At 32.1% G+C, this 144,179-nt stretch overlaps 1 protein-coding gene across 1 annotated transcript; it reads left to right on the top strand.

Moving 5' to 3' along the window:
- The first annotated feature begins 58,484 nt into the window (after nt 1–58,484).
- On the top strand, nt 58,485–123,180 carry LOC126893414 (uncharacterized). The gene is made up of 3 exons (XM_050663568.1): nt 58,485–58,597; nt 122,087–122,458; nt 122,887–123,180. Exons 1-2 carry the CDS (start codon nt 58,485–58,487, stop codon nt 122,454–122,456), a joined length of 483 nt encoding a protein of 160 aa, XP_050519525.1. The 3' UTR covers nt 122,457–122,458; nt 122,887–123,180.
- Nucleotides 123,181–144,179: the final 20,999 nt, after the last annotated feature.

Below are 144,179 nucleotides of genomic sequence, written 5' to 3'. Positions count from 1 at the left end.
TTTAAATCATGATCGGAGAATGCTCCTCATAACATTCAACGTGTCTTGGATTGTTTATTTCTATCGCATCTTTATAGCAGTATAGTGTGTAAAAAGACATTAATTAAAGACCTCGTTTTTGTGTTGATTGACACTTATTGATGAGCGAAATAAATGTCGACTCGATTCTAGTTTTCTGTTGACCCATATATGAAAATATCAAAAGGCACCGCTAGGAAAATAAAAATGCGGTTCAGAGGACCTATATGAAACGAGTCTTTGTACTTTCATACAGAGTATGGCATTAGTAAAAATACAAAAATAGACGGTTTCGTTTTGATTTAAATCTGTCTCCTGCCATCCCCTATAGCGCTATTTCTAGGTCTACCTGTTATCAAGGAGGCTATGCAAGAAGACAAATTTACATCAAAACTTCCGTAGTTCTCGGTATAGAGCACTTATTGATGATCATGTTCATTAATGTTTGTTGAAAAAAGTTTTATTTATTGTAAAAAAGATATTTTTAATCTCAATAGTTTATCCGTATATGACCTCTGTCATTTATTCTATTAAATCCATTCTTTTTTCATTCTGCTCTCGTCCGAATTTTTGGGTGGAAATTCGAAGGAAATTATTCGTATATCAAATTTTAAATGCTTTAATCATGTTGCCAGGGAAAATCAGGAATTTAGATCTAAATGGACGGTGGACCGGTAAAATACATCCAGCCACAAGGGAAACACTTAAACACTGCTTTTAATGGAAACGTCAGTCGTCAATATCACGTAATATAACAATAAATTGGCCGGTCTTCTAATACTCCGCTCAATAATTTACTCTTTGAATGCTAATGCTTCTAATATTAATATACAGTATGGAGCAAATAAAAGGAATAAATTCGTTATTTTGTAAACCGGTGATTTTAAGGAAAAATCCCGAAAGAGGTCTATTTTATTTTTAAATTATGATATTTTGACAATATCGTCAGGATACTGCGATAACCAAATAAATGACATTTTAAAATATTGAGTTAAGTATACCAAAATTCTCAGCTTTTTACTCTCTACATACAGGTAAAACCCAATAGATGATACCATTTAGCAGATAATTTGTGTAATAAACAAATAAGTTACACCTAACCAACTTTTTGTTTTCAAGTATAATAATATACCGCTATACTCCATCTAATTTACTTACCGTTGCACGTCATCCGCGTCATAGCCCGTGACGTCACATGATACCAACACGAAATATTTAGGCGGTAGGTGTGTTCTTTTTTAGAATCACTTTGCCGAGTACACTGGCATTAGAGCCACTAGATATATTTTATTATATACGCGTAGGAATAATATTTAAAGATTTCTATTAATGTTAACTTAAAGAAATACACAATAATATGTTTCATTTAATTTGTATAAATGGATTATAACGTGTTTTTATGAAACACATTTGTTCGGATTACACTGTAATTATAATCGAACGAAGGTCATATGTTGGAATAAATTGGTAACATTTATTTGACAGTTGCAGTGATGACACTTCATATTTGTTTATATTCTTTACTATAAGTATTTGTTTCATTATATTTACTGTTTTTATTATGTACTTTTTTGCACGATTGATAATTTTTGACTGTTTACCGTGGCAGATTTTACGTCAGTAGGTGACATTTACTAGCAACCCGACGGTAAGTAATCCAACTCGACGGTAAGTACTCCAACTCGACGGTAAGTAATTTACTTACCGTCGAGTTAAAAAATCTCTTAATTTTAATTTATTTTTTGAAAGAATAAAGAAAACTAACGAATTATTTATTAATATTGAAACTTATGGTACAATTTGTTAAATTATTTAATGAAATCCCACTTGTTTGGGCTGTGGTTTCACTTCTAACAGAAACTCCTGCAGAATCGCATACATTAGTAGTATTACTAGTATTGCACAATATTTTTTCGGCAAAATCTATTTTATTTTGAAGAGAATCTTCTACATAGCTTTCTGCCACTGTCGATGAACGTCAACCTCCATGACGCTTTAATCCGAGGACATCAACATTCCCAAGCCCGTTCAATTTCTTCAAATTCACTTTCGCTCATATTTTAATTTATAATAATCAAAATTGTACTTAAAATTATTGACAACTAAATAAAAACTCAAGTCTCCATTGTTGTTATGCACCCTAGTTACTACCTAACAACCAAAGTATCTTGATAAAATGAATGAAACTGGTCAATATGACGAAAATGTTTAATTTTATAATTTATAATGGTATCAATCGTGCAAAAAACGTTATAAGCATGTCGAACGTTAAGGGTAACCGATCTCAGACAATAATTGGAGTCGTCGCTCCGGTCCTCCTCCAAACAATTGTCTTTGATCGGTATAAAACCCTTACCGTTCTCCATACTTAATTTATTATAACGTAAGATTATAACTTAATTATTGTTTTCTATTTCCAAAGTTTTTATTTATTTACATTGAATATTAATTTGTGTTGCTGTATAATCCACTTCCGCAAAAATTGTGTGATGTATTTAATTTAAAATGAATTCAAATTTTTTTGGGCAGCAATGTCAACTTAGACCTTTAACGTAGGTAATGACGTGCAACGGTAAGTAAATTAGACGGGCTGTACTTACTTCCATAAAATTAAAGTTCTGTTGCATGTAAAACCAAGTAAGTGCAAATATATTTGTTATGAGGCTGGTAAATAGGCCCCACTTTAATGAAATTGTTCCAATCTCAGGTTCTACAGGTGCTGGTTCGCTGAGAAAGGTAATTAGCTGATACCACTAAAAGTACCAGCGAGACTGCTTCCAAAAGGGATAAATTTAGAGCAATGAATTATGATAAGATAAGAATTTAACACATTTATTATAAATCAAACAATGAAATTAAAGAGAAGTGAAAAATATATACATATATAAATAATTCTTCCTCTGTATGAAAAAAAAAGAAGAAGATATATACGTATAAATAAAATAATATGTACCTTAATATAAATAATTATGAACAGTAAACAAAAATGACAGATTTTATAAACTAAATCTAATGAAAATATCCGAACGAAAACTACGAGAAAAACTACGGTATTGTATCTAAACTTACATAAATGTTCCGCGCACCAAAATAGTCCGTTGACCGATATGTTTTTATATTATGAGCTCATAAATATAAATAATGTCCTTACCTCCAACTTAATACCACTTGCCTAGGTATGACGAGAATTTCCACTCAAATTTTGCTACGAATCAGATGACCAAATTTACGATTACTAAATACTTAACGGAAGAGTCTCTGGGTATTTGTATCTTCTATTTAATTATCCTCTATATTATAAATGTGGAGAGAAACACAAATATTTGTCTCTTTTGGGGTTATTTTTCTAATTTCTTTCTCGAACGAGATGATCTGCTAATTACGGGAGATGAATTTTTTCTATATTGTCACTTTGACGTTTTTGGGTTTTTTTTTACGTGACAGAATCATATTTTTGACGTCACTAGAGATGGAAAATGCCGCATATGTACAATAATATAAATAAGGAACATCCTTCTTTGAATTTTGTGAATATTTTGTGAGAGTTTCGAACATATTGGCCGGCCTTAACAAGGCGATGTCTTGTCAAAATGTCTAAATACATTAATAAACTAAAAAACAAGAACAAAAAAAATTCTCGAAGGACCATATCCCAGATGGATCAGAATGTAACCGTAAACTAAATCTTATACTACTGTGTAACAATGCTAAAAACTAAAGTTGAATCTTAATACCTCTACTACTAATATGACTGGACTATCATGTCCTGGGCTATGGCATTCCAATTTCCATGAGTTTGGAATCATCAATCGGGAGAAGTGAAGCACGTGTAATGGGCCTAACATACTCCCCGGATGAAGTTTTAACTTTAATAGATCGGACTAATCCATCCTTACCGGGATATGTCTCAATCACACGTCCAAGTGGCCAACAAAGGAGAGGCGAATCGTCGTCGCGTAAGATAACTAGATCATTAATCTGTATATTTTTAACAGGTTTACACCATTTAGGTCGATGTTGCAGTTGATGAAGATACTCTAACTTCCACCTTTTCCAAAAGAGTTGTCGAGCTTGACAAATTTTCTGATATATACTCAACCTATTCGAATTATGTATTCGGGAGAGATCTTTTTCCGGATGAGCAGTTAATGCAGTTCCGATAAAAAATGCCCAGGGGTAAGGCAGCCATAATCATTTGGGTCATCATAAAGTGGGGAGAGAGGACGCGAATTAAAAATTCCTTCTATTTGGGTCACGATTGTAGAGAAAACTTCATATGTAACTGTGAGATTTTCATTATTCGGTATAAATGCCGTTTCGTGCTTTTTACGGCGGCTTCTTGAAGACCTGCCCAATAGGGTGCCTTAGGTACTATAAATTTAAATTCTATTCTATTTGTTGCATAGAAATCCAAAATGCAATTAGAGTTTGCATTATTTGCAAAAAAGTGGGGCAATTCAACGGATCTGTTACTTGCACCAGAAAAATTTGTACCATTATCACTCCATATAAGGGCAGGATTGCCCCTACGTGCTATAAACCTTTTCAATGCCATTAGATAGGCATCGGTTGACAAGCTGGTAACAACCTCGAGATGTGTAGCCTTTGTCACCATACAAACAAATACGGCGATATAGCACTTTTCAGTAGCGGCCTTTCGTAGTTTAGAGGTTTTTAACAAAAAGTAACCGGCATAGTCGACACTAACTTTAGAAAATGGTCTACAAATTTGAACTCGGTCCTTGTGCATATCGGCCATTATTTGAGTAGCAAATTTTGCTCGAAATCTATGACAAAGGATACATCAGTGAATAACTTTCTTGACCTCATTTAAACCGTTTATTACCCAAAACCGTTGCCGAATATTAGCTAGAGTAGCTTGAACTCCAGCGTATCCGAGTGATATATGCACAGACTTTATTAAAAGCGAGACTGTGTGGTCATCCTTTGGCAACAAAACTGGATGTTTATGGTTAAAGGACAACTCAGACGAGCTTAACCGACCACCTACCAATATAAGTCCACGTGAATTATCGATGAAGGGAGATAGAGACCAAATACGTGACGAGCTTCTTGTGCTATTGTCTAAAAGAACCTTGTATTCAGCTTTGAAATATTTTCTTTGGAGACTTTTAACGATAAAATTTTCTGCATTTAGTCGTTCATCCGCGGTTACTACCTTGCCTGACTGCAAGCGACTATTACTTCCCTTGAAACAAGCATTATGAACGAACCGAAATACATAGCTAACGGCCTTAATTAGTCTTTCATATTCAGAAAATCGCGAGAAAAATTCAACCCAGTCTAGCACATCGTCTATTGCGACGTGATGTGAACGAGAATGTTCCGTTTTTTCTTCCGGTAACGAGTCTAGTAGGATTAACTTTAAATTTGAATAGTCAATAATTCTTTCTTGTAAGAAAGAAGGACCATAAAACCACAGAAAATTATTTGAGAGTTCCTGAGGAAAGGAAACTCAAGAATTTATATCCGCGGGATTGCCTGAGCCTGGTACATGATGAAAATGTACCTCTGGAGTCAATTCCTTAATTACTTAATGCTACCCTATTCGCAACATACTGTTTCCATTTAGGCGAATCACTGGCTAACCAACTTAATACTATCATGCTGTCTGAACATATGTGATATGAGCTAAAGGATAAACCATTCTCAAAAACCTGTTTTAGAGTTGCAAATAACCTAGCAGCTAACACTAGTGCTGCTAATTCCAATCGAGGAATTGTAATTTCCTTTAAAGGAGCTACCCGAGATTTTGCTGCGACCAAACTTGATGAGACTGATCCATCTAGTGCAAATATATTATCTTTTTGGCGGACAACAATACTATTTCTACTGCTGTATACCATATGTAGTAAAAATGTGTTAATGTCTTTAATACATTTTACATGTATATTTTATTAAAATTTCCCATTCATATCGACTGGTAAAATCGATAGTATCGACAGCGTTTCTTTAAATGGTAAAGAGATACAGGCATGCGAGAAGTTTTTTTGTAGGACATTTTGTATATCAGCGTCGTTAATACAATGTGTAAAAAAACATTGATATTCTATGTTATTAAGCAGATAGGGACAAAAGAGGCAAGCATATACTGCCAAATAGAACAAGCAATGAAAACCGAAAAATTGTGAAGGCACATATTGAGTTCGCCATATTGGGCACATATTGGGCTCACGTTATGTTCGCCAAAGTTCGAAGGATAGATATTTGTACAAAAATTTGGGTATACGAAAAATTTATTAACTTTATATAAATGACTGTCAGTAGAAGAAACCGGAAGGTGTTAAAGAAATTACATACCGAAGCACATTTTTTAACAACTATAATTTAAGCTTTTTTGTCTCTAAATAAGATCAGTTTGTAATAAATATTGTAAGGCTAATCGAACTGACAAGTCATATTTAGAAAACAGTCACAGAGAACATCAGAAAAGAAAAGAAGTATGAAGTCTCAAAAAACGAAATGATAAGAAAAGCTCTAATTAGCAACGGAATTTTGTTTCAATCACTTTCGATCTACAGGCTGTGCTAGAGATTTCAGATTGGCTGGACAATTATTATATTATTCCCAAAATTTATGGGTCTTCAATTTATGTGTATATGAAGCCACATTACCAAATGTAGCTTTGCTTGGTCAGAAGTTAATAGTCTAAGATACGATATAAGGTCGATTTGCACCGATCTGTTTAATGGGTAAAAATTATTGGATAATATGTAATTTACCATGTTAACAATTACAGAAAACAAGGGTTGCCCGATATAATCTTGTTCTAACTATATTTCGTAATTAAAAAATGACATTTTTTTATAAATTAAAAAAAAATTCGACCCGGGCAGATATTATTTCAAATTTTTTAGGTTATTCTAAACAAAAAAGGTCTTTTCTAATTTTTCTCTAAAGTTGATCGTTTTCTGGTTATAAACAATTAAAAACTGAAAAAAGAACAAGAGATAACGATTATCAAGGCTCAAAAACATAAAAATAAAATGTCATTTTTTATATTACGAAGTACCTAAATTCAAGTTCAAACCTTATTCTATCAGTTCTTGATAAGTTTTTTGAACTTATTTTATTCTGAAACATTGTTTTTTAGTTGTTAATGCCCGTCTCCACATAACAAACCTTTCTCATTAACAATTATTAAAAAATATGTTTTAGAATAAAACATGGCTAAAGTTGTTATCGAGACCTGATAGAAAATGGTTTGAACTTGAATTTGTGTACTTGATGATTACAAAAATAATATTTTTTACATGTGTTTTTGAGACTTGAAAATTGTCATCTTTCGTTCTTTTTTCTTTAGAGAAAAATTACAAAAGACCTTTTTTGTTTAGAATGATCCAAAAAATCTAATATAATATCTGCCCGTGTCTAATTTTTTTTTAAATTCCAAAAAAAAATGTCATTTTTTAATTATTAGTTAATTATAGTTAGAACAAAATTAGATCGGGCAACCCTTTTAGCCATTAGACAGATCGGTGCAAATCGACCTTATATCGGATCCTCTACTATAATGGTAGACTAGGAAGTTCTGAAATAGAAAGCATTATACTCAACTTCTTATCAAAATGTGTCCCAGAATATTTAAGTGAAATAAGTGTAATTTGTTATATCTGCGGAGAACATTATCATAATCAGCATTTTGCAGCCTTACTATTATGGGCTGTTAAAAAAAATATATGGTTTAAACAATTTTATTAAACCTAAATTTTTAGCGTCGAGATATTCCTGTATGGAAGTTGACTCTACACATAATAGCATCTAAACCGCTAGAAATCAGGTCTATCTATGGCATGCCAGATTACTTGTCTGTCCTTTCAAAATTCAAGGGAAACTAAAAATGTTAAGGTCAATGATAAAAAAGTATGTATAAAACCATACAAATGTAAAGATTTTAAATAGGTACTACGTCTTTTGTGATTAATAAAATTTGTCACACACTTTAATTAAAAACGGAACAAAAGACCAAAACAGCGAAAAAATATTGTAATTAAAGATAAAAAGATGAGATTCGTGAAAGGAAAGACAAACAGAAACTCTTTTAATTATGACATGTCATCAAGCGTCATTTCCTTATTGATACTGCACGGCAGTCAACAAGAAAAAAGCAAGCTATCAAAAACAACAAAGGCATACTTATGTTAGTTGATAACAACTTAAGTAATTTTATAATAGAACTTCGCCAACCAGCATAGCAAAAAAACAGAGATTTGTTACAGGTATTTGATAAGAGGGTGATACAATATACAGCCAAATCCAGGGAACTATCCCGTTTTAATTAATACATAATAAATATCCAGTGTCGATTTACTGACCCCAAAACTCCATCTACAAACTAAGTGTAAAGATAGAAGGGACTTAATAATCTCATTCCATAAAAAAAACTAGGGAACATTGACCGATCACGTCTCTCATTTATTCAGCCTGGGATGCTGCTGCATCGTCATCATCACTTTTCAAAATAAAAACGGACGATCGCACTGCTCCGGGCCCCGGAATGTCAAAACCAGAATGAACACGAGAGATTTTTCTGATACGGGAATTTGATGCATAGGGAGTGGACGTCGTCCTTTGGGATCATTTCCATTTTTTCGTCCTAAATTTTTTTCCATCGGTCGCGGTGGCGTGAAACTTCGAGACGGAAAAAGTTGTTTATGGGCGGTTGATGTGTTGGTATATTGGACCCTATCGGAAAATGTAAAAGTTTGTTTAGGAAAGGTTATTTATATTGCTTAGTGGATGAGACAATCATGGTGTAGTATATTATATCAATATTATATACAAGTATTTAAAAGGATTATTTAATAGTATATTAAGTATGGAGAACGGTAAGGGTTTTATACCGATCGAAGACAATTGTTTGGAGGAGGAGCGGAGTGACGACTCCAATTATTGTCTGAGATCGGTTACCCTTAACGTTCGACATGCTTATAACGTTTTTTGCACGATTGATACCATTATAAATTATAAAATTAAACATTTTCGTCATATTGACTAGTTTCATTCATTTTATCAAGATAGATACTTTGGTTGTTAGGTAGTAACTAGGGTGCATAACAACAATGGGGAATTGAGTTTTTATTTAGTTGTCAATAATTTTAAGTACAATTTTGATTATTATAAATTAAAATATGAGCGAAAGTGAATATGAAGAAATTGAACGGGCTTGGGAAGAAGGGTGTTCCGCAATTATTCCCGAAAAATCCAAAATCCGTTATCAAAATACCTACCAAAGTTTTAAAAAATGGTGCGAAAGCAAGAATTTAAGAATCGAAGAAAAGACTCTATTGGCATATTTCGTTCAAAGACATATGCAGTTGAAAGCTCCTGGAAGCCTCTGGGCAGAATATTCAATGATTAAATCCACCGTTTTTCTTTATGATGGCATTGGTATTTCCAAGTTTTCAACTTTGATCGCGTATTTGAAGAGAAAAAATGTTGGCTATAGGCCTAAGAAAGCGAGCATTTTTACACGTGAGCAATTTGAAAAATTTCTGATGGAAGCACCGGATGAAGAATTTCTAGTTCACAAGGTAATATAAGCTAGTTTAGGTAAAAGATATACTCTAATGAATATTTTTTCATAATTTGTAGGTCGCAATGATATTGGGAAAATCTGGTGCCTGTAGAAGAGAAGAATTATATAATATTACTATGAATGACATCCAACAAACCGATGGTTTAATGATTGTAAAAGTACCCAATACAAAAACGAACATCCAGCGTACTTTTACAGTCGTTAATAAACCAGACGATAAAATTCCATATTTAGAAATTCTGCAAAAGTATATAAAACTTCGTCCATTACAAGTAAAATCAAATCATTTGTTCTTAAGATACGCCAAAGGAAAATGTTGTGCTCAAGTAATATGGAAAGGGACAATCGGGGGCTGGCCTTCTCAAATTGCCAAATTCTTAAATTTGCCTAATCCCGAGAACTATACTGGCCATTCGTTCAGGAGGACATCAGCAACGCTTTTGACTAATAAAGGTGTTGATGTCCTCGGATTAAAGCGTCATGGAGGTTGGCGTTCATCGACAGTGGCAGAAAGGTATGTAGAAGATTCTCTTCAAAATAAAATAGATTTGGCCGAAAAAATATTGTGCAATACTAGTAATACTACTAATGCATGCGATTATGCACGAGTTTCTGTTAGAAGTGAAACCACAGCCCAAACAAGTGGGATTTCATTAAATAATACCATAAGTTTCAATATGAATAAATAACTCGTTTGTTTTCTTTATTCTTTCAAAAAATAAATTAAAATTAAGAGATTTTTTTAACTCGACGGTAAGTGAATTACTTACCGTCGAGTTGGAGTACTTACCGTCGAGTTGGATTACTTACCGTCGAGTTGCTAGTAAATGTCACCTACTGACGTAAAATCTGTCACGGTAAACAGTCAAAAATGATCAATCGTGCAAAAATGTTATTTAAATAAACATAATGTAGAATATACATAAGACAGGCTGGAACTCACTTATTGACTAAACTAATTTCTGTCCTTATTTTAAAAAATTTGAAAAAACTAAGGCTAGTGGATTTTTTTATATCGCACCCTCAGTAATATAAGGGCTTAACTCAAAATTTGTGTTACCTGTGATTTTAAATGATACGGACACAAAATTAGTACATTCTTTCACGGTTTTTGCTGCAAATTTTAAAGAACCGCTTGGATTGATATGGAATTTGGCACACGCATAGCTAACATTTCATAGAAAAAAAGTGATATGGTGGCGATGTGTGCTTTTTTCCTGGGGGTGACTTTCACCCCATCTCGTGGGTGAAAAAATATGTGTTTTAGTTAACTCCCGAAATAGATAAACTGACTAATTTTAAGCAACTTTTGTGCTATAAAATTTTTTCACCAAATCAATACTTTTCGAGTTATTTGCAAGTGAACATATTCATTTTTCAACAAAATAACCCCGTTTTTAGACGGTTTTTCGCAAATAACTCAAAACGTAAGCATTTTGTCGAAAAAAATATTCTTAGCAAAACTATAGCCAATAAAAAAGTTAAAAAAAAACGGTGTATATATTAGGTCTCTATACCCAGCAAAAGCAGAGTTATAGCTAATGAAAAATAGGTTCATATTCGAAAAATTCAATAATTCAATGTGAAATATCTAAATAATGAAGCATTCTTGGGAAAAACACGTTTCAACTTTTTTAAAGCGTTTAAACAAAGGTTTATTTCTGTTTTATTAAAAAAAATTCTAGCATCAAATGTGTGCAAGTTACGCTCAAAATAAAGTTGCTCCCTTTTGTTTTGGCAAAAAAAAATCAGGAAGATCACCCCCCAATTAGCAACTTAAATGAAATTAATCGTTACCCCTCCACAAGTAACTTTACATTGTGTTTATATGATCTGTAAGTTTCATCGATTCAAATTGCTTATGTTTGAAAAAATTTGGTTGTAAAGTAGAATTTTTAAAAAATTTAATTTTGAAAAAAAAATGCTGTCTTTTTAAAATTATTTAAAAATTATTCGAGATACCAAAATTCTTAAACAACAAAAAAGTCGGTTTTACTTTTCTGAATATTCTGTATTTTTGTGTTTTTCTGTAAGACAAAAATTGTTCAAGATGCGGTGTTTCGAAATTTGCATACACCCGTGATAAGTGACTCGTTCAAGCTCTTTTAACTACAGCTCTTTCAAAAATAAGGACTTTGAATCGATGAAACTTAAAGATCGTATGATCAATACAAACGCGAGTAAAAAACTTGAAGTGATAACAATTAAATTCATTTGATGAAATGCTAATTAAGGGGTGATTTCTTACCAAAGAAAAAGTTACCAACTTTATTTTGAGCGTAACTTGTTTACTTTGATGCTAAATTTTTTTTTTTAAAGGAAAATTAGCATTTTTTAAACACTTCAAAAAAGTTAAATAGAGTTTTCCCCAAAAAAGTGCTTCGTTTTGTGGTTATGGCACGTTAAAATATACGATTTGGAATTTGACGAATATGAACATATTTTTCATTAGCTATAACTCTGCTTCTACTAGGTATACTGACCTAATATATACACCAAGTTTTTCACTTTTTTACGTGCTATCTTTTTGATACAATTTTTTTTCCATCAAATACTTAGTTTTTGAGTTATTTGCGAAAAACCGTCTAAAAACGTGGTTATTTTGTAGAAAAATTAACATATTCACTCGCAAATAACTCGAAAAGTATTAACTTGGTGAAAAAACTTTATAGGACAAACGGTATCCATTTCCGGACTTATTTCGAACATATATTTTTCACCCCCAATAGGGGGTGAAGCTCAACCCTAGGGCAAAAGCACACATCGGCACAATATCACTTTTTTCTTTGACTTGTTAGCTATGTGTATGCCAAATTTCATGTCAATCCAAGCAGTTCTTTAAAACCTAGAAGTTTTGCAATATTTTACCTTTAAAGAACGTACTAAATGAAATTATCTACCGGTTAGCGTTGACAGAGGGAGAAAAAGAACATGAATGGTTCGGTAAATATATTTGTACATATCTCTCACTCTCCCCGGCGACCTCTGGTTTTTACTGCTACAAAGGAGCAATCAGTAGCATGTCTTTCTATGACGAAAATCCAGTTTTTAGTTTGGCCGTTATATTATGCAAACTAAAATAAATAAATGGGTCTAATTCATAATCGCTATTTTGCATAAACAGTGACAGGGCCTTATTAATATAAGGTATCAAACTTAAACAGTTCCGTATTTCTGTTATGTCTTTTTGTACTATATGGGACTAACTTGAAAGTATTTTTTTCAATTAATATAATTAATGGAATTTATTTATATTAATTTTTTTCTCGTTACCATTTATTATGCAAGTATTAAGGTGATACAGTAGCGATCAACAGGTAGCCAAAACGCGTTCCAAGATTGCGGCTCTAATTTTGAATATTTTTTCGAGATATTTGGCACACGTATTCGTGATATAATAAAATATGGCGGTACAGAGCCCAATTTGAAAAATATATTAATATGTGGAAATTACTCTGTAATTAAATAAAATATTAAAAAAACAAGCCTGTACCGCCATTAAGAAGAACAAAAAAATACACTTTCTTCAAATAAACTTTTTTAGCCGATGCCTAGATTTTGTGTCATTTTGGAACTACTAATGAAATAAAAAATTTTAGTAGTTCCAAAATGACACAAAATCTAGGCATCGGATAAAAAAGTTTATTTGAAGAAAGTGTATTTTTTTGTTCTCCTTAACGGCGGTACAGGCTCGTTTTTTTAATATTGTATTTAATTACAGAGTAATTTCCACATATTAATATATTTTTCAAATTGGGTTCTGTACCGCCATTCTTTATTATATTACGAATACGTGTGCCAAATATCTCGAAAAAATATTCAAAATTACAGCCGCAATCTTGGAACGCGTTTTGGCTACCTGTTGATCGCTACTGTTTCCTCTTAAATAACAAGTCTGCCAAATTTCATAATTTATAACTTTAATAATAAACATATTATTTAAAAAAATAGCTGTACTTTTGGAAACCAGAATCTTTAAACGTGATTTCCCAAAAATCTACTTTTTGAATTGTGCTTCTATATTGCTGAGGGTGCGATATGCGCTTTTTATTCTTAAATTTAAATATTCAGTATCTCACGTAAGCCTAGCACTGTCCAAATACTTTATTTTTATTGGAACAACCTGTTTCGGTTTTTATTTTTAAAAATTATATTAAACTCTGAGACATATTAACTTTTAAATTATTTAAATGTGCGGCTCTTAAACATAAATTTAAATGTAGACGGTGATCCACGCAAGTCTTGCATAGTTCACTATTTTTATTTTTAATGAAACATCCTGTAGTTGTTTATAAGGCGATTGCTGTTACTGCGTACTGCCCATCTTAGTACATTGGACTATTCACTAACAATATTGCTAAGCAATTGTTGCGTCTTCGACAAGCTGTCTCTTAAGTGCAAATCCGAAAAATGAGTTAGACAGGGACAACGCGAATATTAACCCTCGTAAGGCGGTGCTTAGATTCTTACGTAAACAACGGTGCGTGGTGCATTTGTACCCCGTCTGTATATCCAGTTTTTTTATGTATACGTCGGGAAAATAGATTTAAAACATAATTCTTCTTCTTCTTATGGTGCCTATCCGTTACGGATGTTGGACACTAACATGGCTATTCTGACTTTGTTGACTGCTGCCCTGAAAAGTCCGGTAGTGGTTAAGTTAAACCATTTTCGCAGGTTATGCAGCCAGGATATTCTTCTTCGTCCTGGACCTCTTTTCCCATGCACTTTACCTTGAAGTATGGTCCGAACATAATTAGGACTTGTTTATTATCCTATGAAATATAATTTTATAATAATAAATAGTAATAATAATTGAGTTTATTTGTAGCAACTAAGAACATAAACCCAGTTTCTCACTGAAGTTGTTAGTCATATAGACTACAACTTGTGCGTGAGGGTTAAATTTTGATTAAGCATATTAAATAACATTAATTTATCTTATAGGTTAACAAAAAGGAATAAAATATAGTCTTTTTCGATCATCTGACTTCAAATTTGGGCTCCTCTTCTCACTTAATCCAGTTACTGTTAATTTTTGTTTATGGGACCTCCGAAAATCTCTCATAATATTCAAGAAAGGATTGCAAACAATTTCTGACGGGATTCTTCTGACGAACTTCGTTTTCTATGATAATTATAATGATTTTTTGAAGGTGTTTTATCTATTTTTACCATAATTTTCACAATTTAAACATTTATAAGTGACATTTGTAATAAATTATTTTTGACATAATTATAAAAAAGTACTCATTTCTTCTTAAAAAAAATGTTATCTTTGGAAGACAAACACATGAAATTTTTCACAGAGTGAACAACACAAAGTTTTTACACACAATATAGTTAAGCCGGAACTTTCGGGCTTTTTTCTCTGACATAAGTAACACCGACCTTGTCCCTTAGCTCTCTTAGCTCCAGGTGGAACATCAGAAACGTCCAATTCAGGATATGAAATTTTCATCATTTGTACCCCACAGTCACTTTTCCAAAAAAAAGCACTTAAACGCTAACAGTTTTAAACGGTGTAATGGGTGGAATGCGTTTATAATTGAATTTAATGCGAATAAAAAAACGCTGGACGGAAGGGCCGCCCGAGAACTTTATCGTACCGATCTATTATCGTTATGGTACTAGATACTGGAATTCTATAAAAATAACAAAGTTACTCGTTATTTTGATATTTTAGAAACACCTACTGTACTTAAAAGTATTTTATGTTTCTACGCATCATTAATTCCTGCATTTGAGAAAATGTTCGATGCCATATTTCGGGGACACACTATAGATGTGTAGATTATTGCATAAATCAATAGAATATTATAGTCATACTTTCATTTCAAATTAGTTCATTTTTCTGAGAAATTAATAGTTTACAATATTTGCATTTCATTCTATTTCGATTACGCCAGTCAATGCGCGAGATTAGGAACAAGATATTATCTCCAAATTCTATCCTACTGCATGGATTTTAATGAAATTTTGGGAGTAGTCCAATCTCCTAATTCAAAGTCTATCCTATATACTATGGCGCTTTTATCATGGGGGAAGTTCCCACCACTTCTCAGGGGTGAAATATTTTTATTTTCGAATTACATGGAGAAAAAGGAAGATTTTTAAGAAAATTTAAAAATTCATTCTATAATTTGATCACATTTTTTACAAAAACCATTCATTTTAAACCCGTTCAACATTTTGAAAGTAGAAATAACACTATATATATATTAAAAGGTATTGTAGAAGGAAAGCAATGCATTTAAATTATGGTAGATGGGGAGTTAAATGTATATACTTTTCATTTTTCCTTAAAGTACATTAGTCATATATTTTTTTGCACCATATCTCGCTTAGTTTGTAAGTAACTGACATTTAACGGTGCTCGTTTTAAAGGCCTTTTCAAACACTACAAAAGGTGTTGGTAGCATTATACACCTAAAACCTACCGTTCCTCTGTTATTTCAAGTTGAATACACCAATTTGAGCATGCACCAAAAAACAAACTATTTTCACCTACCATATCTCTTTTTGTATTATAAATAGAACATTTACGAAGGAACGAATATCTTTATTATTTATAATCTAAAAAATGTTTTATATAGTGTTTTTAGTTAGATTCATAGTTTTTAAGGTATTCACAAAAAATCCGTCCGAAAAGGTGTCATTTTTCAATGAAAATGGCCAATTTTCAACTACGCATAACTCAAAAAGTATTGAGTTCCAAAAAAAAAGTATAGACCAGTTTTTGCTTAGAAATAGGTTCTTTAGCCACTTTCGTGCTTATTTTGACCAATAAATTTTCCACCCCCTTGAAGAAGTGGGAACCGCCCCAAGATAAAAGCGCCATAGTATATAGGGTAGATTTTGTTTCTTGAGCTATTCCCTACTTACTGTGAAAATATCAAGTACATCAATGTAGTAGGATGGAATTCGGAGCCAAATACCCTCATTGACTGCCCTACAATAATGCTCTGCTATGAACGCGTGAGAGAGGACACACATAAGATTATAGCAAAATTTCTATTTACCGTAACTTTTCGAGTTTTTGAGCTACAGCAATGAATTTTATGTCATTGGAAAGGTAATTTTGCATTCTTTCAAAATATGTTAAAATATACAGGGCGTATCTAAAAAAATTAAGATTTTTTATTCATTTCCGGTTCAACCGGAAGCCATATTTTTGGTAAAATTTATTGTGATAATAGATAATAAAGTACCATATTATATGTTTGCAAAATTTCAAATTTTAGTTTCTATTAAGAAGGAAGTTACGGGCACTCGAATATTTTTTTATAAAAAATTCATAACTCCCCTCCTATGGGGAGTTAAGATATATGACTAATGTCATTCAATTTACTGATAGGATATCAAAGATATATCAAAAAATAAAAAAATTCCTTGGAGCCATTTTTGAGAAAATCTAGTTCAAATTTATGTCAAAATGTGACCCCTTAAATATAGGCAACCCGTAACTTTTTCTGAAAAACGATAACATCCTTCTTATAGCCCCATCTTTAGACTATATAACGACTTTTTCAAATTAAACTTATCTTCAACAAGTTTTTAGATAGATAGGGAAATGTGTCGGGTGGGCGGTCGGCCATTTTGGCCGCCATTTTGAATTTGGAAATGTCAAATTCCGTATTTTTATTTACCTATCGATGAGCTTACTTTGAGTTGAATTTCATTCATTTCGGTCAAAATTTGCAAAAATGGGCCCAAAATAACCCCCCTATTTCGGCCCCCCTTTGAGAGGTTTTTTTTAAAAGCTTAGTTTCTCGACAAAATTCTCTTAAACTTACTCATACCGAATTTCATCAAAATCGGTCCAGTAGTTTTTGCTGGGCGGTGGCGACATACGTACGTACGTACGTACGTACGTACGTACGTACGTACATACTTCCGACATGTTTTTTTTATTTGCTTTTTAGACTCAGGGGGACTCAAAACGTCGACAAAAAGTGAAATCTGAAAAAATTTTTTTTGCACGATCCTATAACTTTATCTATTATACTATACTACGTATATAGTACGATAAAGTAATATTATACTATACTACGTATATAGTACGATAAAGTAAAATGAGCAAAACTCAGAAAAATTTATTAAAAAAGATAGGTGAGAAAACGAGGTCTGGGGTGCATTTGCACCCCTTACCGCCTTACGAGGGTTAACTAATCATATTTTTTATATAGAAAACGAAATGACATTTTAATAATAATAAAAAAAAGTCCTGTCTTACGCCGTACAAAATCTGAAAATGATATTACAAAAATGTATAGTGGCTTATGGTAGTTGCAGGTATGTTTGACTTCATGCAGTTAAAAAACTAACTCGTAGTGTGGTTGTTGAATGTAGATATATGTAAGCTGAAGTAGTTTTAAACAGGTGTTGAGTTCTTCATTATTGTGGCCTTATTATTTTTACTGGAAATTATTCCCTGTGTGGTGTACGCTTTCGACATACTTCGGGAAATCTCACCCAAAACGTGGAAAAGAAAAATTTTATACAATGATAATAAACTAAAACGAGAAACCCTGTGTTAGCAAGAACGTAAATTTTAAAATATTTCTTGAAATTAGTTTATAGAAAACAATTTTTTTATGACAAAAAAGAGCAGCTGTGAAGATGCTCCCATACATACTTAATAAATAGAAGAATATGTAAAAAAGAAAGATCGTTTGAACGGTAGGCATAAAAACAATATAATAAATGATTATAAAGTTATAAAAAAAGTATTAACTCCAAAGATGGAACAATATCAATATTATGTGCTCACCACACGGAGATTTATAAAGCATAAAGGAATTTATGAGCTAAAATTCCACTTTAAATAGATGAATGATATTTAAAAAATTGCACTTCGACATTGAAGTAAATTCTGACATGATATATCATACTTGCCAACATAAAACTAAATATTGTATTGACTTGGAAAAACTGGAATACATACTGGGTCTTAATACGTAGATAAGAATCGAAAGAATTGAAAATTGAGATTAAAAATAAATAGTAAGATACTTAATTATTATAGTAAGTAGTAATATTACAGTTTATAGAAGAGTTAAGCGCCAACATAAATCAAAGTACTAAAATATAATAATACAATAATAAAACAAAAGAACAAGTTAATAGATGAACCAAATAAAAAGAAAGAATAAAATAGCCTTATCAACCTATATCTGCAATGGCTATAAAGGGTGAGTCATGAGGAACTGTACATACTCCTACATCGTATAGAGGCTCCTATGGGGAATAACAAATGACCATTAAAAAGTATCTGCTCCCATTGTTTAATAATATACAGAGCGAGTTTCGCATTTTGACAGATAATTTTATTCGTCGAAATTTTTGAACGGTCAGATCGATGTGTCTCTTATTTTGGTCAATCGTTACACTATTACCGCCCAATCAACTGATTTAATCAAATTAGAAAAAAATCAGGTCCGGCTTTAAAAAATTTGTTCGTTTGGGTCTTAGAAAAAATTTCACCCTCTATACGCTTTTTGAAAACTCTAATATGAATTTTACAAATTAGACAAATAGGCAATTAAAACAGCAAGTGTATTTTTCCCCAAATGATTACTTAATTTTTTATAAAAAAATCAAATTTGACTATGAATTAAAAGTTTGGTAGAGTGAACCATAGATTTAAAAAAATTAACTTTTATTACAAAAATTAATTTTTTTTAAACAAATATTTAATTTATGTTACCACCCAATCAACTGACTTATTTAAACTAGAAAAAAATCAGGTCCGGCTTTAAAAAAATAGTTCGTTTGGGTCTTAGAAAAGATTTCACCCTCTATACGCTTTTTGAAAATTCTAATAAGAATTTTACAAATTAGACAAATAGGCAATTAAAATGGCATATTTATTTTTACCCACACGATTACCTAATTTTTTATAAAAAAATCAAATTTGACTATGAATAATTATTAAAAGTTGGGTAAAGTGAACCATAGATTTAAAAAAATTAACTTTTATTTCAAAAATTAATTTTCTTTGAACAAATATTTAATTTATATTACCACCCAATCAACTGATTTATTCAAACTAGAAAAAAAATTTCACCCTGTATACCCTTTTTGAAAACTCTAATATGAATTTTACAAATTAGACAAATAGGAAATTAAAACGGCATATTTATTTTTTTCCCCACACGATTACTTAATTTTTTATTAAAAAATCAAATTTGTCAAAATCGGAATTTTAACCTAAAAATGAAAAAAAAAAATGAAATCACGGTAACTCGCTACAACTCTGTTCCATTTTAATATTTTTTTTCTGAAATTTTTACAGCACATATAGCTTACCATTGTGAAGACTAAAAATTGTTGTAGACTTTCAGTCTTCTTCTCGTAAAAGTTATGAATTTTTAAAAATAAAAGATGCAGATTCGTGAATTGCAAACTTAAATCGCAAAAATTAAGTGAACAAATTTAAAATTTATCTATTAGATCACGTCTCTGTTAAACTATAGAATCCAAAGAGAAGTGTATGGGAAGTTTTAGAGCTAGAAGTGTTATAGAAAAAAAAAATGGTGAAACTTTTAATTTTAAGAAAAACTTTGTTTAATTTTTTTTATTTTTATGGTAAAATTGCGATTTTGACAAATTTCATTTTTTAATAAAAAATTAAGTAATCATGCGGGGAAAAAAATAAATACGTCATTTTAATTGCCTATTTGTCTAATTTGGAAAATTCATATTAGAGTTTTCAAAACGCTTATACAGGGTGAAATTTTTTGTAAGACCCAAACGAACTAAATTTTTAAAGCCGGACCTGATTTTTTTCTAGTTTGAATAAATCAGTTGATTGGGTGGTAACATAAATTAAATAGTTGTTTAAAAAAATTAATTTTTGTAATTAAAGTTAATTTTTTTAAATCTATGGTTCACTTTACCAAACTTTTAATTCATAGTCAAATTTGATTTTTTTATAAAAAATTAAGTAATCGTGTGGGGCAAAAAAATAAACATGTCATTTTAATTGCCCATTTGTCTAATTTGTAAAATTCATATTAGAGTTTTCAAAAAGCGTATAAAGGGTGAAATTTTTTCTAAGACCAAAACGAACTAATTTTTTAAAGCCGGACCTGATTTTTTTCTAGTTTGGCTAAATCAGTTGATTAGGTGGTAATAGTGTAACGATTGACCAAAATAATAGACACATCGATCCTACCGTTCAAAAATTATGACGAATAAAATTTTCTGTCAAAATGCGAAACTCGCCCTGTATATTATTAAATAATGGGAGCAGATACTTTTTAATGGTCATTTGTTATTCCCCATAGGGGCCTCTATACGAGGTAGGAGTATGTACAGTTCCTCATGACTCACCCTGTATATTTATAAATTGACGACTATTATGTAACCACACCAGCTAGCAATTCATTTTTTGTATTGTCCGTGTTTCGCTTCCATACGCTACATCTCTTCTTATTATGATTTTGTATATCTTGATTTTTGACGTCATTAGATGTTATATTGTAAATAAAGATCTGCCTTCTGCCAGTAACCTAGTTTCAACTTCTCGTTCTACTTTGTCGTCATTTATCTGGTGCCATAAACTGTTGATTAATTCTGATAGCATATTAAGAATAGTAGAGGAAAAGTGAAAGACACAGTATCGTGCAATAATGATAACGTCAATGTCCTAATACATAATTGTTAAAGCCCAAGATATTATATCAATATCTTATCTAACTCAATAACTCCAAAATGATGTTATCGTAGGTATATTTATTTTTAAGTTTCTTACTGTTAGTGCTGTCGCCAGGGGGGTACAACGGCCTCCTGCATTCAGATGGACTTACCCAAGTATTTGTTATGTATATTGACTCCTAGAACACGAATTTTTTGGGTAACAGTTGATCCGGATGTCGATAAGTTTGTTATAAACAGAGAACTTGAGGAATTACATAATAGTCCAGGAACCGAAGCTTTTCAGCCCGCAATTTTTACAGAATGGATCGATTTGCTTGAAAATTTGAGAATAAGTAGTGGAGAGTCCAAGGATCAAAATCTATATGATGCCGAAAGGCGTTTTTACCATGGGGATGGTTGCCACCCCATCTCGGGGGTGGAAATTTTTTATTATATTTTGACCGCAACTGTTGATAAAAACATTCATTTTCATCAAAAAATGTTCTATACATTTTTTTGATAAAATTAATATTTTTCGATTTATTCGCTATCGAAAGTGTTAGTTTTATATCGAAAAATCAATGTTTTTCGATATTATACTCATTTACGATTCACTCAATTTTTGCCGTAGAACAATTTTTTTCAAACCAAGTTCTTGGAATTTAAATAACCTACAATTTCATATTTAAACATTTTTTTCGTATCTCTGATGCTAGTCTTTCTATTCTGAAGGAAATGGCATTTTTTACCAAACTACAAAAATTCGTTATTCGCTTTTAGCTCCAGTTTTTTTAAAACTAATCATTCTAAGCCAGTCAAACTTCTGGAATCTATTAATAGTACATAAATAAAGAAGTATGAATAAGGCCAATGACTAAAAACACCGCTAACTTACATTATTAAGCTTCCAATAGGATTTCTCCTTTTTTTTCAAAAAATATATTGATTTTTTAACCGTAACTTTTTTATTTTTTATCCTAGAAAGTTAAGTAAAATAGAATTTTGTAGGTCTCTACAAGATCTATAAGGCTATTAATATTAAATCCTTTTAAAATCCTAAGTCGCAAAAAGAGGTGACTGTAAAAAGGTTGGTAAAAGTGGTTTTTGCGTGTTATTACAAGTTTTAATTGTCAATAGCTCATTCAGTTTTTGCCCTAGAAAAATTTTTGCTAACCCCTTTCTTGGGAATTAAATAAGATATAATTTTTTATTTACATATTTTTTCGAATCTCTGATGCTAATCTTTCTATTCTGAAGAATATAACATTTTATACCAAACTACAAAAATTTCTTATTCGTTTTTAACTCCATTTTTTTTAAACTAATCATTCTAAACCGCTCAAACCTCTAGAACCTATTAATAATACATAAATATAGAAGACCAAATAAGATCAATGACTAATTTTAATTAGGGTGGTAAATAGGGGGAATTTTCCGATCACTTTTTCGCTGAAAAAAATAGGGACTGACATTCTCTTCATAATAAGTCACTTACTTTTTGAGCTAGATACTTTTTTTTATTTCTGTAGATAGATATTTTTAAATGGTTTGAATTAGTTTCAACAAGTTATTCTCGAAAAATGCACAGTTTTCCCGTCTTTTGAGTTTGAAACTACAATATTTAGCATTTGACGAAAACGAGCTAACATGTAATAAAGTATAGCTCGATTACTATTGGTCTTAAAGAAAATAAAAAAAAATGGTTTGTTTATTTTTTCAAAAGGTACATTTTTGTTAACCCGCCGTTACACGCGTCTTCTATTGTGACGTGGTTGCACGCGTATGAGCGTCGCCCTCACCTACATAAATTCGACTTATTTCGAGAAAGAATGAATGTCAACATGTATAAATATAAAATGGATTGTACTCACATATTATAGAAAGTCTCGTAAACCAATTTTTTTTATTAATTTAACAAAACAAAAGTAAAAATTTATTAATGAAGTAAAAACCTCACATGTAGGTAGGTGGTATATAATTTATTAAATTTTTTTTTCTAAAAATGATCCAAGATGGATAAAATCACAAACGTTTTCGGACCAATCAGTCCATCATCAGGTGGTAGAAACTTCAGATCCAAAGTAGTTGGAACTAGCTACATATTTAGGCCAAAAGACCTTAATGTAATAATAATTATGCCATTTAGGCTACAAAAATGTCGTGTCAGTTTGAGGCCAAGATGAAGACCACTTTGTAATACCGTTGCAATTTAATTTCTTGTGACATCGACTTATTGTCGACATTTTTGTAGCCTAAATGGCATAATTATTATTACATTAAGGTCTTTTGACCTAAATATGTAGCTAGTTCCAACTACTTTGGATCTGAAGTTTCTACCACCTGATGATGGACTGATTGGTCCGAAAACGTTTGTGATTTTATCCATCTTGGATAATTTTTAGAAAAAATTGTTTAATAAATTATATACCACCTACCTACATGTGAGGTTTTTACTTCATTAGTAAGTTTTTATTATGGTATACAGCCAATGAGAGGAATCTGTTCCTTTATATTTTAAAAGTAAAAATAATATAGATCAAAAGCAAGTTTTCTTAATTTTCAATTTCAGCAAGCCACTGAAGAAATTAACGTTCTTTACGCGAATTCATTTTACTAAAAATACAAATTAAAATTAACAACTGTTCTGAAGCTATTTCTTTGTGGCATTTATGTAATTAACTATTAATATTTTGTATTTTGATAACGACGTCCGAGGTGGAATTCGAAACGTCAATAAAATCAATTTTTCAAGTTAAATTGTGGCTTATTTCCCAATTAGAATAGGTAAATTTAAAAATGGGTTCTTAACCAGTGACGCACCTAGAATTTTCTTCTGGGGGGAGGGGGTTTGCTTGGGCACCGAAAGTTTTTTGTATTATTTGTGAAAGACAAGTTACATTTTCCTACCTTCTTTTATATATATTTCTATATGCTCTGGGTGGGATTTTAACCCCCAACCACCCCCCCCTCGGTAAAACAATCATATTTTAATTAAACCTACCTAAATATTAAATAAAAACCTAAAACTTTCTTTGAGATAACAGAAACGTGATTTCACCGTGACTGCACGCGCAGTGAGGAATTCCCTCACTTGAAGAGGGATGTCTTTTCTTTCAACTATCACACAGCACACTGACCGCCTGAAATATTCTATAACTTTTTCATACCCTCTCATGAACCATGCTAAAGGCATTCCTGGGTGCTTAAGGTTATCGCATTAGTTTACACAATTTCATTGCTTATAAACAAATATGGTGAGGGATTCCCTCATAGCGCGTGTAATGGCGGGTTAAGCAAAGTTGTTTTGATAAAACGAAAACTTTTTGACTTATTAGCAGAAAACTGATTAAAAACATTAATTTTTTCGATATAAAACTAACACTTTCGATAGCGAATAAATCTAAAACTATTAATTTTATCAAAAAAATGTATAGAACGTTTTTTGCTTAGAATTAATGTTTTTACCAACTTTTGAGGTAAAAATAAAATAAAAAATTTCCACCCCCGAGATGGGGTGGCAACCACCCCCATGGTAAAAGCGCCTTTCGGCCTCATATAGATTTTGATCCTTGGACTATCTATTACTTATTCTCAGATTTTCAAGCAAATCGATCTATTCTGTAAAAATTGCGAGATTTTAAGCTTCATTACTTGGACTATAACAGCGATTTTTCGCAAAATTTTTTTAGCGTAGGATGCACAATTTTCGAGATAAACGCGGTTGAACTTAAAAAGAATCGAAAAATTGCAATTTTTGAACCCAAATAAATTTTGATTAAAATTAAATAAAATAGTAACTCTGCTTACCGCATTTAAAAGTTCAAGTCAAATTATATCGGTTGTGGTTACTTGCGTCGCTAAAAATTAATTTTTTTATTATCAAACAAAGCTATAAACAGATAGTGTTTTATTGCGTTTTAATGCATGCTACGTATAAATTGCCTGTTTGTAGACGCGCCTACTCGTTCGATTTTAATTGGGATATGCATTGAAAATATCACTCAAGCACTATGTGTTTATAGCTTTGTTCAACAATAAAAAAATTAATTTTTAGGAATGCAAATAATCAAAACCGATATAATTCGATTTGAACTTTTAAATGCGGTAAGCAGAATTGCAATTGTATTTTTTAATCAAAAGTTATTCAAGTTAAGAAATTGCAATTATTCGATTTTTTGAAAGGTCAACCGCGTTTATCTCAAAAACTATGCATCCTACGCAAAAACTTGTAAGGACATTTTTTACCTAGAATGACCCAACAAATACCAAAAATTATTTTATTTTGCGAAAAATCGCTATTATATAATTCCTCAAGTTCTTTGCTAATAACAATCTTACTCAAAATACATAAAAAAACTTGAGTAAGTCCATCTGAATAAAGAAGGCCGTTGTACCCCCCTGGCGACAGGATTATTTAAAGTTGTCGTTCATAAAAGTATTGAGTATGTATTTTAAATAAGAAGTACCGAAACACAAAATCTTAATTCACAAACTACTTTTTTTAATCATTTTTTTTAATCTCAATAATGCTTTGCTTATTTGTCTTACACGAAAACATGCGGCGAACCGTTTTACTTAAGTTTATTATTTTTCTCGGATGTTGTTTTTGCTCTCACAGATGTAATATCTTTACCATTCCTACAATTTCTTTAATAAAAAACAGCAATATCTTTAATATGTCATAATTTCTAGGGAATAAACTCATAAAAAGTATCCCCATATTTCGCTATCGCCCCAAAGAACTTTATAAATGCATATTAAAAACCGAGTGCGAAACTTCACGATTTATCGCATTAAAAGAAATCAATAAGTTCCCCGTTTTGGCGAAAAGTTATTGGATTAAAGTCGGTAGTAATAGAGATGGGTGCTCCAAATAAAATTAAGAGATTTCTCTTAGAAATAGCTTTAGAAGCATTTTCTTTTTAGTATTTCATGTAAGCACCAAAAAATAATTATGGAAAATGTTTAGATATCGAAATAGACTAGTCAATGAATACATACAGCACCAATATATCGACAAATGGATGGAAAAGACATTTTGAAAAATTATCCTAAAACCTAACACTCAATCGCGAGAAGGCTAGTTGGAAGATGCCTAAAACACAACTACTAATGCGTGACAGATAGCAAACAAAATGATTAACTTGGGATTAAGCGCGCCACACCCATTTCGCCCAGGTTTTTCCAAAATATCATCTGGCGAGATTTTTTGAAGATATATTCCTTTGCAAATGTAGGCATGTAGCCCAATAAATGACCGTTTTGGAGTGTAATTTCCAGGGGCAACTCCGAATTGCATGAAAATTTGGATTTAGGTTCTACTTACCCTCCACTTCAAAGTTGAATTTGTGCCGTAGGTTGCTTTTACTTGGGGGCTGACATTTACCCCTTCTCCGGGGGTGGAAAACGTGTGTTTAAAATAAGGTCGGAAATGGATAAATTGACTTATTTTAAGCACCTTTTGTTCTATAAAGTTTTTTAAGTAAGTCAATACTTTTCGAGATATTCGCGATTTAAAATGTTGATTTTTCGACAAAAAAACTACGTTTTCAGACCGTTCTTCCCAAATAACTCAAAAAGTAAATATTTTATCGAAAAAAATATTTTTAGCAAAAGTGTAGCTTCTAAAAAAACGAAAAAAATGTTGTACCAGTAAAGTCTGCAAATTGAGTAGAAGCAAAGTTGTAACTCATGAAAAATACGTTCTAATTCGTCCAATTCCAAATCGAATAATTCAACGCGAAATCACCGAAGAAATAAGGGTTTTTCGGGAAAACCTTATTAATATTTTTAAAGTATCGAAAAATAGCTTATTATTTGTTTTTTACAAAAGTTAACAGCATCAAAAATAAACGAGTTACACTGAAAAAAAGTTGGACCCTTTTTTTTGGTAAAAAAAAATCATGAAAACCTCCCTCTATTTAGCACCCTAAATTAAATGAATCGTTTGGCTTTACCATCTATTTTAATTTTATTTGTATTGTTTATATGATCTGTAAGTTTCATTGGTTTGAATTGCTTATTTTTGAAAACATTTGGTTTTATATTAAAAAAAAATTTTCTAAAAATTTTTGAAAAATTTCATTTTTTCAAAATAACTTAAAAAGTATTAGTGAGAAGAAAAACCTTAATGAGTAAAAAATGTAGGTTTTGCTATTATAAATATGCTAGTTTCATTTTGTTTCTCCGTAAGACAAAAATTGGTTAAGATATGGCTGTTAAAAATTTGCATACACTCGTGATTAGTGGCCCATTCAAGCTTTTTCAATTATAACCCTTTCAAAAATAAACACTTTAAACCGGTGAGACTGACAGATCATATAAAAAATACATAGGTAAGTAAATCGTTTGTAAAGTGGTAGCGGTTAGTTTTATTTGGAGAGCTAAACACGGCGAGATTTTCATGATTTTTCACAAAAAAAAAGAGGGCCAACTTTATTTTGAGCGTAACTCGCTTATTTTTAATGCTAAAACTTTTATTAACAATTAAAAAAAAGCTTTTAATAAACACTTTAAAAAAATCAAACGGGTTTTTCCTGAAAAGTGCTTAATTTTTCGGTGCTTTCACATTGAAATATTCGATTTGGAATTAGACGAATAAGAACGTATTTTCATGAGCTACAACTTTGTTTTTATTTGATTGATAGACTTTACTGATACACCATTTTTTTGGATTTTTTATAAGTTACACTTTTGCTAAGGATATTTTTTTCGATAAAATATTTACTTTTTGAGTTATTTGCGAAAAACCGTATAAAAACGTAGTTTTTTTGTCGAAAAATCAACATTTTCAATGGCAAATAACTCGAAAAGTATTGACTTACGTAAAAAACTCTATAGAACAAAAGTTGCTTAGAATCAGTCAATTTATCCATTTCCGGTTTTATCTTTAACGTATGTTTTTTCACCCCCGAGAAGGGGTGACTGTCACCCCCCAAGTAGAAGTAACCAACGGCACAAATTCCACTTTGAAGTGGAGGGTAAGTTGAACCTAAATTCAAATTTTCATGCAATTCGGAGTTGCCCCTGAAAATTACACGGTATCGCCGAATTTCCCGTTCATTTACTGGGCTAATGCTTCTCTAGGGTTATCCTTAATGAACCACAGAAGAGGGTAAGTGATTAACTCTTCAGTTGTTCTTACCTGGAAGTTTCGACCATAGCGCGTGTTGTAATGCCGGTACCAAACTTCGAAATGTGTTATTTGTTATGCGCCTTATTCGGCCGCATAGGACGAAGTGTGGACGGTTCATTTATCTGTGCGCACGTACAACACACCAGCACGAATAGCAAATACGCTTATCCGTCCAGTTGTGAGTTTTTGATATACTTCAAAGGACAAATATTTGGGCGCATATTAGCTCCGTGCATGACTGACGCGACACCTAGCGTAGTCGCCTGAAACTTTTGGCGAACACAATTTGACGTTAAACATATGATACACATAATATGACATATTTGACGTTAGTGTAACATTTTTATTTACCATTTCTAATACCATTTAAATAATTTGATAAATCAAGTGTCAAATAAACGTCAAATTAAGAAAGAGGATATTTGAAACTTCTCTAAAGAAAATATCAATTTTAAGCGTTTTCCTTCACTTTTTGGTTATAGTTTAGTTGTCGTTGTTAACACTAATTAAGTGTACATCCAAAGCAATTAGGCAGTGTGAATTATTATTACCAGATTTTAACATTAGCTGGGTCTATTGAACTATTGAAATTGTGGGCAATTTCAGCCCCATCAGTACACCATATTAAGTCCCCATTAATACTTGGGACTTTTGAAACAGAAAAAAGTTAAAACAGGACAAACGGTATTGATGGTCAAGTGCTAAGCAGGAAATAGTAATAAAATTAACATAATATTAGCAAAATTAAAGAATGGAGAATGGCGAGAATAGCTTGAGATAAATCGACAACGGAACGGAGAAAATTTCGACGAAGAATAGGCTGAACGTTGACGCAGGTGGAAGTATTGAAATCCTATTATGCCACAGCTGATGGGCGGCCGGCCGACCGTAGAAGTATCCGTATTGACGCATCCCCTCTCCATACCCCACTAGACGAAACCGAGGGAGAAGTGGCACGGAGAGCGTATTTAATACGAGGAGAAGAATCATAGGATCAGTTATTCTTAACGTATTGAATTAGGAACAGCTCGATGGCAAAGATGCAGCTTGAGGTGGTACTTTGCCTAGGTAGGCGCCGCAGTATTGACGTGGCGTTCCACCAGAACCGTTACCGCAGTGAGCGGTAGTAACCATGGATGAGTGACTGTGTGTCACTGTTCAATGTTATCGCATTGAATTGAAATGCGATGTCCTCGGGTCTGAATGTGTAGATAGGTTGATTCCATGTAGCGAGATTGTTATTGCATATATTGTGTTGTGTCTTGTATCGTTTTATTATTACCATTATGTTTCGATGACAGTAATAAGTATAATGTTTTTTTTCATTTGCAGAAGATATAATTATATTTTATTTTATTTATTTTGAACTGTACATATTATATACATCCCGTTCACAGCGTAATACGCCTTTGGGTTCACGTTCGCCAAGCCTGTCTATTCTGCCAGTCTTCTTCAGATAGATTTCTCGCTAACATTGATTTTGAGATTCCTTGGATCCATGTTGTTGGCGGTCGTCCTCGTTTTCTTTTCTCTAGTGGTACCCATTCTAATACCTCTTTGGTGTAGTCTTTCTTCCCCCATACGTCTAACATATCCCTAACATATTAGTTGTTGTTTTTCGATGTCTTCTATAATTAAACTTTGTACTTTCATTTGTCTCCTTATGTTCCTATTTCTCACATGTTCTAATCTATACTTTCCCGCCGCTCTCCTGCAAAAATCCATGTCAACTGTAAATAGGTTACCTTTAAGTTTTTGTGATAACTGCCACACTTCTGAGCCATAGACGATTACTGGTTTTAATATGGTATATATCCTTTCCTTGTTTCCGGTCTTATATTTTTTGCCATAATACTGAATTCAACGCACGTATAACTTGTTTTCCTTTGGTTATTCTGTCTTTTATGGCTTCATCACTTCTCCCTGTCTTTGTCAGTTTTACCCAGAAATATGTACATTGGTCACATTTCTTAATGGTTACATCTTCTAGGTCGAGGTTATCTACAGTATTTTCTCATCCTACGCAAAGATATTGTGTTTTTTGGAGATTTACTTCGAGGCCCCATTTTTTGTACTCTTCCATTATTTTTCTAGCCATATACTCCAGGTCTTTTTTGTCTTGGGCAATAACTACGTAATCATCTGCATAGTGCAACGTATATAACGTTTCATCCCCAATATATAGCCCCATCCATTTACACTTTTTTTTCCAGTACCTGAGTGCTTCATCGATATACATGTTGAACAGTATGGGAGATGAACAACAACCTCACTTCAGTCCTTTTGTTACCTGAAAACCATTAGATACCTTTTTTCCTATTTTAACTTTTGCTATTGTGTTCTTATATAGCTCTCTAATACCGTCGATTGGTGTAACGCTGATACTGGTTTTCTCCAATACTTTCCACAACTTCGCAACAGGCACGGTGTCATATGCTTTTGTTAAATCGACTAAAAGTAAATGCACTTCTTGAGATCTCAGTGTTCGTTTCTCAAGTATTTGAACTGTACATAAATATATAAACTGTACATAAATACCTTAAATAGGTATATTTCATTTGTTTTTAACCTGTGTTTTACTGAGTCTGTCGTCCTAAAAGAGCTACCCGTTATAGTATATAAAGGCGATTCGCGTAGAATAAAGAATTAAGAAGACTGTTTCACTCATCTTAAAATTTTCACATAATCTGACCAATCAGAAACCAAAGACAGCTTGTGTTTTCGCGAAAACACCAACTGTCTTTCAATTCTGATTGGTCTATCAGCTTCGTGTTTTCAACGACGTAACCATTGATACCGATCGCAAAGCAAAGTTTGACAAATTATTGTAGCTGTATACGTCAAAATGAGTCGTTTCGGTGGTACTTCAAACGAAGTTATAAACCAAAACATTGAAGAAAATATACCGAGTAACACAAGAAAATCTAAACAATTCGAGACAATTTATGATGTTCTGTGTGGATCGCAACTACAAATTAGATGCAGAAAATAACAACGAAAGACTAGCCATTCATTCTAAAAGACTGGGCCTTCAACATGCGAAAAATTGATGGTAGTAATAAATATTTCATGATTATGACTAATTGTGAATTATTCAAAAAATGGGTAGATTTGAGTTACCTAGATCAAACGTATTATTATTAAATTCCTTCCTCTCATTCTACTGAATTTTTGACCTATCACTTTGTTCGTGAAATAGTCTAATAAAATACCACTCGTGATTTAATTTATCTTATAAGTCTGTCTTTTATTTCTAAACTCAGCCGAGTTGCTTAAAGGAAACACCACTCGTCCTACGGACTCGTGGTGTTTTCAAGCAACTCAGTTTCGTTTAGAAGTAAATCGACAGACTTATCGCGAAAATTGAATCACTAGTGGTATTACTATTGACTACTTCACTCATCTTAAAATTTTCACATAATCTGACCAATCAGAAACCAAAGACAGCTTGTGTTTTCGCGAAAACACCAACTGTCTTTCAATTCTGATTGGTCTATCAGCTTCGTGTTTTCAACGACGTAACCATGTATACCGATCGCAAAGCAAAGTTTGACGTTTGTCAAAAAAATTATTGTAGCTGTATACGTCAAAATGAGTCGTTTCGGTGGTACTTCAAACGAAGTTATAAACCAAAACATTGAACAAAATATACCGAGTAACACAAGAAAATCTAAATCTTATATATGGAGACAATTTATGATATTCTGTGTGGATCGCAACTACAAATTAGATGCAGAAAAATAACAACGAAAGACTAGCATTCATTCTAAAAGACTGGGCCTTCAACTATTTATTGTTATAGGTAAAAAATAATTATAACAAATTATTTATAGTTATAATAAATATTTCATGATTATGACTAATTGTGAATTATTCAAAAAATGGGTAGATTTGGGTTACATAGATCAAATGTATTATTATTAAATTCCTTCCTCTCATTCTACTGAATTTTTGGCCTATCACTTTGTTCGTGAAATAGTCTAATAAAATACCACTCGTGATTTAATTTATCTTATAAGTCTGTCTTTTATTTCTAAACTCAACTGAGTTGCTTAAAGAAAACACCACTCGTCCTACGGACTCGTGGTGTTTTCAAGCAACTCAGTTTCGTTTAGAAGTAAATCGACAAAATTATCGCGAAAATTGAATCACTAGTGGTATTACTTTTAAAAAAATGTAACAAAATACTTCGAAAACGAATCAAAACAGGGAACAATAATTTTCTTACGTTAAGGTTAGTTTTATTTCTATAAACCAGTTTTACCATTCCCTCATTTTAATTTATACTTTGGGCTAATTAGCAAAATTCATGGAAAAGTTATTTACCAGCAATTTTATTGCTGAAATCGAATTATAAGATCCTATATATTAATAATATAGGTATGCAAAGTCCGCAGATAATGTGCTACATTTTTTATAAACAAAATGGCGCCGACAAATCGTATTTTTTTCAATTATTGCTCTATAACTCCGAAGATTTTAACTTTACAACAAAAACACTCAAATAAAAATTCACCGCAATTAAATTATGCATAGAGATATGTTTTTCACGATTTCCTCCGACGAAAATTTTCCTCGGAAAATGCGGATTTTCCTAACAAAAACTCTAATTTTCAAATAAAATTTTAGGTAAGTAATTATTAATCAATAATTAAATAACTTAGTGGCATCAAAGCTTTCTTGGTATAGATTGTAATTCTAGAAGCCGGTGAAAATATAACGAATATTTTAGCAACAATTCAATTATTAACTAACAATTTACGATCGCAATAATAACCAAAATAATCATGATACATTGATCAAACTTATAAAGATTATAAAGATGAGATGCTTATTTAATATTTTATCGACAAAATTTTAATTTTTCTTTTTTTTCCATATTCTTTAAATTTAAAAAAAATAGTTATAATACGTTGGTCTAATTAGTAAAGTACAAAAAAGGTTATTTACCAGCAATTTTATTGCTGGAATCGAATTATAAGATCCTATATAATATTAATATAGGTATGCAAAGTCCGCAGATTGTGTGCTACTTTTTTTATAAACAAAATGTCGCCGACAAATCGTATTTTTTTCAATTGTTGCTCTATAACTCCGAAGATTTTAACTTTATACCAAAAACACTGAAATAAAAATTCACCCCAATTTAATTCTACATAGAGGCATCTTTTTCCCGATTTGCTCCGACGAAAATTTTCCTCGGAAAATGTGGGTTTTCCCAACAAAATCTCGAATTTTCAAATAAATTTTTTGGGCCAGTAATTATTTATCAATAATTATATAGCTTGGTGAAATAAAAGCTTTCTTGGTGTAGATTATAAAGTCAGAAGCCGGTGAAAATAAAATAAATATTTTAGGAACAATTCAATTGTAAATTAACAATTTTCAGTCGCAACAACAACCAAAATAATCATGAGACATTGATCAAACTTAGAAAGATTATAACGGTGTGATGCCTATTTCATATTTTTTCGACAAAATATAACTTTTTCATTTTTTTGCATAATCTTTAAATGTTTAAAAAAATTGTTATAAACAAATTAACATTTCTCAGAAACTGTTTATTATATTCTAATTTTAAAAAATACTTAAAATGCGTATTTCATAGGTCTTAAAAATGGATGTTTTAAAAAAATTTTCCAACCATTTGCAAAAAAGTTATGAAACAGCAAAATAAATATACGATTACTCCGTTGTTTATAATTGGTTTTAATTGTTTCAAAGCTTAAAAGTGAGTCTATGGTACAATCTAATTACTCACAAAGAATGTCAAAAATTGTGGTTATATTTTTTTCTACGAGCGTGCAAAAATGTCTACTTTCGCGCACGCATATTAGTTTAGAAAGTTTCACTTTTCCGCACGCGTGTTACTTTTCCGCACGCGTGTTAATTTAGATATGCTAATATGGCCTTAAAGTAATTATAATACATGCAATAAACTAATATTTAGATATTATTTACTAATTTATTTCAAATATATCCTATTGTGTTCCTGTTTTAATGAAATTAACGCGACAATTCGATGAAATAAAATTGTTTTGACATAATATTCGAAAGTCAAATCGGTAGACAATAACAGTCGTTCTGAATCATCGTCATGGAAACCAAGATCGTCGTCATGCTAACTAATTATATTGAAAGTTTGGTTTTGACAACCTTGTCAAAGAATTAATTTGTGTATGTATTTTCATATTAATTAAATTAATTGATTAAGATTTGGTAATTTTTTAAAGACTCTTAGAAAAAATATTGTTCCTAACTATTGCAGAAAGTCTCTCCGCACTCGACTGCTTGCCGAACTCCCGCTTCGCGTCGTTCGGCAAACTGCAGTCGCGTGCGGAAAAGAATGACTTTCTGCACTTGTTAGGAAAATAACTATAATCAAAGATTAAAAATAATTCTTTTTTGTAATTTTAGGCGCAAAAGTTGGCCTGATACAGAGTCGGAGCTAAAATGTTCACTCGAAGCGACTGACACGCAGCATACATTATTTATTAAAAGTGTACGTCGCGCGGCCGGTCGTCGCTCCGAGTGAAAATTTTAGCTACAGTACTGTATTAGTCTACTTTCGCGCGTGTAAATTATAAAAAAACATATTTTTTAATCTTTAATTAAAACATAACCATTAAACTGATAATCGATATTTTTTGTAAATAATTAGCTTGTACTTTAAACTCACTTCTACGCTTTGAAAGAATTAAAAAAAATTATAAACACCGCAGTATTCGTATGTTTATTTTGCTGTTTCATAACTTTTTTGCAAATGGCTGCAAAAATGTTTTAAAGCATTCATTTTCAAGATATGTGAAATGCGCATTTTAGTTATTTCTTTAAATTATAGTATAATAAAAACTTTCTGAGAAACGGTAATTTGCTTATAACTGTTTTTTTAAACATTTAAAGATTATGCAAAAAAATAAAAAAATTATATTTTGTCGACAAAAGGTTAAATAGGCATCTCATCTTTATAAGATTTCAAAGTTTGATCAGTGTATCATAATTATTTTGGTTATTATTGCGACCGTAATTTATGAATTAACAATTGAATTGTTGCTAAAATATTCGTTTAATTTTCACCAGCTTCTGGAACTATAATCTAAACCAAGAAGGTTTTTAAGTCGCCAAATTATTTAATTATTGGTAGATAATTACTTAACCAAAACTTTATTTGAAAATTAAAAATTTTGTTGGGAAAACCCGCATTTTCTGAGGAATATTTTCGTCGAAGCAGGTCGGGAAAAACACGTCTCTATGCAGAATTTAATCACGGTGAATTTTTATTTGGCTGTTTTTTTGTAAAGTTAAAATCTTTGGAGTTATAGAGCAATAATTGAAAAAACACGATTTTCGGGCGCCATTTTGTTTATAAAAAAGGTAGCACAATATCTGAGGACTTTGCATACCTATATTATTAATATATAGGATCCTATAATTCGATCCCAGCAATAAAATTGCTGGTAAATAACTTTTCCCAAAAATGGCCTATTCTCCGATAATCAGCCGACTATTAATTAATGGGCACTATACAAAAAATTAAAAGGGCGTAAATTTTTGCATGTTATAGGTGATAAATGTATGAAACCAAATAAAACCTGATATTTTATTACGCTTTTATTTTAAAAAGTGAAATATCATGTTGTCAATAACATTCAGTAATAAATACACATTTGGATTTACAGATTAAAAAGTTTACACAATAATAAAATATTGCTGTAATTATTTTGAGTGTTTTTGATTTTTTTTTAAATAAAAAAGTTTTAAAAACAGTTTGAATTTCTGTCAGACCTTTAAATGAAAATTTATGAGCAAGAATAATCTTTTACATACAATGAGTATATTTTCAATGGGTTAAATTGCCAAATAATTGAAAAGCACAAATGGTGCGTACTTTCTGAGAATGTCAAGACAATACAATGGTCTTTACTATAGTAGACATATTCATCATCATTAACCCCGGATCCATCTACTGCTGGATATAGTTCTCCCTCATGTATTCCTTTTCTCCATTTATTCCTGTTTTGTGCTGTTTGCATCCAATTTTTGTCGATCTGTTTTATGTCATCAGACCATCTTTTTGACAAACGACCTCTATTCTGATATGCTTCTTGTCTTGGTCTTCAATGTATTATTCGCTGTGTCCATCTGTTATCCGACTGTCAAGCTACGTGTCCCACCCAGTTCCACTTAACCCATTCGCGCCGGACCGTCATACAGCAAGTCACACCTACAAATATACAGTGTTTCCCAACGAAAATTTGACCCCACCCCCCAGAAACTCACAAACCAAGAGTTTCTTCACAGTTTAAAGCAAACACGTCAATTTATATTGGAAGGGGAAAGAATTTTCATGCAAAATTTATGACCTCAAATGTAATTCCCTACTGCCCCGCATCAGCCATAGTTTTTTTTAAACAGCAAGTGTTGTCGAGTAATACATCATTTGAAAAGTAATTTTTTTCTATACACGACGATCAAATTTTTTTTAATTTGCGAAATAACTTTAAAGATAATTTTGGATTTAACTAATTTATAATAAATTTGTTATGCCCAAAATTATCTTCAAACTTATTACGTAAATTAAAAAAATTGGGTGTCGTATAGAGAAAAAAATTATCTTTATAGTCGAGGAAATGAAGCATTTTGGTTCACAATTTTTTCGTCCAGCATGGATTTTCTTGAAATTTTCACAGAAGGTAGGAAATACTCCAAGGATCATTTTCTATATCATGCCGCTGTACGCTAAAACCTTGGAGGTGGATGCCACCCCCTCCCGGCGGCTGGAATTTTTTATTACATTTTAACTATGTAAGCCGATGTAAAAGGTAATTATAAGAAAAAAATGTATTTTACATTTTCTTCGTAAAACTAATATTTTTCGAGTTATTCGTGCTTGAAAGTAACAGTTTTTCGATGAAAAAATCGACTTTATTAGAGGGTTTTTTGAGAATACCTCGAAAAATATACATTTGATCAAAAAAACTGTATGTACATCTCAAATTGTATCTTTTAGTAACACAAACCAAATTATTTTTCTGTAATATCGCTAAGACCAATACAAACCGAGATACGGCATGTTATAAGTTAGCTTTTTTCGTCAAATGCATAATTTGAAATATTCAAAGTAAAATAACGGAAAATCTTTGCATTTTTCGAGGAAAACTTAAATAATTTTTTTTTTCAAGTATACAGTTAGGCCTTTCAAAAAAATATAATAAAAAGTTTCTACTGTGAAAATTAAGCGACTTATGATCAAAAAAAAGGTCGGTACCTGCTTTTTTCAATGAAAAAATCAGTGAAAACAACCCCCTAACTAACCTCCTGATCCAAAATTAGTCAAAATTCGCCTTTCTGTAATTCCTTTTATGTTTGTATTAACAATACACCCAAAAGCTTAACCAATTTAAAATGCCTAATTTTAGAAAAATTTGAGTTTAAAAAAACTAATTTTTTGGAATTTCCCATTTTTCACCTTTTACTTCAAAATATATCCGAAAATACTGGATATACGAAAAAAATAATAGATTACTAAATTGTAGCTTCTTTAATAATTAAAATTTCTTTGTGCATAGATTTTCATTACAGTGAACATTTAGTGAGATACAGCTGTGTAAAACCTATATTTACGAGCAATCACCCCCTTATTGGAGCCATTTAAACCCACCCTAATTAAAACCTGAGGGATCTTACGGAATTTAGCTTACACTGTCTTATAACTCTTCAAAAATTCTACAGAGTCATTTTTGAAAAAACTTTTCACCGCCAAAAATGAAGGAGCTACGTTTATAAAACCAATTTTTTTTTTTTTTTCGAAAAATTCGGATAGTCCGCTTATGGATAATTTTCAATGTATGTATAATAACACAGAACCGGTTCGTATACTGGAAGATGACTAAAAAACTATTTGTATTTTTATTTGGACATATTTGTAAATTCGTATTTTTGTGTAAATAAATGTTTTTGTAATTATTTAATTCTACTTTTTTTTCTGTATAGACCTATTAAAATATCTACTTATAAAAACTGTAGTGTTATTAAGGGTGGTTTTTAAGGGTTAAAATATTATGATATTATATCCTTAGTCCTAAAGTATAAAACGATTATGATTTAACCAATCACAACCAAATATTACCCATATTAAATTTTACACTGTTTTTATATAATTTTCGAAAATAAGGGGTAGTTTACATCCCTAAAAATAATCAACGCCCTTAATGATGATATAGAATATGAAGTACAGGGTGAGATGATCCTAATCCCAAATTTTTATGTAATTCGATGCAAGTCGAAATTCTTCTTTTAGGATAAGTAAATTTTTTATATATAGCTCCAACAAGGGTGGTTTTAAGGGTTGAAATAATATGATAGTATATCTTAAAGCATAAAATATCAATTGTGTAACTAATAAGAACCACATGGTGACAATATTAAAGTTTAAAACGTTATTTTATAATTTTTTACAATTAGGGGTAGTTTTCACCCTTACAAAACCAAAAGCGTACAACGAATCAATATAGAAAATGAACTAGAGGGTGTAATGAGCCTAATCAAAAATTTTTGTACAAATCAATGCTAGACGAAAAAATTGCGAGGTTTTGCCATTTTTTCCGCTTCATTTCCTCGACTATTAATATGATGTGCCACTCGACCACACTTGCTATTTAAAAAAGTGGGGGTTGACGCGATGCAGCAGGGGGTTACATTTGAAGGCATGAATTTTGAAGGAAAATTCGTGCACCTCCCATTATAAATTGACGTGTGTCTTTTAATTTCGAAGAAGCTCTTTGTTTCTGAGTTACTGAGGGGGTCAAATTTTCGTTCGAACAGACTGTATACGGATTCGCGCACTTATTCGAGTTATATTACACTACAAATAATAAATTAAAGGTGGGTTTTTTCATGTTCAGATTTCAATAATATCATTCGGATCGAACAAATTTACTTAAATATGATGCACACGGCTGCATTACCGTATATGGCGAAAGCAAGCTCATGATGCACCCGTGTGCATCACCCATGTGGATCACCCGTGTGCGGACAGTCAAACATAATACACACGGGTACATCACCGTATGGAAAGGGTTAAGGGTGATAATTCTTTCTATGGCATCTGTCACTCCTGTTCTCTGTCTTATTTCCTTGTTCGTAATCCGATCCCTACGAGAAATGCCTAACATTGAGCGTTTCATGGCTCTTTGTGTAACACAAATTTTATTTCCTAGTAACAGTGTGAGATATACTCACACTATTTGTAAAGAATGATACTAATTGAAAAAAAAAGCTTCATACATAAATTTGGATTACAAAGTAAAATATTTAGCAATATTTTTTGCAAGGTATTATTGTAATATTTTTATTGTCTACATTTTCGACAAGCATAAGTCTAAACTAAAAGCCATAATTAACTGCTATTGTTAACATCAGTGAACGGTCAGGGTTGTACAACACCAACATAGTTAACTTAATTAGTATCTTGATATATACAACCAAACTATCTCACTCCAATACCTTTAATTTTGGCGATGTACATTCACAAAGAGTGTATTGCTTGGTAGGTGATTCAGTCAATTTGTACTCTACGAGGTCCCTAGTGGGAAAGTTTTGGAGTAGTTCTGATTTCTTTCAGTATATATGAATTTTGGGCTGCTGAATCCGAATATGAGGTTTGCGGACAAAATTTCTTGCCCGAACATTGAAAAAATCGCGAAAAAATCGAAGAATTTCAGCTTTTTTTTGCTTTTTTGCTCAAATCGCGAAAACTGTTAACTTTTAGTAAATAGTCTGTTAACAAAAATTCAAGTACTTAAAATTATCTACAAATATCACTATTTACTTTTTTTTCAGACCAACCGTTCGGTATAAAGTGCAAGTTGAAAATTGCAAATTTTTAACGGTCTCGGCAAAACCCACTTTTTACATTCCAAAACTTTAGTTTTTATTGGAATCCTGTCATTTGATAAATTTCTCCTAGTTTTCTGTACAAATAATAAATGTCAGTTCATAATATGAATATGGTATTTCTCTTCTCACAGCTTCCATGAATCCATTCCATCCTAAAATACCGAGAATGTCTCTGCTTTTCCCTTGGAGCCACAGAAGATCAGGCCCAGATGGAGTCACAGTTTCAGTTGGTGTGAACATTCCCTTAGGATCTTGATTTTTGATAAACGTTGAGCTTTTGTCCTTTCAAAATATATTAGTTGAACAGCTCTCTGGCTTCCATTAACCTCAGGTGCGGGTTAAGTTTTTAGCCGAAGAATGGATTGGTTAGGAGCTGTTGCATATTTTGGTGCAATACAAGAAATGCCACCCATGACGTAAAAAGTGTGGTACCTATCCGTCGATTGTATGTACGTTAACCCTTTCTGCCCCAACGCTGCATATATATGTTTTTGAAAAAGTGTTTCTGTATTCCCAGCCGCCGTATATATACGTTGAAGGTGTTATGGTCTCAATTTACCAAAGCCGAAAATATGCGTTGCTTATAAAATGTTAAACTCATTGGTGTCCCAATGCCGTAGAAATATGTCCGAAAATGTTAGATTATTGTTCCCAAAGCCTCAAAATGTTAGAACCTAAGACAGGTGATGCGGACTCATCATGTTAGACTCATTGGTGTCCCAATGCCGTAGAAATATGTCCGAAAATGTTAGATTATTGTTCCCAAAGCCTCAAAATGTTAGCACCTAAGACAGGTGATGCGGACCCATTGCCGTATATATTTGTTTACATATTTTAGATATATGCTATATTGTACCACTGGTGGCAACGTTTATAGGTATCTGCTAGAAGGGGAAGCGTTTGTAGCCACAGGTAAGACCAGAAAAAAGAAGCGAATCGAGATACATGTGTGCAAGATGCGGAGTCGGCCTTTGCGTAGTGTCATGTTTTGAGGAGTATCACACAAAAGAAAACTTTTAATGTTAATTTACATTACATTATTTTTTTTAAGTTAGTTACATTTTTTTAAGTTGGTTTTGCTCTCTGATGAGTACTTTTGAAAAGAAAACGTTTAAGTTGGTTAAAAAGAACTCATTAAAAACATGTTTTGGTCATTTATTTGTTTATTTATATGCGACGTATATATAAGGCCATGGGACTCTAAGCATGAAAAACCTTTGGGATTGAGGGATAAACAAAATTAAGGCCCGGCATAGAAAGGGTTAAAAACAGCGTTTTCGTACACCTGTTGGGTAAAGCACGGCTGGCAAATTTTCTGCGGATCGCCTGCGATTGCTGACATTCCCAGATAAGCAACGCGCTTGCTCAAAGTCTTGTAGCGGCAGTAAGGCCCAGACAGTTGGTCTCACCATTACTGGCAGGGTTGGCCGTTTTCTCTACAAAAAGTACGGCTCAAGAAAATAGGTTGGTGTAGTTTCCTCTTTGGGGTTTTTTTCATCCTACACAGAAGCTGTTCGCCTGGAAGTGTCAGCATTCGCAGGCGATCCACAGAAAATTGACCTGCCGTGCTTTACGCAGCAGGTGTACGATAATGCTGATTTTAACGTTCATAAAATTGACGAATACTACACTTTTCACGTCATATGTGGCATTTCTTGTATTGCACCAAAACATGCAGTAGCTCCTAAGCAATCCATTCCTCGGATAAAAAAGAAACCCACGCCTGAGGTTTATGGAAGTCAGAGAACTATTCAAATAATTCCCTTTACAGGGACAAAACCTCAAGGTTTATCAGAAATCAAGATAACAGATTCGAAGGAAATGTTCACACCAACTGAATCTGTGACTTCATCTGTACCTGATCTTCTGTGGCTCTAAGGGAAAAGCATAGACATTCCCGGCCTCTTAGGACGGAATGGACCCATGGAAGCTGTCACAAGAGACATACCATACCTATGAACTGACATTTTTTTTTTTGTACAGAAAACTAGGAGAAATTTATCAAATGACAGCAGTCTAATAAAAAATAAAGTTTTGGAATGTAAAAAGTGGGTTTTGCCAGACCGTTAAAAATTAGCAATTTTCAACTTGTACTTTAGACCGAATGGTTCGTCTGAAAAAAAGTAGGCAGTAATATTTTTAGATAATTTTAAGTACTTTAATTTCAGTAAACAGACCATTTACTAAAAGTTAATAGTTTTCGAGATTTGAGCAAAAAAGCGGAAAAAAGCTGAAATTTTTCGCTTTTTTTGCGATTTCTTCAATGTTCCGGCAAGAAATTTTGTCCGCATACCTCATATTCGGATTTACCACCCCAAAATCCATATATAATGAAGGAAATCAGAACTACCCCAAAACTTTCCTAGTCAAAACACAATTTTATTGAATCAAGGAGAAAATATCTTGTTAACAAAGTTCTCGTCAGTTACAATGTTACTCATCATCATCATCATCATCATCATCATCATCATCATCATCATCATCATTATCATTATTCAACCCAGATCTATTTACTGCTGGATATAGGTCTCCCTCACTCTTTTCCATGCATTTTTCTTTTGTGCTGTTTTCATCCAGTTTTTGTCGATCCGTTTTGTCATCAGACCATCTGGTTGACGGACAACCTCTCTACTTCGATATGTTTCTTGTCATGGTATCTAGTGTATTATTTGCTGTGTCCATCTGTTATGCTACATTCCAGCTATGTGTCCAGTCCAGTTACACTTTTAGGGTAATAATTATTTCTATGGCATCCGTCACTCCTGTTCTCCGTTTTATCTCCCTGTTTGTAACTCGATCCCGACGAGAAATGTCTAACATTGTGCGTTCCATGGCACTTTGGGTAATACAAATTTTATTACTTACTTTTATTGGTTATCGTTAAAGTTTCTGCACCATAGGTAAGTACTGGCAAGACACACTAACCAATGACATTTCTTTTGAGACACATAGGCAGTTCTGACTTAACGACGTATAAACCGGGAGATATTAACAGAAGTTCAACCACGATTTTCTAAGTCCTGCCCTTTGCAATACTGGAAGGTTGGAGAAGGTACTTACAATTTGTGAAAAAATCCACGGGTTTCCTGTGACATTTTTCTGTGAAAATTAGATTTTCCATGAATAAAAAAATTGGGAGTTGCGATGAATTTTTAAGTCCTGCCATATCCATAGAATAACAGGATACTATCTATTTTATGAAGAAAATTTTTTGGGCAGGACGGTCGCAAAAGTACTTAGGGAGTATACATATATACAAATATGTAATGAAAATAATGAAATTTTCATGATTTTCTAAGTCCTGCCAACTTAATAAATTAATTATATTTATTTCAAAATGACCAAAAAAAATATTGGCATGACGTCACCTAATGTTTAACTGCACTTGTTTCTTGGAAAATTTTGTATAAAATTTTCACTCTGGTTCCGTGATTTTCTAAGTCATAAAATAAATTTTGTTACAAAATAAATAATTTCAGTATACATTATGCAAAATGGCAGGATGTTTAGTTACACCTTTTTTACTATATATATTTAAAAAATTTGTAAGATAATTCGTGGAAAATTACACGATTTTCTAAGTCATGCCATTTCGCACATATCTCAAGAAGGTTAATATAAATCTATTTTCAAAGAGGCAGGATGGTTGTATAGTTATTTCGTATAAAAAAATTAAATTATCTGTCTGTAAAATTATTTCAGGGTGTTATACAAACATATTCATATCACCACATTTTTCTTGAGTCATACCATGTCGAGTATGCTTAAAAAACACTAATCTAAAACCGTTTACAACTTTACAAATGTCATCAGACCATCTGGTTGGCGGACGACCTCTACTTCGATATGCTTCGTCTAGAAGAAGCATATCGATGTCTTGTAATTAGTTTCTTTAAAATAACTGCAGAACGCTTTTATTTGGAAAAACGAAAACTGGTACACTTATTTATCTTCCAGAGGTCAATTGTCAAATGTCAATTATCAATTGTCAATTTTTAGTACCGGTCATATGGGTCCGTTTGGGTACGGAAACGGATATATTATCGAATAACTTTTCTGTCTAACTTTTAAGCATCTCTGACACTGGATTATTGAATTCTGGGATAGTTTTGTACTAAAAGGTACTTTTGCTTTAACTCAGAAGAATACGCAATGCAGTGTTCTAGAAAAATCGATGTGAAAAATTTTTCGCTTTTTGGTTTTTTGAGTTTAAAAGAATTTAGAAAAATTCTATTTAGAAAAACGAAAACTGCTACGTTTATTTCTCTTCCAGAGATGAATCGATTTTATCAATTGTGAATTTCTAGTACTGGTCATAGGCCTCCGTCTATTTAAAAGTACGCCCACCAATAAAACGAGTGTGATTCATGTGCCTGAAACTTTTTTATCTTCGAGAGGCCCCACACCAAAGAAACATAAAACATGACACGTTTCATGAAAATAAAACACAGTTAAACAAATTGAAGTCCGCACACACAAGAAGCGAGTGTGGTTCATGCACATAAAACATTTTTAGCTTGGTGAAATCTGTTTCAGGAAAGAGATCGTGTTGTATTTTTCGGTTTCAGTTTCATTGTTTTGGACAGTTAATTACGTGCATAATATGAATTCCAACCAAGAATTTAATATTGCATTGGTTTCTGTTGTAAAGTAGAATGAAGAGTTGTACAATTATTATAACCTGGAGAGGTACTCGAATAGGTAATGATAAGAAAATATCAGTTTTCTTTAAACCAGGACCCACAATAAAACAATGTAGATGTTTGAATACTCAGTCTATAAAATTATTTAAATTTGGGAAGATGATTACTTAGTTCGTTTGCAACCAAATACGTACTATGATTATGATGTAGATTGAGTAACATCCTCGAGTACAAGAGTAACAACCTCGTCATCATTACTTTCCATTGTTGGCTATACAAATTTTCATTTTGTTTCTTTGATTAGTATATAATATGAAACGGTTTCGTCCTTCACAATTCATTTTGTTTCATGTTTTACGTTTTATGTTTTACTTCACGTTTCTTTGATCTGCGGCCTCCCTTAGAAAGTAATAAAGGTTTGCCATGACAGCAACGACCTCGTCATAACTTTCCATTGTCGACTATACAAATTTTATTCTTGTTTCTTCGATTAGTATATCACATGAAATCAAATGTTTTTTCACAATTTATTTGTTTCTTATTTCAAGTTTCATGTTTCACGTCTCATCTTTCACGTTTTATGTTATTTTAATCTGCCTTAGGAAGCATTTTCAGATTAGTTGAATTGTGTTAAATTGCCGTAAAATTATTAAATTTATTAATTGCCTTTATTGCAATTATTAATTGCCTTAAAATCAATTTGTTGTTATTAATTTATTTTGTTGCATAGCAATTTTATCCCGCCTTCTTACTTGTTCGAACACAAAATACACACGCATGTAACAGGCGCTAAGTTGCCGCACTCAACTCGTTTTCCTAATATTGTAGGATTGTAGATATTATCCTGATATTGTTTCGTATATTTGATAGCAAAATTTACTAACACTAACAACACCAGAATAACGATTTTTAAATACAGCATCTATCTACTTGCAACTTTTTGCATTGTGTTCAGGATAACATCAGGAAAAGGTGTATAATATAAAAATGGGTAGAAATTGCATTTTAGTGCATAACATGCATCCAAAAGTGCATAAACCTGTCAAAATCGGTGTATGAAGGGCAAAATTTTGTTATTTTTGAGGTTTATGGAGTTACGAATACGCAAGCAGAACCGACCTCTGAATCACCTAGTGCCCAGAGTTGCTGCTAAGGCACGCCATCTGGAGTTTCGTGGGATATCGGCAATAAATTAAAAAAAAAACAGAATATTCGATGGTTTTTGGGATGGCCGAACACGAATATGACATTACAACCGACCCTCGGAGCACTTGGTGCAAAGGGTGACTGATCTCGAATTTAAGAGAGTTTTTGGAGGTCGATTCTGATGGCGTATTCATGTTCAGCAACCACAAAACTCTTCGAGAAATCTACTTGCATCACTTTAGTGTCTGAAGGCCTCGAAATTTAAGAATACGGCGTGTATATCAGTCACCCCGGGCACTAGGTAAAGATCTGTTCTAATGTGACATTCTTGTTCAGAAACCCCAAAAACCACCTGAGTAATCTGTCTGTATCAATTTACTGCCGAAATTAATATATAAATATGGTATAGAAAATGCTTAGCAAATAAAAAGGTACCATAAAATATCATTTTATTATAATACTAAAATACGGGGTGTCCCATTTAAGAAAACTCAAAAAATACTCATTCCGAGTTTCAAGTTTCAACCAACCCCGTATACTAAAATTGAACATTTTGGTATACTATTAATAACTGACAATAGTAGACTATATTAAAAATCGTTTAAACATAAATTAATAGAAGTTTGGATATCAAATCACTAACAATATGTATAGGGTGTTAATGTTCCTACAAAATAAAAAAAAACGTAATTATATTTTAAACTAGCTCGTATAATATTTCAAAACACTATATTTTATTAAAGAGAACATCGAGTAGAATCCAAAAATGTAAAAATATACAGGGTATTCCATTTAAAAAAACATAAATTTTTGTCACCCTGTCAAAACGGGTAGCCCTGTATATTAGAAAATACTGTTAAATTATAGTCCTATCTGTGACACATGTTTTACCTAAATAACTTTTTTCGTATATCTTACGACAAACGAGTAATTGGACTAGCCCACACTAATGCCCCACCCTGTATACAAAATAACCATAAAACCATCCTGCCTCTTTGTATATAGACTTATATTAAGATTCTTGAAACATGTGCAAAATGGCATGACTTAGAAAATCGTTGACTTTTTCACGAATTTTTTTACAAATCTAGGACTCCTGCCGTCTTACAAGAACTGTTTAACCTTCCTGCCGAGTACCGAAAAGGTATTGATTGTATTTGAGTATTATAACTTTTTAAAGGCAGGACTTAGAAAATCACGGAATCAGGGTGAGAATTTTCCGCAGAATTTTCCAAGGGACAAGTATACTTAAACATTAGGAGACGTCATGCCAATATTTTTTTGATCATTTTGAAATAAATATGTTTAGTTTATTAAGTTGGCAGGACTTAGAAAATCATGAAAATTTCATTATTTTCATTACATATTTGTATACATTACATATATGTATACTCCCTAAGTACTTTTGCGACCGTCCTGCCCAAAAAATTTTCTTCATAAAATCGATAGTATCCTGTCTATCTACGGATATGGCAGGACTTAGAAATTCATCGCAAAACCCTATTTTTATTTTTTGGGAAAATCTAATTTTTACAGGAAAATGTCACAGGAAATTTGTGGATGTTTCCACAGATTGTAATTACATCGTCTACCCTTCCAGTATTGCAAAAGGCAGGACTTAGAAAATCGTGGCTGAACTTCTGTATAATATCTCCCAGTCTAGTAGCTCAGCTTGCCGAATGCCACCCAAGTAAGTCATATGCGGCGGCTTAGTTCACACGTTTGATTATCTCTTCCTCTGCGTATCTCATGTCCTAAGTACTTATAAGAGGTGGTTTCTGCAATAGGCATGCCATTTACCGAAATCTTTTCGCTTAAGACAAGATTTATGTTATTCATCATTACCTCACTAAACTGTGATCTACCGTCGTAAACATTATGAAAGGGCCGAGGGGTACTAACCACCATCAAATCTCGAAAGTTGGAATACTTTGGACACATTATGCGAAATGAATCCAGATAAGCCCTCCTACAAGCCATCCTAAAGGGAAAAATATTTGGAAAGCGAGGTCCAGGAAGCAAAAAACATCCTGGTTAAAGAACTTCAGAACCTGGTTCAACACAACATCACATAAAGATTGCCATGATGATCGCCAATATTCGTCATGGATACTCAAAAAGATTTGGTTCGTAATATTGATTACCAGTGATTACTGAATAGTATATCGTTATAACAACAATTTAATTTTTTGTTTCAACGAACTTTTAGACATTGATCAATATATTTGGTTATTGTCACAATGATTGATTAATAATTGTAAAAATAACTAGAGTACATTAATCAATAACATTCAATTTATTCAAAAAATAAGTTAGTTTCGTATATTTAATAAATAATGGTAATTCTGACAGCAAAGCACTTTCTTGATTTCGTAGATGATAAGTAATTACTTTAGTTTATCGTGACAACGTACATATTTTATTAAAACAATGTACAAATGTTGTTAATATAGACTAGTATTTGATTATTCCATAGATGTAAACTGATTGTTGTGAAAACGAATGCATTAATCAACCTACTACTGCGTTTAATATCCACAATCAATGCGTTCATAATAACAATAAACTAAGTTGTTGAAACAATAAATGTTTTGCTTGACCATTTGAAATGTAACGGCTTTTCCTTATCGTTCTTTGTTAAACAATGCTGTTACCTCTGCTGAAGTGCCGAATAATTTCATTTCGTTTCCAAATGTAGTCCGTACTTGAAGGAAGTTTTCGTGTGTCTATTATCGTATTTATTTTTTTCGAATCCGGAGAAAACTAATTAGTATTTTTGAAAAAGTTAAACGCAGAATAAAATATTACAGCATAATCGAGGGTCTGAAGTCCCTGAGAACTTCTATAATGATTTTTTTAAAAAGTCACTGGGGTGAAAAAAAGAGAATTTAGTATGATTTTTAATTTCAAATATACCATTCAAAAGAAACTTTTTGTTTATTCTAAGGGACTTTCGGCCCTCGGTAATAATGTAATCTTTTATGCTGCTTTTAAATTTTTCAAAAATACTCATTCGTTTTCTCAGGATTCCAAAAAAAATTAATGAGTTTACAAAGAATTCCATCGAAATTATGCACCTGCGCTCTCCAAAAGGATTAAAGTGTTATACATTTTTGTAATTACTATTTCAAACGCTTCTAAATAAGCTGTCACATGATGTACTTTCCTATTTAAAAAAAAAACAAAGTTGTGGCTGTCACCTGAAGAGGGATCGCGTAAAGTTCGAAACATTGATGTTATAATATACTTTCATTATTTTAAAAATCGGCCTATCCGAGCGTTTTGCTTATGTGCTAAAAATAAATAAGTTAATAAGGGAACAACACTTTTCCAGCGCACTGTATAAGTGAAATCATATGAGAAATCACACAGTGTAAAGCCCATTAGGTTCAGGACAAAAAAGAAGGATTTCCATAATTATTATTAATCAATTAATATTATACATTGAGTTAATGCATTCAGTAATTATCAATATAAAATACGTTCATAGTAGGGATGAATATAATTGCTTGTAAAAATAACCGTACTTATTGTGGGAATGAACGGAATTAATTGTAAGAATAAACGGAAATAATTGTAGAAATAAACTAAATACGTTAGGAAAACTAACACTGTTATTGACACAACGAATAGTTTTCGTCAGTCAGTGGCAGCACTTTCTTCTGACACCTTTCTTATGGATGTTTAATACGAAAGGTGTTTTCCATTCTGAATAAATAAATAAATGCTGACTTGATTGCAAATTGAAAATCTAGGAGACAAAATGACTAATTATTAAGGGGGGGGGGGGTATGGTTTGAAATATTTAATATTTTTTTATTATTTGAAATAAAAGTGCATACTTTCAAGAATACTCTTTGAAATTTTCAAAATAATCAGAGTAAAATTACCAGACATACAGCGTGTTGAATATCCCTACCATCGACTCGCTTTGCCGTGACTTTGCGCCAGCACGCTTGAGCGTAGTGAGAAACGTTAAGCAACTGTTCGTCTTCTCTTTTGTAGATTACTCCTCTATTCAATAAACATTTTCCAATGTGCATCACTTTATGATTTGGTAGACAAATAAGAAGATGAAAATGCTGTTGTCAAAACTTTAAACGCATTTTTCTCAAAACTGCTTTTTCAAATGCGGTGGACATTGTAACTGAAAAACTACTCGGCCGATCTACCTGACATTTTGCACAGATTTTCTTTAGACAATTCATGAGGTAACAACGTCGAGATATTTTTCTTTTTTTGCTTATTTTTTGTTCAACAATTATAAATCTGTTGATTTTCACAAAATTTTTACCAAAAATTTCATTTTTTTCGTTTTCTGAGTGATACCAAAAATTCAAAAATCGTTAAAAATAAAAAATCTCAACGTTGTGACCTCGCAAAACTCATAATCTAATTAAATCTTTTTCAATTTTTTGTTTCGTATGATCGAGTGTTGAGTTCTGATGTCCACCGCAAAATCCATTTTTTTGTGAGCTGCCTGTCAAAATTTTTCACCAATGGCTTATTTTTCAATATTTTGGATTGAATTTTTTTCTAAATATTCTCTGAATTGTACTTAATATGCTTATTTAATTTAGTAATAAAAAAATTGTACCATAGCTTCGAAAAAAAATCACAAAAATGTGCTTGATTTGTTGATTTCAAACCATACCGCCCCCTTAATGAGAGATCAAAAACGTTAAAATCTTGTTCAAATGATTCTCCAAGGAAATAGAAATGGCAAAAGTAGAGCAGAAAGAGTTTTTGGATGTAAACACTACAACAAACAAAATAAATACATCTGGAAAGCATAGCTCCCATAAGAATACGGTTGCTGTTTTATACCTATAAAAATATTTTTATTTTACCAATGGTGAGTTAGGGTATTTGTAGATGTGATGTGATGACCTCAAAAACGTTTAATTTCATGGCTATAGAAAATTGCTAATTTTCCGTAAGTATTTCTAGAATTTAATTACAATTATAAATATAAAATGTAAATAGGATGCCTGAGTTTTATTTATAAATAAAGCTATAAAATATTCCGTGAATATTCTGAATATTTTATACATATGAATCTAAACCGTACTCAATTGTAATAAAAATTGTATGTTTTTGTTTTTGACGTTTGATTTCAAATCGGAAAATAAAAAAACCTTAATATCAAATTCTTTTCTTTGTGTGAATATTTTTAGTTGTGTGTTGTATTATTTTTAATCCTAAATAATGTGTTTCTGATCTGCAGTGATTCTATTGGTGTAGGTCTATTTGCTGAATTTTTTTATTATGAATACTGATGAATTTCCTAATCAATTTGCTTCCTTATTATTTTCTTTTTTCGAAAAATTTTCAAACTCACAACATTTCTTTTAAATTTTGTTCTTTTACAATTTTCGTTTGCTCTTAGGTTTGACTTTGAATCAAATATATAATATCACAGTTTGTTTGCATTTTAAAATGTTATATTTCTTGTCTAATGAGCCTTATGTACGGTATTTTTGTTTCCTTAAAATCCCTTCTTTTTGTGTTTCAAACCTTTTTTGATATTAAGCTAGGTATTTAATCTCTTTTATATTGTGAAATTCCTTATTTTTAAGTAACAATGGGTAGTCAATTTTTAGTAGAAGAGATTTTATCTCAAGAAGATTTAGTCGTCCAAAAAGCGTGTTTTTTTAATGACTTGGCCAAGTAGTTTGGGAGCTATTACACGACATGATGTTCCTGTTTAAAATTTTTATTTTTTATTTCAATGATAACTTAAATACATGTTGGTAATTGTTGATTTACTGTACAGGTACATTAGTTACACATCCTGTATCTTCCTTTGAAATTAATACATTCACAAATGGTAATCATTCATTATTTTCTTTGTTGATAGTGAATTTGGCAGATTTACAATGAAATATATTTTAAAACAATTAAATACAACTTCACCATAAATATCTAAAAGTAATATTCTGGATAATTTGTAATTCCGTTCCTATTAATTTTGCACACTCTTAATACACTTTTAATACATACAGATTTTAATATAGTGTAAAACATAATTAAACAATAATTCACCACAATCATAATGAGTTTTTGAAAATATTAGCCAATTACACTACAATATTAGTCAATTAATACGCTACAACCAATAACGTAACAGCTTTTAATATTGTTTCTGATTTTTTATAATCGACTAATACTTAATTAGGCTTCTGGTTAGTTTCCACAAAATTATATGATTAAAATAGATAGGAGTAGTTAATTTCAGGCAGCAATACTAGCTTTTTAAACCCTTACCTGCATCGAAATTAATAGAGTTTATAATTTTGAATTTTATTTAAATATATTTGTGGGAAACTCCTAGAAAATTTTATGATTGAAATAAATTAAGGCAGTTAATTTGATAAAATAATTAATAGTACTACGTAATACTATAATAAATTATATTTATACAGTGAGCACGTAAAGGTTGGAATAAATTCATTTTCGCGAGAATGGACGATTTTGGAAAAAAATCCCAAAACAAGTCAATTTTTATTTTTAAATTACGACTTTTTGGTATATATATCATACTAGTGACGTCACCCATCTAGGCGTGATGACGGCATCGATGATTTTTTTAAATAGGAATAGGGGTCGTGTGATAGCTCATTTAAAAGGCAATTTATTTCTTTATTCAGTAGTATAAACATTTACATAATTATTTATACAGGGTGCCCAAAAAAAATTTTTTAGAATTAAATTTATTGACATAAAAAGAAGAATGAATGTAATTTATTTAGTTCAAAATATATTTTACTGCTCTTAGAAAACAGAAACAAATATTTATTTGAAAAATAATCATTGCTTTTCGCTTAAATTAAATGTTCAAACTGTCAAGAGGAAGGTTGGTGGCGGTTTAATATTGAATTTATGCAAAAAGCAATATTTTTTGTCAAATAAACATTATTTCCTGTTTTCGGATAGCCGTAAAATGTATTTTGAGTTAAATAAATTACACACATTCTTCTTTTTATGTCAATAAATTTAATCCAAAAAATTTTTTTTGGACACCCTGTATAAATAATTATGTTAATTTTTATATTACTAAATAGAGAATTGAATTATCTTTCAAATGAGCTATCACAGGACCCCTATTCCCATTTAAAAAAATTATATATGTCAAAACAATGTGACAAAAAGTCACAATTTGAAAATAAAAATTGACCTATTTCGGGATTTTTTTCCAAAGTCATCCATTCTCGAGAAAATGAATTTATTCCAACCTTTACGTGCTCACTGTATACATCAAACCACTCCGCCATTTTGAACTTTATTGTAATTTTGACAGTATAAAATGTGGGTCAAACTTACAATAAAACTTCTAAGCTGTAACTAATAATTTAGTTTACTTCAACATGAACATAAATGATGAACAATGAATGCTGCATAGTGAAGTCTACCAACTAAAATCACAAAAAATCAAATATGTTGAAGGCTAAAGGTATTCGCCGTGCAAAAATTTAAGTTCAATCAACGTTTATTAGTTTATACTATGTAAACTTCTATTAGTAAAATGCATACTGTACCGAAGAAAGGGACACTAATTGTAGTTTTGATGTGTTTGTGACACGTGAAACGGATGAAATAAATGGTCGACTACGAATACGTTGACATTGTTCTCTATCTAAACGAGCATGACGATCACTTTCTTGGACCAATGTCGATCGTCAAGAAATCATCGCCATAATTCAATTTAAGTGTAGGGATGGGAAAAACCTACCGGTTTAAACCTAAAACCGGTTTTTTTACTTCGCAATAACCGGTTTTACCGGTTGTTTTTTTGTCCCGGTTATAACCGGTTTTTTCTTTTTAAAGTAAAAACCGGTTATTAGGTTTTTACGGTGATTAGGATTAGGTTAGGTATTATTTTGGATCCCAATCATAATTATTATTCTCAAGTAATTATTCCAAACAAAACCATAATTCAAATTTTATTTTATTTTATAAATACAGAAGCAAACTGAAAGTGCTGCAATCTCACATCAGCCAGAAACATTTATTAAGTTTTATTATAATATTTCCTTGAAAAGGTATTTGTAATCATAATATTTACATAAGAGGTAATCTGGTTCAATTAGACGCAAACATCATCTATTTTTCACACTTAACTCTTGACATTGAAAGTGGGGAATGACTTTTTCTGATTACCAAAAATAATGCTCTGACTATGAATATCGAATTACTGATTACGAATACGAATCTCCAAGAATTTCCCTACGTTTTCAAATCGATCCACCCATAGAGGAAGTATTAAATGAGTTAAAATGTAGCTATTCTACAAATGTACACACGTGTTAAAAGTAATACATGATAAATTTTTTGATGGTTATAAAAATAAAAGATAAATTGCATTATCCAATTTATTTTTAAGTAAAATATTTATAAAATCCACAAGGAAAAGGAAAAGTTTTCCTGTAGTTGGCTGTATACCATCAATCACAAAATTGGAAAGAAATCCTTTGTAAAAGGTATAATTTTTTTTTATTAAAAATCCCTTAAACGGTCTACATCACAACAAAACGTTTTCGATTTTTATAAAAAATCATCATCAGTGTCCGATCTAAAAATAAGTATAACCGATTTAATGAATATGAAGTTAGTATTTAAATTTTGACAAAGGTTTTGACACCTTTCAGAAACATCACTCATTTTGCATTCAGTTGCCATTAAGTCATTGAAATGTGATCAACTCAATTTGGATCCCACGTGTTGGGAAACCTGTATACTTTACCTTAGGGCATTATCCTGTTTGCCATGTGACCATCACAGGCCTTTTTATTGAAGTATGCACTTTTAAGGCATCTATATTTTATGTAAAGGGTTTTTACCCAGATATTTTCTTTTGTGGCTCAGCTAGCATCCAGTTTGTAAGTATAACCAACTTGCCCTAACCTTTGTCAAAATTTAAATACTAACTTTATATTCATTAAATCGGTTATATTTATTTTTAGATCGAACACTGATAATGATTTTTTATAAAAATCGAAAACGTTTTGTTGTGATGTAGCCCTTTTAAGGGATTTTTAATAAAAAAATTTTATATATTTTACAAAGGATTTCTTTCCAATTTTAAAATATTTATGTTGATATTATTTTTTTTAAATCCCATTTCTTGTAACCTATTGGATAAAAAAAGCCGAAAACAGGTTTTTCCAAAAACCGTTACGTTTTATGGGTGCGTGAAGTATTCCTACAAACGATAGTTCTCAAAATATGTGGCTGACTAATTCCATGGGCATACATCAGAATTTTTAAAAATCATGTGTTTTACGTTACCATATGGTAACGCTGGGCGCTAATGGGTTAAGATCACACAGTAGCGATCAACAGGTAGCAACAAACGCGGTCCAAGATTGTGAAAATTCTGCGAACTTTCAAAAGTGAGGCAACAGTGCGTCGGTAATTCGACACTGACAGTGACGTTTATACTATCAAAAACAATAATTTTTATACGCATAGGCGCTAAATATTTCCAAGTCAGTGACGTCTTATTTCTTGTTATAAAAAAATTGATTTTAGTTGTTCCAATGTAACACAGAATCTAGGCACGGGATAAAAAATTTATTTGAAGAAAGTGTATTTTTTTGTCTTTCTTAATGGCGGTACAGGCTCATCTTTTCAATATTTTATTTAGTTATAGAGTAATTTCCACATACTAACATATTTCTGAAATTGGGCTCTGTACCGCCATTCTTTATTATGTTACGAATATGTGTGCCAAATATCCCGACAGAATATTCAAAATTAGAGCCGCAATCTTGGAACGCGTTTGTTGCTACCTGTTGATCCCTACTGTTTGCTCGTAAGTCGGTAGGACACACCGTTTTCTAGAAAAGTTGATTTGAAAAACTTTCGTTTCCTGAAATTGAAAAAATTAAAAAAAAATTAAAAAAAACGGTGTATTTTACCAACTTAAAGCAAGAGTAACTTTTAACACTAAAAGTCTTAAAGCTAAAGACAAAAAGTTATGCGATAAAATAACCGTTGACCTAGCCAAAACGGACGCAAATGACCGGTACTAGAAATTCGCAATTACTGAAATCGATTGATTTCTGAAATATGAATAAACGTACCAGTTTTCGTTTTTCTAAATAGTTTTTTTTTGAAATTTACCTTTGATATTCAAAAAACGAAAATTTTTTAAATCGATTTTTCTAGAAAACGGTGTATTCTATCGACCTAAGGTAAGAGTACTTTTTAGTACTATAATACCTTATGTTTTAATAATCCATACTCAAAAATGCTTAAAAATTAAAAACAAAAAAGTGATGCGATAATATAACTGTTGCCCCACCCAAAATGGACGCCTATGACCGGTACTAGAAATTTGCAATAAATGAAATCGATTTATCTTTGGAAGATAAATAAGAGTACCAATTTTTGTTCTTCTAAATAGAAGCGTTCTGGAGATACTTAAGAAAAACTAATTACCAGACGACATCTTCAAATAGCTCCAGCTCCTTTAGGAAGCATTTTCAGACTAGGTAAATTAGATTAAATTGTCTTACAATTATCTGAGGAATCTGCCGTTTTCGTTTGTCGGTAGAGTTTCTGAACACCCTGTATAATTTTCATGTATTTAGTGGTTTTAATGTGTATCTTGTAACAACACTGAAAATGGACTTTTAGTTCCAAAAACTCTGTGAGATATATAACCCGAAAGGGTTCTTTTAAATAAATAAATATTTAATAAATATTTTTTTAATGCATACAAATTTTTACGATTAAAAACCGTTTCATACTCTTAAATAAATCTTAGTTAAAATTTGCGTAACTGATTTTCTTGAAGCACCATCTCTATCTTGCATCATTATCGGGATGAGATCTGCGAATTCTGAATTTCAAAACATGTTTTTATTGAAAGCCGCGGCAGCAGATGCTTCACAAAAGTTACCCTTGACAGATATATTAATTACTTTGAAGAAATTGTCGCAGTTTTTGTCAAAGATTGTGAGAACTACTTAATAATCATCCTGAATGATGGAAATCTCGTCATTAGATTTACGCCTTTGAGGTTTTTGATTAAAACAACAGTATGATTTATACTTACGATAATAAATAATGTTGTTTTGGTATTCTTAAAGCTTACTGAAATAATTTTACACGGTTAGATTAAACTGTTAATAAATAATAATCATTAAGGTCTCTCAGCGGAAAATTCCAAGGGCTTTTGAAATTTATTGGCCAACATCACGGATATAGGACTGGTAAAATAATGTTAAAAAAGGCGTGATGTATCATTTGATACAAAATATAAAACTTCGTTGATTTCAAAAAGGATTTCAACCTGATCAAATTTGGAATGATTTAAGCTGATCTAAATCTTTCAAGAAATCTGATTGTACTGACGTCACATACGGATAATGATAATAATAATAATAAAGGTCCAGGTTCAAAACGACAGATACCGATATGGACGTCAAGCCCAAGAAACCATCCAACACATTACCGGGGGCTGCCAGGCATTTGCTACAACTGAATACAAGGAAAGGCATGACTCAGTTGGAAAAATCCTTCATTAAGAGATAACTATAAAGCTCGGACTGCTTCAAACGGACCATCTCCCATAATATTATCAATATGTTCCTGAGAGTGTGCTTTAGGATGGCAACTACAAGCTATACTGAGACTGCACTGTGCTCACACACCAAACATTGGCACATAATAGACCAGATCTCGTACTAGCTAATAAATTAATAAGACAAACAACACTTATTGATGTGGCGATACCTAACAACAATAATTTACGTAGTAAATTTACTGAAAATATCGCCAAGTACAGAGATCTGGAAATTCTAATACGACGGCAATGGAGAATGCAAAGTACCCAAACGATACTGATTTTTATGTCTACTACTGGAGTCATTCCGAAGCCCCTTCATGAAAGCATAAAAAAGCTGAGTCTAAATGAACATCTTTATAAGACCATGCAAAAAGCTGTACTACTCGCGACGGCCAGATACGGAAAATACGGTGTATGAAAATTTTTGGGGGATACACCTGCATTTCAAGTCACCTAGGGATCGATAACACGGAAAGAGTCCCACCAGAGCTCAATTTTTTTGATACCATAGGAATCTGGGATGAGTCAATTTTCCCCTTAGAGGGAGTGTGAGCCGTATGGCTAAATCTGGAAGGTCCTCTAAAGGCAGTAAATAGGTTCCTCTTTTTGGAATATGCTTGATTGGAAATGACTGAGTCAACGAAAAGTTGTTCTTTGCAACCCATGGAACCCTTAGCGCAATCTGGATAAAGGTCTTGAGTCCAGTGAGGTCGGACAATACAGCGTCGAACTATTGGTTGACAACAGGAAAGATGTTCCCTGAAACAGAAGGTTCATTACTGGCCATTCAGTATCAGGTTATACCAACCAAAAATTACCTGAAAAATATCGTCAAAGACCCTCAGGGTCAAAACGACAAATGCCGATATGGATGCCAAGCCCAAGAAACTATCCAACACCTTACAGGGGGCTGCCAGGCCTTTGCAGCAACTGAATACAAGGAACGGCCTGATGCAGTGGGAAAGATCCTTCATCAAGGGGTAGCTATCAAGCTGGGACTTCTCTAAACGGACCATCTCTCATATTATCAATACGTTCCTGAGAGTATGCTTGAGAATAACAACTACAAACTATACTGGGACCGCACTTTGTTCACAGAACAAACAGTGGCACATAATAGACCAGATTACTAGTTAGTAAATTAACAAGGGAAGCAACGCTAATTGATGTGGCGATACCTAACAACAATAATATACGTACTAAATTTACCGAAAAGATCGCCAAGTAGAAGGCAATGGAGAATGCAAGGTACCCATACGATACCTATTATTATGCCTCCTACTGAAGTCATTCCGAAGAACCTCCTCGACAGCATAAAAAAGCTTGACCTAAATGAACATCTTTATAAGACCATGTAAAAAGCTGTACTACTCGTAACGGCCAGACGTGTACGAAAAATTTTGGGAGATCTGCATAACAAGTCACCTAGGGTTCGATAACACGGAAAGAGTCCCACCAGAGCTCAATCCTTTTGATAACGTTGGTATCTGGGATGAGTAAATTTTCCCCTTAGAGGGAGTGTGAGCCGTATGGCTAAATCTGACAAGGTCTTTATTAATGTCTTTCAAAAAAAGATACAAAAATAACAGAAAATAAATTTGGGACGAGATTCATTTCTTATGTTAGTTAACAATATATTTTTATAAATAAGTTTTAGCATTCAACATAGGTCTGCTCTTCCATCTAACCCCTTTATACGAATACAAGGTAGCCACGGGATAGTCAAAGGTAATAAACTTCCGTTACAGCACTCTGACATCACCATTCTGATATATCTAATTTAGATCAAGCAACAATCAAATACTTTAACTGCAAACACAAACATCGCCCTTCAGGCACTAAGTACCCTCCAAGTCGGTCAAATGGACCATAGTCGCGAAAAGTTGAGCATCGTGGTCCCGTACCGACAAACGTGGGCTTGATCGCCAGACCTTTCGGGCGCTCAGCCGTAGAGGAGGACAAAATTTATTTTACGGCATAGATTAACTTAAAAAATCATAATTTGTTAAATATTGAAAACTTTATTCAAAATTTTTATCAACTATGGGAATTTCATCGTGCGCTGACAATGAACATTTTAAAGACTGAAAAAGGTTATGATAGATAGGTGGAATAAATTCAATTAACTGTATAATATCTTTATTTTTGGCGTCGGTTATACAATTCCCATTTGGGTACAATGGAGGTACCAATGAGCATTTCAAGTCTGCGATAAAAAATGGGTGTTCCTATTTAAGATTTTAGAGTTACCCCCACCCCACCTCCAGGGGGTGAGGTGAAAAGTAATTTTTGGTTCGATAGGATGTTTAAAAATAATAAACACTTATTTTTCGGTTTTTCATTTGGAAGTGTTTTTTTGAGATATTAGACCGTTTCTATAATTTACCTATGGTATCACGATAAATGGTTATTTCCGGTTATAGCACCATCTATACATAATTCAAAAAAATGTCTCGAATAAAAGTTACTCACTTTTACGTAAGCATTCCAAATCTTCAAAAATAACTGCGGGGTTCCATTTAGGATTTAAAAGTTAACCCATCCCACATCCAGGGGGTGGAGTGGGGAGTCGTGTTTAGTTTAATTCGAAAGATTTTTGAAAATCATTGAAAACGTATTTTTTAGTTTTTCGATCCGATGTTCATTTCGCGAAATATTCGACGGTTCCGCTGCTTTTGGACACCTTGCATAAATTCTACTGTACAAAAATAGATGTAAAGGTATAATTTGCACTTTAAAGTGCATAACTGTATCCAAGAATGCATAACTCTGTCAAAATCAGTGTACTAAGGGCAAAACTTTGCTATTTGGGGAATTTTTTGACTCACTGAACACGAATACGACATCAGAAAAAACGTCCGTGGCACCCGGTGCCCAGGTCAGTGCAAGGGACCTCAGCTTCTGGAGTTTCGAGGATTTTCTGCTTTAAATTAATCCAAATCGGGGTTTTTGGAGTTTTTAACACGAATATGCTATCAGAACCGACCCCGGAGCACCTGGTACCTAGCGTGACTACTAAGACACGTCGTATTTTGGATTTTCGAGGGTTTTTAGCATTCAATTGATGAAAATGGATTACTCAAGGCTTCAAGGCTTTTGGGGTAGCTAAACACTATTACGCCATCAGATCTGACCCCCCGAGAACCCGGAGATGATGGTGCCCAGGGTTATTATGAGGAACATCATATTCTGGAGTTTAGAGAGTTTTCGTCATTAACTTTTAACTACACGCGCTGGCGTACTTTGTACGCCAGATATAAGAATTCTACTGGAAATATATTTAGAAATTTAATTTTTGACCTTGCTTATTTTTCTAACCTATCACTGGAATGTGCTTTACAATTTGGTTTTAGTTTCGTTATAATCGGCGTTCTGGAAGGATGGTAATTTACATTTTATTATTTGTTGTTTCCGGTGGTGGACAATATACCCCAGGATTATATTACTATAAGTCGTAATATAAGTACATATTTTGTACATATAATTGTTTTTTTGGTCATTATGGCAAAAAATATATTCTTTTTGTAAACAATACTGTTTCTCCTGTAAAAAATCACATTTAAAAAAATTTTTTATTAGTAATTTTATTTATCATGGAATCTGTAACAAAAATACTACTTTGCAGTAGTATTTGTTGAACTAAAATGATCAAAAGAAATGAGTGAAGGAAAGTGGAAAGATGTAGAAATGAAGAGAAGGGGATAACAGTATAGAAGAAGTATGGAGAGACAGAGGCAAACTAAATAGAATTGGCTAGCAAGAGATACAAGAGAACAACTTGACACTCAAGGATGGATACGGCTCGTTTGCATGCCTGTCGAAGAACAGTAGATCAAAGTAGAGCGTGATGATAACTAAGAAGGGAAATATTAAGATAAGAATATATGCTCAGAAAATAGATTAAATAAATATAATAATATAATAAAAATAGAAGAATGTAGGAGATAAATACAATAGACTGAATTATGGGCGCCAGAAATTGAGATAGACCAAACTTCCAGGTATCTTACACTGCTGTTAAATATTAAATATATTAAATTCAAAAATGGGAAAAAATAATTGATACACAAAAACAAATAAATATTTATTAAATATAACTACTTAGATTTTTGACAACCTCTGAGTTAGAAAAATACAAACTATGTAACTCTAAAATGACAATGGGAAATAATTACCTATAGTAATATAAATATAATCTATAGTTACATTAGTAATGGAGTAGCTCTTATATGGAGCGTACCCCCAACTTACATATACTAGGTTAAATAACCACCTTCACCAAATAATTGTACGATTGCAATACGTACAGCAGCGTTAAACCCTATAGAACTAATGAACCAGAATATAATTAAGGGAGGATTATTCACAATGAATAATTTCCGTAACTCTCAAAGAGTTAAATAGGCACTAGCCTCATTAAGGTGAACCTACGGTCTACTTGATATATAAAAATCAGTTGCTTCGACACGTAGTCACTAAAAAATATAACAAGTAAAATGGATAGCTATTCAAAGGGAATAGCGTCCAAAGATATAATTAAAAATTGATTAAATGAATTTAAGTAAAGTTAAGCAAATAAGTTAAATAATTATGATTGACTAAAGAAAGATAAAAGTTATATGAATAAGTTAATAAATTAAGCAAATTAACCCGCCATTACACGCGCTATGAGGGAATCCCTCACCATATTTGTTTATAACCAATGAAATTGTGTAAACTAATACGATAACCTTAAGCACCCAGGAATGCCTTTAGCATGGTTCATGAGAGGGTATGAAAAAGTTATAGAATATTTCAGGCGGTCAGTGTGCTGTGTGATAGTTGAAAGAAGAGACATGCCTCTTCAAGTGAGGGAATTCCTCACTGCGCGTGCAATCACAGTGAAATCACGTTTCTATTATCTCAAAGAAACTTTTAGGTTTTTATTTAATATTTAGGTAGGTTTAATTAAAATATTATTGTTTGGATTAGGTTAGGAACAGTGGCACACCGAGGGGAGGTTTGGGGGTTAAAATCCCACCCAGAGCATATAAAAATATATATAAAAGAAAGTAGGAAAATGTAACTTGTCTTTCACAAATAATACAAAAAACTTTCGGTGCCCAAGCAAACCCCCTCCCCCCCCCCCCGAGAGGAAAATTCTAGGTACGCCACTGGTTAAGAACCCATTTTTAAATTTACATATTCTAATTGGGAAATAAGCCACAATTTAACTTGAAAAATTGATTTTGTTGACGTTTCGAATCCCACTTCGGACGTCGTTATCAAAATACAAAATATTAATAGTTAATTACATAAATGCCACAAAGAAATAGCTTCAGAACAGTTGTTAATTTTAATTTGTATTTTTAGTAAAATTAATTCGCTTGCTGAAATTGAAAATTAAGAAAACTTGCTTTTGATCTATATTATTTTTACTTTTGTTTTGTTAAATTAATAAAAAAAATGGTTTACGAGACTTTCTATAATATGTGGGTACAACCCATTTTATATTTATACATGTTGACATTCATTCTGCCTCGAAATAAGTCGAATTTATGTAGGTGAGGGCGACGCTCATACGCGTGCAACCACGTCACAATAGAAGACGCGTGTAACGGCGGGTTAAGAGGAAAAAGTATATAAATTTGAATTGATAAGTGGAGATAAGCAAGGTTAGTACTAAAAATATAAAGTTAATTAAGTAAATAAATGGTACAAGTAAATTTCAGGTAATATATAAAGGTAAAGAGAATCTCATATGGGGAAAAGATGATCTGAGCTCAAACCTCTTTGACCAGAGAGTTTACTGGTTTGGGGAACACTATCAACTATTATAGATATATAAAAACAATATGCAACTTAAATATTGAAACAAAATATGTGCGATAAACTATAAAACTTAATCATCAAAATGAATGTCCCGAGTCTTATACAAAAAATGAATGTGGTGTAATAGTGGAAGTGACAATCACTAGCAGATACCAAGTGTCCCAAAACAAACCCTATATGGTCCCCAAGAGTGTCCTTGCTACGGATTCCAAAATCCCTGGTAGGCGAATTAGCACAGGGATGGTGCTAGCTTGTACCAATTAATATACCGATGCCCTTCTGGGGTGCAGAGGGCAGGATACAAAGTAGGTGTGTGGGAGGTTCTCCAGGCTGGTCTCCAAATGACCTGGCTTGGCGTAGAACGGTTGCTCCCAGTTGTGAGGGGAGCTGACGGACTGGTTACAGTTTAAGATTTCCCCCAAGTGGCTAAAAACAAACATGTCCCGTTTTAGTTTCAATGTCAGAATCTAAGGAAAGGCCAAAGAGCCAAAGGAAAAGAAATGAGATATCTTTTTTTCAGAATGAACAACAAAAAGAAGATCATTAGCAAAAACAATGATGGATTTGACCTTGATTCACACTACACACATTAATTTGGGATTTAACTTTAAATTCAATATTTAATACAGAATATGATTTTTATCTGAAAAATATGTCTATAAAGGGTATTTTTTTTATTATTAAAAATGGTATGGGATAATGTAATGTGTTGTAAATTTTAAGAAAAATACTGGCTTTTGGAACGAATTTAAGGTGGCTAGAATACACACAATCTAATAGAATAGAGAATAATGAATGTAATCTGTAAAATTTGAATTCAATATTATGAGGTTGACATAACCCCACAAATCAAATGATATAATTTACAGGATATGTGACAAGATAATCTTCATTTGAGTGTATATTTTCGAACTATGGATATAATTAAAGATACTAAATTCAAAGAACAACTTCGATTCATACATTTACAGAAATAAATTCAATAGGAATTTAATATGACATGATAGCGGCCATATTCGTTCCTTTTTCTCAAACTTTTTAAGAGTAAAAAAAAATGTACCGGATGACATGACTTCCAATTCCTCCGGGATCTCCCAAAACTTAGTCTCCTAGCTTCTCCAAAACACCACCAATAATTTTCCACTAAATAACACTTATAAAAGCTTGAAACTATTGTATTAAAATTTCCGTCCTTTTCAATCAGTCATCCGCCACTTTTCCGTTCTAGCGTACCAAGCGAAGTGTCCAATATTTCCCGTCGTTAGACGAGAAGCCCCACAGAACGAAACTTACATGACAGCGAATGGTGTCTAATACCAACTGAAGTACTTGTGCCAACTAATAGTTAAGTATGACGTCAGTCAAAGATTTATTTTAATTAGATCTTATTATTTTTAAGTATAATTTAATGACAAACCGTTATTAAAATTTAATTAAAATAATTATAAAGATAATTAAAGTTAACGGACTGCTATAATAGTATAAGAGCTGTGAGACATTTTTGAGTAGGTATTTTAGGCAACCTGAAAATTTTTCAGGTGACTCTTCTATGATAGCCTAATAGAAAAATGCCGGTCTGGCTGGAGGGTAGCGGTTATTTTCCCCAAAAAATCCCCCCCAAAGTCAAAAAAGGGTAAAAATTGTTATTACAAAAAATATCATTGATATGACTTGAAAGTAAATTTAAATATTCAAATATAAAGAAAATAAACGGGCCAGGCGATTTGAGGGCGATTTTAACTCTGCAAGATACTTGCATGGGCGCCCCAGGAGTATTTTCAGAGGGTGCATCTGAACTTCAGAAGATTTCATCTGAATCTGTATATACTATTAACAAGTATAAAATATACAACTATACATGCATAGCTACGTATATTCCTTCAGGACAGGGAGGTGCAATTGTTATTTTGACAGGGTATTTTTTAATTTTAAAAATAAATATTCTACAAAAGACAGGTTTTTTTTTGGTGAAATTTTCCAATTGCCATGTGATTAAACAAATTACGCGTGCATATAAATGAAAATCGCTATAAGTAAGCAGCAGTGTGAGAAAGAGCGTATACCTACCGATAACTATTTGCGTCCTCTGTTGTAGTTGAGTGAGTCCGTTCGCTCGAGAAAATCACGTGACCTGGCGATATCCATGTTGTTGTGCCTCGAAACGTTAGAGTAATTATTATATGTATATATTATAGTTTTTTTAAGTCATTTTTCTTAATTAAAGGAAAATAATAGGTACTATACAATAGATTTTGCAAATATGCTAGAAAAAGACAAATTTATTATTATAAATATATGTATAGGTAGAAAATATAAAACTATAAACTAAATTAATTCGGTATCCGAATCTTCTACTTCTACTTCTTCTTCAAACTTAATCTGAGCTTAAATGTTCATTCTGTTCTTCTTCGTCAGACTCCTCTCGAGACTCGGATTCCTCTTCTACATGATCTGTAAATAGTTGTAATATGTATTTAGAATTAATTAAAAATTAATCAGTGATTAATTAATTGAGTTGCTACGTATTCTCTGTCCTTTTATACGGAGTCGAAGCCTGGACAATCACGGGCGCATCTGAAGAAAGACTTACTATTGTTGAGATGTGGTGTTATCGAATAATGTAAAAAATATCATGGACACAACACTTAACAAACACGGAAACATTAAGAAAGATGAAAAAGTCAAAAGAAATACTCAACACTATGAAGGAAAGAAAAATGAGCTAAAATAAATATTCATTCTCTTCTCCTTCGTCAGACTCCCCTCGAGAATCAGATTCTTCTACCTGATCTGTAAATAGTTGTAATATGTATTTAGAATTAATAAAAAATTACCAATGCTTAATACTTTTCCTTATATAACCAATCACATCAGGTTTTTTATTTCTTAGTGTAGGTATGACCAAAGTAGCTAATGTTTCTTTCCTTCATAGTGTTGAGTATTTTTTTGCCTTTTTCATCTTTATTAATATTTCCGTGTTTGTTACGTGTGTCAATGATATATTTAACATTATTCGATAACTCCACATCTCAACAACCGCAAGTCTTTCTTCAGATGCGCCCGTGATTGTCCAGGCTTCGACTCCTTATAAAAGAACGGAGAATACGTAGCAACCCAACTAGTTAATCACTATTTAATTTTTAATTAATTCTAAATACATATTACAACTATTTACAGATCATGTTGAAGAGGAATCTGAGTCTCGAGGGGAGTCTGACGAGGAAGAAGAGAATGAATATTTAAGCTCAGCTGAGGAGTTTGAAGAAGAAGTACAAGATTCGGACAGAGAATTAATTTAGTTTATAGTTTTATACTTTTCTACCTATATATTTATAATAATAAATTTGTCTTTTTCTATCATATTTGCAAAATCTATTGTATAGTACGTATTATTTTTCTTTAATTAAGAAAAAGTTACTTAAAAAACTATAAAATATTATAATAAATACTCTAACGTTTCGAGGAACAACAACATGGATATCGCCAGGTCACGTGATTTTTCTCGAGCGAACGGACTCGCTCAGCTACAACAGAGGACGCAAACAGCTATCGGTATACGCTCTTTCTCACACTGCTGCTTACCTATAGCGCTTTTCATTTATATGCACTCGTAATTTGTTTGATCACCTGGCAGTTGGAGAATTTCACCTAAAAAACTGTCTTTTTTAGAATGTTTATTTTAATATTAAAAAATACCCTGTCAAAATAACAATTGCACATCCCTGCCCGGAAGGAATGTACATAGTGTTATGCATGTATAGTTGTGTATTTTATACTCGTTAATAGTATGTACAGATTCAGATGAAATCTTCTGAAGTTCAGATGTATCCCCTGAAAATAATCCTGGGGCGCCCATGCAAGTATCTTGCAGAGTTAGAATCGCCCTCAAATCGCCTGGCCTGTTTATTTTCTTTATATTTGAATATTTAAATTTACTTTAAAGTTACGTCAATGATATTTTTTGTAATAACAATTTTTACCATTTTTTGACTTTGGGGGGGATTTTTTGGGGAAAATAACCGCTACCCTCCAGCCAGACCGGCATTTTTGTATTAGGCTATCATAGAAGAGTCACCTGAAAAATTTTCAGGTTGCCTAAAATACCTACTCAAAAATGTCTCACAGCTCTTGGACCATAAATCCAGTTATTCCATGATTCCAGTTATAAATCCCAATTGGCTTACTGAAAAGGAACTCCAAGTATTCACTGATGCCGAATAAGGTTTATAACAAACAACTAAATATATTTTTTCAAAAAAAAAATTAAACAAATCCGCTGTTTTTAAGTGTATTTTCTTGTGGCGTACAAAGTACGCCACGCGTGTAGTTATGTTACAACTTGATGCGCGGGTAGTTAAAGGTTAAATTGATGCAAATGGATTACTCATTGGCTCTTGAGTTCACTAGCCACGAATATGCAATCATAATTGACCTCCGAAGTACTTGGAGCCTATGATCACTACTAAGACACATCATCTTTTGAAGTTTCGAGAGTTTTAGGCATTAAATTGTTGCAATCAGATTACTTTTCTGTTTGGCGGTTGATCAACATGAATTGCGGAACAGACCCGACCCACGGAGCTCCTGATGCTTAGAGAGTCTTCTGAAGTTTCGACAGTATTTGGTACTGCTCGGAGTTTTTTTCCTTTTTTCCAAGACCAATTTACTATATTCTGATTTGGTTAGGTTATTATTATTATCCTTTAACGTTCTTACTCATTTTCATCGACAGAAGATAATCCAGCAGTCTTCATATTCGTATTTTATCAACCCCAAAAACCCTAGAGAAATCAGTTCGCATCAATTTATTTCCGAAATACCTCAAAAATCCAGAAGATAATGCAGCTTAGTTATGATCCAGAGTACCAGATGCTCGGTGGTAGTGATGATGGCGGTTCTGATGACGTATTCATGTTCAGCGATCCCAAAAACCTACAAGTAATCCACTTGCATTAACTTAGCACCGAAAACTCTCGAAACTCTAGAAGATGACGTGTCTTAGGCACAATTTAGTACAGGAAAACTCTGGAGACTCCAGAAAATAACGTGACTTGGGCACCAGCTGCACCTGTGTCGGTTCTGATTGCGTATTAGTGTTCAGCAAACTGCAAAGCCCATGAGAAATTTGTGTGCATCAATTTAATGCCGAACACCCTAGAAACTCCAGAAAATGACGTTCTTTAATAGAGATCCTGGGCACCAAGTACTTCGGAGGTCAGTTCTGATGGCATATTCGTGTTCAGCAACCTTAAATACCCACGAGTAATTCGTTTGCATCTATTTAATGTCATAAACCCTTGAAGCCCCAGAAGATGACGTGCCTTAGTAGTGACCCTGGTTACCAGATACTCTGAAGGTCAATTCTGATGGCGTATTCTTTTAGTCTTTTTGCAATATCTGATACTACACATTTCAACTGTCAAACCTGTCTACATAGTTACGTCGAAAAAATTATTATTTTTTAATAACTTGATTGATCTAGTATGATTAATCAATGATATCACAAATACTAGAAAAAAGAGAACTGGAAATACCAGTATGCTTCCTGAAAAGTAATAAAAAATTATATTGCGACAGAATACATTATTTTACAAGTTAAAATTAAAGTAGGGGAGAGCGGGTACAATTGTAACGGGGTACAAATGTAACATTGCTTATAAACATCTTGTTCTTGGTCGAATACAACTGGCAAAGCTGCATAATGTGAGAAAGTGTTTATGTAGTGATTGAATGTTGACCGTAGTTTGGCGATGTTAAGTGAGGTAGTTACGTTGTTAGATGAAAATATTGGTTTTTGTACCTAACGAGTAACATTAATTAAATTTTGTATTTTTTGGATAATCTGTCTAGTTTTAGAGTTATTTTTTAGAAAGGGGGGCATAAGAATTGACTCATATTATACATTTATTAATATACTTATTAAATTGAGATTAGATTCCGTGATGTTTTATAAAATTCTGACAAACCATTGATATGTCGTTGTGGTACAATTTTAACACTAGCAACGAGTACACTTGTAACGTGTATTACCCATACCTTTATATACCTACATACAATTATATATGTTTGTATCACTGTGTATATATATAAATATATATAATAAGGTAACATATAAAATACAAATATGTTTATATGTAATATATAGGTATATATTGTATATATGTGTGTTTTGGAATACAATTTTGATATTTATATGTTCACCTTAAGTAGTAGTAAATAGGTCTTTATATAATATTTAATTCTTTATTGGTTTACAAGACACCTCTTTATAAATGCTTATTTTGGGAATAAGTTGGATAAAATTCGGTGATCTTGACCTTGTTACATTTGTTCCCTTTATGTGTTTCAATTGTCCCTCGAATGGGTACAGATGTAACACTTGTTGTTAAGTTAAAGTGATGCATTTTTCTAGTTACCTAATCAATAACACATACATATTAAAATTATTATATATTATTAAACTAGGAAATTGAAGTTAAATGTTCAACATATATTCCCCCATTTTTATATCCCACTTAGGTATATGAAACCCATTTTTAAATAAAAAATTATAAGTAAAAACAATTGTATCCGCTCTCCCCTAAGATTTTAGAACATTGTCCTCTATCAATCACAACCAAGTACCTCAGCAAAATAATAATATAGAGCATTAACAAAACTCAGGCGATTTTACCAAAAAAAATTATTTTCCTTAAGAGGAGGTACGTATTTTCGGCTGCAATGCTGTTCAAATGAGAATTAATTTTTTTCGAATCCTGAGAAAACTAATAAATATTTTTGAAAAATTTAAACGCAGAATAAAAGATTGCGTTATTAGCGAGGGCAGAAAGTTCCTGAGAACTTCTATAATGTTTATTTTAATAAGTTACAGGGGTGAAAAACTAAGAGAAAATTTAGTGTGATTTTTAATTTCAAATATATCATTCAAAATAAACTTTTTATTTATTCTAAGGGATTTTCGGCCCTCGATAATAATTTAGCCTTTCATTCTGCGTTTCAATTTTTCAAAAATATTTATTGGTTTTTTCAGGATTCGAAAAAAATGAACACAATGCCGTGGTAATATTTTCCAAATCTATCTTTGTCTTACAACGCACTCAGCCGAATATAATATTGTCAGCATATATTGTCAGTCAGACACGGACAATCAGTGACAATTTTAATATTTGACATTGCATCGGGAATATGTTGAGTTATTGATTAAATATTATTGATATATAGTGTATTTGATAAATAATTGATTTAAGACGTGAACTTAATAAAAAGTTATTTATTGTGTATTATTTGTGGAAGATCAAAGCAGAGAATACATCAGGATAATATATTCTGTGATCCAAGTATTTTGTTGTTAAAGATGTTCAAAATTGTAAGCGTTCCATAACAATATATTATTAAAAAATCACTTTAACACTTTTCCTCTTTTTTCGATTGAGTATTAGTCTTTGTTGTACAAATAAATCATTACAATCACTGAATACATAGTTAGTGAAAAATTATCACATTTATTAACTGAATTAATAATTTGCAATTATAAAAATAACAGTTATCTAAGAGCATTCAAAACTCATCTCGTTAAATTAATGATGACATTTTCAAGTAGAATGACATTCTAGTAATGTTTACATATCCATACCAGTGTGAATTTTACTACACGTAATTTGCCGTGTAAAGACAGAAAAATTAGGGATACACGTAAAATATTTGCGAATTATATACCCATAGCCTTAACAATCTCCTAAATGTTCATTTTGAAACAATTATTATACAAATAAACAGTCATATAAAATTCTACAAAAACAATCTCTGTATAACAAGAAAACCCTTCTAATCAAAATGAACGCAAAGATCAACTAAAAGTTTAAGTGGAAATAATAGCGTTAAGAATTGTCTAAGTTTCAGGAAGAGCAAATGGCTTGATTATCTTCTGTTTGTCTCGGGATAATAATAAAGAAAGTTATACCCCGGCCAGGCTGGCTTTTCAGGAAGTGTCGCTTTATTTTCAAATCTTATTTAAGGCAGAGTCGTAACTTTACACTTTATCAAGAAGAATGCGATATTGCATTTATTATAACTCAAGAGATCAGAATACAATCTGGAGGAATATAGTAGTTAGTGTTATATGATAAATCTAATGCAAACTTTTCTTAATGCAAACTAAGTACTTAAAATATCAGGAATGTAAATGTAAGGGGAAAAGCGCAAAATGTCGCCTGTCAAAATTTTCAATATGTTTTAAATTAATTAATTTTTTTCGAATCCTGAGAAAACTAAAAATTATTTTGAAGAACCTAAACGCAGAATGAAAGATTACTTTATTACCGAGGGCCGAAAATGCCTAAAAACTTCTATAATGTTTATTTTAATAAGTTACAGGGGTGAAATCAAAAAAAAATTAATGTGATTTTTATTTGCAAATATTTTATCAAAAAAAAAACTTTTTATTTATGTTAAGGGACTTTCGGCCCTCGGTAATAACCTAATCTTTCATTCTGTGTTGACATTTTTCAAAAAAACTTATTAGTTCTCTCAGGATTCGAATAAAATTAATATATTTAAAACACATTGAAAATTTTGTCAGGCGACAATTTGCGCTTTTTCCCTTAAGAGTAAAAGCACGTAGTGTTGGTCGAACCAAGATTAATAAAAAGAAAAAAAACGAAAAAATTCTGGAAAGACTGACAAAATTAGGTCTCTAAAAAGAAATTAAACTGGAAGACATGAAACCAATAATAAATAAAAATAGTAAAAACTGAGGAAGAACGTGCCCATTCAAAATAAAAAACAGCACAGTCCTCTGTAGATCATACCCAGATAAAATAATTATATGCTGATGTCGCAAAATATTTGGTGACTATATTAGATGGTAGACTACGCTGTAGGACCCATGTTAAAAAGAAAAGAGAACAGCATAAAACGTCAAGCATAAACAATATTATATAGGCTATTGGGAAGGGAAAATGTACTGGCTATTGAAAAGGCAACCTACTCTGTCATTCTACAACAAAATACTTTTATAAACACTATTCTAAATCCTATATGGGCATAGGGTATCCAACTGTTGAGCTAATAAAAATAATTTAAACGTCATCCAGCGATTCCAAGAAAAGTGGTAAAGACTTGAGTACAAGTAAAAGTGGTCAATGCCCCTTGATACTATAGTACTATAGGAACAATGACCTCCATAGGGACTTAGAAATGATTTAACAAGACTCTTAAAAAATTTGTCAAGAGTCACGAATAATAACAGTTATTGTTCGTGACTCTTTACTTCTTCTTCTTCAACACATCAATGCTCATCGACAAGACGGATCTGGCTAGAAGGCGAAAGAGGAAGAAACCCTTCAAGTTAGTTAAATGAAAGTGTGCAAGTGATGGTACAGGTCAATTTTTGTATTGTGAGTATTTAGGAAGTAATGGTACAGGATAATATTTGTGCAATACATTAAAATAACCAATCAAATACTAGTGAGTTGTTCATTATAGTCTAAGATCCAAATAGGAGGTCGAAATGTACCCATCTGCTTGGCGGATGAAACATTTTTTTTATTAAATTTCATACATAGACAAACACGACAAGCATGGGCTGCCTATCAAAATCGTGTCATAGCTATCCTTAAAGGGGGGCCGTAGGGGTTGAAATCAATATTTCAAGAACATTTTTGTGAATTTTTTTTGAAAGTATGATTTTATTTTTAAATAAAATAACCGTATTTAATATAATTCAAAGAATACTAAAAAAATTCAAGGAAAAATATTGAAAAATCAGCCAACGTTGACAAATTTTTAAAGACACCTCGAAAAAAAAAATGAAAGCGATGGACATCCGAACATATCATTGGATCATGGTAAACAAAAAATTCAAAAAGATTTTATTAGCTTATATATTAATCGAGATAACTCCGTCGAATTTTTTTAGTTCTAACGATTTTTGACTGTTTGGTATCACTCAGAAATCAAAACAAGAAATTTGTTTGCACAAAAAGGGGCGAAAATCAACATATTTATTATTGTTAAATAAAAAATAAGCATAAAACATAAAATATATAGACAGCGTTACCTCAAGGAATGCCTAAAGAAAATATAAACAAAATTCCAGGTGGGTCGGTCAAGTAGTTTTTGAGTTACAATATCTACAGGCTTTGAATAAAGCAATTTTGAGGAAAAAGCGTTTAAAGTATTGTCAACTTTTATTTTCAATTTATTTTTTGTTTGTCAAATCGTAGAATGATGCACACCGTAGAATGATGCAATGCAATTTGAAGATAGGGATATTCAACACTATCTCCCTACCTTCGACTCGCTTTGCAGCATCTTTGCGCCAGCGCGCTTGAGCGTAGTGAGACACGGTCAACAGCTGTTCTCATTTGCTTTTGTAAATTATCCCGCGATTCAAAAACATATTCCGGTGTGCATCACTTTACCATTTGGCAGACAGAAAACATTAAAAATGAAAGTTGACAATACAGTAGACTTTCAAAGACTGTAGACATTGTAACTCAAAAAGTACTTGACCAACTCACCTGGAATTTTGTACATATTTCTTTAGACATTTTTTGAGGTAACACTGTCGAGATATTTTTTGTTTCATGCTTATATTTTGTTTAACAATAATAAATATGTTGATTTTCACCCTTTTTTCTGTAAAAAAATTTGTTATTTTAATTTCTGAGTGATACTAAAAAGTCAAAGATCATTAAAACTAAAAGAAACTTGAGAGCGTTACCTCGAGAAACTCATAAGCTAATTAAATATTTTTGAATCTTTTGTCTACTATGATCCAATGATAAATTCTGGTGTCCACCGCAAAATTCATTATTTTTTTGAGGTGTCTTTAAAAATTTGCCACCGTTAGCTTATTTTTCAATGTTTTTCTTGAATTTTTTTTTGAATATTCTTTGAATTATATGTAATATTAGTCGGAGAGATAGAAGCGGATTTTGTGCGTGATAAGTAATGTAGAAAAACTATACGGCGATTTGTTGAATTAGTTGTGTTCATGACTTTCACCAACGGCCGGAAACCAGAGTGGGGGGCCGAGTGTAGTTATAAGGGGTCAAAATCGCGGTTAGTGCACCAAAATTTGGGAATAAGTAGGTCATGACGTAGCTAAGTAAAATATCTAGGGGCGGAACGCTGCGTTGCCGACAAAGGGGTGTGGGTAGGGGTGAATATAAAAAATATAAAGGGTTTTTTGCGACGTTCGTGATTGAAATAGTGGACCAATATTTGGGAATAAGTAGACCATGACATTACTAAGTAAAATCCCCATAGCCGGAAATCAGAGTGGAGGACGAGGGTAGTTATAAGGGTCAAAGTCGCCAATTTTAATATTTTTTTGTGACGCTCATGATCGAGATAGTGCACCAAAACTTGGGAATAAGTAGGTCATGACGTAACTATATAAAATCTCCAGGGGTGGCACGCTGCGTGGCCGACAAAGGGGTGGGGCAGGGCTGAATACAAAAAATATAAGGGGTTTTTTGCGACGTTCGTGATTCGAGATAGCGGACAAAAATTTGGGAATAAGTAGACCATGACATAACTAAGTAAAATCCTTAGAGTCGGAAACCCGAGGTGGGGGACGAGCGTAGTTATAAGGGGTCAAAAGCGCCGTTTTTATTATTTTTTTGTGACGCTCATGATCGAGATAGCGCACCAAAATTTGGGAATAACTAGGTCATGAGGTAACTAAGTACAATCTCCAGGGGTGGAACGCTGCGTGGCCGATAAAGGGGTGGGGGTAGGTGTGAGTATAAAAAATAAAAGGGGTTTTTTGCGACGTGCTAGATTTAGATAGTGCACCACAATTTGGGAATAAGTAGCTAAATAAAATCCCCAGAGCCGGAAACCAGAGTTGGGGATGAGGGTAGTTTTAAGAGGTCAAAATCGCAGTGTGTATTATTGGTTTTGTGACCCGGCACAACATTTGTCCCCCACGCAGCGTTCGGCCCCTGGAGATTTTACTTAGTTATTTCGTGATCTACTTATTCCCAAACTTTGGTGCACTATCTCGATCAAAAACCGCAAAAAAACCCCCATATATTTTTATACTCTCCCCTGCCTACCACCCCTTTGTACCCCAAGCAGCGTTCCGCCCCTGGAGATTTTACTTAGTTACCTCATGACCTACTTACTCTCAAATTTTGGTGCACTACCTCCATCATGAGCGCCAAAAAAAAATAATAAAATCCGCGAATTTTACCCCTTATAACTACCCTCGTCCGCCACCCTTGTTTTATGCCTCTGGGGATATTACTTAGTTATGTCATGGTCTACTTATTTCCAAATTTTGGTGCACTATCTCAATCACGAACGTCGCAAAAAAACCCTTACATTTTTTATATTCACCCCTGACCCACTCCTCTGTCGGCCACGCAGCGTTCCACTCCTGGAGATTTTACTTAGTTACGTCATGACCTACTTATTCCCAAATTTTGGTGCACTATCTCGATCATGAGCGTCACAAAAAAAAAATAATTAAAAACGGGATTTTGACCCCTTATAACTACCTTCCTCCCCCACTCTGGTTTCCCCAAATAGTCTACGTTTACCCAAATTTTGGTGCACTATCTCAATCATGAACGTCGCAAAAAACCCCTTATATTTTTTATATTCACCCCTACCCCCACCCCTTTGTCAGCCACGCAGCGTTGCGCCCCTAGAGATTTAACTTAGGTACGTCATGACCTACTCATTCCCAAATTCTGGTGCACTATCTCGATCATGAGCGTCATAAAAAAATAATAAAAACCGCGACTTTGACCCCTTATAACTACCCTCAGCCCCCACTCTGGTTTCCGGCCGTTGGTGAAAGTCATGTACACAACTAATTCAACATATCCCCGTATAGTTTTTTCATACTACTTATCACGCACAAAATCCGCTCCCAGCTCTTAGACTATATGCTTATTTAATTTAAATGTAAAACTTTTCTCTCATACTTTCAAAAAAAAAATCACAGAAATGTGCTTAAAATGTTGATTTCAACCCCTACGGCCCCCCTTAAGGATAGCTATGACACGATTTTGATAGTCAACCCAAGCTGGTCGTGTTTGTCTATGTAAGAAATTTAATAAAAAAAAAATGTTTCATCCGCCAAGCATGGGTACATTTCGACCTCCTATTCGGATCCCGTACTATTAGTTTTATATTTTTAGTAGTAATTTAGGCTAGACAAAAGTTGCTCATTGATCATATTGTTTAATCAGATTATCCAATTTTTGTTAAGTTAATAAAAAAAATGTTACTTTTCGTAACTTTTCTCAATAAATTTCTTTAATCTGCGACCCTGTCTAATTCTCCGCTTAATGAGTCTAATATTGTGGCGTGGTGTTTGGTTATCAAATTTGTATTACCTCCATGGCTGGCATGACTTGCTGGCCCGGAGCTGTTATTCGAAAATTGGTTATTTCTGAATTATAATGCGCCGGGTAGGGCGAGGGTTCAAAATTACCCTTAAATATAATTAGGTTTTTACTTCTTCGTTATGAGTTGCGGTGAACCGATTTCCTTGGTTGGTATCTTCTTTTGGAAAATTGTAATTTTAATTGTAATTATGCTAAATTGATTCTAAATTAAAATTTAAGGTTGAACGCCGAATGGCGCAGCTTATATCGAAAATAAAGCAGAATTATTTCTGATGAGTGACAACCTGGGAAATGAAAAAATATATTAAAAAATTGGCATTTATTAAAAATGTAAATTTAAGAAGGGCGTCATTTTAAAATATAATTGAATTAAAGCATAACATATAGTTTCTTCGTCATCCCTGTAGGTATATTATTCTTTTAATTATTCTGCTATTTATGTTACTTATAAACAATGTAGGAGTAAACAATGTATGATCTGACTCACGCTATATTTTGACGATTTTTCGGGTCCTTCCGACGTTTCGCTATAGTTCAATGTAGATCCGTCAGGCGCAGGACATAATATTGATAAAGTCACCTTAATTTAACTTATTAAAATACAAAATATTCACTGCTAACAGAAATGGCGAATAAAGAAATAACTATATACACATTTAACAGTAGGATTATCGATAAAATTATATTTCGCGCCACGTAATATTCATATCAGATCTTTTGTAACTGGAATATTGTATGCGCCACTCATTTTTACGGCGTTTAGCGGTCTTTTATTCTTGTTTGTTTATACACAATACAGTTTTATTTGAAATAAACTTGTGTTTTACTGAGTCTAGTGTCAAGCAGAACTACCCGTTACAAATATAGAATTAGCGTTTCCTCATAAAATATAGCAAAGTAAATAAAAAACTTGTTTTTGATTGCTTAAATCCCTAATTGTACTGGAAATCTTTTATTGGTTCTTCCTTGCGCTTAAAATACACCACCGGCAGTTGTACATTTATCACAGAGCGTGCACCACAGAGAGCTGTAAATCCAAATTTCTTTGTTTAATTAAAACTGCAGTGTAGGTTGGAAACTTTCGAGATCTGATAATTAACACCGCTGTATTATATATACCTTGCAAAATCCGTGCTTTACAAATACTAAAGGATCTTAATTAAAATATTTAGTGACGTATAAAATTCAAACTTGATTATTTGGCAGTTTTGTGTAACCGTTAATTGGAACTCGTACCTTAACAAGATATATTTATATTGGCTGCAATAATAGATATTATTTTAAATTCTGCTTATGTAGAACGCACACCAGGTGATATTCGAATTGTCAAAATATTTGTAAAAGAGTTAGTGTCATTGGGAAAAGTTGAAATATAGTTATTAGTCCAAATATAGCACCTTGTTGTACAATTCTCATTTTTCCTCCAATTTTCTACAGACACAAATATTTGTAGTATTATAGCTGAGTAATAGATTTTCTTCTTGTTTAAGTACTCTCTCTAATGGAGGTTGAAGATGACTAGTGCAACTCCAAATCTATTTTGGGCTTTTCTTAATAAAATCTGAAGGTGTACTTCTGCCGATTTTTTAATGTTACCTAGCCATGTCATTTGTCGTCTAATAGGACCGCGTTTTCCTTCTATTTATATATATATATATATATATATATATATATATATATATATATATATATATTGATGTGATCTTGATTATTGATATGAGATAATATTCTTATATGTTACTTAATTTAATCAATGTATTAATACAAAACTAATTAATTAACCAGATCACATATCAATATGTTTTCAATCTCAGGGCGAATTATAAATTAATTACTTACTTCCGTGGCTTATAAATATTTCTTAATGGTTCCTAATCGGGATAGAAAAGAAAAGAGTAAAAAAAATACACATATGGGTTACAATTATAATCAAAATATTTTTTATTTTATTTAAAAGGCAATCAATGCTTAATATTTGCTATTTCTTATTATTCTTAAACATAACATTTACAAATGGGAATCATATTTCCTTTTGGTTTTCAATTGAAAGTTTTTATTAACATTTAACTATTAGGAGTTATTAGGAACAACTCTATTTAAGTTTGATGAAGCTTTTCTGATATTATTGATTATGTTATTCAATTTTTTATGTGGAATTTAATACGAAAAACCCATACATTCATGTCCAAACAAATGAGACTGACCTTTTCCTGGTGAACTGAAAATGTCCTCACACAAGACCCTTTCCTGCTATCCTTGGCTGCGATCAAACCTCGTCCTGGCTTCCAGTGATGTTCTCCTTTGAAAAACTAGCTCGAATAGCTCTCGTTCCTGCTTTTGTCGTGATGCTGTGTTCTACCTTTTTCGAAACTGCTATCAGCTACCGGGACACTCTGGGCTCAAGGAGGTTCTTTTACTCTCGACCTGGCCTACTTCTCGTTCCACGATAGATACTCCACACTCACGGAACTACACCGGCTTTCTCACTCCTCGAACACTACCGTCTACTACTCGACTTCACTTCTCGACAGCTCAAAACATTCTGATCTCACTTTCTCATCCATTCCCCTACTTTCTAAATATCCCTTCCAGATTCACAAATCAATCTTCCACCACCAACTCTCATTCGTAATATTCCTCAAAACCAATTTTTAATCTTTCTAAATATGCTTAATGGATTTCAAAAGAAAATATTTAATTCCCATTCTAAAATACTTTCTAACTATTTACAAATTTTAATGACCTATTCTCTCTTTCAAATGAGTCTTATTTAGCATAGGCTAATGATCGAAACCTTCCACGAAAAACGATAATGAACTATCATCTATTTCACTGAGTTTTATTTAGCATAGGCTAATGATCGACCTTCCGAGAAGAACGATAATGGTACGCGTCATTCACTTTGTTTATCTAAGCACATTGTTCCGAGTTTCGTACGCTTATTCTAATCACTTCTTAAAATTAAATATAACAATTTGTTGTATACAGGTTGTTCTAAATTTATATGCCCGAGGTTGAGAAAATTAAAAATATTTTATATTAAAGTGAATTTTGTTTATAATTATCAAAATTTAATTTTCATATCAAATAGAAATATAACAAATCCCCGCCTTGTATTCGATAAAATTTATCTGCATTTTTAAATAAATTTTCTCGAGGCAAAACCAACTCCCTGTATATTTCCTTACTTTAATCTACGTCTTATATCCTAACTTACTATCTACTTCATGTAATTCTGTCTTTTATTCGTGATATTTGTATACATCGTGAATATTATAAATTCCTCGGATCTTTGCCGAGTTCCTGTGCCTCAACTCATAACTATTTATCCCATTTTCATTATTCACGATGTACGGGCCTTCGAAAACAGGCATCAACTTTGCGCAAATGCCCCCAGGAAGATTTGATACTCGTAATGCCCTCACGAGTACTTTTTCACCCTTTTGGAAAGTCACTGGTCTTCTTTTTCTATTTTGTTCCTGTCTTTGGATATATTTTTCGTTGCTTCGCCGTAATCTTCTCTGTACGGTTTCAATCACCTGTTGATATTCTTTTGGCTCTTGGTCTTCCCATGGCCTTATCGGCAGTACACCCTTCATGATGTATTCTGGGGTCTCTTTTGTTACTGTGCTCGGAATTGTATTTAGATACCTTTCTATTTCCGCCATTTTCCTGTCCCAGTGGCGATGTTGACCATCTGTTGCAATGCGAAGAAATTTCGTCACTTCCTGTATGAATCGTTCCGAAGGATTACTCTGTGGATGCCTGATGCTGACAAAATTTGTCTCTATTCCTCTTTCTCGAAGTTGTCCCTTGAAACGATCATTTCGGAAATACGTTGCATTGTCCAGTAGAATCTTTTTTGGTGTTCCTACTATGGCTATAAAATTGTCGATTTTTCTTAATATTTCCTGCCCCTTTGTGGTGCGGCAACTATACATATAATTTTACGTATTTTGAAAACACATCCACCATTACCAGAATATGTTTGTTCCTTTTAGTGGTCATAATTAGATCGCTTAACATATCTATTGCTACAATGTCTAGTTTGTTTCGGGCTTCAATATTTTTGGCAACATTTTCGTTTTTGAAATTCCGACTCTTATATTTTTGACATACATCGCACTTCTGGGTAATTTCCTTTGCAATGCGGTAATCCTGTCGGCTGATGTAATTTTCCCTAAAAACGAGCCAAACTTTTCTGCTACCGATATGCCCATTGTCCTCATGTAATTTCTTTATTATCTTTTCGGCCAATGTCTGTGTCACTAAATATAGTTCCTTTCCGTCTATTCTCTTAAAATATATGTCATTTTCTATTTCCGCTCTTCTTTTCTCTCTTTCCTCTAGGTCTTCTTGGTTTGTCCTTATCTCATTTAACGAATATATCCCTTCTTCTTGTATTAATCTATTTAGTCCCACCTGTAGAGTAATTGTTTCCTTTTTTCCGGTGTCCTCATCCCGTGTTAGAGCGTCGGCTATTATGTTGTCTTTTCCTTTTATATATCGGAACTCAAAATCATACTCCTGTAATAATAGAATGCCTCTATGTATTCTATTATTTACTAATCTATTCTTCATGATATGTACTAAAGCTGCATGGTCTGTTTCGATTGTGAATTTTGCTCCCAATAAGTAAAACCTCAATTTGTTTACGCAATATAGTACACTGGCAAACTCCAATTCTGTAACACTATATTTTCTCTCATGTGTTTTAGTCACTCGAGATATAAAACATATCGGCACTTCTTGGTCGTTTTGTATTTGAGACAGAACTCCTGCAAATTTTTGTATGGACGCATCAGTTCGGAGTATAAAAGGTAAATTGTAAATGGGGTGGTATATTTTCGTTCCTTTTGCGAATTCTCGTTTTAATGTTTCGAAAGCTTCCTCCTGTTCTTCTTTCCAATTCCATTTTATTCCTTTTTTAAGCAACTTTATCAGAGGGATTTCCTTTTGGCTCAAATCGGGAATCAGTTTTTTAAAATAATTAATCGTGCCAAGAAAACCTCTCAATGTTTTCAAATTCGTTGGTCTTGGGTATTCATCTATGAGCTTGACTCTGTCTTCGGCTAATCTTACTGTTTTGGTGTCCAATTGAAAACCCAAATAAATGACTTCTTTTTGAAAAAATTGACATTTTTCAATGTTTAATTTCAATCCCGCTGTGTCCAATTCTTCCAGAATTATTTCTATGTGTTTCAGATGACTCTGAGTATCTTGTGAAAAAATTAATAAATTATCGATATAATGAACTATGAAATCTTCGTGGCGATTCAAAATGGTATGTAGAGCTCGGACGAGTGCAGCACAAGCACTCTGCAATCCAAACGGCACTACCTTAAACCGGTAGACAATACCATCAATAGAAAAAGCGGTGTAGTTTCTACACTTTTCAGCTAACGGTATCAACCAAAAACTGTGTCAATTTTCGAAAATATGTGTGACCCGGTGATTCTTCCAAAAATGGTCTCGATGTTTAGAGGTGATTCATATTGTGATACAGTGTGCTGGTTGATATTCCTGGCATCTAAACATAATCTCAATTCTCCACTGCTTTTCTTTACTATCACAATCGGGTTAACATACGGTGAATCACATCTTTCGATGATTTGATTTTCCAACATTTTATTTATTTCTTCTTTCACCTCTTGTCGATACTTGTATGGAATCGGGTAAGTCTTTGATCGAAAATTTCCCAAGTTTTTCACCTCAAATGAATGTTCGTACTTTTTAGCCACTCTGTTTTCCTCATTGATCAAATTTTCGTAGTTTCTTAACATCAACCGCAATCCTTTTTCTTTCCCTTCTCCACATATCAATTTTCTGTCTTTTTTCTCAGATTCTTCACACATGTTTACCGTGCATTCTGCATCCTCGTTTGCATATACCTCCTCTTCAAATACCACTGTTTCAATCATATTCTTTTCACTTTCATTTTTTAGCTTTATTTCTTCTTCTCCTGAGCCTGTCTCTTCTTTTGAGGAATCCCAGGTTTCCTTTGTTTCTGATACTCTCAAATTTTCTTCTTCTGGGCTCAACTCTTCTTTTGAGGAGCCACAGGTTTCATTTTCTTTTATCTTTTTCTGACCTTTTCTCCTTTTTCTTCTTTCTTTTTCTTCTTTGTCCTTGCTTCGCTGCCAAATTCATTTCCACTGTTTGTTCTTTACCTGATTCGTCCGTATTTTGTTTCTCATGTTCCTTGTCCTGTTCTTTTTCTTTTTCTTCTGTTAGTTTCATCGTATTATTTTTAAAATCTATCACTACATGTTTTTCTGCCAATTCGTCCACTCCTACTATCATGTCATGTGACATGTTTGGCATTATTACACATTGTAGTGCATACATATTCTTGCCCAGTCGTACCATTACTCGTATGCCTTCATTTATATTTGCCAATGTCCGTTTGTTTGCGCCACTAAATTTACCCTAGGTATTTTATAAATTAAATTTGTTAAGTTAACTTCTTCTATTATTTTTCTGTTGACCAATGTTATTTCAGATCCAGTGTCTATCATAATTTTAATTGGTTTCTCGTTGATAAATCCATCCACAAATTTTAAATTAACTCCATTTTTCTTTTCGTTGTTTCCTGCCAATTTAATAAACTCCTTGGGGTGACAAAAGATTCCTGTTTGATTTTTGGTTTTTAGTGAGCGCCGTCGTGAAAAGACGCCGGTTGCTCATCGTTGTTTATATTTTCGTCATAATGTCTCTCTCCGTCATATTCATCTGTCTGGGTATTATTTACTTCTCTTCTATTTTCTCTTGGTCTGTCGGATCTGTTTCGGTTTTCTCGATATCCCTGTTCATTTTGTCTACCATTATTTCTGTTTTCTTGATTTGAGCGTGTGGTGTTTCTATTCTGGTATTCTCGATTTCTGTCCTCATTCCATTGCCTATTTCTTTGTTCATAATTTCCTCTTCCGTTGTCTCTATTTTCGTTTTCCCTTCTGGGATTAAAATCTCGTCTTGTATAGTCCCTCCTATTTTGATTTCTATCTCTGTAATCTTGTGTTTCTCGGGGCCTGTAATCTTCTCGCGACCTTCTTGATTTTCTTTCTCTTAGACGTGATTCTCTTATTTGTAGGAATTGGCATAAACTATCTATGTCTTTGTAATTTTGCAATGTGATATGGTCTTCCAGCGTTTCCTCGAAATGTCTTGCAATCAGTTCGACTAATTGTTCCGATGAGTAATTATATTGTAAATGTTTTGCATTATTGTAAATTTGCAAAGCATATGTCCTTTCTGATACACCCATCCTATCATTGTATTTCCCATTTTGCAATTCCTTGTTAATTTCCAATTGTTGGACCTTTCCCCAGAAATAATTCAAAAATTTTTGTTCAAATTGTTGCCAATTGCCGAATTCTTCTTCTTTACTATCGAACCATAGGCTTGCTTCATATTTGAGATGGTTTCTGATAGTTTCTTTTGCTGTATCGAAATTTCCGATGTGTTGTATTTTCTTTTTCAGGCTATTTATGAACGGCACTGGGTGTAATCTTCTTACATCCCCGCCAAACCTTATCTTCACGTCATCTGTGCTATGTATAACCATTTCTCTTCTTTCTCCGACATTTTGTTGAGTATTGATTTCTGCAATCTTTCTTTCCACTTCTTCTATGTCTGCTTGAATAGCGTTTTGCAACTTGTTTTCCAAACTTTCCATTTCTTTTTTCTGGCAATTCGTTATCTCCTTTATTTTGCTTTTGATTTCTTTAATCTCTGTCTCTTGTTGTTGCATGTGATCTTTAATTTTCACTTCATACTTTTCTATGCGTTCCTCCATTTTCTTGTTGTTCTCTTCTATTGCTTGTTTCATTTTTTGTTGTGTCTCATCCATTTTTTGATCCAATTTTTGTTGTGTTTCATCCATTTTTTGTTGTGTTTCATCCATTTTTTGTTGTGTTTCATCCATTTTTTGATCCACTTTATCCATTTTTTTTGATGTTTCTTCCTGATTTTTATCCATTGTTCGTTTTGCTTCATCCATTTTTTGTGACTGTAGTTGCATAAGTTGTAATAGTTTATCTATTCCTGATAATTCTTGCTGTTCTGATGCCATGATTGTCGTGTCTAAAATATCTTCTTGGTCTGAATGTTCTTTTTGTTTTTTGTTGTCCTTGCTTTGGCTTCTTGTCACAGACATTTGTTTTCAAGAAGTACTGTCCCCGCCAAATATGAAATTTTACTAGTATGTTACCAAGACGACTTTTTATCACCCAAATATTATAAATTGTCAATAAATATATCAAATGTAAATATCGTAAAAATAAAATATTAAATCAGTTATGTAAAACTTGTACCTAAAGAGATCTAAAATTTTATGTTATCAAATGTAAGTATCTCACTTTTTACCACAGGCATATAAATTTTCAAATACCGGCTTTACTCTTTCTATCCTTCAAATTTGCCACTAGAAATACTTTACAATGCTTTCCACGTTGGACGACAGTTGATGTGATCTTGATTATTGATATGAGATAATATTCTTATATGTTACTTAATTTAATCAATGTATTAATACTAATCTAATTAATTAACCAGATCACATATCAATATGTTTTCAATCTCAGGGCGAATTATAAATTAATTACTTACTTCCGTGGCTTCTAAATATTTCTTAATGGTTCCTAATCGGGATAGAAAAGAAAAGAGTAAAAAAAATACACATATGGGTTACAATTTTAATCAAAATATTTTTTATTTTATTTAAAAGGCAATCAATGCTTAATATTTGCTATTTCTTATTATTCTTAAACATAACATTTACAAATGGGAATCTTATTTCCTTTTGGTTTTCAATTGAAAGTTTTTATTAACATTTAACTATTAGGAGTTATTAGGAACAACTCTATTTAAGTTTGATGAAGCTTTTCTGATATTATTGATTATGTTATTCAATTTTTTATGTGGAATTTAATACGAAAAACCCATACATTCATGTCCAAACAAATGAGACTGACCTTTTCCTGGTGAACTGAAAATGTCCTCACACAAGACCCTTTCCTGCTATCCTTGGCTGCGATCAAACCTCGTCCTGGCTTCCAGTGATGTTCTCCTTTGAAAAACTAGCTCGAATAGCTCTCGTTCCTGCTTTTGTCGTGATGCTGTGTTCTACCTTTTTCGAAACTGCTATCAGCTACCGGGACACTCTGGGCTCAAGGAGGTTCTTTTACTCTCGACCTGGCCTACTTCTCGTTCCACGATAGATACTCCACACTCACGGAACTACACCGGCTTTCTCACTCCTCGAACACTACCGTCTACTACTCGACTTCACTTCTCGACAGCTCAAAACATTCTGATCTCACTTTCTCATCCATTCCCCTACTTTCTAAATATCCCTTCCAGATTCACAAATCAATCTTCCACCACCAACTCTCATTCGTAATATTCCTCAAAACCAATTTTTAATCTTTCTAAATATGCTTAATGGATTTCAAAAGAAAATATTTAATTCCCATTCTAAAATACTTTCTAACTATTTACAAATTTTAATGACCTATTCTCTCTTTCAAATGAGTCTTATTTAGCATAGGCTAATGATCGAAACCTTCCGCGAAAAACGATAATGAACTATCATCTATTTCACTGAGTTTTATTTAGCATAGGCTAATGATCGACCTTCCGAGAAGAACGATAATGGTACGCGTCATTCACTTTGTTTATCTAAGCACATTGTTCCGAGTTTCGTACGCTTATTCCAATCACTTCTTAAAATTAAATATAACAATTTGTTGTATACAGGTTGTTCTAAATTTATATGCCCGAGGTTGAGAAAATTAAAAATATTTTATATTAAAGTGAATTTTGTTTATAATTATCAAAATTTAATTTTTATATCAAATAGAAATATAACATATATATATATATATATATATATATATATATATATATATATATATATATATATATATATATATATATATATATATATATATATATATGTCTTCATATCAAGGCGAGATCCGTTTGTATCATAAGCTATACAAGATGAGATCCGTTTTGCAAGGCGAGATCCGATTTTGGATCTCACCTTGTATTCACGTGTATATAGTGACATCTCGATGTAACAATGGTTAGGGTACAAGGAAATCGATTTTTGTCTGGACCTCATTTTGCACCCCTTTTGGTGAATTTTATATTGCAGTGGTTCCACTAAATCCGCTGTAGAGGGCAGCGCGCGCGATCCGTTGTGTATATGGTAAATATATATTTTGCAGACAACTCGAGATCCGGTAAATTTGGAAACATCGCAAATGAATTTCACGGTCAGCTCTCTCACTCGGCATATGTCTAGCTTGAATAAGAATGTTTACATTATTTAAGGGCTCTGTCCAGAAAGGCGATTGTCAAATATCTCGAGAATTAGACGGCATATCGAAAAAACTTTGGAATGCTTTTTGAATGGTTTTTCAAAATCTATATACTTACGCAATAGCAGGGTTCTTATTCTGCCTGCGAAAGCGGTGGGTGTAGCAACTTTGAATTTTCAACTGAAACACTTTATTTTTAAATAGTTGAAATTTAGAATTAAAAATACACAACTTTTGTTTGAATCGATAATAGCTTCTTTAATCCAGTCGGAAGAGCTTCAAAATCGTCGTTTTGATGACATTTTTAGGGTATAGGTACTTAGGGGTACCTCAGGTAGTTAGCTTAAAACGTAAGAAATAAATTTGAATAGTTAATGTTTATTGATAAACAAAGCTCCAATTCTATTTTACTTCAACTCATTTTAAGGCTATTTCAATAAACTAATCGGTTCTTTTTTCAGTTTTTTGGTAAAACATTGTAACTTATAGACGAAAATTCTTAAAATCGGCTATTTTTCATTTAAATTGTCAATAAATAATTAAATTGAGAAAAAATTGGTCAGATTTACATAAATTTTGTTATTCCGTCCATATAGAAACTAAAACAATTGTTACGTAGTTACACTGAGTGTCATAAAAACCGTGTATTTTTACTCATTTCTTTGAGCTATTTCACGTAATATCGAGATATAAGTTGTATTTTTTACATAAGTTATATTAACGTTAAACTGACTTAATTTATAGTTTTATAAGCAACAATTAAGTATAGCGAAATTTATAAAACCTTGTTTAAATTGTTTTACATGCTCTATAATGCGGTTATCTTAAATTTTGTTTTGAATGTTTTTCTTCTTACTGGTAGACAAAAAATGCAAAATGTGCATTTTTGACATCAAATTGTTGATAACCAACATAGTTACTACTCAAAATATTAAAAAAACTAACCGTCGGTATAACAGGTTGCCTGGAAACCAGATGCAGAACAGTACCATAAATGTTTTAGACTTTTTAGCACTTTCTTTAAGTGAAATTTAAAATCATTTACCACCCATGTACACTCATTACGGAATCTGTTACAAGAATTTCAGCGATTTCAGCCATTTTTTCAAAATTTATTTGGATTTTCTCTAGTTATCCTTCCAAAAGACAATACATAAATGGTGAATACCTTTTACACCAACTTCAAGGAGGGTAATTTATACAGGTACATACCTGGAATTATTATATGGACCGTTCACTCTTGTTAGAGTATAGTTCCCTCAAATATGAGCTCTTTTAATCCATTTCACGCGGTAAATTAGTCCGCTTTTCCTTTAGGTCTTAGTTCATAGGTTGTGATGTTTTTTTGCCCTCTCTACTATCTTCTTCCACTCTCTCCGGTCCTGAATCTTTTCTCTCCAGTTTGCAATTTCCATCTTTGATATATCGTCTAGCAGTTGATCTTCCCATCTAATTTTTGGTCTTCCTCTTGGTCTATTTTTTACTGGTTTCCAGTTCATTATCTTCCTGATCAGTTCTTCTACCCCTCTTCTTTGTGTGTGCCCAAACCATCTGAGGCTTTGTGCTTTAATGAATTTTACTATATCTTCTCCTTTATTTATATTTATTATTTCATGGTTCATCAGCTTTCAATATTCCCCTGTTTCTGTCTTTACTGGGCCATGTATCCTTATAATTTTTCTCTCAATTATTTTTAACTTTTCTTCGTCTTTTTTCGTAAGGCACATTACTTCTGCTCCATAGGCTATCACTGATCTGATTGCTGCTGTGTATATTTTTGATTTTGTTTTTTTTTTGCTCAGGTTTTTGTCCTTGAGTAGTTGGTGATATTTCCAATATACTCTATTACCTGCTTTAATTCTGTCGTTTATCTCTATAGTCCTTCCGTTTTTGCCGTCCACCATCACCCCCAGGTATTTGAAGCAATCTACTCTCTGGAATGTATTTTCACCTATCTTTATTTCTGCTATTCTGTTTACATTGTCTCGTGTGCTTATAAGATATTTTGTTTTATTCTGATTGATTATTAGTCCTCTCGTCTTTGCTTCTCTTACCAGGGTTAAAAGTGCCTCTTCTAGTCTTTTTGTATCTCGTGCTACCAGTCCCAGTTCATCTGCATATCCTATGATCTGTGTTGAGCTTTGAATAATTGTCTTTTTCAGCCCTGTGTCCCTAATTACTCCTTCTAGAGCGATATTAAATAGTGTCGTTTGTTGTTGACAGACTGTCTCCTTGTCTTACTTCAAGTTCTATTTTGATGTCATTTGTATCGCCCTCATTTGTTTTAACTTTTGCTGTTGAGTCTTTTATTGTCATTCTAGTTAGTCTTATTAATTTTGCCGATATCTCCATTTTTTTCATTTCTTTTAATAATTGTTGTCTGTATATGCTGTTGAAGGCCTGTTGGAAGTCGATGAATAGTATGTGTAGCTTTTTTCAATTGTTTGTGTCAGTACGTGTATTGCATCTATTGTTGATCTTCCTTTGATCTATTGTTCTAAAACCCTGTTGATATGGTGCTATCATTTTTTCTGTGTATTGATTTAGTCGGTTTCTTATAATTGTGGTCAATATCTTATACGTTGTATTTAGTAGCATAATTGGTCTGTAGTTGCAGTACTTAGTTGGATCCCCTTTCTTAAAGATTGGTGCGATGTGTCCGTTTTTCCATTCTATGGGCATGCTTTCGTCCTTCCAAATTGTAACCATTAACTTGTGCATTCGCTTCGTGAGCTCCTCTCCGCCGTTGATGATCAGTTCGTTGTTGATTTCATCTGGGCCTGGCGTTTTGTTTACTTTTAGTTGTTTTAATACCTCCATGAATTCCTAATAAGTAGGTGCTACTTCCTCTTCATCTCTGTTATCTCTTATATCCTCATCCTCTGAATATGCCTGATTGTCGTTTTTGTATAGGTCCGTGAAATGTTTTTCCCAATCTTTTTTGTTTATTTTTGTGACAGATTTTTTGGTACTGTGTTGTTGTTTTATCTATTCGAACAATTTCTTGTTGTCTTTATTATTCGTTTCTAATTCTTGCATTTGTTCAGAGATCCATGTGTTCTTCTTTCTTCTATAGAGTTTCAATGCTTCTTGTTTTTCTTTTCTATATTGGTCCAGTTGTTCCTGTTCGGCACTTTGTAGCCATTTGTTTCTTGCGAGGTGCTTCAGTTGACTTTTTTGGTGACATTCCTCATCAAACCATTCTTTCGATTCTTTGTTTTTTTGGAATCCTATTATTTGTTCTGCTGTCTCTATTATGCTGTTCTTTATGTTTTTCCATTATCCTTCTATTTCTATGTTCTCGTACTGACCCAATTTCTGTTCCAGTTGTTCTGTATATTGTTGCTTTGTTTCTTGCGTTTTCAGATTGGCTATATTCCATTTCCTCCTTTTTCCTTCCTTATGATTATTTGCTTTGATTATTTTCATCTTAAGTTTTGCTATCAACAATATGTGGTCAGTGCCTCCATTTGCCCCTCTATATGACCTTACGTCTTGTACTATTTGTGTACACTTTTTCGAAATTAGAGTATGATTTATTTGGTTTCCATCCATTCTTCCTGGTATCATTCATGGTATTTTGTTTTCTTTTTTATGTTTATGCCCAGTACTAACTATATATGTATTTGTTGCTGCTGCTAGGTTGCAGATTTCTCCTCCATTATCATTCGTAGTTTCATGAATGGTTTCTTTGCCAGCTACATTACGATTATAATCCTTCTTTCCGATCTTTGCATTGAAATCACCCAATATTATTAATATGTCATTCCTCGGAATATTTTCACAGGTTTCTTCCAGGATGTCTTAGAATTCTGTTTTATCTTCTTGGTCTGCTTCTTCGGTGGGTGCATAGCAATTGACTATCGAGATGTGGGCTTGTTTATTTTCTTATGTAAGATATCCTTTCATTAACTGCTTTGAATTGTATCAGTTTTTCCCTCATTTTTTTGTTCACCATAAATGCCGTACCATTCGTTCCCTGTTTGTTTTCTCCCGAATAATACATGCTAAAGTTTTTCTTCTCAATTTTTCCTTCTTTCTTCCATCGTATTTCCTATACGGCTAGGATTTCTAGTTGGTATTTTTTCATTTCAAGAGCTATTTCTTGCATCTTACCTGCTGCCAGCATGGTTCTAATATTCCAAGAGCCCATTCTAATGGGTTTTGTTCTTTTCTTCTTATTAAGATTATTTCTTTATTTTGTGTGCGTTATTTTGTTTTCGTTAACCGTTTGCATTTCCGAGTCTTTTTTTGCCATGTCATTATCATATTTCAGCCGCTGTTCTTCGTTTATTAGTTTTTTGAATTTTCTATCAGCTGTTCTCTCTCTTCGTCCCATATCTAGATTTTGCCATTCACTATTAATTTCTTGTAGCCGATTTTCGTTTGCTTACCTTTGCTTCTTTCGTCCTTTGCTATTTTAGTTATTTCCTTTTGTATTTCTTTTTCTTTCGATGTCCAATCGTTGTTTATATAGATACGATCTTTATGCTGTTTTAGTTTACGTTTCTTGTTTAGGATTTCCATTTTATCCGTGAGGGCTTCTGTTTCTATTGCGCATACTGTTTCTCCTATTTTTTTGCACTTCTTAGTTTTATTTGTATTTGCAACTCTTGGGCTCTGAAATTTTCCATTTCTTCTTTTAATTTCTTATAATCATTTGTTTCTACTTTCAACCCAGTTACGATCAAGCTTTTCTTTTTGCTAAATTTCTCCAGTTGCTCCATTCATTCATGTAGCCGTTTTACTTCTTTTTTTAGTTTTTGTTTCTCTGCTTTTACACCCATTAACTCTTTATTGGTTTGTTGTTATTCTTTCCTTATTTGTTTTATTTCCTGAAGCATTTCATCGTTTTTATTCATTAGCTCTTTCATTATTGTAATCATAACATTTTCCATGTCTTCCTTGTTTTCGTTGCCTGCTTTGCTTGGTGACCGTTTTTTAATTTTACTTCTATTAAAACAATCATCCAAGTTTTCTCTTTTGCGTTTCGTTTCATCATCGGTTTAATTTTTTGTGACATTTTTTCCATTTTCTAGGTGTGCAGCGCTAAATACCTGGAATACCGATATTAGATTATCAACAATACTTAAAAAATGAAAGTTACCAATTCACCGGTAGTTAATGCGTTATTTAAAAATTACCTGCGCACCAGAGTTGCCAGTTGGTCTGTAATTAGGATGGGGATTAAAATAGATACGAATTCACCGGGACCCGGAAATATGCACACCCTGATATTCTAGTTACGTAAGCTCGTCCGATTGGCGCATGACGTTAACAACAGAGTAAAGCATAGTCCCGTCTATGCGTTCGTAATACGAACGCGAATGAAATTTGAGAATAGTACAAATGAATGAATTATGACTAAAAGAAACTAAGTGATTTTTATAGTTTAGAGGAAAATTATTAAACTATTTACTTTTATTTAAATTGATTTTCAGCTATTTGTAAAGTTCCCAGTTTCTTGATTATATTGGTATCCGGAAAATAAAAATATTCATATAATCGATATCTACTAAAATTATTATATTTCGTTAGTTGGTAAAAATTGATTAGTGGCCTACACATTAGTAAATATAATTTTTACCAAGGGGAAGAAAAGCCTCAAAATAAAACCATAAATTTAATGGATTGATAAAAAAACAAAATTTTTTACTTTTTAAATAATGTATTTCATCAGATTTAAGTAAGAGGCTTGGAAAAGACAAAAATAAGTTTTACAGTTTTCATGCCATGCACTTTATTTAAATTTTGTGCATGTGAAATAGACGTACATACAGCAACTATGTAGCAGTTTTCATAATTTTTCTTTTACGCAATGTCAGGTTGTTAAGAGACTTGTTTAATTCTTTAATTCGGAAGTACATCCGAGACCTAAAAAATAACTTGTTCGCTTTGTTAGAACAGTCTACAGTTGCACTTTTGGACATAAGGTTTTCTAAATAATTTTTAGTTACCAAAATAAAATCACCATTCATGTGGAAGGAAAAATTGTCTCCAGTTACTTAATATATGACAAGAGAGTGTCTGATGGTTTACATAAACCACACTTACTCAAATGATCAACCCACGTGTACGTTGAAACATCTTCGGATTGAATACTGGAGTCCTTCAATTTATGGCAGATATAACCAGACAAATTCTCCAAACCATCATACTCGAGGTCACTAATGTTTTTTCATTCTAACTCTCATTGAAAACTTGAAAATCCACAACTGTTTCGTTGTTAGAATCCAGCCTTTGGATCAATTGTCCAGAAATTGGTAAATCTGGGATGTCGTCTGTTTAAACGTTCGAAAATTCGTTCCGTTGTCTCTCCTACCCGTATATAACTTTTATAAAATAAAATAAAGCTTTTTGTTAACACTTTAAAAAAATTTTAATGGGTTTTCCCCGAAAAGAGCTTCATTTTATGGTACTATATATCACGTTAAAATATTTGATTTGGAATTTGAAGGATAAGATCGTCTTTTTATGAGCTACAAATTTACTTTTACTGGTTCTATAGACTAAGAATATACCATTTTTTCGTTTTTTTTATATGCTACATTTTTTCCAAGAATATTTTTTCGATATAATACTTACTTTTTGAGTATTTGCGAAAAACCGCCGAAAAACGTGTTTTTTTTTTGTTGAAAAGTAAATATTTTTAGTCGCAAGTGACTCTAGTACCTACTACTAAATTAACCTAGTACCTAAGTTAAAAAAACTCTATAGAACAAAAGTTGCTTAAACTTAGTCAGATCTGTTTCCGGACTTATTTTAAACGTATATTTTTTCACCCTCCAAGTAAAAGCAATCAACGGCACAAATTCAACTTTGAAGTGGGGGATGGGTAGAATCTAAATCCAAATTTTCATGCAATTAGGAGTTGACCCTGAAAATTATGTGTGTTTCTTTTTATCTTTTAAATCATTTTACTTAAAATCATTTTTAACTATCAAATAATAATTACATATTGAGTTATTTTATTTTTTAAACTTTAATAATATTTATAAAAAATTTTACTTTCTTGTAATGTATTTTTAAAACAAGCAATCATTTAAATAATTATTTTGTAACAATTTGTATTATTTAAGAATATAATAATTACATTTTGGTTTCGTAGTAAGTGTTTTTTAAGAATATTAATGTATAGTTTTAAAATATTGTATTGCAAATAATTATCATTATTAAATGGTTATTATTTGTCAAGTATTCTTTTTCTTTTTTCACACCCTTATGTATGTAATAAAACTAAGGGACTTTCTGAAAGGTCAATCGTAGACTTTAAAGACACAAAAGAAGCGATACTTAAAAGTTACGCCCATTATATATCTTTATATCGTGGGAAATATACAATACAACACGAGCTCCAACCGCTCGACTAATACTCTTTAGAGCTGGCATCAGTGTGTGATCTCGCGTTGAACGGTAAATATCTAAAATTTCGTATATAAGTCCTCCCCTTTACTTTTCAGCGACGGATCTCGTTTCGCTGTAAATTTATCAGAAAAATTTAAGTACAAAAATCTTTTCCCCTCTAAGTGTGCCATGATTAATATGTTAATTATAAAGATACTTATGAACAATATACTCCAATAATTAATTTCCTATTGGTGGATCTCGGGTTGTCCTCGATTTAGTCGGATCTCGCCTTGGTATGAAGACGTATATATATATATATATATATATATATATATATATATATATATATATATATGTTACACTTGAAGTTTCCGCGGGAGCTATATGTGCTTTCTGTTGTTTTCCGGGTTTGACTCCGCGTTGAATAATTTTGGTTTTGATAAAAACCATTATTTTGACGACGTTTCGGCAAGATCTCACTTGCCATTGTCAAGTCAGGTAGTTCCGCTTCTCGCTGCTGCTTGAAGTAAACTTTTAGCGGAAGCGGAACTACCTGACTTGACAATGGCAAGTGAGATCTTGCCGAAACGTCGTCAAAATAATGGTTTTTATCAAAACCAAAATTATTCAACGCGGAGTCAAACCCGGAAAACAACAGAAAGCATATATATATATTGTTATATTTCTATTTGATATAAAAATTAAAATTTGATAATTATAAACAAAATTCAATTTAATATAAAATATTTTCAATTTTCTCAACCACGGGCATATAAATTTAGAACACCCTGTATACAACAAATTGTTATATTTAATTTTAAGGAGTGATTAGAATAAGCGTACGAAACTCGGAACAATGTGCTTAGATAAACAAAGTGAATGACGCGTACCATTATCGTTCTTCTCGGAAGGTCGATCATTAGCCTATGCTAAATAAAACTCAGTGAAATAGATGATAGTTCATTATCGTTTTTCGCGGAAGGTTTCGATCATTAGCCTATGCTAAATAAGACTCATTTGAAAGAGAGAATAGGTCATTAAAATTTGTAAATAGTTAGAAAGTATTTTAGAATGGGAATTAAATATTTTGTTTTGAAATCCATTAAGCATATTTAGAAAGATTAAAAATTGGTTTTGAGGAATATTACGAATGAGAGTTGGTGGTGGAAGATTGATTTGTGAATTTGGAAGGGATATTTAGAAAGTAGGGGAATGAATGACAAAGTGAGAGCAGAATGTTTTGAGCTGTCGAGAAGTGAAGTCGAGTAGTAGACGGTAGTGTACGGAGAGTGAGAAAGCCGGTAGTTCCGTGAGTGTGGAGTATCTATCGTGGAACGAGAAGTAGGCCAGGTCGAGAGTAAAAGAACCTCCTTGAGCCAAGAGTGTCCCGGTAGCTGATAGCAGTTTCGAAAAAGGTAGAACACAGCATCACGACAAAAGCAGGAACGAGAGCTATTCGAGCTAGTTTTTCAAAGGAGAACATTACTGGAAGCCAGGACGAGGTTTGATCGCAGCCAAGGATAGCAGGAAACGGGTCTTGTGTGAGGACATTTTCAGTTCACCAGGAAAAGGTCAGTCTCATTTGTTTGGACATGAATGTATGGGTTTTTCGTATTAAATTCCACATAAAAAATTGAATAACATAATCAATAATATCAGAAAAGCTTCATCAAAGTTAAATAGAGTTGTTTTTAATAACTCCTAATAGTTAAATGTTAATAAAAACTTTCAATTGAAAACCAAAAGGAAATAAGATTCCCATTTGTAAATGTTATGTTTAAGAATAATAAGAAATAGCAAATATTAAGCATTGATTGCCTTTTTAATAAAATAAAAAATATTTTGATTATAATTGTAACCCATATGTGTATTTTTTTTACTCTTTTCTTTTCTATCCCGATTAGGAACCATTAAGAAATATTTGAAGCCACGAAAGTAAGTAATTAATTTATAATTCGCCCTGAGATTGAAAACATATTGATATGTGATCTGGTTAATTAATTAGATTAGTATTAATACATTGATTAAATTAAGTGACATATAAGAATATTATCTCATATCAATAATAAAGATCACATCAACTGTCGTCCAACGTGGAAAGCATTGTAAAGTATTTCTAGTGGCAAATTTGAAGGATAGAAAGAGTAAAGCCGGTATTTGAAAATTTATATGCCTGTGGTAAAAAGTGAGATACTTACATTTGATAACATAAAATTTTAGATCTCTTTAGGTACAAATTTTACATAACTGATTTAATATTTTATTTTTACGATATTTACATTTGATATATTTATTGACAATTTATAATATTTGGGTAAAAAAAAGTCGTATTGGTAACATACTAGTAAAATTTCATATTTGGCGGGGATAATACTTCTTGAAAACAAATGTCTGTGACAAGAAGCCAAAGCAAGGACAACAAAAAACAAAAAGAACATTCAGACCAAGAAGATATTTTAGACACGACAATCATGGCATCAGAACAGCAAGAATTATCAGGAATAGATAAACTATTACAACTGATGCAACTCCAGTCACAAAAACTGGATGACAATCAACGAAAAGTGGATCGAAAAATGGATGAAACACAACAAAAATTGGATCAGAAAATGGATAAAGTGGAGAAAAAAATGGATGACAATCAACAGGAAACAAAACAAGCGATAGAAGAGAACAATAAGAAAATAGAGGAACGCATAGAAAAGTATGAAATGAAAATTAAAGATCACATGCAAAAACAAGAAATGAGAATGAAGGACCACATGAAAGAACAAGAAATGAAAATTCAAAATAAAATGAAGGAGTTAACGAATTGCCAGAAAAAAGAAATGGAAAGTTTGGAAAACAAGTTGGAAAACGCTATTCAAGCAATCAGAGAAGAAATGGAAAGAAAGATTGCGGAAATCAATATTCAACAAAATGTAGGAGAAAGAAGAGAAATGGTTATAAATAGCACAGATGACGTGAAGATAAGGTTTGGCGGGGATGTAAGAAAATTACACCCAGTGCCGTTCATAAATAGCTTGAAAAAGAAAACACAGCACATCGGAAGTTTCGAAACAGCAAAAGAAACTATCAGAAACCATCTCAAAAATGAAGCAAGCCTATGGTTCGATTGCAAAGAAGAAGAATTTGACAGTTGGCAAGAATTTGAACAAAAATTTTTGAATTATTTCTGGGGAAAAGTCCAACAATTGGAAATTAACAAGGAATTGCAAAATGGGAAATACAATGATAGGATGGGTATATCAGAAAGGACATATGCATTACAAATTTACTATAACGCAAAACATTTACAATATAATTACTCATCGGAACAATTAGTCGAACTGATTGCAAGACATTTCGAAGAAACGCTGGAAGACCATATCACATTGCAAAACTACAAAGACATAGATAGTTTATGCCAATTCCTACAAATAAGAGAATTGCGTTTAAGAGAAAGAAAATCAAGAAGGTCGCGAGAAGATTACAGGCCCCGAGAAACACAGGAGTACAGAGATAGAAATGAAAATAGGAGGGACTATACAAGACGAGATTTTAATCCCAGAAGGGAAAACGAAAATAGAGACAACGGAAGAGGAAATTATGAACAAAGAAATAGGCAATGGAATGAGGACAGAAATCGAGAATACCAGAATAGAAACACCACACGCTCAAATCAAGAAAACAGAAATAATGGTAGACAAAATGAACAGGGATATCGAGAAAACCGAAACAGATCCGACAGACCAAGAGAAAATAGAAGAGAAGTAAATAATACCCAGACAGATGGATATGACGGAGAGAGACATTATGACGAAAATATAAACAACGATGAGCAACCGGCGTTTTTTCACGACGGCGCTCACTAAAAACCAAAAATCAAACAGGAATCTTTTGTAACCCCAAGGATTTTATTAAATTGGCAAGAAACAACGAAAAGAAAAATGGAGTAAATTTAAAATTTGTGGATGGATTTATCAACGAGAAACCAATTAAAATTATGATAGACACTGGATCTGAAATAACATTGGTCAACAGAAAACTAATAGAAGAAGTTAACTTAACAAATTTAGTTTACAAAATACCTAGGGCAAATTTAGTGGGCGCAAACAAACGGACATTGGCAACTATAAATGAAGGCATACGAGTAATGGTACGACTGGGTAAGAAGATGTATGCACTACAATGTGTAATAATGCCAAACATGTCACATGACATGATAGTAGGAGTTGACGAATTGGCAGAAAAACATGTAGTGATAAGTTTTAAAAATAATACGATGAATCTAACAGAAGAAAAAGAAGAAGAACAGGACAAGGAACAGGAGAAACAAAATACGGACGAATCAGGTAAAGAACAAACAGTGGAAATGAATTTGGCAACGAAGCAAGGACAAAGAAGAAAAGGGAGAAAAAGTCAGAAAAAACAAAAGAAAATGAAACCTGTGGCTCCTCAAAAGAAGAGTTGAGCCCAGAAGAAGAAAATTTGAGAGTATCAGAAACAAAGGAAACCTGGGATTCCTCAAAAGAAGAGACGAGCGCAGGAGAAGAAAAAATAAAGCAAAAAAATGAAAGCGAAAAAGATATGATCGAAACAGTGGCATTTGAAGAGGAGGCATATGAAAACGAGGATGCAGAATACACGATAAAAGTATGTGAAAAATCGGAGGAAAAAGACAGAAGATTAATATGGGAAAAAGGGAAAGACAACATAATAGCCGACACTCTAACACAGGATGAGGACACTGAAAATAAGGAAACAATTACTCTACAGGTGGGACTAATTAGAGTAATACAAGAAGAAGGGGTATAAGACGTAGATTAAAGTAAGGAAATATACAGGGAGTTGGTTTTGCCTCGAGAAAATTTATTTAAAAATGCAGATAAATTTTATCGAATACAAGGCGGGGATTTGTTATATTTCTATTTGATATAAAAATTAAAATTTGATAATTATAAACAAAATTCAATTTAATATAAAATATTTTCAATTTTCTCAACCACGGGCATATAAATTTAGAACACCCTGTATACAACAAATTGTTATATTTAATTTTAAGAAGTGATTAGAATAAGCGTACGAAACTCGGAACAATGTGCTTAGATAAACAAAGTGAATGACGCGTACCATTATCGTTCTTCTCGGAAGGTCGATCATTAGCCTATGCTAAATAAAACTCAGTGAAATAGATGATAGTTCATTATCGTTTTTCGCGGAAGGTTTCGATCATTAGCCTATGCTAAATAAGACTCATTTGAAAGAGAGAATAGGTCATTAAAATTTGTAAATAGTTAGAAAGTATTTTAGAATGGGAATTAAATATTTTCTTTTGAAATCCATTAAGCATATTTAGAAAGAGTAAAAATTGGTTTTGAGGAATATTACGAATGAGAGTTGGTGGTGGAAGATTGATTTGTGAATTTGGAAGGGATATTTAGAAAGTAGGGGAATGAATGACAAAGTGAGAGCAGAATGTTTTGAGCTGTCGAGAAGTGAAGTCGAGTAGTAGACGGTCGTGTACGGAGAGTGAGAAAGCCGGTAGTTCCGTGAGTGTGGAGTATCTATCGTGGAACGAGAAGTAGGCCAGGTCGAGAGTAAAAGAACCTCCTTGAGCCAAGAGTGTCCCGGTAGCTGATAGCAGTTTCGAAAAAGGTAGAACACAGCATCACGACAAAAGCAGGAACGAGAGCTATTCGAGCTAGTTTTTCAAAGGAGAACATTACTGGAAGCCAGGACGAGGTTTGATCGCAGCCAAGGATAGCAGGAAACGGGTCTTGTGTGAGGACATTTTCAGTTCACCAGGAAAAGGTCAGTCTCATTTGTTTGGACATGAATGTATGGGTTTTTCGTATTAAATTCCACATAAAAAATTGAATAACATAATCAATAATATCAGAAAAGCTTCATCAAAGTTAAATAGAGTTGTTCCTAATAACTCCTAATAGTTAAATGTTAATAAAAACTTTCAATTGAAAACCAAAAGGAAATAAGATTCCCATTTGTAAATGTTATGTTTAAGAATAATAAGAAATAGCAAATATTAAGCATTGATTGCCTTTTTAATAAAATAAAAAATATTTTGATTATAATTGTAACCCATATGTGTATTTTTTTTACTCTTTTCTTTTCTATCCCGATTAGGAACCATTAAGAAATATTTGAAGCCACGAAAGTAAGTAATTAATTTATAATTCGCCCTGAGACTGAAAACATATTGATATGTGATCTGGTTAATTAATTAGATTAGTATTAATACATTGATTAAATTAAGTGACATATAAGAATATTATCTCATATCAATAATCAAGATCACATCAATATATATATATATATATATATATATATATATATATATATATATAAAATGAATAATTTTGGGGAATGCAGTCAATGTGTTTTGGGCTGATTAAAAAAGAAACACTTTGAACTTTTGTCGAGCTTTCGGACAATTTATTTCCTTTATCAAGACAATCTAAAAATACAAATGTTTAAATTTAGATGAAAACTAGAAAAATAACAACTTACTGCTCGTGGTTTACAAAATAACTAACATACTTATTAAAAACATAAAAATTCTTTCTAAAAAATATAAATTGTAAACGTAAATTAATTTTGAAATATGTCAAAAGGACATTAATCAAATGTAGTTAGACTACTTTAATAACTCGATAGATTGGGAAAGAAGTTAGCTAATAGTGTATAAAATAATGATATAAAGATATAAGCAAATTTGAAGTTATAATTATTAGTAAAAAAAAAAAAAACTGATAGTAATGTAAAACAAGTTGATTTAGAATGTTATAAATATTTTTCTTTTGATACTATTTAGTGAAATTTTAAAAATTAATAAGATCAAATTGTTTATAAAATGCATAAATTAGTAATATCAGATCTCAAAATTAAAGTCAAAGTTAGTAAATTACAGTCAAAGTTAGTTAGTCAAAGCCAAAATGTTATTATAAATAATGCTTAGATTATTGATATCAGATCTCTTATTAATACAATTTGATTTTTTTATCCAAACCATTTCTTTAAATTCTCTTTTACGTAAATTTACTTCTCTTTCCAAAATTGTTGCTTCTTGAAAAATGAAAACATGATCCTCATTAATAACATTAATAAAAGTGATATCAAGAGAAATATCCCTTCTTGTGCATTGGCAGAGCATGTTATTAATGAGGATCATGTTTTCATTTTTCAAGAAGCAACAATTTTGGAAAGAGAAGTAAATTTACGTAAAAGAGAATTTAAAGAAATGGTTTGGATAAAAAAATCAAATTGTATTAATAAGAGATCTGATATCAATAATCTAAGCATTATTTATAATAACATTTTGGCTTTGACTAACTAACTTTGACTGTAATTTACTAACTTTGACTTTAATTTTGAGATCTGATATTACTAATTTATGCATTTTATAAACAATTTGATCTTATTAATTTTTAAAATTTCACTAAATAGTATCAAAAGAAAAATATTTATAACATTCTAAATCAACTTGTTTTACATTACTATCAGTTTTTTTTTTTTTTACTAATAATTATAACTTCAAATTTGCTTATATCTTTATATCATTATTTTATACACTGTTAGCTAACTTCTTTCCCAATCTATCGAGTTATTAAAGTAGTCTAACTACATTTGATTAATGTCCTTTTGACATATTTCAAAATTAATTTACGTTTACAATTTATATTTTTTAGAAAGAATTTTTATGTTTTTAATAAGTATGTTAGTTATTTTGTAAACCACGAGCAGTAAGTTGTTATTTTTCTAGTTTTCATCTAAATTTAAACATTTGTATTTTTAGATTGTCTTGATAAAGGAAATAAATTGTCCGAAAGCTCGACAAAAGTTCAAAGTGTTTCTTTTTTAATCAGCCCAAAACACATTGACTGCATTCCCCAAAATTATTCATTTTGTATTATTAACAGTCACTACATATTAATAATCATATATATATATATATACATCAATATATATATATATATATATATATATATATATATATATATATATATATATATATATATATATATATATATATATATATATACTCATTAACCGATAATACGAAGCCAAAAGTTCCATATTGCCCTATTAATATGAAGCCCGCATTAGTCCTGTCGCCAGGGGGGGTACAACGGCCTCGTTAATTCAGATGTACTTACTCAAGTTTTTTTTATGTATTTTGACCCGTAGAACACGAATTTTTTGGGTAACAGTTGATCCGGATGTCGATAAGATTGTTATAGACCAAGAACTTGAGGAATCAAATAACAGCGATTTTTGGCAAAACAAAACAATATTTTGTATTTTTTGGGCCATTTTAAGTAAAAAATATTTCTACAAGTTTTTTCGTAGGATGCACAGTTTTCGAGAAAAACGCGGTTGAACTTTAAAAAAATCGAAAAATTGCAATTTTTGAACCCGAATAACTTTTGATTAAAAAATAAAATAGCAAGTCTGCTTACCGCATTTGAAAGTTTAAGTCAAATTATATCGGTTTTGATTATTTGCATTGGTAAAAATTTATTTTTTTATTGTTTAACAAAGCTATAAACACGTAGGGTTTCCCGTGCTTTTACATGCGTTTTAACGCATGTAACGTAGAAATAGTCTTGATTGCACTAGTACCTATTCTACCTACTCGTTCGATTTTAAATGAGAAATCATAGAAACATCACTCACGCACTAGTTGTTTGTAGCTTTGTTTAGCAATAACACAATAAATTTTTAGCAATGCAAATAATCAAAACCGAAATAATTTGACTTGAACTTTCAAAGGCGCTAAGCAGAATTGCTATTTTATTTTTTAATCAAAAGTTATTCGGGTTTAAAAATTGCAGTTTTTCGATTTTTTGAAAGTTCAACCGCGTTTATCTCGAAAACTGTGCATTGTACTAAAAAACTTGTAGAAATATTTTTTGCTTAAAATGACCCAAAAAATACAAAATATTGTTTTGTTTTGCCAAAAATCGCTGTTATTTGATTCCTCAAGTTCTTGGTCTATAACAATCTTATCGACATCCGGATCAACTGTTACCCAAAAAATTCGTGTTCTACGGGTCAAAATACATAAAAAAAACTTGGGTAAGTCCATCTGAATTAACGAGGCCGTTGTACCCCCCCTGGCGACAGGACTACATCGACAATACGAGGCCCGACTCCGGGCTTCCTAAAGATTAACGTGTATATGTTTGAGCCTAAACTGTACGCTGCACAACGCTATCAATAACACATTTTTTTTTTGGGCTTCGAATTGTCAGGGAGTATCTCCAAACATACGCCATTTAGTTCATCGATTTGATGGGTAGGGGGCGTCTCGAACATTAGGTGTATATTTATATACACATTTAATATATTTACAGCGTATTCGAAGCCCGAGTTGATTCACATACAGTACGAGTCCCGTTGAATTGGCAACATTGCTTCAAAGTATTGGCGATTGTTTTTAATACTCGAGACACCTTGTGCGGATTTAATGAGCCAGCTTTCTAAATTGTGATGGTGTTTTTTATAGAAGTATATCAAAAATATATACCGGGTGCTGCATCTCCTTACGCACCATAGGAATTACAATGCAAAAATAAAGAAATACATATTCCTGCTTCCCTAATTGTTTTAGCTAAAAAGTCCATAAGACTTTCTTTGTAACAAATTACTTTTTATATCAGATGACATTCTCAAAAAACGAATTATTTTAGTCGTGGAGTGAAAATTGTCGAAAATATCTTCCCCTTTCCATCACCTATTTGAGTTATTAAGGAACAATCAACACCTTTTTAAAAATTTCAAAGATCTGTCATATTTGTTGGCACAAGATTATCGTCATTTTATCACACTAAAATAACTGCAAAATGATTTATTTATTTTAAATGATTTAATACTATAATAATACTAATACTTAATACACTAATCATAAAATTTAACATACAACACAGTTTTAATATTTAATTAAAGCAAGTGCTCGAATATTCCACCATTTTGAACTAAACAATACCCTAAGCTATTGTAAAATTCTCTACGAACGTTAGCCAATATTCGAGGAGAAGTTTTTCTACATTCTTCGCGTATACTATTTTTAAGTTCTTCTAGTGAATTTAACTTTTTTTCGGAATAAATCCTGGTTTTCAAATGCCCCCAAAGAAAAAAATCGTTTGGGGCAAGATCTCCAGACCTAGGGGGCCTCTTAATTTGGCAATTTGGTCCAATAATACAATCATTAAAACAATTGTTGAGAAATTCTTTTACAGTCTGGCTATTATGGGCAAGACATCCGTCCATTTGGAACCACACCTCGTGGTCTTCTCGGACAACCTCTGCCAAAGCAGGCAAAATGTCTTCCTCTAATAACATTATAAAACGTTCTGCAGTTAGATTTTCCTCGTAGAAAAAGGGCCCAATTAAGTGATGACCTATTATTCCCAACCAGACATTTGTCTTCTTCGGGTACTGGGTGCGTGTTTCTAGAAAAAGCTGCGGTTTTTCAGTAGGCCATATCCTACAATTTTGTATATTGGGTTCATTGTTCAGAGTGAAAGTACATTCGTCCGTAAAACAGATATTTTTTAAAAACTCGCTATCACGATTGGCCCGCTCTTGCATCTCAAAACAGAACTCCGTACGTTTTTCAAAGTCTCCTTATTCTAATAGTTTTTGGTGACATTGGAACTTATACGATTTAAACTTTTGTTTATGCAAAATTCTCGAGATGGTCGAATTATTAGCTATAGTACGCAAACTACTTCGAGGGTTCTCAACTACAGCAGTTGTAACATCTTCTTCTTCTTAATATGCAGTACCCGATATCGGGCGTTGGCGACCTCTCGCGTCTATGTTGTGCATAATTCAAGTGATTACACAGATAGACGGGACCTACAGTTTAATGCCGGTTCCGAACGTTGTTGTAACATACTCAGCATTAACAGGATCTTGATTCTGTCGGGGTTGCCATCTTGTACACTTGCAGTGTACCACAGTTCCGAAATCTTCAAATTTTTTGACTATCCTTCCGATCGTGGTATGATTTGGAATGGGACGATTTGAATATTTGGCACTAAATAATGCACTTATTTCCCGTGTAGTAGTTCCAGAATAATACAATTTTATAATTTATACTTTTTCTTGTATGGAATAAATCATTTTGCAGTTATTTTAGTGTGATAAATTGATGATAATCTTGTGCCAACAAATATGACAGATCTTTGAAGTTTTTAAAAAAGGTGTTCCGCGATTAAAATAATTCGTTTTTTGAGAATGCCATCTGATATAAAAAGTAATTTGCTACAAAAAAAAGTCCTATGGACTTTTTAGCTAAAACAATTAGGGAAGCAGGAATATGTGTTTCTTTATTTTTGCATTGTAATTCCTATGGTGCGTAATGAGATGCAGCACCCGGTATATTTATAATCTACTGTATTATACATAAATAAGTTATAGTTCTTAGGCCCCCATATAAAATTATTATTTATGACCACACCGTTGAAACTTTTTGTACTTGTTATTTGGGTGGAGTCGGACAAATTTCGAGCTTAGCGCATCATGGCAGTGGGGCGTTTGTCTGTCAAGCGGTCACGAAGTTGTCAATTTTATGCAAGAAAAAAATTTATAACCACATTGGTTATTTTATTTTAATCAATGGTTTTTATCGTATAAACAGCGAAAATAATTTTGTCGGACAAAAATATTGGGGCATACGACGCGTCGGACACGCTAAATATGTCAAATTTATGAAAATAAAAAATTTATTACCACATTGCTAATTTTATCAGAATATACCATAAAACATTTTTACAATAATGTGGTAACCTTGTCGGACAATTTTCACGGGGCATATGCACAGTCGGACGCGCCGAAGATGTCAATTTCCTGAAAATTTTTTATTTATTACCACAGATGTCATTTTTATTTTGTGCTGTTCTTTTACATGTGTAATGCATATTGGATCACTTGTCGGACAAAAATAATGGGGCGTTTTGGAGATACAGGGTGTCAAAGTTAAACTTTTTTTTTATTTATTATCGAATATTTCGTGACAGGTATGAGATAACAACATGAAATTTGGTATGTGGGGGTTTCTTGGGTCGAGGAAACTAAATTCCCTACCAAAAATTATGCATTGCCCAGAGGGCGCCACATACGCCTTTCAGCACTCATTTATTACGTTCAATTTTTTTATCCCTCACTCTGTATAATTTTGACATTAAAATTTTTATTGTCCTATTAGTTTTACTTAAAAAAGGTATACTTCTTTCATCTCCCTAAACTCAACCGTTTTCGAGATAACTTTACTTTACTTAATCAGTAGACCCATTAGTACCTTTCGGTGTAGGGCCATTTATAATACAATTCATTAAATTACAATTCAATAAATTACAATATTTTACAATCTTCTGAATTGTCCTAGCTCTTAACGAACTTTCTCCATTCCTTCCTATTGGATGCCATCTGTGTTGCTTCCTGCCAAGTCTTACCCTTACTCTGCAGTATCTGCGAAATGTCACTGTTCCATTCTTTGATGGGCCTTCCTCTTCTATTCTTACCTATTGGTTTGGCTTCCCACACTCTTTTCACTTGTCTATCATTGTCCATCCGGGTTAGATGTCCGAACCATGCCAATTTTTTCTTCTTGATTGAGTCGAGTATCGGCTTGATTTTGAGTCTTTCTCTTATTTCTTCATTTCTGATTCTATCTGTTCTTTTTACTCCTATCGTTCTTCTGAGGTATTTCATCTCTGCTGCCTGTATTCTGCTCTGGTGTCTTTTGTTTAATATCCAATTTTCTGCTCCATATGTCACCGTAGGTCTATATATTGTTTTGTATATTGTCATCTTGGTCTTTGTTGATATTTCTTTGTTATTAAGGAATCCTCTATTTAGTGCTTGGAATAGTTTTCCTGTGTTTTCCATTCTGTTGTTAAGATCGTCCTCTATGTCTCCTTTGTTGTTGATTACTGTTCCTAAGTATTTGTATGAATTTGTCTGTATTAATTGATGTTGGTCTATCATTATTTCTATTTGATCTTCCGTCCCTTGTTTCCTTGATATTTTCATTATCTGAGTCTTCTCTTTGTTTACGTTTAAGTTGTATTTGCTTGCTTCTAGGTTCCATTTCTCTAAGTTGTATTTCAGTTTTTCTGCTGTTTCCGCAATTAGTACTATGTCGTCTGCAAATATACACATCTCAGCGTTTATCATTTGCATTCTGTTCCAACCGATGCAGTATTTCTTGAAAGTTTTCTTACATTCTTTCACTATCTCATCTATTACATTTATGAATAGCACTGGGCTGAGACTTCCCCCTTGTCTAACTCCTTGAGTTGTTTCAAATGGTTCTGACTGTATATTTAACATTCTTACTGTATTTGTTGTTTTCATGTATATACTCTTTGTTGCTTCTATCAGTTCTTCGCTTACTTCCTTCTTCTTTAGGCTTTCCCATATATCTTTTCTTTTGACTGAGTCGAAGGCTTTTTCCATGTCTATAAAGCTCAGGTATATTTCTCTATTTTTCTTTAATGCTTTTTCTATTACTTGTTGCATGGTAAATATATGGTCTTGTGTGTTGTGTCCTTTCCTGAATCCACTTTGTACGTCCTCTAATTTATGTTCTATTTCTTTTCTGATTTTCCTTTCTATTATGGTTTCGTATACTTTTGCTGCTACACATAGTAGTGATATACCTCTATAGTTCTTACAGTCTCTTGTGTTTCCTTTTTTGTATATAGGTATAATTACTGCATTTGTCCATTCTCTGGGTATTACTTTTCTCTTCCATATTAGGTTATATATGTATAACAATTTTTCTTTTGCTTTTATTCCTATATATTTCATCATTTCTGGTGCTACTTCATCGCTTCCTGGTGCTTTTCCAATCTTTATCTTTCTTATTGCTTCTTCTAGTTCTTCTTTTTCTATAGTTTCTGGATTTTCCGTGTTTCTTATGGATACTCTCTTTATGTGGCTTTCCTTCTCCATTGTGTTCACTTGATTTCCATTCAGTAACAGCTGGAAATGTTCCCTCCATCTTTCCATTATTGTTTTATCGTCATTTATTATTATTCCTTCCTTGTTCATTATTTGTTTCAGTTTCGTTTCTTTGTTGCTTCTTAGGTTTTTCAGTGTTCTATAAAATAATTTTACGTTTTCTGTGCTGTTTTCTTCCATTTTTTCTCCAAATTTTTCCCAACTTTTCTTTTTCTCTTTCCTAACTATCTCTTTAACTTTTGTTCTTTTTCTCTTATAATTTTCATATTTTTGTTGTGTTTTGTCTTGTATGTATTCTTTCCATAATTTCTTCTTTTCTTTTATTTCTCTTTTCACTTCATCGTTCCACCAAGACGTTCGTTTCCCTCTGTTGTTATTTCTTGTGGTTCCACATATTGATTTAGCTGTTTTTATCATCGCATTTTTAAATTTTCCCCATTCTTCTTCTATTGTTTCTGTTATTATATGTTCATTGTCTATTTCTTTCTCTAGCCCTTCTGTGTATCTTATTTTCGTTGTTTCTTCCCTTAGTTTATAAATTTTTATTATTTCTTTGTGTTCTTTGTTTATGTTCTCATTTCTTTTTATTTCTTTTCTTTTGCTTTTGAATGTGGTTTCTAGTAGATAGTGGTCACTACCAATTTCATAACTCCTTTTCACCCTTACGTCTCTTATCCAGTTCTTCTCTGTTTTTTGCACTATAGTATAGTCTATAATTGATTGTTCGTCTCTTGATTTGACTTCTCTTGTGATCTTGTGTATCCTTTTATGTTGGAAGTGTGTGTTCATAATCACCAGGTTATTGTCTAGACAGAATTCAAGTAGTAATTTTCCATTTTTGTTTATTTTTTCCTCCCCATACGGTCCGATGACATTGTTCCATTTTTCTGCTTCTTTCCCCACTCTACTGTTCATGTCTCCTGTGATCACCATTTTCTCTGTACAATCATTTATCACTTCTTGTAATTTGTCTCAGAACTCATTCTTTTCGTTTTTTGTTGCGTCTTCATCTGGTCCATAGCATATGATTAGGTTTGTATTGGTTTCCTCTGTATCCATATATATGTCTACTCTTAGTATACGTTCGTTGTAATATATCCAATTTTTTACTTTGTTGATACTATCATTCTTAATCGGGCACGCTACTCCTGCCTGAGCTCTCTTCGTTTCTTCCACTCCACTGTATATTAGTAACATTCCGTTTTCTAATATTATTGATCCTCTTCCTTTTTTCTTTGTCTCTGTTATAGCTACTATTTCAATGTTCTTATCTCTAATTTCTTCCCCCAGTTCTATTTCTTTCCCATTTATACCTCTTACATTCCATGATGCCATTTTCAAAATTGTTCTGTTCTTTTCTATGTTTAGGTTGTACTTCAATTTGTTTTTCCTTACGTTTGTGTTATTATCTTTAAATCTGGTCATGTCCCTGTTCTTTGCCTGTTTTGTTTCTCGGTCCATCATTGTGTTTTCTACAGCTAGTTTTTTGAACAAGTTGGTTCTGTATTGTATGTTACTTTTTCTATCCGGCTTGTTTTTTGGTTCCATTTCCACTTAATGTCTTCAATAATTATGAATCCATATCCAATTTTTGTCCTTTTCCCATTAGTCTTTTCCTCTGCTGCTATCTTCCTAAGTTTTCTTTGTATTTCTATCTCTTTTAATGTTAAATCACATTCTATATATACTCTATGTTGTTTATAGCTCATTAGTTTACCCTTGGCTTTCAGTATTTTCATTTTATCTTCGAATTTTTTACATTCTATAACACACATTGTTTCATTTATCTTTTGTACCCTATTTATTTCTGATTTTACTCCCATTTTTGCTTCTATGAAGTTCTCTATTTGCTCTGTTCCTATTGTGTCTAGTGGTAAGCCTCTCATTATTAGGTTATTTTTCTTCTTTTCTTTCTGACATGCTTCCAAGGTTATTTCTATTTTATCTATTTTTTGTTTCATCGTAGCCATTTCTTTCTTTAGATTTTCATTTTCTCTTATTATTTCTTTCATTTGCAATTTGTATTCATTATTTTCCTTCCTAATTTCTTTTAGTTCCTCAATCATATTACCCATTGTATTTTTTATATCTTCCAGGTCCTTGTTTTTCTTTTTGTTATCGCTTGCTAATTGTCTCATTAGTTCCATCATTTCGTTCTGGCTGCTGGTTTCATTCGTTGATGGTTTCGACCTGTCTGGTGTTCGGTTCACTTTTCTACTCCTGCTAAATATATCTGGCTCCTCTTTGCTTTTTCTTTTACCGTCCTCATTAATGCTATCATTACCATCCGCCATCTTTCTTCCTATTCAAATTATTAAAGTAGGTATGTATTTTAAATACAAATATTAAATCAAATTAAAACCTACTTGATTAAATCAAATTAATTAAATTTTTTACTTTAATTACAAAATATTTATATATTATTCAATTTTTTTTACTTTAATTATAAAACTATTTAAATACCATTTAATATCTTATTTATTTATTTATATCAACAATTAATGTTCACTTGAATAAATTAGATTTAACAATGTCTTCTTCTTATCTTCAATATCTTCTTATTCTTCGATATCTTCTTATTCTTCAATATCTTCTTATTCTTCAATATCTTCTTGTTTTCGTTCAGAAAGCCGACTCTGTATTTTTCGATAGATAGATACCGAAGTACCTTAATTATAATTAAATCAATTTATTAGTAATTACCACTGCTGAAAGCAGCTTCGGCTAGTCCACCCATAGGACCTTGACTTCTTATCAGTGCCAAAAAACTTGACTATGACTGTAATTATTTTACTGTTAGTAGTTAATAGTACATTATATACCGCGGGACTGAAGTAGTACATTTAATCCTGAAGGTAAAGTTTATGGCCCGACCGCAGGGAGGGCCATAATTTACCTGAAGGATTAAATGTACTTCAGTCGCAAGGTATATACGATACTTTTCGTACTTCCGGTATGATTTTATTAATTATTTCAATAATTTCAATCAGTTTTTTCTCTCTTCAACTCATTTAATAAACTGTCTTTAAAATAAGTTACCATAGTAACATTGCGTTGTGACAGTTATAATTTAGAAACATTGTCATTACTAGTGTCATTGTAAAGAAACATTGTTATTGATAATTATTGGTATCATGAGTGAAGAAGGTGTATCTGATATTGATAAAAGAGCAGCCGAAGTAGGTGAAGAATTGTTACCACCGAAATCTAGAAAACTATACGAGCAGCAGTACGATGCTTTTAAAAAGTGGTGCCGCTTAAAAAATGTGAGACAACCTACTGAAAATGCGCTGTTAGTCTACTTCGATGATAAATCAAAAGCGGTTTGTGCCTCAACTCTCTGGGCACATTACTCAATGCTGAAATCGGTTATTAACATTAGAGAAGATATTGATATAAGTAAATTTCCAAAATTATTAGCTTTTTTGAAGAGAAGAAATGAGGGATTTAAGCCAAAGAAGTCAAGAATTCTCACGTCTGAGCAGGTAGATCAGTTCTTACGGGAGGCTCCGGATGATAAATATTTAATGCTTAAGGTAAATTTGGAAATTTGTTTATATTCAGAAATTTTAAGAAATCAATTTTTTTGTAGGTTGCACTTATTTTGGGCGTTGCGGGAGCTTGTCGTGGAAAAGAGTTGGTTGATTTAGAAATCGACGATGTGAGAGATTTGGGCGATTCCTTCCTAATTGCGATTAGAAACACCAAAAATAAAATTGACCGAAATTTTGTGATCAAAAATTCAGAAAACAGTGCCATCAGTTTTGTGGCGATATTTCGGAAATATGTGGCATTGCGAAAGACAGGGACAACTCATTCAAAATTTTTTGTTCAATACATCAACAAAGAATGTACTACGCGAGTAGTAGGAAAAAACATGTTTGGTACAATTCCACGGCAAATAGCAGCTTTCTTGAAATTAGAAAATGCGACGTCTTATACGGGACATTGTTTTAGACGCACATCTGCGTCTTTGTTAGCTGATTCGGGAGCAACAATAGACGTGCTGAAGAGACATGGAGGATGGAAATCCTCCAACGTGGCCGAGGGATATATTGAATCGTCTATTAAAAATAAACAAAAAATTTCAGATAAAATATTTGGTCAAGTCGCCGATTCGTCCACTATAGTTATGCCACAGTCCTCATTCTCGCTTCCTGTTTCCGCAGGATCTTCGAAACAAACACCAGTTCAATATGAAAAGGACCTATCTGTTACTCGTCAGTTACCTGCTGCATTAACCCAGGAAAGACTGGTCAATATGACGAACTGTCACAATATTAATTTGAATATTAACGTTAATTACCATTCTAATTAATTATATTTTTCAATAAAATATCCCTTAAATTCGTTTGTTTGTGATTTAATCGTTCCGGGAGTTTCGTCAATATTTAATCCCGGAGGGATTAAATGTGACACTTTAGTACCTGTCACAAGGGAGTGAAGTTGTCACTTTAGGCCCGGAAGTACGAAAAATATAATTTTATTAAAACTAGGTTAGATTAATAATGTATGGATCTTACTTTCAATATTCTTTTTAAATTTACACTGTAAATTTCTTAACTCACTTATTTACACTTTGCAAATAATTTGGTGATTTTTCTGCTCGCAAAGTTTCAGTATTTGAAGTTTTTTTGCGGAGCGGATTTAAATCAACCTCACTGTCTCTTTACCAGGACCGGTCTCTCTTTTTTCGAGATAAACGCATTTTAAATCTGCGATACACCATCATTTTTAGCATAATATCATTGTAGTTACACCCGAAAAATAACTTAAAACCATAAAATTATCCAAAAATGTATCGCAAATTTCTTCAAATGGAATTTGCGATGCAATGACATAAATTTGAGAACTGCTATATATTATGCTAATATTATGCTAAAAATGATGGTGTATCGCAGATTTAAAATGCGTTTATCTCGAAAACGGTTGAGTTTAGGGAGATCAAAGAAGTATACCTTTTTTAAGTAAAAATAATAGGAAAATAAAAATTTTAATGTCAAAATTATACAGAGTGAGGTATAAAAAAAATTGAACGTAATAAATGAGTGCTGAAAGGCGTATGTGGCGCCCTCTGGGCAATACATAATTTTTGGTATAGTATTTTTACTACAAAAACGTTATTACGTAGGCCAAAATTTTTGACGTAAGAGAACTGTCAAAACATTAGAATGTGACTTTTCATTATTGCTATGTTTATTATAAACACGGCAATAATGAAAAGTCACATTCTAATGTTTTGACAGTTCTCTTACGTCAAAAATTTTGACCTACGTAATAACGTTTTTGTAGTAAAAATACTATAGGGAATTTAGTTTTCTCGATCCAAAAACCCCCACATACCAAATTTCATGTTGTTATCTCATACCTGTCGGGAAATATTCAATAATATATAAAAAAAAATTTAACTTTGATATCCTGTATCTCGGTTATTATAAAATTTGTACTAAGATAAGTTTAAATCTAAGCTAACTAACTAAGCTTAAATCGGTCTATTTTTACCTCAGGAACCTGACGTTAAGCTATGGCCCATTATTTACGAAATTTTACCTGTATATAAATTAAATGAAATTGAATGTATTGTTTCTCGATTCTACGTTAAAATATATATGGTCGCCTTCTATGATTATCTCTCAAATGATTTAGTGTCCATCGAATGTACACTAGAGTTTTTTTTCTATTCGAAATAGAATAAAAAATTATTTTAATGGCCGGTAAATGAACTCGTATTGCTCTATTTTTATATAAATCTATCTAAATTTAGCGTCGCAACCACTACAACTACATAAACCATTTCGGCGATAATGATCAAATGGATTATACTTTTGGAACTAGATACCTTCTAATCGGTATTACCGAATTTGATCACTAAATATGAGTTTGAAACGTATTGAGAAGTAGTGTCTGATGCATCCAAGGTCAAGTAGGATAACCGAAGGTATTATAGGACTATTGAGCTTGAAAAACCGGTTTTCCTATAGGAAATAGATTTGATCACACTTATGAAGGCTATAACTTAAAAATTCGAATTTTTCCAGCTAGAGGTATACACCGATAGACGCATCTGGAGTCCTCCTTATTTGTTGGCGCAATTTGTAGGTTGAAATTTTGAGTAATTGTCTAAAAACCAAAATTTTCAAAGTTTGGTTTTTCGGTTTTTCAGCTGTACTGAGCCGTGTGTATCTCTGCTCTTAATCACTTAAGCACTATTGGAAAGCTTAACTCAACGCTATTAATTTGGTGTACTTTTGGTTTTCGTGTCTCTTCTTAAACCTAAGATTTATACCCCCAAAAAATATGCCGTTTTGTACCTACCAAGTCCTATAGCTGGCTTATGGGTGGTCGAAAGTCACAAGCTATACCGGTTCTGAATCGGCCCTGACCCCCTCTTAAAACATAGAAAAGAAATTCAGATCGGTATAACTTTTCCACAAACATACACACAAACATACAAAACATTTTCCCCTTTTTAAATAGAAATTGAGTAAAATTTCTGAGATCGGTAACTTTTTAATGATATATACAATTTTCAAAATGGCAATGGGATAAGACAGAGAGATTCCCTGAGTCCTCTGTGGTTCAACCTGATCATGGACGAAATAATAAAAAAAGTATTAAAAAAGTATATTATTAAAAGTATTATAAAATAACAAAAAAAGGATACCAAGTGGGAGAAAAACCACTTAAAATAATCTGCTATGCAGACGACGCAATACTAATCTCTCAAAGTGAAGATGATTTACAACGTATGCTGCACGAATTTAATATAACCGCTAGAAAATTTAACATTTTAATTTCCCCAAAAAAGACAAAATGCATGGTTACAACAGTAGATCTAATAAGGTGTAAATTAGAGCTGGAGGGTCAAATAATAGAACAAGTCATGGAGTTTAAATATCTAGGCATCAAACTATGCAACTACGGAAAGCTCGAAACAAAAGTGGAAGATCAGATGAATAAAGCAAACAGAGCCGCAGGTTGCCTGAATTAAACAATATGGAGAAATAAAAACATCAGAAAAGAAGTGAAAGGCAGAATTTACAAAAGAGTCATCAAACCAATAATGACATACGCGGCAGAAACACAACCTGATACAGAAAGGACAAAAAAAGCTATAGAAACAGCAGAGATGAAAACATTGCGAAAAATCAATGGTAAGACGCTGTGGGATATAGCTAGAAATGTAGATATATGAAGGGGATGCAAGGTGGACAACATTAATAACTGGATGAAAAGCAGAAGGGTAGAATGGAACGACCACATAAGCCGAATGACAACAAATAGAGTAGTAAGAACGGACAGAGACGGTTCCCCAATAGGAAGACGATCAGGGGGAAGACCACGAAAAAGATGGAATGACAACTTACTGGAGGCACATTGAAAAACAGACAGAGTAATGTCTATATAAAAAGAAGAAGAAGAAGAGAAGAATTTTCAAAATTAAACATGCGTTGAAAATCGGACTTAAATTTTCGAAATTTTTGGGAGATTTGGGGACGAGAACGAAAAACAGACCCTAAATGGGAATGGCCGTAACATCCACACCCTTGTACCAAAATAGATGGTTGACATATTTCTCTCTTCCTATATTTTAAGATTGGATTTGGCCCAATTTTTTCAATTCAGTCACATTTAGAAAATCGAAAATTTCTTGTATAATATAGTGTCGCATGTACGGGAACAGCCGTTCTCTGGGATATAAAAAAATAATAAGCATCAAGGAGACCAAAGCGAACTATAAACTATTTTTCTCGGTTAGATCTACATAGATCAAACTGAAAATTTGTAGAAATACTCCTTATAATGTTTATAAGGACGTAACGTAGAGAACATTCCAAAATTTTAGAAAAATTTTCCGAAATTTTCCCTCTTGTCGGAAAATCTTTTTGGAAAATTTTGGGTAAAACTCACCGTCGTGCCCTTTTAAGTGTTGTACATAGCGTATGTACCAATTTATAGCTAAATCTATTCAAAAGAAACCGAGAAACACTGTTTTAAATTTTTTTTTGATAATACCTCCTCCTCGATAGCCTAAAAGACTTAAGCTTTCTGATCGTTTGTCCCAACATTTTTGTCAGACAATTAAATTTTTTGTTCAAGAATATAATTACTTGTAACTTACTGCCTTTGTCGGAAAATTGGTTCTAAAGATAAGGGATGCACGAACCCAGCAGAGTTTAAAAGTATAATTTATTAATAAAAATTAAAATTTTTTGTCCGACTTTGGATTTGACCCAATATTTTTGTCCGACACTTAGATTTTTTTATTTAGAATATGTGGGTACAGCTCTACGTCATACCCTTTTAAATGTTTTACTTAGTGTGTGTACCAATTTTCAGCTATATCGATTTAAAAATAACCGAGAAAAACTTAAATTTTTTTTTTTTGATAATACCTCCTCGTCGATAGCATAAAAGAATTCAGTTTTCTGTTCGTTTGCCCCAACATTTTTGTCAGACAATTACATTTTTTGTTAAGGAATATAATTAGTTGTAACTTACTACCTTTGTCGGAAAAATGGTTGTAAAGATAAGGGATACACGAACCCAGCATAGTTTAAAAGTATAGTTTATCAATAAAAATTTAATTTTTTGTCCGACTTTGGATTTGCCCCAATATTTTTGTCGGGCACTTAGATTTTTTGATTTGGAACATAACTACTTATAACCTGATACATGAGTCGGAATTTTTTTTTTAATTCGAGAAAAAAAACTACAGAACGATGTTTGTCGTTGTTCAAGGAGTATGTAAGCAAATATCAGATCACAATTTTTCTAAAATTTTCCCTCTTGTCGGAAAATTTTTTAAGAAAATTTTGGGTACTGCTCTACGTCATACCCTTTTAAATATTTTACTTAGTGTGTGTACCAATTTTGAGCTAAATCGATTCAAAAATAACCGAGAAAACTCTTTTAAAATTTTTTGATATTACTTTCTCGTCGATAGCCTAAAACAATTAAGTTTTCTGTTCGTTTGCCCCAAGATTTTTGTCAAACAATTACATTTTTTGTTTAAGAATATAATTACTTGTAACTTACTACCTTTGTCGGAAAAATGGTTGTAAAGATAAGGGATACACGAACCCAGCATAATTTAAAAGTATAGTTTATCAATAAAAATTAAATTTTTTGTCTGACTTTGGATTTGCCCCAATATTTTTGTCGGACACTTAGATTTTTTGATTTGGAATATAACTACTTATAACCTGATACATGTGCTGAAATTTTTTTTAATTCGAGAAAAAAATACAGAACGATGTTTGTCGTTGTTCAAGGAGTATGTACACAAATTATCAGATCAAAATTTTTCTAAAATTTTCCCTCTTGTCGGAAAATTTTTTAAGAAAATTTTGGGTTCCGATCTACGTCATACCCTTTTAAATGCTTTACTTAGCGTGTGTACCAATTTTCAGCTAAATCGATTCAAAAGTAACCGAGAAACACTGTTTTAAATTTTTTTTTGATAATACCTCCTCGTCGATAGCCTAAAAGAATTAAGTTTTCTGTTCGTTTGCCCCAACATTTTTGTCAGACAATTACATTTTTTGTTTAAGAATATAATTACTTGTAACCTACTACTGTTGTCGGAAAAATGGTTGTAAAGATAAGGGATGCACGAACCCAGCATAATTTGAAAGTATACTTTACTAATAAAAATTAAATTTTTTGTCCGACTGTCGAGTTGCCCCAATATTTTTGTCCGACACTTTGATTTTTTGATTAAGAATATAATTACTTATAACCTACTAATGTTGTCGGAAAAATGGTTTTAAAGGTAAGGGTTGCACGAACCCCGTATTGTTTAAAAGACAGTTTATTAATAAAAATTAAATTTTTTGTCCGACTTTGGATTTGACCCAATATTTTTGTCGGACACTTAGATTTTTTGATTTAGAATATAACTACTTATAACCTGATACTTGTGTCGGAAATTTTTTTTAATTGGAAAAAAAAACTACAGAACGATGTTTGTCGTTGTTCAAGGAGTATGTATGCAAATATCAGATCACAATTTTTCTAAAATTTTCCCTCTTGTCCGAAATTTTTTTGGGAAAATTTTGGGTACAGCTCTACGTCATACACTTTTAAATGTTTTACTTAGTGTGTGTACCAATATTCAGCTAAATCGATTCAAAAATAACCGAGAAAATCTGTTTTAAAATATTTTTGGATAGTACCTCCTCGTCCATAGCCTAAAAGAATTAAGTTTCCTGTTCGTTTGCCCCAACATTTTTGTCAGACAATTACATTTTTTGTTTAAGAGTATAATTACTTGTATCCTACTACTTTTGTCGGAAAAATGGTGGTAAAGATAAGGGATGCACGAACCCAGAATTGTTTAAAAGTATAGTTAATTAATAAAAATTAAATTTTTTGTCCGACTTTGGATGTGCCCCACTATTTATGTCGGGCACTTAGATTTTTTGATTTGGAATATAACTACTTATAACCTGATACATGTGCTGAAATTTTTTTTTTTTAATTCAAGAAAAAATACAGAACGACGTTTGTCGTTGTTCAAGGAGTATGTACACAAATTATCAGATCACAATTTTTCTAAAATTTTCCCTCTTGTCGGAAAATTTTTTAAGAAAATTTTGGGTTCCGATCTACGTCATACCCTTTTAAATGCTTTACTTAGTGTGTGTACCAATTTTCAGCTAATTCGATTCAAAAGTAACCGAGAAACACTGTTTTAAAATTTTTTTTTGATAATACCTCCTCGTCGATAGCCTAAAAGAATTAAGTTTTCTGTTCGTTTGCCCCAACATTTTTGTCAGACAATTAAATTTTTTGTTTAAGAATATAATTACTTGTAACCTACTACTTTTGTCGGAAAAATGGTTGTAAAGATAAGGGATGCACGAACCCAGCATAATTTGAAAGTATACTTTACTAATAAAAATTAAATTTTTTGTCCGACTGTCGAGTTGCCCCAATATTTTTGTCCGACACTTTGATTTTTTGATTAAGAATATAATTACTTATAACCTACTAATGTTGTCGGAAAAATGGTTGTAAATAAAAAAATTTCAGGAAATTGACATCTTCGGCGCGTCCGACTGCGCATATGCCCCGTGAAAATTGTCCGACAAGGTTACCACATTATTGTAAAAATGTTTTATGGTAGATACCGTTAAAATTATCCATGTGGTAATAAATTTATTATTTTCATAAATTTGACATATTTAGCGTGTCCGACGCGTCATATGCCCCAATATTTTTGTCCGACAAAATTGTTTTCGTTGTTTATATGATAAAATCCAGTGATTAAAATAGAATGACCAATGTGGTAATAAATTTTTTTCTTGCATAAAATTGACAACTTCGTCACCGCTTGACAGACAAACGCCCCACTACCATAATGCGCCAAGCTCAAAATTTGTCCGACTCCACAAAAATAACAAGTACAAAAAGTTTCAACGGTGTGGTCATAAATAATAATTGTATATGCGGGCCCAAGGCCTATTATACACGACTTAAGTAACCAGTAGAGGAAACATTTTCACTGAGTAAACTAATCTACAGTCAAATTTCAATTCAAACGCATTACTATCAATTATTATTGTCAAATATGTTTGCTTTAGTCACACCCAAATTACTCTAAAAGCTGTTAATGTTATTTCTCTTCCGTTTTTTTTTCGTATTTAAGAACGGGAATAAAGTATGGGTAGGGTTATTAAAACAACGATCTTACTCTTTCGATTGGTTGAAGAAAAAAAATTTACTGAATGGGCATAGTTGTTTCTAACTATCAAAACTACGTTATCACGGATATTGATTTTTTTTTTGTTAAATTTAAATAATACTCTAAAAAACAATAGGGCAAATTATTGATTTAATAATTCTTGTATTTTCATTTTTTTAAGAAATTTATTCGTGGATACTACAATTAGGATTTTCAACAAATATTTGATTATTCAAAGGTGTTAGTAAGGAAGATAATTAAAAGAACTGAAATGCTAAAAGTGTCATAATTATAGATTGTCCGGACTGAAGGGGAGACCTGGATTGTCCTGAAGGGAGAATGATACCCTAATCTGTATGTACGGCGAAACTCTTCTCTCAAAACATAAAAGAAAACAAATAATTAATGTTATTTCGAATAAAATGAGAGAGTTGGGCCGTTTACTTAATACATTAAAAAAATCATATGATATTAAAAATTTATTTGATGCCTTGAAACCAGAACCATTTAATTACCTAATACTTGCTACCAAAGAAATAAGTGGTTATAGTGTAGAGAGTAAAAGCTTCAAATCACCATCACTAGCGTTGCATATGGTATCCAACTTGAAAACGGTTTGTGATGTAGCATACAAACTAGTTCTAGAAAAAAAAACGTATTCCTGGTATAGAATGGATCGATCAGAAAATTAAAAAAACCGAAATTAAAGATCTAAGAAAGTTAATTCAGGGTCACTGGTGTAACGAACTGTCTAGTTTAGCTTTGAAAACCCTTAAAGAGAAACACTGGGAAAAGCCTTTGCAATTGCCACTAGCAAGTGATATAAAGCTTTTTAATGACTACTTAAATGCGCTATCAGCTGAATCGTTTAAACTACTTCAGGAAAATACCAATATTAGAAGTAATTGTAAAAAATTGACAGAATGTATTTTGGCTAAGACGGTGATTTTTAACCGTAAAAGAGTAGGGGACGTGCAGTATTTAACAGTAGAAACCTACGGGAGGAACTACGATACACTTAATCAAGAAAGTTTTACAGAGGCACTCACTGAAGTTGAAAAGATTATATATAAAAATCATAGGCGTGTTGTAACTGGAGGTAAAGGCTCAAAACCTGTTCCAATTTTATTTTCAATCCAGACGCAAAAATACATTAGCCTTTTACTAAAAGTCAGACAAGAAACCAATGTTGTACCAGAAACCAATCTATATCTTTTTGCAAATCCTGATTCCGAAGATCGCTGGATGTCTGGCGCAAACACAATTAGAAAGATAGCTATTAATTGTGGAGCAAACATCCAGAACTATTGACATCAACTAGATTTAGGAAACAAATTGCCACGACTCTGCAATTATTAGCCCTCGATGATGACGAAATGGAACAAATCGCCACTTTTATGGGACATACAAAGAAGACACATACCGACTTTTACAGGTAATGTCAACTTTAAGAGTATGCATGCACTGTTAATTTTGGTTAGGATTTTTTTAAACTTTTTATGCTCGATATGATATATCATACATAATGTAATAGAATTAGCAACAATGGTTAAGTTTCGAAAAGTTTACTTTAAAGGTATCTCGTACACAAAATATTTCAAAAAGCTTTCTTTGAAAAATAGTTAAAACCGGGTTTTAATTGTTCCTTGTCCGAACTTAGCAAAACGCGTGTTGAGTCTAAATTTGTTTAATGAATAAACATTTCTTTTTAAAATTTGCCAGCATATTTTCGTTCAGCCTTTCCGATATATTTGAATGCGATATATGAAAAATCGTTATTTCCCCTTTAATATTCGAAAATCGTTGTTAGAATGTATGCTTCATAAATCCGTATTTAAACTAAATTATTGTTCTATTAGATTCTCACTGTTTCCGATAAGGTAAATTCGATGGATACCTAAACCATGTATCTACATAGACATTTAAATCGTTTTAAAATTAATAAAATAATTTTAGACTACCGCAAGATATCTACCAGACTGCTAAAGTAGCCAAGATTCTTTTACTTATGGAAAAAGGCAAGGGAAATCGGTACCGAGGAAAAAAATTAAGTGAAATCAATATAGATGATAACGAATACTATAGCTCTGAATACGAAGGCGATGAAGAACTGATTATGCAGAAGGTGCTAAAGCGGGTTACAAGGGGAAAAAAACCTGAAGACGAATTAGATACTGGAGATTCTGACAGATATGTGCATCAGTCAACGGAACGTGATCAACATAATGAAAACACATTATCAAGAAATTATTTTAAAAAGGCGACTAGTCCGTTTCACGAATCTAACGAAGAAAATAGTGAAGAACCACCAACAAAAAAAAACTAAAGGTATGAATAAGTAAAAGTGTCTACGATCATCACAAAACAAAATTTTTTGATATTCCGCCATATTTTGTTTAAAATTACGTTATCAATGAATAAATATAAAAGTAAAAAGATAAAAGAAAGAAAAAACGGGAATACCTGAGATTTTTCCCTACTTTTGTTTTTTTAAAATTACCACCGTTATTACCAGGTTAACATAGAAAATATTTTTGGCGGTTAGAAATTTTAATATTAAAATAAAACTTTAAATGAATATAGGTCATAACTTTTTAAACGACCACTTTACTTTTCTGCGCTTAAAATTTGGATTATTCCTGTGGATCCGTCCCTGGAAAAAATATGAAATAATAATATTAGATATTAAAATATTTAGTTAAAATACATTCATACGTGATTTTTTTTGTATTTTTTTAACGTTTTGACGTTTTTAGAATCATCCACGAAATCCATCCAGAGATTCAGAGCCAAATGGTCAGATAATGAAAAACAAGTTTTACTTCCGTACTTTGAAAAACATATTGAAAAAAAAATTACCCCTCGGAAACATGAATGTGACGAACTACTGAAACTACATCCACACGTGTTCGAAAATAAGGACTGGGTCCGAATAAAAACATATGTGTATAATACATTCCGTGAAAGGAAGTGATTGCTTATTTTTATTTTTACTGAACCACATACTCGTAATAGATTATTTTTAGTTCCAATAAATTACTTTTAAATAATATATATTTTATTTTCAAAAATGTTTAAACCTAAACAAATCCGATTTTTGTACGAACAGATCATTTTTAAATATGATCAGGTACGCAATATAAAATAGTGAAAGTTGAGAAATCTGACAACCCTGTCGGGCTTCATATAGTCTGGTAAATATAAACATTTTATACAATTGGCTTCGTATTACCTTCAAATGTTTGGGCTTCGAAAGACCTAAACCATATATCTACTATTTGTGTATTAAAATAACTTACCCCTCAAAGGTTGCCTTTACTAACTTTAGAATTTCCTATATAACTACATAAAATACACTCCTCTATCGGGCGTATTAAGGGTGGGCTTCCGGTTGTCTGACTAATATAGTGGGCTTGGTATTAACAGAGTAATGTGTATATATATATATATATTATATATATAAACACCGGTTTATAGCGTCCTGCGCCTTCCGGTTCCTATTCGCCAGCCGCGTCGATCTGTCCAATCTCCTGGTCGGAGATCTCTCTCAGACATGGCTTTCTGGATTCCACTTATCCAGGTTGTTTTCGGTCTGCCCCTTTTCCTTCTTTCCGAGGGTTGTCGTTTCATTATTAGCTTTGGGAGTCGATGTTCCTCCATTCTTTGTACATGGCCATACCAACAAAGTTGTTTTTGTTGGACTTCTTCAATTATGTTTGTTTTTCTATTCATAATATCTCGCACCCGTTCATACGTTATATGTGAGAGTCCGGAGATGCAGGGCGATCATCGCCAGAAGTCCATTTCCAGTGCGAGCAACTTCTGTTCTGTTCGCTTATTCAGTTGCCAGGTTTCACATCTATATAGTACCACGCTTTTAAATATGCTATTATAAATCTGTCTATCTATTTTTCATTGCATATTAAGAGTTGAAGGAAGTTATATCGCTCACAGAAGAAAACTGTATATAAAAGATAACTTGTTTCCTTTTTAAATTTCTGCAAGTTCACCATCTCTATAATATGCTGTGTTTCTATTTTTCATTGCATTATAATAGTTAAATCAAGTTATATCGCTCACAGATGAAAACTGTATATAAAAGGTAACTTGTTTCCTGTTTTAATTTCTGCAAGTTCACCATCTCTATACTATTTAGGTTCTAAAATTTTATTTATTTCTAATAAGGTAAATCCATGGAATTTTTAAAATATGGCGAAACATCTTCATCTCAAAGACTCCCAGGCGTCGTAACAAGCTAATTTTCAACATTCAGGCTTCCATGCCATATATGCAGGGTGTAACAAAAATACAAGTCATAAATTAAATCACATATTCTGGGACCAAAACTAGTCCGAATGAACCTAACTTACCTTAGTACAAATATGCTTATAACAAAAGTTACAGCCCTTTGAAGTTATAAAATGAAAATCGATTTTTTCGAATATATCGAAAACTATTGGAGATTTTTTATTGAAAATGGACATGTGGCACTCTTATGGCAGAAACATCTTAAAGAAACATTATAGTGAAATTTGTGCACCCGATAAAAATTTTATGGGGATTTTGTTCCCTTAACTTTCCGATGACCAACCTTTTTTTGTTACACGGATGACCAAGGGGAGAAAAATGACCCCAGGTCAAAAATGTCAAAAATGACAATTAACAAAAAAAAATGAAGTTTTTTTTATGGCATGGACTTTATGTCATTCAGCCAGTCACACCATGAGTATTAGTGTCATGTGTAGTGTGTATGTTGAGTAAGTGTCTTGTTACTTTGCAAAGTCGACGTCATTAGCTTAAAACTACTTGGAATTACACATAATATACGGTATTTTACTACCGCTTCAGAATATATTTTTTATAAGTAAATATAGGGATTTTTTTTTATTTCAAAATATGAGGATATCTAGAATGATATTAAAGTCAAATAAAAAAATAATGAGTTAAAAATTGAAATTACTTTTGAGTTTATTAAAGAAAAACTTACGCTGGAGTCACAATTTCCCCCGCTTGGTCATCCGAAGGTTAAACACCTCAAAATGTTGTGTACGTCTCAATTAAATTATTATTGTGATAACATTAGTTAAATTCAATATTATTAAAACTTTTGCCTTTTAGTATTTTTTCGATAAGGCAGTTTTTATCGAGTTGAGGCTTATTTTTCAATATGTTTACATACAAATTTTATGGGGGTTTTGTTCTTTTAAAACTCCCAAATGTTTTTGTACGTAACAATTAAAATATTACTGCGGTAGCATTAGTTAAACACAGGTTTTTAAAACTTTGTGCCTCTTTGTATTTTTTCGAAAAGGCACCTTTTATCGAGATGTGGCTTCTTTTTTAATATGGTTCAAAATATCCCTAAAAATATAAATATCATAAATAAATTTTCATGTTATTACCAAGTCTCCATAATCGTACTTATAGGTCTGGATCCCGCGTATGAAAAAAAAGTTGATTAATAGCAAGCTAAAAATTTGTTAATAGCTTAAGGGTGTCTAGTCGGATAAACTTTGATATATGGGAACACTGGAACAGGGGCAGTTTTAATTGTGGAACAGGTTAAAAATTTGGAACGGTCACATCACGAAAACGGCTCATTTATTTTATCCGACAGAACAGACTTAAACTCTCCGAACAGAGATTAAACTCTAATGCAAAAAGCAGACTGCTGTTCATCACCTGTCATAATTCCTGTCATTTGACATATTCTACAGGTTCCACTCATTAAAACGTCCATTTGGTGATAAATAGCAGTCTGATTTTTGCATGAGAGTTTAATCTGTGTTCGAAGAGTTTCAGTTTGTTCTGTCGGACAAAATATATGTGCCGTTTTCGTGGTCTGACCGTTCCAAATTTTTAACCTGTTCCACAATTAAAAGTTCCCCTGTTCCAGTGTTCCCATATATCAAAGTTTGTCCGACTAGACACCCTTAAGCTATTAACAAATTTTCAGCTTGCTATTAATCAACTTTTTTTCATACGCGGGATCCAGACCTATTAACCATATACAAATATGTGGTGTATATGACAAATATTCGAAATATCTCGATAAAAACTGACTTTTCTAAAAAGTACTAACAGGAAAAAGTTTTGAAAACATTGTGTTTAACTAATGGTACTACAATAATAATTTAATTGGAACGTACACAACAGTTTGGGGGGTTTTGGGGGGTTTAAAGGAACCAAACCCCTAAAAAATTTTTATGGGGTGTCCAAATTTCACTATAATTTTTTCTTAAGATGCTACTACCATAAGAATGCCACATGACTATTTTCAAAAAAAAAAAGTCTCATCTCATCAACAGTTTTTGATATATTGGAAAAAATTCATTTTCATTTTGTAAATTCAAAGGATAGTAACTTTTTTTATGTGCACATTTGTACTAAGGTACGTTAGGTTCAATCGAATTATTTCTGGTCCCACAATATGTGATTAAATTTATGACCTGTATTTTTGTTACACCCTGTATATTAGAATACTAAGTATATCGCAATTTATTTTGCGGTATTATAGAGTTAGATCAAGATGTCGGTTATTGAAAAATTATCTCTTTTTTAAAACTACTTTTTTCGTCTGTTTCATTTGGTATGTACACACACGCACACTTCTAATGAAGATGTTCTCCAAATGATGAACTCAGAACTTCTGCTCATAAACGTCATAAAGAGGGTAAAACAGAATACTTTGGTCTTATCATTAGAGGTCTTATCATTACCTAAATACCATCTACTTCGCCTTATAGTAAAAGGAAAATTGGAGGGAAAGAGATGGATTGGTCCAAAGAAATTTTCATGGTCGCGTAACATTAGATAATGGTGTGGTTCCACAGTAGAAGTGTTGTTTTGCGCAGCAGCTAATAGAGAGAGGTTTCAGGAACTTGTAAACATGATGAACGCCAACGTCTGAATACAGACACGGCACCTGAAGAAAAAGAAGGTTGATATTTAACTTAAGACATATATACTTTTCATCTTCTCTCACTAGTTCTTGATGGCTTCTAGCAATTTCTTCAAACGTTTTCAATCTTCATCAAAAAATAACCATGGATCGATTTTTTTGCACTTAAATGTATAATCTTAATCTTTCTGATTCTAAGTTTCTACTCTAGCCTGTCACTCAAATTTCAACCTGATGATTCCTCTCCGACATTTTTGTCTGAACGCCTCTTAACCATGTCGATTTTGGTCTTTCCCTTTTGCTTCTTTCAATTGGTAGCCAATTTATTGTGTATTTCAGAAGTCAGGTATTATCCATTGTTTGGATAGTTAATAGTTTTTGAGTCTCTCACATTTTATCACATTTGGTTGTTGGGTATTTTTTCATTCTTGATTTTCTGGAAGATCTTTGTCAGAAGTTCATTTCTAAGAAAAATAGGCGATGTGTATGTTACTTTTAAATATTCATTTAAAGCGAAGGTGTTTTTTTTTCGCTAGATAAAATCTTTGGACCACAGTGTTTAATTTAGACATTTTATAATATTTTTCCCTCTTACTACCTTTTTTCTATTTGGTTGTTAATCCGACTATTGTGGTTAGTTATTGTACCGAAATAGGAGTACTCGTGATATAGGCCAGGAGCCGAAGCTTTTTACCTCGCAATTTTTACAGAATGGATCGATTTGCTTAAAATTTTGAGAATAAGTAGTAGATAGTCCAAGGATCAAAATCTATATGACTCCGAAAGGCGCTTTTACCAAGGGGTGGTTGCCACCCCATCTCGGTGGGTGGAAATTTTTTATTATATTTTGACCCCAAAAGTTGATAAAACATTTATTCTAAGCAAAAAATGTTCTATACATTTTTTTGATAAAATTAATAGTTTGCGATTTATTCGCTATTGAAAGTGTCAGCTTTGTATAGAAAAAATCAATGTTTTTCGAGATACTCATTTACGATTCACTCAAATTTTGCCGTAGAAAAAATTTTTTTATATCAAGATATTGGAAATTAAATAACCTACAATTTTATACTGAAACATTTTCTCGTATGCTAATCTTTCTAGTCTGAAGAAAATGGAATTTTTTACCAAACTACAAAAATTTTTTATTCGCTTTTAACTCTAGTTTTTTAAAAAATGATCATTGTAGGCAAGTTAAACTTCTGGAATCTATTAATATTGCATAAATAAATAAGAACAAATAAGGAGAATGACTAAAAACAGAGCTAACTTACATTATTATGCTTCCAATTGGATTTCTCCATTTTTTTGAGTTATTAGCAGAAAACCTATTAAAAACATTGATTTTTTCGATATTAAAGTAACACTTTCGATAGCAAATAAATCGAAAACTGTCAATTTTATCAAAAAAATTTATGAAACGTTTTTTGCTTAGAATGAACGTTTTTTTACCAACTTTTGTGATTAAAATATAATAAAAAATTTCCACCCACGAGATGGGGTGGCAACAACTCCCATAGTAAAAGCGCCTTTCGCCATCATATAGATTTTGATACTTGGACTATATACTATTTATTCTCAAATTTTCAAGAAAATCGATCCATTCTGTAAAAATTGGGAGGTTTTGTCCTGATCCTGATAAATGACAAATCTAATTAGGGGATGCATCCTGCCTACGCTAGCATTAGTTTATCTGCTTTTTCCATAAATATTATAGAGAAAACCATTGTCGTACCATCAGTCCATATCCAAACCTATCACACTGTGAGAATAGAGTGCCATGGATGACGAAAATCACGAACTCATAATGGGGAAAAGCCGAAGAAGAAGAAGAAAAAATATATGTACTTTTTACAAGCATTAATTACATGTTCTCATATAATATGACCAGGTTTCCTGTTGGGTTCCCAATCCACAGGGATTTAGGTTTTTACCGCTTCAGGTATAGTCACCATTCTTAGTGTTCTTAAACCCTTGCAGGCTTTGCAGGACCAACCTTTTATAGACCAGGGCGCATCTGTAAAAATATTAGTACATTTGGACGTTGAGAGGTGACTCAAATTTTTTTGCAGAAATGCTTGAAAATGACTCAAATAATAATATTTGAGTTATCCTCCCTCTCAAAAAGGCCCGGAACATTGTTTAAATAATCAAACTGTCAAAAAATTAAGGAAAAATTCGATTTTTTTTTTTCGTTTTTTGATTATAACTTTAAAAGTATTCATTTTCGAGAAAAGTTGTACTGACATAAAAGTTGAGTAATTAAATTTCCTACAACATATAATTGGTTAAAAATTTAAAGAATATTCACCCTTGTTGCAAAATAGCAATAATTGCGAAAAAACATACAACAACAAGTATTCGCATTTTACGTTTTTCATCCATTTATGCTAAATTTAGGACTTTCATATTTCACCCAGAAAAAATTTATGATACAGTAAAACAAAACTGTGAATTTCATTAAGATCGGTTAAATATATTTTGCAAAATAAATTTTGCAATCCAGCTTTCGTAAAAAAAATTATTTTTTTTCAAAATGTTACAGGTCTGAAAATAAAGCAGATAGCGAGTTGATTTTTTTTTTGCTTATAGAAGTGTACTGTACTTTTCATTTGCAACTTTGAAAAATTAAAATTGATTAACACCACGGCGTCAGGAATTTTTTTAAATAAACGTTAATTATTGTTGCTACGCGCAGGACAGCGTATAGTTTGCTCTGATTGGTCATTCCAATGACCTTTGATAATGATTGATACATTTTAATTTTTATTAAATTTCGATATAAATAAATAAATTTGTTTATTGCAAAATAAAAACATTGAAGATTGAAAGAAATTTTGGTGGAAATCATCTTGTGTGAATCGAACACCGCTGTCCTGCGCGTAGCACCAAAAATTATTGTTTATTTTAGAAATTTCCTGACGCCGTGGTAATTAATCTATTTTAATTTTGCAAATTGAAAATGAAAGGTACAGTACACTTCTATAAATAAAAAAAAATTCAACTTGCTATCTGCTTTATTTTCAGTCCTGTAACATTTTGAAAAAATTAATTTTTTTTGCGAAAGCTGGATTGCAAAATTTATTTTGCAAAATCTATTAAACCGATCTTAATGAAATTTACAGTGTTATTTTACTGTATCATAAAGTTTTTATGGGTGAAATATTAAGGTCCTAAGTGTAGCATAAATGGTTAAAAAACGTAAAATTCGAATACTTGTTTTTGTATGGTTTGTTCACAATTATTGCTATTTTGCAACTAGCGTGACTATTTTTTTAAATTTTTAACCAACTCTACATAGTGGGAAATTTAATTACTTAACTTTTATGTTAGTACAACTTTTCTCGGAAATGAACACTTTTAAAGTTATAATCAAAAAACGAAGAAAAAATCGAATTTTTCCTTAATTTTATGACATTTTAATTATTTAAACAATGTTCCGGACCTTTTTGAGAGGGAGGATAACTCAAATATTATTATTTGATTTATTTTCAAGCAATTTCTGCAAAAAAATTTGAGTCACCTCTCAACGTCCATCTCAAAACAGATGCGCCCTGGACTATTAGTAGAAACAGCGAGAACCAAGGAGAGTCAATAAATGTCCACACATAAATTAATCAAAAACTTGCTTCTTTATTTAAACCAATTTAAAAATATCATTTTTCTACGGCCGTGCTAAAAGATCCTCTTTCACGCACGCGTTTCGTTTCCGAAAGCTGCGCTTTCCCGCACGGCGTGCGTGACAGTAAATTTTCCCGCACGGCGTGCGGGATAGTAAAATACGTTGTAATATGGCATTATAATATATTATAATAAATGCAATAAACTAATATTTAGATATTATTTACTAATTTATTTCAAATTCATCTTATTGTGTTCATGTTTTAATGAAATTAGCGCGATTATTTCATTCATAGGAGATTCTGACCAATAGAAAGCTACAGAAATCTAAATTAAATCGATTATTTTTTAATGATTTTAACTTCCAATCGTATAGTAAGATATTTGATCACGTGCTTAATTCTGTCCAATCAGATTAAAATTATACTGAGAATTATCTACTCTAGAAAATTACCGATAGAATTTTTTTAAGTAGATTGTTTCTGTTTAATGGAAACCAGTTTCCTAGTTTTGAAAACTGTCACATTTAAGAAAATATCCATAATATACGCATTAAAAACTAATCTTACGAACATCACACGACAGTAAAAATAAATAAGAAAATAATGCTTCATTTTTACTCAAGTTTGTTGTCATTGGGCAATAGCCCCTCGAGCCTTGCGGGCTCTCGTGTCTATTGCCAGACAACAAATTTTCGAAAAATTGACGCATTATTTTCAATTTATTCTCACTCTGTTGCGATATTATACCCGATAATTTTTGATAATTTCCCGTCGTCAAGTATATTACGTCAGATGCCCTTCGTTGCTACGAAAAAATACATTCAGTGACATTAATGACAATTTAATGTTTTAAAAATTATAAAAGTGCTGACTTTCAACCGTCAAATTAATATTTATAACAACTGTTTATTTAATTGTACTAATTTGTTCTTACATAAATAAATTACAATAAAATTTTGGTTTTGAACAGTTTTATCCATGAAATAATCGCAACAAATTGCACTCGATCTCTAAAATTAATATAGAATTTTAGAGCTCTTGTGCAATTACTACTGATATTTCGATGAAATAAAATTATTTTGATATAATATTTAAAAGTCAGATCAGTAGACAATTACAATGGCTTTGAATCGTCGTCATGGAAACCATTATCGTCGTCCTGGTAACCCATTATATTGAAAGTTTGGTTTTGACAATATTGCCAAAGAATTAATTTATGTATTTTCACTTCTAAATAAAAATTGATAGGTCTCTATTTTTTGTGGCTTTTTTCCAAACGTACGGCCCTGGAAAAATTGTTCCTAACTCATGCGGAAAGTGTCTTCCCCGCACTCGACTGCTTGCCCGAACTCCGCTACCGCGTCGTTCGGGTCAAAGGCAGTCTCGTGCTTGAAAGTATCACTTTCCGCACTAGTTAGGAAAATAACTATTTTATATTTTTCCTAGACGTTAATTAAACAGTTAAAAGATACGAATTTATAATTTTTCCACCTGCCTCTACCGAAAGTATACTTTTCCGGACCTGATTGTAGGGAGCAAAGTTGTACTTTTCCTCCCTAGGGAGGAAAAGTAAATGTGACGTCATGGTATTTCATTCATAAAATATAACTTATTGACGCCCTGTACAATATCTATTTTCTATTACGTAAGTATCTATACATTTTAACGTTTATTTAAAAACACTCTGTATTTTGCAGAATGGTAAAAAACAGTAAATTGTTATTCTGATTTAACATAACATTTAACATTCTGATTTAATAATTTGACTTATATTTGACAGTTGACAGTTATATTATGCCTACTTGTTAGTTTTAGTTCTAATAAATTTTGTTGGTTAGTTACATAAATAAATTAAGTAAAATTGAAAAAATGACTTGTTATTTGAGGAAGGTGGAAAAATCATATGTATAAAATGGGAGTAAAGTGCCTTTTCCTCCCTTGAATGATAACTGCCCTCCGCTACGTGTCGGGCAGTAAACTTCATTCTCGGGAGGAAAACTAGCACTTTCCTCCCTTGTTATACAAATAGCTCTACCCGGAGTCTTCGGCTTCAGTGGAATTGGCATCATCGTAGGATACAGAAACATTTTTGCTTCTTGCTGTGCTTACCGCATACATACTTTCATTTTGAACAGGCTATGGTTGTTTTTGCCCACTTACTGGCTTTTTTTTTCTTTTATATTTTGCTAATTTGACACTTGAATGACATCGTCCCTTTCCATTTTGGGATGGTGTTGAAGGTATTCAAGGGGATTATTTATAGTCCACTGTTAGGTTTTTATAAAAGTATGAGGAAATGAAATAAATTATAGAAATGCTAATTATGCCATCTAATAGGGCAGTAGTACGCCGACAACTACTAATTATTTGAGATTTTTAGGAACAAAGGTATTAAGAAAATCGGTTGTAATGCAATTTTGTGGATACTTTTTAACCCTCCTTGTCCTTTTTAAGGTAAATTGTGTTTTAGCCATAAATTCTTTATCGTTGTCGGGCGCTTTAACCACTTGATCTTAATTAAAGTTAAAAATAGAAATAAAAAAGAATGTGTGTGTACTTTGTACGCACGTAAGAATTTCTACTTTTATTATTATGATTTTAACGAAATTAATATACCTTAAGCAGTTTATTTATATTTTATTTAAACATTAAACTAATTTTAGTCCTTACTACTTCTCAAAATTTTTTATATAAACAAAACAAAAAATTAAAAAAATAAAAGAATAAAAAACACACAAACACATTGATAAATGCCGCAAATGATTTCTGAACAATAATTGTTGGGAAAATGTTTAACTAAATACGTATTTTCTGAAAAAAATTTATATAATAATATACTTACAATCATAAAATATATAAAAAAATTAAAAAAGTAAGAGTTTGTATCGGGGATTAAACCCCGTACATTGGCGCGGTTAGTTTTAAAATTCAAGCATCTTTAGATTTTGGCTACGGAGATATAAATATGGATCATGTTGGAAGATAGAACAACTAAACGTTTTAAACTTTTGACAGTTCTGAATTTAACCAAATTAGTATGATTTTTGTGGAATTTAAATATTAAAATACAACAAAACATAGAGTAAGAAAACAATATTAGATGAATATTGGTAGAAATTTTGTTAGTAATCAAATTATGTAAATCAAAGCATTACATACTAGGTAGGTTTATTTTACATTTTCCAAATAGGTAGGTACCTATAATAACTATATATAATTTTTTATTACGATAGTGAAACATTTAGAATTACGTACCAGTTGCTTTTAAAAACTATTTAAAAAGTCACTATAATTTTAATCTTGCTTTTTTCTCTGCACTCACCAAAACAATAACTAATATACACAACATTTGTTTACTTATAACCGACAGATTAAACAATTATTGACAGTTCATTGTAATTACCCAATCAGAGCACGTTTAACGTTTCAGCTTCGCTCAGGACCAAAACTTTTGATGAATTCGTGTACATACTTCCAACGCACCTAAAGAAGTATAACTTCAAAAATTCACAGAATTATCACTCCACAGAGCCATTTTATAATGCAAAACAAGAGAGAATTAAATCAGGGTAATTTTAGAATTTCATAAATATAATCCAACTCGTACAGTATTTTTATAAAATCGACTAACTCACTTGTGGAAACAGGGTTTTGTACATTTTTGTTGTATATTTTTTATTACAGCTTTAACAAGAGTTGCAGATATAATGAATTGGTTTTATATGCTCACAACTCATCATTTCTCAAATGTATCCCCATTTTTTAACTGAATAACATGTCTGCTCGAACAATGTATACCATACACAATATCCGCATAAAAAAGTGAATAAATTTACTAGATTTTGAGTTGAGTGCATTGCTGTGTTTCTGGTAATTCTGTAATCGCATACAACTGTTGGAATGAAAGCGAGACAGGAATGTAAAAAGCTATAAGTGGGGATTGGTTGGTGTGTTTTATAAATATGTTTGTCAAGCACTTTAAGCGTTTACCTGCCTAACGATAATATATTTTATATTGGTAATAAAATATTTTTTTCTTTGACTCCTTTTATACAATTCTTATCTAGTATGGTATAACTAGACCCAAACCCAGACATCCAAAGTGAAAGTTATCCTCCAACACCAAATTGTTCTATATGGTTCACATAATGTTCAAAAAAAGTCACACCATTTTAAGCGTCGGGAGGGGAGAAATCGGTAAATTCGTAGTTTTTTAGGTTTTTCGTCAATATTTCTAAAACTATGCGGTTTAGCATAAACAACCTTCCATACAAAAATATTCTACAAGGAATTTTATAATATTATTACTGATGAAAGAAATTTTCTTTAACAGGATTGTGTTTTGTAAATAAAATTTCCTATTTCAGTGTCCGATGTTATGTTAGTGATAAGCCCTTGAAGGAACGTTAACCTCACCACCCAAAATCATCATCAATTGCCCAAATAATATAAAAAGTTTCGAAAACCTCCACTGTTCACCCTCTGTAACTCTGGAACCGTTGATTTTATAATAATTATGTATACGATATTTTTTGTATAAAATTTTATGTAGAACATTTTTTATAGAACATTGTTTACGCTAAAGCATAGTTTTAGAACTATTGACTAAAAACGTAAAAAAACTACTAATTTACCGACTCCTCCCCCATCTCCCCCCCCCCCCCCAAGCCGGACGCTCAAAATGGTGTAACTTTTTACTGAACAATATGTGGACCATATAGAACAATTTGGTGTTGGACGAGAACTTTTACGTTGGATGTCTGGGTTAGGCCTTTTTTTGGACCAATTATATTATACTACCTCTGTAACTTTGGAACCATTCATTTTAGAAGGATTATGCATGGGGCTTTTTTATTTCAAATTTAATGTAGAACATTTTTGTATGGAAGGTTGTTCATGCTAAACCGCATAGTTTTAGAAATATTGACGAAAAACCTAAAAAACTACGACGCTCAAAATGGTGTGACTTTTTTCTGAACATTATGTGGACCATAAAGAACGATTTGGGGTTGAAGGATAACTTTCACTTTGGATGTCTGGGTTATGGAATCTTTTGGATCAATTGTATCATACTAATTAACAATATGTTCAAAATAACTAACTTAAGTGTTAATAAGAGCCGTACTAACATATGGAGCAGAAACGTTGTAACTGACACACAAGGACCTTGGAGTGAAAAGTGAATTTTTTTAATTTTTCCTTTCGAAAGAAAAATCCTAAGAAGATATGGAGCAACAAAAGAGAAAGGTATTAGGTGCAGGCTTTGCATTATTTTGCAACTTTGAATTATTACATACATACATAATACATATATCACAAAGACTGTATAAAGAAACATAGGTGCAAATAAAGTTAGGAATAATATAAAAAAAAACCTACATTTCAATACATACATACGTAGATCAGGCTTTGAAAAGATGATAGTAGAAAATATGGAACAATGGGCATTCCAGTACGAGAGAATATATTACATTCACTACTTTTCGCCGATGACCAAGTCATTTTTGCACAAGACACAGAGGACACGGAAAACATAAGACATAAGACCAGGAAATTAAAGGAAGATTATGAGCTATCGAAACTCAAGATAAATAAATGTGAGACCGAATATTTATGCATTGGATCAAAGGTTGCAGGTTTGAACTCTTAAGTTTAAAAGAGAATACTGAAATCAAAGAACTAATAAACTAGAAGAAGACACTGAATGACTAAATTGAAAAACGAAAATAACTCTGGTAAGGACATTTACGAAAAATGCACGAAACAAAAATACCGTTGAGAACTGGAAAATGGAAGATAAATAGTGGAAGGTAAAAAAGACCTCCCATATTATTATAGTGGATAGTGAATAACAACAGCAATGAAAAAAAAAACCTCACTGATATGAGTTAAAAAATTAAAAAGAAGATTTAACAAAAAAATAATATGCTTCTCAAAAGAATTGTAGCATGATTTTTATGGTTTACCAAAAGAAATATGGCGCAGTATAAGAGGTCAAAGTGTGGGGGTAAAGGAATTAATAAAACCAAACACATTAAATGGATGTAGCTTTTGACTATCTGAAGAAGTAATATTCCGAAGAACAACAAATACCGTTGGAACCAAGTGTAAAGACACCAGAAATCATTATAAACAAAGAAGTTTACATAAGCTAGCATGGCGTCTAAAAAATACGTTAACATCCAAAGGACAGAAGAGAGACCGAATAGAGAGTTCCGAAATTACTAATTATTCGGTTTCGTATATTTTCATCACTATACATTACATTTTACAACGGTATAAACAAGTGGACATTAACAGAAAGAGTAATGGAATATGAATAATACGAGAACTAATAATAAGAAAAAACCAAGTTATTAAATCATATCATCAGATCAATTGAGAGGAAATGTCATCCAAAAACCAGCAAACGAGATCATCAAACTCATTACGAGAAGAAAATAAAGACAAGGATTACCGAGAAGAACATGATTTGATAACATGGAAAACCTCTAAAAATGAAGAACACCAATTTTCAGAAAGAGAAATACAGATATATTAAGTAATATACAGGGTGTAACAAAAATACAGGACATAAATTTTATGTGATTAAATGGGACCAAAAATAGTTCGATTGAACCTAACTTACCTTAGTACAAATGTGCACATAAAAAAAGTTACAGCCCTTTGAAATTACAAAATGAAAATCGATTTTTTCCAATATATCGAAAACTATTAGAGATCTTTAATTGAAAATAGACATGTGGCATTCTTATGGCAGTAATATCTTATGAAAAAATTATAATGAAATTTGGACACCCCATTAAAATTTTATGGGGGTTTTGTTCTTTTAAACCCCCCCAAACTTTTGTGTACGTTCCAATTTAATTATTATTGTAGTACCATCAGTTAAACATCATATTTTGAAAACTTTTTTGCCTCTTAGTACTTTTTCGAAAAGTCAGTTTTTATCGAGATATTTTGAATATTTTTTAAATCCACCACTTATTTGTATATGGCTAATTACGATTATGGAGACTTGGTAATAATATGAAAATTTATTTATGATTTACATTTTTAGGTATATTTTGAACCATATTAAAAAAGAAGTCGCATCTCGATAAAAAGCGCCTTCTCGAAAAAACACAAAGAGGCAAAAAAGTTTTAAAAACACTGTGTTTAATCAATGGTACCGCAGTAAAAGTTTAATTGGAAAATACACAAACATTTGGGGGGTTTAAAGGAACAAAACCCCCATAAAATTTTTATATAAACATATTAAAAAAGAAGCCGGAACTCGATAAAAACTGTCTTATCGAAAAAATATTAGGAGGCAAAAAAGTCTTAGAAATATTGAATTTAACTAATAGTACCACAATAATAATTTAATTGGAACGTACACAAAAGTTTGGGGGGTTTAAGGGAACAAAACCCTCATAAAATTTTTATGGGGTGCACAAATTTCACTATAACTATTTTTTAAGATGTTCCTGCCATAGGAATGCCACATGTCCATTTTCAATAAAAAATCTCTAATAGTTTTCGATATATTCGAAAAAATCGATTTTCATTTTGTAACTTCAAAGGGCTGTAACTTTTATTATGTGCATATTTGTACAAAGGTAAATTAGGTTCATTCGAACTATTTTTGGTCTCAGAATATGTCATTTAATTTATGACCTGTATTTTCGTTACACCCTGTATATTATTATATTGAAACGCGACGACGATCATGATGAAATGGTTATCTGTAGAATTAGGCAAATATGCAAATTGCATGTTTTGCATATTATGCATAAAAAATGCAAAAATTTGCAATTTTGCATATTTTTATATAAATGTGCATAGAGTGCATATAATTTGAAATTTTTGTTGTAACTATTATAGATATCTTTTTATATTCAGGTAACAAATAGCTTGGAAATCTCAATATTTGATTTTGTTTTATAATCTCTTGGTAGGTATTCAAATTTTTGGTATCGGAATGTACTAACTAATAACGGCTTTTACATTTTGTCACGTTTTGTCCTTGATACAAGGGTTCCAAAATCTGCCAGTTTATATCTCTAGGTAAATTTTTTTATTTTGTTGGTCCGTTTCTTTTGTTGTAAAATAAGCCGTGAACACATATCTTTGTAATTGTGAATAATTATTGTGCTTTGATAATGCCGAAAATATACAGTTCAGTGCCATTCATAAAATCAAACTATAGTTTTGGTCACAAAACCATTACCCAATTAGAATTTTATCATTTCATTATCAATTTCAATATCGAATTATCATTGTTAGACAGTACATTTTTAATAAAAGAATTTGAATCATTGTGTCATAACATTAAAAATACTACATACTGAAGAGCAAATTTTTCAAAAATTTAAAGCAACCATGGAAATAAATAGTGGTTACCAGGTTCTTTCTGAAGTGGTGCAATACTAGCTGCGACATTTTCCGAACCACTTAATTTAGAACCAATTATTATCGTAAATTTGAAAAAAAAATTGAAAATTTTGAACAGAATTTGATAATCTATTGTTATCATAATTCGAAATAATATAATTTATTTGTTAAAATACTTAAATATTTAATTACATAAGCTTGGTTTGTCAAATACATAGGTATATGTTAGTTAATACAACATGTGAAGATATTGAATATATTTTTGTAAATAAAAAATATGGTAAATATTGTTTTTATTACATGCATATGTTCTAGATAAATATACATATTTTTGCGTAAAACACTGCATATTTTTGCGCATATTTTATACTTTTTTATTTGCATATTTACCTAAGTCTAGTTATCTGCATTAATTTCATTTTTGGTTCTTATTATAAATAATAATTTAACTGTGCTAGGAATAGGTATTACTGTTATCAGCATTAACAATTCTTTTTATTTGGTTCTAATAGAAAACTATAACTCACTAAATTTGTCTTATAGTAGATAATGAGTCAATTTTCGTTTTACCAAAAATATTTTTAATTCAGTTTGTAGAGAAAACTTCTGACACCAAACACAAAATATAATGGACTATGAACTTAAAGTAAAGTAAAATTATAATTAGGCACATCTTAAGGGAAAAGGCGCAAAATGTCGCCTGTCAAAATAAACGCAGAATAAAAGATTACCTTACTTAGCGCCAAAAGTCCCTGAAAATTTCTATAATGTTTATTTTAATAATTTACAGGGGTGAAAATATAAGAGAAAATTGAGTGTGATTTTTAAATGCAAATATTTCATTCAAAAGAAACTTTTGTTTATTCTAAGGGACTTTTGACCCTCGGTAACAACGTAGACTTTCATTCTACGTCTATATTTTTCCAAACTATTCATAAGTTTTCTCAGGATCCGAAAAAAATAGATACATTTAAAATAAGTTAAAAATTTTGACAGGCATCATTTTGCGTCTTTCCCCTTAAAGCATCAATACAAATCTCTCGCTTTAGATGCAGATTAATACAATTTTTTTTTCTTGTTTGCCAAACTTATCGCAATGAGATCTACTTTCAAGTAAAAATATCCGAAGAACTTAGTTTACTATAAGTTTGGAGTACAATAAACCGTTTTACTCAACAAGTTCCGAATCAATAAAAAGCGATTTGCTATTTTCCAACCCATTTATCGAGGAGTAATTACACTAGATCTTAAAGTTTCCTTCAGACTGTAATTCTGCCGTTAAGGAAATTTGTTACTGCTTTGCCCGATTGAGATAGAACGTTAGCAATAATCTTTTTTGTAATAAAATGGAAAATTGGGAAAACTTCAAAGGATGCGCACCATCCCAACTTGAATAGCTGCTATTCACAAGATTTATCGAGCAATTGAAGATACAGATGTTTACACGTATTTTTCAAGAAGGACTTGAGCTGTCTGCACTAACAAAAGAACGATTATTGAACACTTTAAAACATTTTATTATGTTTAAAGCTTTACAATCAATAATATATAAATATATTCCATAATAATTATATGTTAGAAATATTTTGGTTGATTTTTTCAATTCATAGAGATTTTGACCAATAGAAACCAACAAAAATAAAAACTACAGCGATTAATTTCATTCATGGAGATTCTGACCATTAGAAAACTACGAAAATAAAAATATCAGCGATTATTTTTGAATGATTTTATTTTCCAATCGTTTAGTGAGATTTTTCATCACGTGTTTAATTCTGTCCAATCAGATTATTATTATACTTGGAATAAACTACTTACATTATTATACTGCGAATAATTTTTAAATATTTTGTTTCTGTTTAATTACACTGAGTTCTTTAGGTTTGATAACTGCCACATTTAAGAAAATTAACCAAAGTAAACTTTTAGCTCTAGACAATGCCAAATTGTCCCGAGGTCAATACAAATTTTTCCAAAAAATATTATCGTTTTTTTGTAAATAACTCCGTTTATTTGTAAGATATCAGGTTCACCTATAAACTAGTTAAAAGCTGATTCCAAGACCTATTAAAAAATATTAAAATTAGTCCTTTAAACTAGGGATGGGAAAAACCTACCGGTTTTTAACTAAAACCGGTTTTTTACTTCGCAATAACCGGTTTTACCGGTTGTTTTTTGTCCCGGTCATAACCGGTTTTTTCTTTTTAAAGTAAAAACCGGTTATTAGGTTTTTACGGTGATTAGGATTAGGTTAGGTATTATTTTGGATCCCAATCATAATTATTATTCTCAAGTAATTATTCCAAACAAAACCATAATTCAAATTTTATTTTATAAATTATACAAACATACAAACGTGTTAACCCTGCTGTCCTGTTCGGGTCTATTTGACCCAAAAAATAATTTATTTCTTATTTTACAAATTATTACGCGGCGTAACGATTTGGTGTTTCGTGACTTTATTACCTAATATGAGGTCTTTTAATTGCATATGAGGTAAACAATCAACTTCCTGATTTTTTTGATAAAAATGAAATTGTTACCTAGGGTACGTTCGGGTCAATGTGACCCGCGTATTTAAACCGTTAAAAATTACCTGTGTATGTGTGTTTAGTTGGCAGTATTCTATATTGGCAGTACCTCTGTGTTTGTCAGCCGGATACGTCTGTAAACAAAAACAGGTTTCTGCAAGCTAAAACTTGTAAAATAAACTGTAGTATACCTGGACGAAGTTGCAAACCAAATTATAAATATGACCAACATGGACAAACAGCATGTCTTTGGAACCAACAGAAAAGGCATGAATAAAGTTGTTGGTTTCCAAGCATACATTGGTGTTTTATTTTTAGCTCGAGTTTATAAGTCCCATGGTGAATCAAATAAAAGTTTGTGGAATGAAGATCCTAGTATATTTCAATCAACAATGTCACTTGATATATTTACAAAAAGTCTGCAAGTAATACGTTTTGATAACAAAACTACTAGACAGGATAGGAGACGTTTTGATAAACTTGCTGCTATACGTGAAATTTATGAAACAAAGTAGAAAATGTACCAAAATTTTTTAACTCTGATGAAAATGTTACCGTCAATAAGCAACTAGTTGCCTTTAGAGGCCGCTCTCCCTTCAAATGGTATATTCCAAGCAAGCCAGCGAAACATGGCACAAAAGTTTGGGTTTTTTGTAATTATGAACAGAAAAACTTAATATGCTCTAAAATTGCAGATCTATACAGGAATGCGTATAATGTGGGACTTGAGTAGTGATTTGGAAGGCCACAATATTACGTGTAATAACTTTTTGACATCGTAAAATTTAGGACAATTTCTTCTAAAACAAAGTAGATACAATGCGGGGGATTATAAGTAAAATAAACCGGAGCTTTTAGCAAAAATCGCGAATAAAGAAGTTCATAGCTCGTCTTTTTTGCTTCATGGAAGATACCACTGTTGTTGACAATATTCCTAAAAATAATAGAAATGTTGTTTTTACCAGTACTTTGCACCATGAATCGATGCATCATCATGCATCACTTTCGTCAAATGAAAAAGCCCCAAATTATTTTAGATTACAATTCCAATAAGAGAGCAGTGTATACTCTAGATTAGTTTATTGGCATGTATACATGTGAGAAGAGATAAATCGCTGGCCAATGATTGTTTTTTCTACTCTGCTGGACATTTCTGCCTACAACGGGTTCGTGTTATGGGTATCAATAAATATCCAATGGAATACCAATAAATTGGGAAAACGGCGGATTTTTTCTTGAGGAATTGGGAAAAAACTAATGAACCCAGTCATCATTTCCAGAAAAAATATACCAATAACTAAAGGCTCTCACGAACTGGCAAAAAGGACACGAGGAGGAAAAAGTAGACAAGATGGAAATCCTAGTGAACCTTCTATGAACAATCTAACTCCGCCTGCTAAACAAGCACGCTGTAAACTTGCCCTAAAATCGATAACAAGACTAATTTTATGTTGTATATATTACAAACATATTTGGAAAATCCATCCTTTTTATTACTGTCCCAGTTGTAAACTAAATTAAATTTTTGTAGATATTCGTTACTAGGCTTTTTTAAAAGAAAAAATGCCTTTTATTTTTGTTAATAATGTTTAATTTACATTAACAACATAATTTTTGTTTAATTAACCATAATTTATTGTTAATAATATTTTATTTATTACCATTAGCTTATTTTATTTCGATTAAGGAGCGTAAACCATGGTTGGGTCATATTTACCCGAACAGTACATTTGTGTACTTGACTCGAACGGGACAGCAGGGTTAAAAGAAATACATACATAATAATTTTTTTTTGATGGTAGTAAAAATAAAAGATAAATTGCATTATCCAATTTATTTTTAGGTAAAATATTTATTTTTTTTTTTTTTTTTTATTTACAATTTGCTTCAACCACAAGGGTTATTAGCAATGAACTGTATTTACATCAAATTACAAAATTTAGGTATATTAAATTTGGTTAATGAGTCCTATAGTACGTAAAAAATTAAGAGTCTTACATGAATTACTTTCACTTAAACAATCTTTAATTGTAGTTGGTAACTGTTGATGTTGCCGTTCTATAACGTAGAGGGGACAGTCTATTATTATATGTTGCACTGTTAGTTCACTATCACACACATAACACATCGGAGGGGCTTCCTTCTTTAATAAAAAGTCGTGGGTGATCTTCGTATGACCAAGTCGCAATCTGGACATGAGCACTTGGTCTCTTCTCTTTGTAGGATGTTTCGACGGTGATATACTTTGTTTGATTGTTCTTAATGTAGAGTTTGATTCGTTCCAATTTGTTTGCCATTTTGTCATGATCTTGTTTTTAAAATATTGCTTTAGATCAGTATGAACGCAAGTAGTTATGATGTCTGTTAAGGGATTCTCACTCGCATTTTTTGCTAATGTGTCAGCTTTATCATTTCCACTTATCTCGCAATGTGATGGTACCCAGAGGAACTGAACTAATCTTTGATTTTGTTGGCATATCAAGAGTTCCGCCTTAATTAAGAGGAGGATAGGATGTTTGGGGTATACCCGCCTCAAGGCCGTTAATGCACTTAGGGAATCGCTAATGATTATTGAGAATTTGATGTCATGTGTGTTAACAAACTTTAATGACTGGAGG

This window comes from Diabrotica virgifera, chromosome 1 (assembly GCF_917563875.1).
Source record: "Diabrotica virgifera virgifera chromosome 1, PGI_DIABVI_V3a".
In the NCBI taxonomy this organism is placed as follows: domain Eukaryota; kingdom Metazoa; phylum Arthropoda; class Insecta; order Coleoptera; family Chrysomelidae; genus Diabrotica; species Diabrotica virgifera.
The sequence above is the reverse complement of the archived record's forward strand: the minus strand, read 5'-3'. Positions and strand labels throughout refer to the sequence as shown.

Bases quoted from the DNA above. Each gene is read 5' to 3' on its own strand.
- LOC126893414 (XM_050663568.1), top strand. From the start codon at position 58,485: ATGGATGCCAAGCCCAAGAAACTATCCAACACCTTACAGGGGGCTGCC. The intron at 58,598-122,086 runs GTAGCTATCAAG...AAATAATTTTAG, and splicing joins GAAAGATCCTTCATCAAGGG to ACTACCGCAAGATATCTACC.